The following is a 137,403-nucleotide window of genomic DNA, read 5'->3' as shown; positions in this document are numbered from 1 at the left end:
CATAAGAGAAAACATGCAAATACTGTTCTATTTATGGAGTGGCACATAAAATAAGTAAGTTTGTTCCCTTTTTGGATTAAGAGTTTGAATATAATTACTACATTCTTTTTAGTAAGAAAGGTAAAATGTTAGAATGATGTTCCTCATTTTTGTTTTATTTTACCTTTTGCTAATTGGATTCTGTATTAGAAGGGAGGCTGTGGGCAGCATACAGTCCACAGCTGTGCCAGTTAAAGCATGATCATGATCATAGTGTTGGCTGGTTTGGCTCAGACAGTAGGAAACATCTGGTAGTTTCCTGATACTTATCAAGACAGAACTGTGTTTCCTTTCAAAACAGCTTCACATGAACAATGCACTACATAACAGCAGAGGAATTTTGTAACACAAGGATAGAAAACAAGAATGCAACTACTGAACACAGAAATTAGTTTCAACAATGTCACTCAAAAAGTTAATTATACTCAAGAAATAGATTCGTATTTCTATTCTATGTCAAATATCTTTAATGAAATAATGGAGCTTTTGATTTTCTTTCCTGTAGCTAATTTCTATCTCCAATTCACGTCGAAGCATTGAAGCAAATGGCTGCTGCCCCAACCACGCCCTGCCTTCTTCCCAGGTCCACTGACCAAGATTTGCACGATTGATAGGGGCTCACACTATAGAAGGTGTTTTGCCACAATGATCCCATCTACCCTGCCACATCTGCAGACTTCTCTATGTATAGAGATACCATTAGTCTCCTCACTCCCATCCTCTCTCATTTTACCCACTTAAAAGAATACATTTTGAAAGCTTTTTGATCCAGAACAGTGTTTCTACTGAAAAAATATCAGACAACCAATCTTAGACAGTGGTGCAAACTTTGTTTATACTTTTTTTTTTTAATCCTCAACCAAGGATGTGTTTTTTATTGATTCGAGCGAGAGAGAAAGAGATAGAGATAGAGATACAGAGAGAGAGAGAAAGAGAGAGAGAGAGAGAGAGAGATAGAGATAGAGATACAGAGAGAGAGAGAAAGAGAGAGAGAGAGAAAGAGAGAGAAAGAGAGAGAGAGAGAGAGAGAGAGAGAGAGAGAGAGAGCAAGAGAGAAACATCATTATGAGAGAGAAACATCGATTGGGGATCAAACTCACAACCTTCTGGTGTACTGGACAATGCACCGCCACCTGGCAGAGGTTGTTGATATATATATATATATATATATATATATATATATATATATATATATATATATATATATTTTTTTTTTTTTTTTTTTTTTTTAAATCCTCACCCGAGGACATTTTTTTTCATTGCTTTTTATAGAGAAAGGAAGGGAGAGAGGAAGAGAGAGAGAGAAACATGGATGTGAAGGAGAAGCACTGATTGGCTGCCTCCCAGACACACCAGGATGGGGATTGTACATGCAAGGATAGGGGATCAAGCCCATGAACCAGGCATGTGCCCTGACTGGCAATCAAACTGCCACCTTTCAGTTACAGGACGACGCTCCAACCACCTGAGTCATGCCAGCACCGGCTGCTTATACTTTTTTAACGTAAATTTCAAATGTGTTTACAAGCCAGTCCCAGATGAACTTGGAAGGAAGACATGAACACTTTTGGCTTGAACACTCTGGGTTTCAAAACCCAGTTGCAAAGTCCAAATCTTTCAGTTAAGGACTCTTAAAGTAGATTGGCTTTCTCTCACATTTCTACTTTCGTATAAACCTATGATGAATATCTAAACAATGTCTTACTTCTGATTTGTATATCAGAAAATTGGACCAAATACAATAACTTACGGTTCCTGATTTAGCAAATCTGTCAACTCTTAATGCCTGGCCCAAAGTAGACATTGTTAGTCCATCACAGGGTGTCTTAGAACAGGCCTCAAAATAGCACTGTAGGTTTACTAATCAACTGGAGCTGACATGACAGACTATACCCAGGTTTAGACTTTTCTAAATATAACAGATACAGGAATCATTGGATGCAATGTAATCATTAATCACTTTTGAAAAGGAATGCTGAAAAACTATCTTTTCTGCCCCTCTTTTCTATTTCATATCTGGACATTTTAGGAGATGAGTAACTGCAGGTGATCTGATTTTTTCCCTTACATTTCTTTTCCAACAGTGCCCTAAACTTTTAGCTCATTTATTTTGAAGAGACGTCTGAGTACATTACTCCCAGATCCTCACAACTGATCTATTTGTGGCAATGGTTGGAAGGACAAGGAGTCATCCCCACCCCCTTTTTTTCCTGTAACTTATCTTTCCTCATTTCTTAAATTCCTTTAGCTTCTTCCATCTTCCAAAAATGTTCATCACTTAATAATTATTTCTTCAGCATATTACATCTTTTCTCTGAAATAGTTGCCCCTCCACACTACATAAACATGCTGTCAGGATTTTCTTAGCCCAAAATAAGCAAACAAAAAGATAAACTTTTCGCCAATTCTATTTCCTCCTTAAACTAGCATCTTATGATTTTTTTTCCTCTAACTACAACATTTCTTCAAAGACTGGGCTGTTTTCATCAATCTCTTCTTAATCCCTTACAAGGATTTAAAAACCCTCAGAATGTGCCAAATGCATTTCCCTCTCCTCTGCCTCTCAGAAGCATTCTTAACATACTTCCTTTTTTTGGCTTCTCTGGCTAAATTAAAATTAAAAATTAAGTCCTGGCCAGGTGGCTCAGTTGTTTGTGGGTTCAATCCCTGGTCAGGGTACATATGGTAGGCAACTGATTGATGTTTCTCTCTCACATCAGTGTTTCTCTCTCTCCATTCCTTCCTCTCTACAAATCAATAAATATATCATCAAGTGAGGTGTTTAAAAAATTAAATCTCTGCTTGTTCTTTTTATGATTTGCTTCCTTAACATTGTATATACCTTCTAAGGACTTGTCTTTAACTTTCTTCTTTCCTCTCTCTCTACCTTTCTTTTTAGAAAACTCAATTTTGGAAATTTCAGCTATCATCTCTTCGAGGATGACTTTTAAATTAATATGAGCTCCTAGGTTTCTTTCCTAGATGCTAGTTTTACATTTTCAAATCTCCTTCTGAATATTAAAAAGTGATTCTCTTTTTCCAACTACTTTCAACCTTCCAGAGACTTTCTAGCCTGAATTTCCACCTGCTGTATATCCTGCAAATCAAATTTAGTTTCTGTCTTTCAGTATGTTTTCAGGGCCCATTCTCTCTTCCAGTTCATATTATCATCTTGATTAAGGCCTTTATCATACCAAACAGAAAGCCTACAATAGTTATATTCCAACTTTATGTTCCAGCTTCTATAGTTTTATTTTTCTCCATACAACCATCTTGCATAAAGTCTTGAGGTTTGTCATCTTAAATCACTGCTTTGATATCACATGTCTCTTGTTGAAAACTATGATGGGATTACTATTATCAATTGGGTGGGGACTGGTTATTTTATGTGACAGCCAAATGCCTCCATGACCCAGGCTTAACCTATTTTTAAAGCTGTGCTCACGTCAAGCCAATTATTTTCTGATTCTGAAATTTGTCTTGATTATTTTTTCTTATGAATTCATGCCTTTGTTTTACCATTTTCAATATCTAGACTGGTTTCCTCTACTTCTGTACTCCACCTTGTCAAATTCTACTCAACTGTTAACACCCAAGTCAAATAACTTCAGTATTCACCTGGAGAGGGAAGTGTGACCAAGTATAGGTGAAGTGCTGATCAAGAAAGAATAAAAAGGAGGCAGCAACAGAAGTCTTAGGAGATGCATAATATTGAAGTCCAATAGAGACACACGGATGGTAACTAAAACCATGGAATTTCTTGAGGAGACACATAAAAGCAGAAGAGAGCCTAGGCCTGACCTGAAGGAAGGCCAGCAAAAGATATGCAGAACCAGTATTTTTCAAGAACAACAAGATCAAAATATCAGGATATAAATACATCTAGAGCATGACCAAAGGTGTTATTGAAGTGCTGGATAATGGAATATGAGGTCATGGCAAGTGTCCAGCCATGTTATATGAAAAATAGAGACATTTATTGAAGAAGATAGAGGATACAAGAAATATTGTACATAGGACAAGAACACCTCAGTCCCCTTCAAAGTGGCACCTGGGGACCTCACACAGTTCTTCCAATCGCTACCAGCTGCCTCATGGTATTTTCTTGAATTTAATTTATAATCTTGAAATCTCTTCCCTTTCAAAAGTGGTGTTAATTTTGGGGAAAGCCAGAAGTCGCAGCATGCCAAATCTGGGCTGTAAAGAGGCTGAGTCACCTGGCTGATTTGATGTTTCACAAAACAACTGCACAAGACGTGATGCGTAAGTGGACGTGTTGTGGTGAAGCTCCAATCACCAGTTGCCTGTAGCTGTGGCCTTCTGAATCATCCAAATAGTTTCTGCGGAGGAATGTTCAAGCTTAACACAAAATTTGATGCAGATTCATTGCTCTACTCATTCATTCATTTTGAATGCCACAGCCATACAGTCCACATGCTCACTCAGAAGCATCTACCGCCCCCACTGACTAGTACAGTAAAGTTGTCATTGTTCATACATGTGCATTCCAGTCCACTCTTCTTGGCTGCCAGATTACACTGACGGTTCTGCAAACAGTTCTCATTGTATTAACTATGGCTGGACTTTTTCTGGACAGGCCTTGTATATCCATTCTGATTAAATGAAAAGTGAAGAAAAACAAAAAGCTAGTGTATTTTTTTTAAGTGTTTGTAAATATGAAACCGAAAAGCCAGTGTTCTTGCTGCCTGTCACCTACCAGACCCAATAAGCAGAGACAGGGATTGAATCTTTACGGGCGCTTTACTCAGATGGTTGGTGATCTGAGAGGACAGCAGGCTTATACCCTAACAGACTCCCTTCAATTCCATTATAAATGGACCTTTTTATAATGAGGAGAAAAGTGTAGGTTACGAACTTGGAATTCAGGGAAAAGGCTAATCAGATAAAAGCTCCTTCATCTGTGTCCTGAGTGGTGGTCCTTGTGCCCTGGGCAGTGGTCTCTGTGTCCTAGGCATTGATCTTTGTGTCCTGGGCAGTGGTCCACTCACCCTGGAGTACAATGGCTCACATACCATCTTGATTACTTGCAGTCCTCCTGAGGCACAAAGGTAGGATTGCTTATGGTTTCCTGGAGTCAAGGTGGGTCATACCTCCAGGTCCTGAAACAATAGCTTTTTACATATAATGATTCCTAAGCTTATTAGCTGTTACCTGAAACTAAACTTTTCCAACATTTGAGTCCCCCATCAAATGGATTGCTAACTCTGGTGAGAGTCAAGAAGGGTCTCTGGTGCCTTACCTGATTACCCCAGCCAGAAATTCTCTTCATGTGGCCTCACTTCTCAGTGGTTTGAACTGCTTCTCATTCTTTTTAATATAACCCACCATATATGTCCATATTTCAATAGTGTCCTAGCCTCCTGAAATGTGTCTGTAACAGTGTGTATAGACACATGCTTAGCCTGCTTACAAGGGGTGCTCAAAAATTTTGTTGAATAAATGAATAAAGGAAGTGAGGAAGGAAAGAAGGAATAAAAGTAAGGACAATACACTTTAGTTTGGTCTTGATTCACAGGGTGTTGTCATCACACACCTTTCTATTAATGTTTCCTTTTCTTGCTAATTTAAGAGTTAGTAGAAGGTATTTTGGTCTTTTATTGATCAAAAGATAGGAACATTAGATTAAGTCACTCAAACCAGCAAAACAAATGTTTCATTTGTTCATTAAACATACATTTGTATTTCCTTATTATTCATAACATGAGGCAGAAATTGTAAAATTTTCCAGGAATTGTGATTTTTATCCAGAGGGCAAGTCTGGGAATGAGTCACTGGCTTGTTTGAATAGCAACACACCTTTATTTACAAGGACAGACCCTGTGGCTATGCCTGCAGCTGACCCTGAGTGGTAACAATGGCTGCCTTCCCAATTCCTTTATAGTTTCCTTTTTAAGGGGAAACCAATTGGATATAGCAGAATAGAACTACACTGAACATCACAGTTAAGATAATGCCTTTATGACTTTGATGCTGGTGACATGAATGCTATTCCTATTAGCCTAATAATTAGCCACCTACTAAAATATAAATATTTCCATTTTACCTTTGAATATGTAAAAAATAGAAGTAAATCTGATTTACTTCCATTGTACTTTTTATTAGAATTATATTGATATCTTTCAGTCTAGCTGTCTACCTTAAATTCATTGTTCCTTTTTCCTGTTCAAGGATATTTCAAATACTGTGACCCAAGATACAGTTTAAAAATTAAAAGTTTAAAAATTTTTTAAATAAAAAACAAGCTTCTGTAATGTTATTTTAATGACAGTACTGAATTAATATGTGATGTATTATTACTGAATTGAGTGAATTTTTCCCTTGCCTAGATAATGTCTGCCCATTAAAATAGCAGATCTATTTTACAGAACACACCAAAGTTTGCATACACAATGCCTAACAGGTTAATTGAGATAAACAATAGTTTCCCTAAAAGTATAACTTTAGTCTCCTTCTTTTTCACTGGTACTAAAACCAATTCTTCTTCATGATTGTGATCATCATCATCATCATCATGAGGTACCTCTGATCTTACCATCACCAGCAGGTGGTGTTGAGTACTTCCTTTTATAAAGGTCTCATAACAATAGTGATTAAACAGAAATCTCTCAAAAGAACAAATTCTCCCCAGTGCTGTTTTTTTCCTGTCTATTAAGTTTTGGAAATTCCTAGCTATCTAAAGAAGAGTTAGTGTGGTTGTGCTACAAGAAGAAGAAGGAAAAGATTTGGAGTCAGAGTGGTCCAGGTTCAAATCTTGGATATCTTACCTGCTTGATTCTGAGTGGACTATTTTGGCTTCTTCAATTTCAGTTTGCTCACCTGTATATTAAGGATAAGAATAGCTACCTGTTGTGGTTCATTCATTCAACATCTCTTTCTTAGATATCTACTCTAGGCTAGGTCCTGTGAGCAAGGTAAATAGTTGGTGGCTTTGTGAAACCTAAGTTTAATGAAGACATCAAGCAAGCAATTTTAATTTGAGTAGTTCTTTGTAAGAGCTGGAAGTCTGGAGCCAATCTACCTGGGTTCAAAACTTACTGTGTCACTAACTAGTCAAAGCACTTTAAATTACTTAGTCTCATGTTGATTCAGTCCCCTTATCTATAAAATGGGGATAATATTAGTATCATGTCACTGTAGTGAGGATGTGAATTATTATAGATAAAAATGGGGTTTTCTTTCTAATGAGAGAGAGCTAATGTTCAGAGAGTTTGAAATAACACATTAGGAGCAGTTCATAATTCCTAAGGCATTTTTTTTTAAGGAAGAAAATCTCTATCTTTTAGAAACCTAAAGAGAAACAGAGAAATATTTCATTTCTCTAAATGGGTTTTTAATTTTTAAGGTCTGTATTGGGAAACATTATTGGGATGCTTAGGTCCAATTGGAACCACTGAGTTATCATCTAAATGCATATGTTTTAGTGATATCTGATGCTATAATTAACTCCAAGCCTCATTCAGACAGACATTTAAGCAGGAAAAGATATACAAAGGGACCTTGATGTATAGAATAGATCAGATACAAAACCTGTAATCTATCTCAGAAACACACATAGTCACATTGTCAGAAACATATATCTTTTTGCAAAGATTTTCTGTCTATGAAAAAAAGAAAGTCATTTTTCATTCTTTGAGGAGGAAGAAAATAGTAAAAACATTTAAAAATCACTTTACTACGCAGAAATCTTTTTTTTGTACTAAAGTATTCAGAACATCATTAAATTTCAAAACCAAATATAAAGAAAGTTGCTAAAATAAAGTAGTAACCCAAGAAATAAAAGAGCATCTATTGAGCATTTAATTTTTGGCAGGATAAAAGTTAATATTGTATTATAAATTTCCACAGCATGTAGTTACTTATAGTATTCCTGACAAGACAAATAAAAAACTTGTGCAATTGTCTTGTTCTGCAAACCCTTTTGCAGTACTTACTTTGTACCAGGCACTGTTCTAAGAGCTTTATGTATGTTACACAGTTCAGTGGGAAGTTAGCTGTTGGTTGTTTGTAGATGCCTTTCAAAAATGTTAGGGTTTTCTTTTTCACTCCTATTTTCATAGTAATTCTTAACCTTAATGGGTGTTGAGTTTTGTCAAATGCTTTGTGTGCACCTATTAAATAAGTGTTATAATATTCTCTACTTTAATATCATAAATTACATAATTGAATTTCTAGTGTCAATTCAACTTGGCATTCCTGGGAAAAATCTCATTGGTCATGATGTATTTATATTTTTATACATAAGATTAAATTGCCTAATATTTTGTTAAAATTTTTAAGGTATGAGTTTACGAGAGATAGTAATTTATAGTTTTGTTTTTTTTTTTTTTCTGTACTATATTTATCTAGTTGATAGCCAGGTGATGCTGGTCTCCTGAAATGAGTTCAAAATCGTTCCATTTTCCATTATTTTCTGAAACTGCTTGTGGTGCATTGCTGTTATTTCATTCAAAAAGTTTAATAGAATTCATGAGTAGAGGTATTCATGGGCCTTGTGTTATATATATTTTTTATTGTAAGAAATTAAATTTTTGGTATAGTGTTTCTTAAGCTTTAGCATGTATTATTATCACCTGGCAGTCTTTTTAAAATTGCTGAGGCCCCTTTCAAGATTCTGTAGGTATAGCGTAAGGCCCCCAGATCTGCATTTCCATTAGGTCCCCAGAAGATGCTGCTGCTGGTGGTGGTCTGCTGAGTCTGCCAAGCAGCCTTTGAGAGCCACGGCTTGGACAGAGAGAGGACCACTGAAGTTATACTGCTGCTGCTGGTCTTCAGTAACAGTTATTTTAAAGTCCCAGTCTGATCATTTTTACATCTGTTCCATACCTGAATTTTCATCTATTGACTATTCATCCTTGATTATGTATTTTTTTTTGCTTTTTTAATATATATTATTATTTTTTATTGAATGCCAATCTTTGTGTGTAAAAAACATATAGTAGCCCCTCTTATCTTCAGGGGATATGTTCCAAGATCCCCAGTAGATGCATGAAACTGCAGATAGTACTGAATCCTATATGTGCTGTTTTTCCTATACATACATACCTATGATAAAGTTTAATTTATAAATTAGACACAGTAAGAGATTAACAAGGGTAACTAATAAAATAGAACAATTATAAGAATATACTGTGATAAAAGTTATGTGAATGTGTGTGTGTCTCTCTTTCCATCTCTCAAAATATCCTACTGAACCATATTCACCCTTTTACTTAAAGCAGTAATTTTCAATTGTTGTAATGCAAGAGTTTTTAAAACATGCAGTACCTGACTATGTATATAGTCAGAGGCACTGACCTCTTTCCCCTTAGACTGCCAAATTAAAAAAAAAAAAAAAGACAAGAGCCAACACAACAATACCATCCAGCTTAAATGAATCAAAGTTATATCTATTTTTTTTGTCAGATTAGCAACAAATATATTTTTTGGTGTGCTACAGAATTTTAGTAATTCCTTTTTGTGAGCCACGAGATGAAAAAGGTTGAAAATCGCTGACTCAAAGGAAGCACTTTACGGCTTCTCTTTGGCACGTCCAAATTGCCAGCATCACTACTCTTGCACTTTGGTGATATGATTAAGTAAAATAAGGGCTCCTTGAACACAGCATGTGACACCGAGGGGCAGTTGATGTGTTGCTGGGGGTGGAGATGGCTACTGAGTGGCTCAGGGGTAGCAGTAAATACAGCGTGGAGATGCCGGGCAAAGGGAGACTCACACCCCAGGTAGGGGGACAGGGTGGGACCACGAGAGATTTTATAACTCTACTCAGAATGGCCCAAAACTTAAAAACTTATGAATTGTTCATTTCTGGAATTTTCTATTTAATATTTTTCAACTGCTGTTGACCACGAGGAACTGAAACCATGGAAAGTGAAACCACAGATGAGGGGGACAAACTAAATTTGATGTCAGGTACGGAGTGTTGGAGAATTGTTGTCAGTTTTCTTCCATCCTCAGACACAAAAGTGCTTAACTTTCCTGCACCTCTTTGTGGGGCCCTCTCAATACTCCTGCCCCTCCCTCTTGGGTGGACCATCCCTGCCTTGAATTAGGTGCAAGCCCAAAGGGAAGGAAGTGTTTTCTTTGTTCTCCTGCTCAGTCTTGGGCAAACCCTCCTGCCTCCCCGTGGTGAGCGTGGGCCCCTTCTCTCAGCAGCCCTTCTGTGTGCTCTTCATGAGCCCTTGCATTGCCTTTGGTGGTGATTTGTGGAAAGACTAATGTGCCCAGCTTTGTTCATAGGAAGGATCTAAGGCAATATGGAGTGAATATATATACACACACACACACACATACATAGGGTTATTTTTCAGTACTTAAGATATTGCAATATTGGGAAACTACACTTATTTGACATGAAGCCCCTCCACCCCACCCAGAGGAAGAATAGGAGAAGGAAAGACTTTTCCAGTTGTGTATAGAACTGAGAAACTAAAACAGGGAGGAACTGGCTTCAGAGAACTACATAGAGCCTGACATCAGTGCTCTTCAAATGAAATAGACACAGAAGTCTTAGGAGGGAAAGGAATTGAAAATTGGATAGAGAGGGGGAAGGGCAAGATCTTCACAAGGGAGGTGTCAGTGGGGTGGGATGGGGAAAGTCGTCGTCGGCAGCCGTCTGTCTCGAGAGACGATGGTGTAGCTTCTTAAGAGTCTATCTGCACCGCCGAGAATGGCTGTGCAGTCCGACTCGGGAGTGACACGGTATCTGTCTCCTCCCGTGTTGAATCGACATCTTGCGATGACGCTGGAGTGTCCTCTCCAGTGAAGCTGAAGCTACAGAGCCTGGGCAGGGTGATATGGAGGGTCTGCTGTTGCCCATGCAGCAGACCCCCCCTCTCTTCGCAGCTGAAGGGTCCAAGGGAAAGACGGAGTCAATACAGCTTGGCTTCAGGTGCGCCGCAGGAGTTGCCGGTGTTGACTACAACGTCGAACCGCCTTAGGGACTCCGGCTCCGGATTTTCTGTCGGGGTTTACTCCCTTAGCCTTTCCCCTGAAGAGGTATGCCGCAAGGCAGCGGAGGTTTTCTGGAGTCAGAGTTTTCCTTCTCTGATGTGCCCTGACTGGAAGATCGAACCAGCGACACTTAGCTCGCAGGCCGACGCTCAATCCACTGAGCCAAACCAGCCAGGTGATGGGGAAAGTAGAATATCTTTAAAAGGCACAGGACTGTTGGACCAGGCAAAACTTTTGTTTGTTAACTTATTACGTGTGGGTCATGGCCAGGGTCTCAGACTCAAAGTAGCACTCACAGGAGAGGGCACAGGTGGTACTGTGGTTTAATCTGTTTAGGAGATTTGAACCAACAGGGGACCTCTGCCGCCCTGAAGGGCAGTGCTGCGGCAACCGTGTGTAACATGGTGTTCCTGATCAAAACTGCTTCAGCGGGTTAAAAAATGCCTCACATTTGACCCACTGAGGAGTTCACAGAAAAGTTAGCATCCATAACAAATCATATTTCACACATTCAAACAAACAAATTAAAACAAAAATTGAGGGTCCCCACATTCAAGCACACATATCCAGTATAAGGCAAAAACAAAGACTTGAATTCCCTATGAGTGGGTTAAGCCTCTTTTTCCTTCTTCTTTGTTACCAGTGCTTTTCTGCAGTCTTTAGTTATCCTGGATTTGATACTTTCACTTCATACTGTATGTTATGTTTTTGCCTTGCCTTTGCTAATTTTTCTGTTGTTTATTAGAACAGTTCCTTCTGGAAATACACCCTGGCTTGTCTGTGCTGAGGAGAAAAGGGCAGAGCAGGGCATTTATGAAGTTTCTCCTTGGAGAATGGATGGGGCAAAAAGACTACTCTTTTCTCCGGTACCCAGGGCAACTGTCTTGCAAAAGCACAGGTAAAAATGGTGGAAAAGGACAAAGTGCTATTTAAGTGTGCCAGATATTACATTTTTAGTGCAGTTGACTGTGGGTAGCTTCTGTCTAAAAGAGCATTATGGTGGTTTATACACAACACAGAGTCCCTTAAAAACAAAATAAAATTGGAACTATAGCAGAGAAAGCCCAAACACTGTGCACTTAATGTAGTTTAAGCCCTGTATGATATAGTTTTAGGCTCTCAGCAAAGGGGTATAATTTTATATTTATAATTGTGATACCTAAATATATAGTTCTCCAACAGAAAAAGAAGTTGAAAACTCTGTACTGTTTCAAGGAAGGATGCACCCCTAACAAGCCATTCTCACTCCTCAACCTTGCAGGACATTTTTAACCCTTTGTGGTTACGGACTTCAGTCCAAAACAAATTTCAGTTTTGAAAGACTGACTGTTATGTTAGCATTTATCTCGATTTTACTGATTGCTTGACACCTTATAATTTCCTTGAGACTTAAATTTTTGGTCCTTAATTTAAATGAGTTTTGCCACTGCTCTCAGCTTACTGATAAGATGATTATGTATTCTGCATCTTAGTGTGCTTTCTGGTGATAAATTATAATTATCCCCGCCAGAGCTGCTTTAGTTAAGTGCCTGGTAGCATTTTGATTATACAAGTCATTTTCCTCCCCAAGGGTTTGTAACTTTAACCTTCTAAAATGTGTTTTTGTTATTCTGTTACTAATAGAATATGCATATTGGACAAGGGCAAAACCAGATATTCCTAATACGTAGAGCTACTCCCAGTGGGTTAAACTTTTATGATGAAAGGAAGAAATTCTTCCATTCCTCATTAAAGAAACATTGGTGGATATTTAGTGGGTCATACCTGTGTTGGTTTGAAAAACATGCAAAAGAGCAGAGTTTAATTCTATGCCTGAATGTTCTTTCCCTCCTATTCGCATACAAATATATAACCAGGGACCTGCTATTGGTTGTTTTCACAATGGTTCATCAGAGTTACATAAAGGATAAGGAGAATTGGCAAGATGTGAAAAGGTGGGCTGCTCATCAGAACAATTTACTTTATGGACAGTCAGCGTGGCATGATGAGTGTAGGGCACAACTTCCGTTGAAGGCAAAATTGAGCACAGCCAATGGAGCTCAGAGGAGTAGATGGAATTCCTGGCGTGATATAAAGTAGTGGAAAATCACAGATATATGAGGTTTGTCCAGAAAGTATCCAGCCACATGCTATGAAAAATAGAGACATTTATTGAGGAAGATACAAGAAGCATTGTACCTAGGGCAATGATGCCTCAGTCCCCTTCAGAGTAGGCACCTTGGGACCTCACACAGTTCTGTCAACTGCAGCACGATATTCCTTCTGCTCCAGTAGCACAGGCCATGGAATGAATTTTGCCATGACACATTTCATGCCAAGATTCCGCATCAAGATCTCGGACACAGTAGTTTTTGGAATTCCCAGATCAGCTTCTGGTTCTTGCACTGGCAGTTGCTGAGTTTTGTTGATTGCAGCCCAAGCATGTTCAGGCATTCTGCTTGTTGTAGGTCTTCCAGAACATGGGTCCCTTTCAACAGATTCTTGATCATCTTTGAAGCATTTGTGCCACACTTGTATTTGTGCTGCACTCATTGCATCATCCCTGAAAGCCTTCTGAATCATCTGAATAGTTTCTGCGGAGGAATGTTCAAGCTTAATGCAAAATTTGATGCAGATTCATTGTCCTACTCACTCAGTCATTCTGAATGCAACAGCTACACAGTACACAGGCTCACTCAATGGCATCTACTGTCCCCACTGACTAGTACAGTGAAGTTATCATTGTTCACACATGCACATCCCAGTCCACTCTCCTTGGCTGCCAGGTTACATTGATGTCTCGCAAACCATTCTCATTATAGTAACAATGTCTGGACTTTTTCAGGACAGTCCTCATACACATGCACACACACACACACACACATACCGTATATATGTATATATATTTAGGTATTAGCACATGTATCGTCGTCGGCAGCCGTCCATCTCGAGAGACGATGGTGTAGCTTCTTAAGAGTCTATCTGCACCGCCGAGAATGGCTGTGCAGTCCGACTCGGGAGTGACATGGTATCTGTCTCCTCCCGTGTTGAATCGACATCTTGTGATGACGCTGAAGCTACAGAGCCTGGGCAGGGTGATATGGAGGGTCTGCTGTTGCCCATGCAGCAGACCCCCCCTCTCTTCGCAACTGAAGGATCCAAGGGAAAGACGGAGTCAATACAGCTTGGCTTCAGGTGCGCCGCAGGAGTTGCCGGTGTTGACTACAATGTCAAACCGCCTTAGGGACTCCGGCTCCGGATTTTCTGTCGGGGTTTACTCCCTTAGCCTTTCCCCTGAAGAGGTATGCCGCAAGGCAGCGGAGGTTTTTTGGAGTCAGAGTTTTCCTTCTCTGATGTACCCTGACTGGAAGATCGAACCAGCGACACTTAGCTCGCAGGCCGACGCTCAATCCACTGAGCTAAACCAGCCAGGGCCAGCACATGTATACAGGCACATATATGTGCTAATACCCAAATATAATAAAAATTTTCTTATCAAACCCTTATGACTTTCACCCATTTCCCTTTATTTCTGACCAACCCCACCTTCTCTGGCTGCTTTGGTATTACTGCCCTTTTATCATTTGCTTTTTTTTTTTTTTACACCTTTTATTCTCCACGCTTTTCAACTTTTCCCAATTTGCTGCCCATTAGTTCCTTTCCACCTTCCTCCAGCCAAGTAGCAAAAATAGCTCAGGACAGGCTGGGAACGGAAAACCAGACAGTTGTTATCTGTGAGCCAAGCCTGAGCTGACTGCATAGCGAAGCAGGCCTGGGAGATCTTGTGTGGCCACAGGCACTGCAAGAAGGTAGTAGCAGAAGGCAGGGGGCTGGGGCCTGTATTGTTCATTTACCAGCAAAGCTGGAATCTCAGAGTCTTCGGAGAAACTGCAATTCTATAACCCAGTCTCAGAGTGTGAGCAAAATACTGGCAGTCAGTCCCTGCTTTCTCATGCCAGTGGGAATGACTGGGATGTTATATTATTTGGGACTATTTTAATTATAAGTGAGAGAACTTGAAATAGCTTGAGCTAAAAAGAAAATCATTCAACAGAAATGGCCTAAGGATGCCAAATCAGATAAGAACAAAAACCAAGAACTGATTTGTTCTCCAGACTGTCTTTCCAATACTCCTCCCACCCCATTCTGCTGTTTTTTGTTTTATTTTTTTCCACTCCATCTTGCATGCCACTGTTCTCTGCTCCTTTTCCATCCACATAGTGCAAACTGTTCTATGGGTAACAATTCCAGCCAGAGTGTGTGTGTGTGTGTGTGTGTGTGTGTGTGTGTGTGAGAGAGAGAGAGAGAGGGGGGGGGGCGAGAGAGAGAAGAGCTAATTTTAGCACACTGGAGAAATAATCCATCCAATTGCCTTCGGTCCTGGTCATCTACAGCTAAGATATTCAGGTCTTCAATATAAACATGGCTGCTAAGTTTGCAGCTTCTAAATTAAGGAGGAAGAATGAAGAATCTGAGCCACCCAAGGACAGTTGCTTCAGAGACTGGCTCTGAATATTGTTTCATCACTGATGTTACTTCCCCCCAAAGATCTTCTAAAATAGATAATAGGAATAAATATATCTTAACATCTCATTGGTAGTTCATTATATAAAATTTATTTTAAAACAGAAATAATATATATCATAAATAAATTCAGGATTCACCCTAGAAAATGCTGTTTTTAAATATAAATAAAACTCTATATGAAAAATCACAAGTGTAGTAAGTTTAGAGAGATGCCTAATTTCATTTGTACTCTCTGAATGTAAAACAGAAGATGAAGTAGCGCCTCCAGCAGTGCTTCCCCCTCCACTTCACACAAGAACGAAAAGAAGAGCTAGTTAGGGGACAATTGTGTGTTTGAGGACAGGAGTGCAAGTTTACTCTTAATGCTATTTCTTTCCATTCCATCTGCTCTTAACTTTAAACCATGTGACTTCATTTACATTTAAAACCTATGCATGTGCAAAAGTAGAAGTAATAGTATTAGTAGCAGTAGGGACAACAAAAGAAAAGTTTTTCATGTTCCTGTGCCTCAAGATTTGGGTTTGTGTCACTGGCTGAGGATAAGAAAAATTCACTGTATTAGAAAACATAGAATATCACTTCATTTATTTATATTATCACTAAAACAACTGTTGGATCAAAGGGGGAAATACAAACTAAAATTACAGAATATCTATCACTACAGTGAAACCATTATATGTGAGAATTAGTGGGATTCTACTAAAGCATTGCTCAGAGATAAATGTATTAAATATGTATAACCATTTAAGATAAAAATAAAATGATAAATTATACGTTCCAATAAAGAAGTTGAAATGGAAACAAAATAAACAGAAATAAAGGACTAATAAAATAGAAATGGAATTGAGTTGGGGAAAAAAATCTAAAAATTTTTCTTTTTAAAATACTAATAAAAAAGATAAAGAGCTAGCTCACCTAAGCAAGAAAACAAAGTTAATGTTCAAAATAGCAAATAATCCAGGGAGAATAAACACAGAGTTGGAGGAAATACAAAGAATAATAAACAACTGCTTTTCTTAACCCTATACAAATAAATTTGAAGATGTGGATAATATCGCATTTTTCCGTTGGAAAAAGAAATCGTCGTCATTGTGAGAGCAGCACGCAGGCCACCTGCCGAAGCCAGCAAACCCGCAGTCAGACCGGGTGCCCGAATGACTTCATGGAAGAGAGTTGCTTCAACAACCCATTCCTGCCCAGGCTGTTATGGAAGGAAAAAGTACACTTTCATTGTGTGTGGTAACATAGATTTTGGTGCAGTCTATTTATTTACAGCCATTATCCTATTTTAACTGCACTTATTTTATATCACTGCCTAACAAATTACTCCAAAATGTAGTGGCTTAAGACAACAATTATCTCTCAGTTTCTGAGGATAAGGCATTCAAGAGAAGTCAGCTGGGTGGTTCTTTCTCATGGTCTGGCTTGAGGTTATAATCACAATTTTGCAGGGACTGCATCATCTGCAGCTGTGACTTCACTGATGGAACCATGTCTAAGAAGGCTCAGCTATGTGGTTATTGGCCAGCGTCTTGCTGGCTGGAAACCTCCGTTTTCACTATCTAGATCTCTCCACAGGGCTTCCCGAGTGCTTTCAGACATGGAAGCTTGCTTCTCCTCCAGTAAATGGAAAGATGGATAAATAGATAGATAGACAAACAGACAGACACGCAGACACAGCAGTGTCCTTTATAATCTAATTATGTAAATGACAACATCACTTCCTTTAAATTCTAATTGACACACAGATTATCCCTGGTACCAAGTGAAAAGGGAAGGGTTAGTTTCCTGGACTTGCAATTAATGTAGCTGGAGATAACTTAGTGTTCAGAGGGCATCACGAACAACTTAATGCTTTGCTTATTCCATTGAAAATCTTCATAATTTTATATTTAATTTATGTTTTGTAGATGAAGTCTGAAGGGACAATTTACAAGTATTTATACACACGTAAATAATATGGTTGACATTAAATAGTAAATAAAAAATTGTATGACAAGTTGAATGAGGGAGTGACCATGGAAGGAAGGGAAAAACTTCATACTTTGTACCTTTAGTGGCATTTTCTCCTGTTTTTGAGCACGCGCCACTTCATTCTCATATTGATCTGAACCCTACAAATAGCAGCCACAAAGGTGATGCAAAGGTGTGAATATCAAGAGGTGGGATTTGTTGGGGGCCATCTTGGGGGCTGGCTGTCACACTAATTGTTACAAAGGGACAACTTCTCACCAAAAAAACCCCACTATTTTTAACCTTAGAGTGAATTTATATACATACATATATGTGTGTTATATGTGTGTGTGCATTTATAAAAACTTGACTCATTGCAAAATAGTCACAATAGTATTCACTATTTTGTGAATGACTGTTCCAGAATTAAAGAACAAGCTAGGATAAATGAATGCTGAAAATAGTAGGCACTATATGTAAAATAAATAAATAAACCAAGTACAGATCTAACTTGTTTTTGTAATTACCACCTACCAGCAATTTAAGAAATGTAGTTGTTAAAATACTCCCACTAGAAAAAAATTCTTTGCTTGATCTAATTTCTAAATGGCATAAGTTACTGTTGCATTTCAATAATAGATTTTATTTCAAATTAGCATCATTTTATTACCTATCCTTTAATGAACATTGTATTTTACACAAAAGTAAAATTAAAAAATTCCCAGGTAGTCAGTCTCAGACACCCACAGACTCAGGGTCACACACCCTTTTCAATAATCTTTTTGTGATTGTTCAGAATTATTCAATTATTCAGACTTGCTTTGAGTGCTGATGGTATCCTCAGTCTCTGTGGTACTACATATTCTTGTGGTGAGAACACTTAGTAACTACCCTCTTAGCAAATTTTAAGTATATAAGACTTTATTATTAACTCTAGTTGCCATACTTTACATTAGATTTCTTGAATTTATTCATCTTGAAAAAGTAAAACTTTGCATCCTTTGAAACAAGCCTTCAATTATTCATGGAAACAATGAACTGCCAATGTGCTGGCATAGTTTTACAGAATACATCTCTAACTTGAAAGGCAGATCATTCCTAAAGTACCAGGACAGAATATTCAAACACTAAAAATATACAAATATTCCAAAACTGTGTGTACAAAAGTAGTATCTGTTCAGCAGTGGCCTTCCAAGGCGGGACAGTGGGAGCTTAATATTCATGAAGTCATTTGACATTCTTGGCAATGTACAGAAAATCATGCTCCATGCAGAATGTCTTCTGTGGGGACAAACATGAGTGGCTATGTGTCTAAAGCACGTTCAATAGATTTTTGTATGCATTGTTATTCGTATGCCCCATAATGACCCTAGGAGTTAGGCCCATTTTATAGATGAGATTGAGCCTCAGAAGGGTTAAATTACTCAGCCACCATTACATACCTAGTAAATTTCAGAATTGGAATTTGCATCCAGTTCCCTGGGAACCTAAAGTCCACACGCTTTTGCTGCACTGTACTGTCTTCATCTTGAAATTTATAATCTGTAATCAGGGAAAGAAGACTCCTGTGAGCATTTAAGTAACAAAAAAAAGCCAAAAATGATTTTGAATCAGAATAAATGGTACAGCGAGCATGCGTGTGTGCGTGAGGTGTACATGTAGTCAGAGAAAGTAAGTACAATCTAGACAAAGGTAATTGAAGAAGGAAGTTTTTGTCTCTGCTTGCATTTGGTTTAAAGGAACCACATTTTTTTCTAAACTGCCATAAAGCTGACCATCTTCTTGCTTTCTTCCCATCGATTCACCGGTGCATTCAGCAATCTGTGAAGCATGAGATAGAAACAGCTCCTTTTCTGTAAGAAGATGACTTATCTAACTGATGTGATAGCACAAGACAGAACTATTGGTTCATGTTAGGCAAAATGAAGCTGTAAAATGCTGGGCTCAGATGGCATTTGTCTTTCTGTCCCTCTGTTCTTTTTGGCTTCCTTTAGGAGCCTGGTGTGTGTGTGTGTGTGTGTGTGTGTGTGTGTGTGTGTGTGTGTGTGTGTGTGTGTGTGTGTGTTTTTTACTCTAAGTGCAATGCCCAGTGGGACAGGCCTTTCCTGATGAGAGGCAAGCCTGCCTTGCTGCCCAGGTACTTTGCCCTTGACTGGGTGACTACCTGAAAATTCAAAGAAAGAAGAATTAGAGGCACATTCTTGTTCTTGCGTCCAAGGGAACGTGTTAAACCAGCTTTAATGAAATTTAAGTAGATAGTTTGATCACTCTCTGATTTTGAGCCCATTTCTCAATTTGTTCAGAAGTCATATGGGAGAAATATGTGATTATTTGGTAACAAGGGACTCTAATAGTGAACAGCTTTAGGAAGCATCTGACTTCCCTGGAAAAAGTCCTTGGTCCCCTAAGGAATGCCCCCTCCCTTATAAATTATTGTAACTTGGTTATTTCTTTCCAGCTATTCATGTAACAAGTAAGCTCATAAATTTGTTTCTTGTACTGTTGGTGGTTATGAGGGACCAAGAAGGAGACTTAGATGTTAGCCATGTTTTCCCTGGGTGAAAAGATTCTCTTATGAGTTCCTTTTGTCTGGGAAGCAAAAAGTTTCTGAATTGTAATAATTAAGGAAGTCACCTGAAGGTATGCTAGCTTCATGTGATTATTTTTCTACTTCCTTGCATTTGTAACACTGAAATCTCATGAACCATATCATTTACTATTTTATTTTTGTAGTTATTTAATGATTTATATGTTTATTTTTTTTAAACTGCTCATCTTGAGTGTTTATAATATTGAAAATGACATTTTGTTTTATTCCTACTTGGTTTATAATTTTAAATGCCTTAGTCAATCTCACTGAGTTCAGCTATGAATTTCAACACTCAGAAAAGTCATAGTTATCCAAATATGTATTGATTTGATGAATATCTATAAGTTATAGTTTGTTTTTTTTTCTGTCTTCACAATAAGGGTATAAATTGCTAATCACTCTTAGTCAATGGATCTTTGTAAATAAAATACCTAAATTATACACAATTAGTGTTATACAGGAACATTTGCATTAAAGGGATTTTACTCTGAAATGAAATTTTGTACAATCTAACATTCACGAAGGAGATAAATAGGTGGGGTTTGCAAAGACCTTTGTTTTAGTAGTGAAAAAAAGAAATAACTAAATATCAGTGGAAAATAGGGTTTCTCCTTTGGGACATGCACTCGTGCCTGACATTCCCCAGAGCCCTCAGTAAGTGCCTCCTCTTGGTGGGGTGCAGAGGCAGTGCCTGAAACAGCTAATGAATGCATGGCCAAATTGAACCTCTTTGCTTAGCAGATTTCCCTCCATTTCCATTAGCTGTTGAGAGAAAAACACCTTTTTTGACCTTTTAAATAGCTACACTTCAAAATAACTTTAGAATTTGCATGTTTTCACAGTTTTCTGAACCCTGAGCACGTATACAAATATATAGTCATAACCCTCACCCTGTTACTTCGTTGTAAATAGCGAAAATTGCATAGTGAGTACTTTGAGGCAGGGCACACGCCTTATCCATTTGGGTATGATTGTAGTGATAATGGTGGGCAGCACATAGAAAATAGTTCAGAAATATTACCTGGATTATAAAATAAATGAATCACATAAAGAAGAAGTGAAAAGTGAATTTACAAATGCAACTGGGGATAAATGTTAAATATATAGTATCTAGCTTTTGACAGAAAGCCCTTATTAATTGGGTGTTTAAAATTCATCATTCTTGTTTTAAAAAATTCTTTTAGTGTCTCCCGCATATACTAGCTGAAAGATACAGGTAAGTGGTGAGTTTTCAAAGTGAACATAAGAAAGCTTGAAAAAGAAAGGACATAAAACAAAGGCCTTGTCTGATCCCTGCAAAGAAAAGATGTCACTATCGAAACATTTTAAATAGCTGTGAGTTACTTGTAAGCAATTAATAAGGATATTTATGTAATGTTATTGAGCAAATTACTTGGCAGAAAGAATATTGCACAATATAAAGACAACTCCCACTGTACCTAATTGATAAAGTTAATAGGTTCAAATATATATTGCATACACTGCACATAGTATTTAAACAGAAATGTCTATTGAATATACTTAGACACTCTTGTTTCCCGCACACCTTATCTGAAAGCCCAGATTTGAGTTTTAACCTTATATCCTCAGACCTGTTGAAGACAATGTGTCCCTTTACAGGGGAGAGAGATGACACATGATGATGTTCAAATCTAATAATCACAAAATTGGCATGCTGTTTCTATTGCATGAGCAAACAATAAATCAAAGTCCAGGCCATTGACACAGGAAATCTATTCCTGCTTTGAAATTTGGTCACAATTCAGGCATACAGAACTTTTTCTTTTAGAATACCAGCTAATGCTAAAATGAAAATTACATGAAAATATTCCAGTTCAGGGGGAAAAAGAATCATTATATGCTTCTGCTTATCTAAACAGCCTCACTTCCTTCTGCAGTTCCCTTGTGCATCTGTCCTTTCAGATTTCAGGGATCAGGGTAGTCAACAACCTTTCCGGAAAGTTAGAGTGATCTTCTGTCAAGGTGTTCCTAAGGTCATCCCCAAATAGTCTTTATGGTCACAGCATAATCATTAATGAAGTCCACTTGCACTCCCAAAAGTGTCTCAGTCTGGATAATAAATTATATAGTTGGCTTATTTTGGGTTAAGCCAACATATAGGAAATTTTACTAATGATATGAGCTTGTTGCTAATGAGATTTAACCAAGGAAGTTTAATAATACAGCAATTTTCCATGAAGTAAGTTGACTTTTAAAGGGGCAAAAAAAATGCTTTTTAAAATAAAATTCTTTTTTATATTTTGCAGTTCTTTTCCAGCAGCTGCAATATTTAAAGTCAAATTGGGCACCGAAGGATGGGGGGTGGGGTAGGAAGCAGTCTTGAGAAAATTCCTGTAAGAGGCTTTGTTTTTCTTAAAATCAGGCTTTATTTGAAGCACCAACCTATGGTTGTGTTCCTTCCTACCCAGAAAATGACACTCTGCATCAAGTCTTTGGCTGTGATTCTACTGTGGACATTAGTGTATCATCCTATTCATGGGTGATGGAGTGTGAAGGTTTAGCTCTAGAGTGTGAACTGCCATCCATCCAAGACCAGATTTGTTTCTCTTGTGTTAATGTCCAGGACAGTGCCAAAGTAGCCAGGCAACAAAACCAATATGCATGAAATGCTATCAGTGAAGTTGGCTTCAAGGCAAAACATGTTGAACCACATATAGCTACGATTACTTTCTCATTCAATTAACATTTATGAAAAACCTATTATGTGCCAGGCCTATCAACCCACATTTTTTATTTGCTCCTAATAAGAACCTGTGAGGTATGAGAGCCAAAGAGATTAAGTGACTTAAGTCACTTAGCTGGTAACTGACAGAAGATTGACTCAAATTCAGACTGATTGATTCAGCATGTGTGTTCTCTCTGCCCCATATCTGCTTACATCCCTAGCTCTAGTCTTTGATATCTGGCTGAGAAGAGAGTTTCCAGATGGGTAGAAAACCACTTCTTTCTAAACTAAAATAAGAGTCCCTGCATGGAGGTTAAAGTGGGCAAATAGCATCATCCTTATCTTTTTTTCTTCTCCCATCTGCTCTTAACAATTTTATGAAGGCTAGTGTACATTTCAGTGGAAGATTTTTCTTGTAGCTTCAAGATAGCCTCATTTTCTCCATTTCTTTTCCTTTTTTTTTTTTGAAGCTGTAAACTGGAGCAGTTCTTCAGTCTTTTCAACTTCAAAACTGAAAAGTTGGCTCCAAAATTAAAGAGTATCAGGAATCCAGAGAAGAGTGGGAAAATATGAGATTTTTTTGCATTGGATTTTTAAGAATCAATGAATCATTTGTTTATAGAATTATTTGAAGTATAGTTAACAGATATCAAACAAGCCCTGGGCTACTTGAAATCACAGCTGCCACAGTTGTCAAAACTTCTTCACATGTGGGATGAAAGCTTACCCATTCTTTGGACCAACAGAATTCAGGGCCCTTTAAAACCTCCACAGTCTTCCTCCTGTCCAAAAGGCTGATGTTCCAGAAATCGTCTCTCAATGATCAATGGGCTAAAGCAGACATTGGATCCTACCCACTGGTGGTCCTTGCAGTGCTGCCTGATGACTGAAGTTCAGGGTTCTGCTGCCTCTGGGGAGGTTTGGGGAGCTTCTGTTCCCTGGAGCTCTTTGACTTACAAAGAAGCCGCCATTCCTCACACTAGAACTGGCTCTGGAGAAGCAAACACTGCGTAAGGCATTTTAATGAAATATATTTTCGGGGTTGATTCCTGAAACTGACCTATGAAAGAACGTAGTGGGGGGTTGAGTAGGGGTTGGGGATGGGAATGATTTCACATGCATATAAACCATTTACATGGTAAAGAGCTGGTGACTATTGATCACAGGGGATTTAGTTGTAAGGTCACAGAAAGAGATGAAACAGATCTTCAGATTTCCCATGCACACCTCAGCACCTCGCCTACCAGGGAGTTATATCTTTTTCTAAGCAAGACTGCTCTGGGGGGTACCACAGGCTTCTCAACTCACTTTGGAGACTGGGAGTTGAGGGTGATGTGTGTTCTATATCTTGACTGTGGTGGTGGATACAAGACACTATGCATTTGTCAAAACTCATAAAACTACAGCACAAAAAATGAATTATATAGTATGTAAAATGTTTTTTCAATTCACCATGATGTGAATGAACCCCAGATGGAATAGAAACTGCAGCAAATGAACCTATTACAAATGAATAAAATAGCACTGAAGAGGTAGAAAAGGAAAAAACTAACCATTATGTTGCATGAGTGATGTAAAGCTAAAGGCAAAAAGATGTAAACACAAATAATGTTTTTAACCTAGTAAATTTGTTTCTGACATGGGTATGGCTTCATAATTCAGAAACTATTTCTGAGAACCCTGGAGTTAGACAAATAAGCACATGTATTGTAGACAATGAGAGCCAGTTTTGTCACTGTCTGTACTAGATAGAAGTAAAACATAAGGATAGGGAAAAGACTAGTGTAAGTCTTGTAGTGTTGTATTGGAATTATGGGCATCAGTATGAACTTATAGTGTATACATACACACACACATACACACAGAGACAAGCATTAGATACAGGGATAAATTTAGATCTGTATATATACATGGGTTAGTATACACACATGTATTTTCAAGCTCTGTCAATTGAGAGGGACTAGAAGTGGTGATACACCAGTAGCAATAATCATACCTACCACAGAGATCTTAGTTTCTAATACCATTATCTAATGAAAGGAACCAGGGCTTTTGCAGGGATTCAGTTGGTTGCAGGGCTGGGATCAAAAAATGTACAAGATGAGACTCTTACCCCCTGCAGTGTCACAATATAAGGTCTAAGCCAAAACAATTTACAAAAGAAGAAATAGAATTGGGTTATAACCCATAGAATAAAATAAATATCCATGAGGCCATACAGATATGAATAAATATTTGAGTAAATACATAAATGGAGGAGAAGAGACAGCTCTTCCTTAGAGAAGGATTCAAGTTAATAAATGAAGATGTAATGAGGGAAATAGAAAATCACCATGAGGCAAGATTCACCAATGGTTACTTAAATTATTGCTGAAAGTTTGAGAAGAAACACAATATTTGCTTTTGAAAGTATTGTACCTCTTCCAAAAATGTGTTTTAATTACAAAGAGGAATATAGTAACTTTACGGTGGAGAAATCTGGCAGGCACCACTTTTACAAAGTGATCAAGGTCAACATAACCCATAATATATTGACATTGTATGTCCCCTGATAAGATATACTGAAAGGGATGCATTACATCTGTAATGTTCTTAACCAAAATACAGAACCTCAATCTAATCATGAGAAAACATCGAACAAAACAAAATTAATGAACATTTGCAATACAACTGACCAGCATTCTTTAGAAGTGTCACCATCATCACCTGCCACAGGTCAGAGGAGACCATAGAGATGTGACAACTAAATGCAAAATGAGATCCTGGAGAGAATTCTGGAAGAGGAAAAGGACCTGGAGAAATTTAAATAAAGTCAGTGTTTTTAGTTAATAGTACTGTAATAGTAATGTTGATTTCTTGGTTTAGGTAAGTGTGCTATGGTTATGCAAGGTATTAATATTAAAGAAAGAGGTGTGGAAAAAGAAGATCAAAACTATGAATATTAAAATGACAAAAAAACCACAACTATCAACAACAGAATCTAAAAAAAAAAAAGAACAAAAACAAACTTAGCAGCCAACCAAAGTGGGAACAGAATCATAGGTATGGGGAGCATGTGGAGGGGTGTCAGTTGGGAGGGGGAGAAGTAGGGAAATGGTGCATGAAATAAGAAGCATAGTAGGAGGGTGCAGAATAGATGGGGAAGTTAAGAATAGAACAGGAAAGGGTGAAGCCAAAGAAATTATATGCATGACCCATGGACATGAACTAAGGAGGGTGGGATTGCTGGGGGTAGGGGTGGTGCTGGGTGGAGGGGAGCAAAGGGAGAAGAAATGAGATGAGTGTAACAGCATAATCAATAAAATATACAAAAAGAAAAAGAAAAAAAAAAGAGGTGTGGATGACATAAGGTAACCCAAGGTAACTCTTTGTGATATTTTTGCTACTTTTTTTATAAGCCTAAAATTCTTTCAAAATCAACAGTTTTTTAAACTGGAACAAAATGTACCAGATTATTAAGTGTAGATATCTTATCTTCAGAAAGTGAATATAGATGATTTTTATTTTCTCCCTCATACATTCCTGTTTTGTAAAATCTCTATAATGAACATGTGTATTTAGGAAAAGGTATGCTATTATTTTAATTTTGGGTCATGAATTTCCTTATGCATGCCTTTGATTGTGGAAATCTAACATTGGTTTTTATTTTAATAAGATAATGCAAAATTTTTATATCATGTTGGAAAGTATCTGAACACTTTAACAGCAAAGAAAATTCAGCTTTTGCTAGGAGAAATACCATCCCAGTTAATGCTGTTTTTGTATAGATACTTCAGTTACCACTGAGTCATCCTTTGTGATCTAATTACAAGCAGACTGCTACCATTTTTGAAAGCTGAAATGATCCCAGATATAATGAGCATATATGTGGAAAATGCTGCTTTCTCTTGAATAGTTGAAGAATGTCATGATACTATCTTTTAATATTATGCTCAGCCATAACACCATATATAGATTTTCAGTTTTCAAAGTAGCATGAGTCTACAAAATGTACTTGTTAAAGAAAAAAGTTACATCTTTCTTAGAAGTTTTGGAAGGCAGTGCATGACTTCACAGTGCCTGGGAGTCATTATTTTGACATGTTATTATATAACTCTGAGGCTGTGATAGATGGGACTGGAAAAAATGCCTGTTTCCTTTTAGGCTTCCGGACAAATACCAAGGAAGACATGAAATTATCAGAAACAGACTTCCACTGTTGTCATTACTTGGAACCTGAAGTATCCTCTGTGGGGAAAACAAAAACAAAAACACCTACATCTTAGTTCCTAAGTAATTTTAAAATTTTGTTTAAAGTTGAAGTAAATGTAATATTAGGAGAGTTACAGAAAAGCTGAGCAGGTAGTCAGTGGACATAATGGAAGACTTATGTGAAAGAAAACCCCAATCGTTCTTTCAGCCTTGCCCTTCCTCATCCCTTATATCCAGAACCATTTGTCACATTGCGAAGGAAGGATACATTTTTTACTTTCAAAAGAAGATCAAAGAAAATATGACAAGATTATTTGGAGAGCTTTACTAAACAGGATACATTTGAAGGGTATCTAATTATGGTAAACATACATATATAAACACATATATACATATCTAATATTCACATTAAGTGATGTAATGACAACTAAAATAATTTAAAATAAGAATGCTTTGATGTTATCAGATTTATTTATCCACTAGTCAAGCTGAATGCAGGTAGGAACTCTGAACAATCGTTTTCTGGGTAACTATAAAAGGAAAAAATAATTTTATTGCAATTTAAAAAATAGAAATTAACATTAGTGCTTTTTTAAATTGGTCTAATATTTTATCTCATCTTAATCAAGTGGCCTCATTTGATGATGGACACTTGAATACTTCAGTCTGGAATCCTGCACATCACCTCTGTCAAAGGATCAAACATGGGATGCTTACTTGTTTACGCTCACGAGGCTTTCAGGTCCGCGATGATGGCACAATTCTCTTACAATGACTCAGAATCTGCTGTAACATGTAAATTAGGATTGTACTTGGAATAGTTCTTGTCTTTAACACTGTATGTCTTCACAAGTATGAAGTTTATGGATGTGGACTCAAGAAGCTGTTAAAGGACAAAATTCAACCACGTAAATTTGAAGATTTACCTGGTTTTATTAAGTGATTCATGAACCAGGCAGCATCTCATCTAGCAAGTCAAAGGGCACACCAAAGTGTACAAAGTGGAAGATTTTTATAAGAGGGTGGGGCAAGAAAACTATTAACAAAAGAAAAGAAAGGGTTATTTTTAGGTCTGGACAATTTGGGGGGAGCAGGGAGGGAATGGCAAGGGTTTCTCATCATGCAGATCGCATCAGTGGTTTTGACCACAAAATTCCAGACTGGTTGATTAAGATTATGCTTCTGGGAGAGGTTGAAACAGCAATTAGGTCAAGTATTAGATCTAGGTTTAGCATCATGGGTGTTAGCACAAGTGATGCCATTTTGGGCCTGTGGTTTTAACAAGGCTATTGCCTGGTGCTTGACAGGAGCACTTGATCAAAATGTTACATGCAGCTTAGCAGTGGAGTTTATTTGTTTCATCATTTAAAGATGTCTATTTGGATGCTCTGTGGTACCCTGCTTTCCTCAGAGCAATTTTTCAGTAAAGTTAACAAGACACATACAATATACACCTCCCCCATCCCCCACTACCACCAGGGACAGCAAGCTGGAAACTTCTATAAGATGTTTGTTCAACTCAGCTAAGATAATTTAGCAACTTTGGCTACCCACTCTGAGATAAGACAACTGAACTTGGATATAATTTTAATATATTGTTAAAGTATTTATTGTAGTGAAGAGTTAATGTAGTACAGGTAATTACCTATTAATTAAATTGTAGAAAGGCAAATATCAGACTCATTTTTATTTGAATGCTTTAGAATTGATGATCTGTTCCAAGATCACGCATTCCTAGCTTTCTCCTTCTCTTTGAAAATGTCTCAGGCAATTAGATTCAAATGATTATATTAACACTAATAATGAATTTCTGCAAAGGCTTTCACTGGTTGTTATTTCACTCACTAGATTTTATGCTGTCGAAACTCACTGTTTGTCTGCAAAGAGGGATGGCTACGTGAGTGTGGGTAGGTGGGAGCAGGTAGGAGAGTGGCGGGGGAGGAGCTGGATGTTCTGGAGGTGGTTTTTCTTATGTGCCATCTCTTTGAGTCAGCTTCCATACCATTACTCTTGGCTACTTCCCCTGCCCAGCTGGCCTTTCCCCCATGATCTTTGCTTGGCTGGCTCATCTTCATTCTCTCAATCTCAGCTCCTCCTCAGACAGGCTATCTCTGACCATGCTTGTGTTTATCAATGGGTTTAGTTAGCGTTTCTCCCACTTGCTTTGTACTTCATTGTATCCCTAATGCCCAGTAAAGTGCATGGCATGTGGAGAGGCTAAGTGAATGTTTTATTTAATGAGTGAATGAATGATCCCCTCCATAGTCATATGAGATAGAAAAAAGTATCCCTAATTCAGAGGAAAGGAAACAGGGCCAGAGAGATGATAGGACTTGCCACACCGTTAAAATTGAAAAGGTAGAATTTAAACCTATGTGTTTCTGATTCAAAGTTTTTCCTGCCCCACCAAAGCTTCAGTTAGTTGGCTATTTAAAACCTTTGGGCAAATTACATTCTTAAAATTGTCATAATACCATTAATCTTTGTGCAAGTGATTGTTGTCATATATTAGCTTTGTATAAGCTGCACAGCTCCTGAAAAAATGTTTAAATAAGCTAACATAAAACACACACTCCACGCAGTGAAGGTACCACTTATTTGGCTTCTAACTTTCTTTTCCCTAAAAGCATTTAGTGTTTTTAGTGATAATCTTTTATTCCCATTTGCTGTTTAGACCTCTACACCTGGGATATCTCAAAGTTTCTCTAGTTACTTCCCTCAAACCATGGTGGGTTTTCAATAAAATAGAGAGAATACCAAGAGCATCCTTTTCTGTACTGACTTTGTTACTAAATTGGGTATAACTGAATTGGGAAAACTGGCATTACCTAATAAATAAACAAGTGTATTTTTGAAGGAAGTAAGCCTTCAAATCACAATGAGATTTTAAAATCTGGTTTTAAATCCTAGTTTTTATCTTACATATTGCTCATTTAGAAGTATGTTTAGTAATATAATATATTTCATGAAGCAAGCAGATATAATCAGATATAAAGTTTTATTAGCCTTCTGTCTTCTGGTAGCATTTTCACAGACATATGAATATTCATTATTCACTGAATGTATAATGAAGTAAATATTTTCCTTGCAAAGTTCAAAGGAATAACTGTTATATACATAATGTACTCATTCATGCTTGCCCACCAAATATTTCTCTTTTCTTCCAAGCTCATGAGAAGATTTCTCTTCCTGTCTTCTGCAGTTTGAGTGGCCAGTAGGAAGGCTTTGATAGTGAATATGAATGAGATGCCACAGATCACTTCTGGACACAAACAGAGTGCTGTTTGTCACTTTTGTTTTTCTTTTCCTACGGTTATTATGAAGCACTGAAATGGGACCTTCCTCATGTGAGCATTGAGGATAACACAGGACAGGGGTCACTGGCCAACCTGTAATGAGCATGTAGCAACAGCAAGAAATAGACTTTGGTGTTCTAAGCCACGAGAATTATCAGTGGTTTGTTACAGTAGCATAACCAATCTTTTCTTGCCTGATGTATACTTAGATACTTTAAAACAACAAACAAATTTGCTATTAATTGTATTTTCTTTGAGTAACATTCACATGGAAAAAGTGATTGAGAAGTAAACAGGGTTGAGGTAGAGTCTAGGTAGTGATGTGGACAAAAGCATGCCATTAAAAAGTAACCAGCCCTGGCTGGTGTGGCTCAATGGATCGAGCACTGGCCTGCGAACTAAGGTGTTGCTGGTTTGATTCCCAGTCAGGGCACATGTCTTGGTTGCAGGCCAGGTCCCCAGTTCGGGGTGCGTGAGAGGCAACCACATGTTGATGTTTCCTTCCCTCTCTTTCTTCTTCCCTTCTCTGTTCTCTAAAAATAAATAAATAAAATCTTTAAAAAACAAAAAGGTAACCAGACCTAGTTTCAACTTTGCCCCACCAACCTCTGTGTTCTTCTTAGGCAATTCAATTTATATAATGATCTCTTAGCATTATCATTTTCTAAGGAGTGGTTTTGATCACATTGCCCCTAAAAACTCTTTCATAACCATTAACTTCCTAAAAATATTATTTTACCATTTCTTGTGATAACAGAAGCAGGTAGTTGTCAACAATAATAATTTAAAATTAACTACTTTTTTTCCTATGGAATAGAAACCAATTGCAGCTTTAATTTTTCTTAATGACACAACTTTTATGCAGTTTAGAGTCTTAGACTTTAGAATTTGTAAATGTTGATATTATACTTATTAAATGTATTATTGAATGGGTTAAGAAGTGTATATCAATCTCCCCATTTGTTGATAGTTTTCAACTTCTAAGAAGCAATTTATCCAGATAATGTGTACTATTGAACTTGAAAACATTCATCTAGCCATTTAAAACATTTTAATCAAAATTATATTTTCTCTCTGGGTTCCAAATATTACTTACTTAAATTGTGATTGTAAAATAGCTACACCTACATAATATAAAATAGTCCCAAATAAGTAAATGTGGGCAGCTGCATGGATAAGAATTGTATAGGGCTTTAATACCTGCTGAATGGTAGTTAGGTTAAAGTCAAAGGAGAGAGCCCATTTATTGCCTTCAGATTGAGTACCGGAGCCAACAAACAATTCACTCTCCTTAAAAAAATAACATATTGCCTTCTTCGTTAGTACCTAGAATCACAAATTCATAAAGATGGACTGAGAATCCACTAGTAATAAAACATTTTTTCTTTAAAAAAAAAGGAGTCAAGTCATTGTTTTACCATATCCGGGCTTGTAGAAGACTATTGAGGGGTAGCACCTTCCTGATTTTTTGCCCCCTCAAAAATAAACTGTTGAACCTAATGCTTTGTGGAACAAAATAAGTCTTCTGTGACAAGCATATCATTGATCAATATGTTTACATTTGGACCTTTTGGAAAATAAACATTTATTTCATTACATCTTCCTTTCATTTAACATTGGGAATGTTTTTATTATTTTTTCATTATTAAAGTTTAAATCTCCATTGACATGAAGACGTCTCTGACTTAGTGAATGAAAGGAAATTTAAGTGCTACTGTGGGTATATATAGAATCATATTTTATGGGATAGAATATACACATTATGTGTATAATCCTTGTTTTTCTTTTTTTCTCTCCTATAGCAACCAGAAACCATTTGGAATAGCATCCAGTTTTCTTTTTTCTAGAACTATGATGATATGATAAAGCTTTTTAGATTACTGTAGCATATACAAGTTAGTCTGTTTTATGTTTATGAATAACCCAGGAGGATGTTATAACGATGAATTAACATCACTATGTTCCTAATCAGCTGCTACTTACAACTCACAGAAAAGTAACAGCAGTGTAGAGACTAAAAATATCATCAATATCATACTCCCAAGAGGTAAGTTACCTAGTTAAGAATAAAACCTGCCTTTGTAATAAGGATACATTATCTGAAAGACAAAGTATACAATCCAGCATCATCAGACTTTGAGCTGAATGTAGTCATTGCCACTGTTATGGTCTGTATTGCTATTTGCATAGGTAATAATAGCACCAAGACAAGTTAGAAATACTTCTTAACAAATTAATTCACCCCACAATTCACAGAAATTTTAATTTTTCTCCAACTTAAAGTGGCAAGTATGTAAGGTAAGACTATAAATCTATTTTGTGTGTTTTCTCTTAGGAATATGAAACTTACTTTAATATCTGAAAGAACAGTGGCTGGTCAAGATGGAGGCATAGGTAGACATGCTTTGCCTCCTCATGCAACCATAAAAAGAATTACAACCAGATATCAAAAACAAATAACACCCAGAACTGTCAGAAAATCAAGCTATATATAAGTCTGACAGCCAAGGATTTAAAGAAGCCACATTCATCCAGAGAGGTAGGAGGGGCAGAGTCACAGAGACAGGGTGGAAAGGCAGTGTGGCATGAAGAAGAGGCCACAGTGGCATCAGTGGGGGAATGGATTGTCCCACATTTACATATGGTGGTTAAAAATCAGGAGAGAGACCTTGGGAGCAAGGAATCCCAGCCGTACACAAGACTGCACATCCCAGGGGTCCAGCACTGGGAACATAAACCCCTATTACCCCTGGTTGTAAAAACCAGTGGGGGTTGAGGCAGCAGAAGAAACAGCCAGATTTTCAGGGCTTAAAGGGCCTGCACAGGCTTAGAATGTATGCAAACCACATAGCAGCAGCTGGAAGGGCACCAATTGCTTATGAGAGGTGAGTGAGGTGACTGGAAGTGGGGCAAGTGCTGAGCAGGCCTGCAGAAGCCAGGCAGTGGCATTATCTGTTCTCTGAGCCACGCTCCCCACTGAACCACAAGTCATGAAGCAGGTTGCCCCATCCTGGCAACTACTTAAGGCTCCACCCCACACAATTTACAGGTGCCTTTTCTATATCAGCCATGCTACTAAAATAGGGGTCAAAGCAGCTCTACCTAATACACAGAAACAAACACACAAAAGTCACCAAATTAAGGAGGCAAAGGAATATGGCCCAAATGAAAGAACAGAACAAAACGACAGAAAAAAAAAAAACTAAACAAAATAGAGATAGCGAACTTATAAGATGAAGAGTTCAAAACACTGGTAATCAGGATGCTGAGAGATTCATTTTGTATGGCCACAAAATAAAGGAAGAAATGAAGGATATATTAAGTGAAATAAAAATATATAGGGAACTAACAGTGAAAGGAAGGAAGAAAGGATTCAAATCAATGATTTAGAACAAAAGGAAGAAATAAACATTCACCCAGAACAGCAAGAAGAAATAAAAATTTAAAAAAAAAATTGAGGCTAGTATAAGAAACCTCTGGGACATCTCCAAACGTACCAACATCCAAATCATAGGATGCCAGAGGGAGAAGAGAAAGAACAAGAAACTGAAAACTTATTTGAAAAAACAATGAAAGAAAACTTCCATAATTTGGCAAAGGAAATAGACATACATGTCCAGGAAGCACACAGAATCCCAAAGAGTTGAACCAAAAAAGGACCACACCAAGTCACATCATAATTAAAATGCCAGATGTTAAAGGTAAAGAGAGAATCTTTAAAGCAGCAAGAGAAGAACAGAGATTTACCTACAAAGGAGTTCCCATAGGACAATCAGCTGATTTCTCAAAAGAAACTTTGCAGGCAAGAAGGGATTGGCAAAAAGTATTCAAAGTGATGAAAAGCAAGAACCTACAACTAAGATTACTCTGTCCAGCAAAACTATCATTTAGAATGGAAGGGCAGATACAGTGCTTCCCTATAGCTTTTTCCAAGGTAAAACTATAGGAGTTCATCATCACCAAGCCCTTATTTTATAAAATGTTAAAGGGACACATTTATGAAAAAGAAGATCAAAACTATGAACAGTAAAATGACAACAAATTCACAACTATCAACTAAATCTAAAAATCAAAAAAAAATAATAATAAAACTAAGCAAACTAGAACAGAAACAGAATCATAGATATGGAGATCATTTGGAATGTTAGCAGTGGGGAGGGGTGGGGGAGAAAGAGTAAAATCGTACAAGGATTAAGAAGCATAACACTGGGGAACACAATTTTCATTGAGTTAGATCTGACACTAGTTTTTGACTAACTTTTGGAACCTGAATCCAAAAATGACCCCAGTTTTTCTCTATCATGTCAACTTTTTAAGGTACAGAATACTCTCCCTTTGCCCCCCAAATTATACAAAATGTACATACAAAGGAAAATAAAGAAAAAAATTACCTGAATATACTGTTTATTTAGAGATATTTTATTGATATAAAGGCTATATATTGTTACTGTAAGTCAAATTGTGTACAAGTAGTGAAGTTCTGCTACCAAACATACATATTAAGGTATTTTATCTTTTTGAACAACGGGCTAGGAAATGCCAAAATTAGATACCTGAAACAGTCTCCTTTAGTTGGCAAAGCTTTAACAAATTGCTTCATGAGAACACCAGTTTTATGTGCAGAGGTGGGAATATAATGTTCTTTCTGCCAACAAGTCGCTCATGCAGAATGTTTGAATCACCAGGTTTGAGGTCAGATCTCGGAGGCCAATTCGACTCCACCCAATGCTTCTCACGAGCTCCGCTGTCCCACATACACAGAAAACAGGGATACTTGGTGTATCCGCGTTGCTGACCAAGAAAGAAGCAGATCATTTTAAGGTCAACACAGATAATCTAATTCTGCTTGTGATATTGCAACAGATCAATGACTCTCTTTATGTCTTCATATTCTTCATGAAAACAAACTGAATGGCCAATTGGGACTGCACCAAATAAATTGCCATTGTGGAGGAGGACACACTTCAAGCTCCGCTTTGAGCTATTGATGAACAGTCGCCATTCATTTGCATTATAGATTGGAATTCCCAATTCCTCCATTAAACCATGTATGTTATGGCAGTACACAAAGCCACTGTCACTTCGAAAGTACTGCAGAAATGCACTTTCTCTTGATCGAAAGTAGGATACCTTCGCTCCTTTTTCAAGCAAGTTTTTCTCATGCAGTCTTGACGCCAGGAGTTCTGAAGCCTTTTTGGATAGTCCCAAATCTCGTGCCAAATCATTCAACTCATGCTGATCAAATCCCTTACAAACTGAGTCATCTTCAGTTTCAAAATCTTTATCGTTGCTGTCACTTAGTTCTTCACCATACTCCTGTTTTTTGAAAGAGGGAAGTTCAATGAAAACTGGCACTGGGATTTCAGCTGAATGAGGCACTGGGCATATTGCTGATGGTAGACTAGGATACTCTATTTTACATTTATTTTTCTTGTTCTATCCTGACGTTTTCACTATACAAAAGTAACAGTCCCTTGAATGATCTCTGGGTTCTCGCCAAACCATAGGTATACCAAATGGCAGTTTATCACGTGTTCCCTTTTTCCACATCTGTAAACTCTTGACACACTGCTTGCACACCTTGTGAGGGGCCCAAGGCTTATTTTGATCACCAAGTTTTACTTTAAAATATGCAAAATAGGCTTGCCTGACAAATGCGCTGATGTTTGTCCTTTGACTGGGAATGGTGAAACTGCCACAGATATAACTAAACAAATCAGGGTTGTTTAGGCACTTACAGTGAGAAATAGCAGAGGCAGACATGATCTGAAGGAAAGGAAATAAGTACATATGTAAACAAAAAAAATAAATTCTGCTAACTCCTTGTATACAGTCAAGAACTCAGACTACACTTCGGAACACGATTCGCTCTAGAGGGCAGCACACAACCCCTCACCGCACTGTCTCATGTGTCACTGAATAGCCTAGACAAGTATGAGCCTGTGACTGGTCTCCAAGGTTGTCCCCCACCCCTCCCAACTTGAGGGAGCTTTGCTCTCAGCCAATAGGAGAGTGCTAGTGCTTCCCTCTATCCAGGCTCGATCCAGCCTAGAGTGATCGCATTAAGATAAGTTGTACAGAAAACACTTGATGTGATAAAAGAAAACGACCTGCAGTTTTGAAATCAGCATGCCCACTTAAGTCTAAAACAGCTGAAAAATCAAACTCAACAGAAATTATGTTTAAAAATGTTCCCCTGTGTGATTGGTAGGTACAAAATAGAGCGATGTTAAGAATAATATAGGAAATGGAGAAGCCAAAGAACTTATATACGTGATCCATGGGCATGAACTCAGGAGGGGGTTGCTGGGAGGAAGGGGGGTACTGGATAGAGGGGGGAAAAGGGGTAAAAATTGGGACAACTATAATAGCATAATCAATAAATACAAAAAATGATAAAAAAATAAAATTAATATTTAAACTTGTATCACAAGTGGCAAGGAAAATCAGTCAGTTTTATGTTAAGAACATGGCTCTTGCTCACTTGACTAAATGAATCTTTTTGAAGGTTGTCCACATAATCATTCTGGAAGCTGAAGGGTCCAGAACAGAAAATGGAGGTAGACAAATGCAGGCCGGCCAGAGAGTAGGAAGCACAGCCAGTAGTGTCTCATGAGTACTCTGGGCCGAATGCCATTGGCCTTGACACTCATGGACACCAAAGCTACTGTTTTATTGTCTCTTCCAGATAACTCAACACCGGGCAGTTGAGGCTGCTGACACTGATTCCACGTCTATGTTTGTTGAACAATCGATGCTGTGGTTTCTGCTGTTAATAGTTCCTCTGCTACTTTCATCTTTTGAAGTTCTGTTTGAAAGTACCCAACTGGTCAAGACTGAATTCTGAGCCAATACCCAGGCTACCAGGAGGGCAGGAAGAGAGTGTCTCTAGCCCCTTGGGATTCTGGGGTGGGAAGCAACACTTGCACAATCAGAGTATGCCCAGGATAGGCAGAGTTGCATGGTGCTAGAACATAAAAATAACCAATGCCCCCCACCCAAGCCTCGCTGTGCCACTTTTCAATGCAATGGCAAGGACATACAACCAACTGAAAGATGCTTTATAAATATTTCTATTTAAAAATATGCTTTTATTGCCTGAAAAATAGTAGAATTTTCCCTTTTGTCATGTCATAGATTAGTGAACTTCAATTTAATATCTCTTAAATATGATTGCAGAGAATCTGTAGCTAGATTTTATTTTAAAAATTTATCTTGGTAGAGTACGATGTATTTCAGAGTGATTTAAATTGCCTATTAAAGTTATATCTTCCTTTGTGTTTCAGATAACCTTTATTCATTCACTCAGTAAAAATTTATTGAGGGCCTGGACCCTGGGAATAAAACCAGGGCATATAACAAACAGCCCCAGTTCTCATGAAACTGATCATTTACTTTGCCAATAATTCAATCCAGTTTTAATCCTGTGTTCCTTTGACCTCACAACTTCAGATGTGGGAGTGAGGAACCTACCCAGCAGGGTCTTTAGCCTGTATCACAGAGATCTACAGATTGGAGAGGTTTTATTTCACAAACCATCTTTTCCCTATTTTTCTGGGTCTGGAAACCCTGAAAATAAAGCAAGAAACAGTTCAAATTGCAGGAATATGGTCAGATAAATTAGGTATTCTCTCCCTTTAAAGTGTTGCTCTTGTGTTCATCTTCCCCCTACGTTCAATTTTCTTCATACTGAAGAAATACTTTTAAGGCTTTCCCCCTCTATCTTTGATGTTTCTGCCCTTTTAATATGTCGTGCCTAACTGTGGAGCTTCTTTTCTTTTCTTTTTTTCTTTATAGCCCGGCTTGTGTCTTAGTGAAGCATATCAATTTGAAAATTCATATATTTCTTCAGTTCTGGATAATTTTTATCCATTATTTCTCCAAAACTCTCCTCACTTCTTTTTTCTCCATTTTTCCTTTAGGAAGATAAATAAATGTTGGAATTCTCATTTACTTTCTGTTTTCCACTCTCTGTCTTTCTGTGCAGCTTTCTAGATAGTTTGTTCAATCATATTCTGTCACCTAGAGAGTTCCTATTTTTTCAGTTCCTTCCTTTATACCCAGGACCTGGAGCATCTTAGAGCTGGTGGTTGTACAGTTGGCAGTGGATCACAGTGGTCCTCCTGTGAGGTAGTTATTAAAAAAATTTTTTTTCTGTTCCCCCGACATCAGTCTTCTTTCTGCTGCTATTTCCTCAGACATAAAGGTAATGGTTAGAAATTTGATAGTGAGACATGGAAGGCAGCCAGACCTAAAAGACAAATCTGTTTGACTTTTTACTTCCCCTGTGTGTACCCTCTTGACTTCACGAATCCCCAGTTATCTCTCAATTTTACCTGTGAAGATATGCAGAGCAGAACCTTGCATTTTTAAAACCATATGTTAAAATTAGATAGTGTCTCATTTCCAATTCAAAATTCTATAACTCTAGGAATAGACCAGACATTTTTAGCTCTGAAACTCCATGGTAGACATAAAGAGCTGAGTTTCTAAGTGGCTAATATTTATCACTTGCCTTTCATGAATGAGAACGGAATGTCTGTACAAAATAAAACATCTATACCTATGTTTGCATATCTATATCTGTGTGTCTTCTATTCTATATTGTCAATGGCAGCAAAGTGTGGACAACCCAAGAGTGCTAGGGTGAGTAGATGTGCCCAATTAACTACCTGCAACATAATGCCCCACCATCCGACCTGAGTAAATCCTTAATCTGTGTGTTAGAGAAAACTCCCTGGTAAATGAGAAGCCTCCACTTATATTGCTAAATGAGTTACCCATCTTGTTGAGTGAAATTCAGACTTCCTGGCCAAGGACAGCACTCAAATCTAATTACTTACAAACGAAAACCGAAACAAAATTCTTAAAAAAATAAATAAATAAATAAACCACTAGGTTTTCTGGAGTGGAATGCCCTACTTACCTAGTCAAGTTGGGTCAGAGATGCTGATAAGCCCATTGTGTTTTGAAATCTGAATGGTGAAGAGGAGCATCATTAAACAGCTTTCCCCAAATGCTTTGCACTTGTGCCTAATTAAGTGGCGTCCGTTCAATTTTAACCCATCTTATCTCAGCTTTATAAAAGGAAAAACCATAAGAAGAATTTTCAATTAGCAACAAATTTGGGGCCCTAATTAACCTAATGGTTATAGTATTGTGCCTCCAATATTCAAAGAAGCTCAGCTAGCAACTGAACTTGGTATATTATTAATCAAGTCACACATTTTCATTAAGGGCATTCTGTGGTCTCAGCACTGAGGTTTTAGCAAGAGATAATAAAAAAAGATATGTTCTCTAAGAGGAACCATTAGTTTATTCATGATTCACTTATTGGGATCTACAATTGTGCCAGTGCTTTAGGAAAAACACAGGTATTTCACGTAAGATCTCATATTGATAGATACCAAATATTTCCTTTCTGTGTTAAACAAATACATTTTATCTTTGCTAGTTAAAACTTTCTTTTCTATAAATATAATTTTTGTTCTTTTATTATTAAAAATTTATATCTAAAAATATAGGAAAACAGTATATAGGATATGTGGTCGTCAGACACACACATTTTTTGAGAATGTAAGTTTCTAAAAATTTCCTCATTGCTAAGGAAGAAATGATTTTAAAATACCAGATGGTACAGCTCCAAGAGGAATATATTTATAACAGCTCTATGTAAGTACTAGAACAAAAATTTAAGTCATGAGTAAATACTCATCGTTATATGAAAACATAACCCATTCTGAGTTAACTTGGCAGAGATTAGTACCAGTAGGAGTTGTTTAATTAAAAGTTAGTCAAATTTCCTGAAAACATACATCATTCCATTCCTAGGAACAAAAGCAAAAGTATGTATTGAATAAAGTAACACTTGCACACTCAATTAAAAAGCAAATTACTGAACATGGAATTTTTATACTGCTTGCCCTTAGAATGCCCATATCTTCCAAAAAAGATTAATTAAGATTAAAGACTGTAAAAAAATCAAGTGATTGAATTTTTGTTTCTCAGTATTTTATATATATGAATGTATATACAAATACATATGAGAACATATAAATATTCTCTATTCCTTTTCACTTTCTTAATACATATTTAATTTGTATTAAACCTTATTACATGAGAAGTTCTGGTGATTAATCCCAGGCCATATGAAGGTACAAAGATTTTAAGCAAGTATACTGAAATTATAGTAAATTAAAGTATTAAAATGTTATTGTTTTATGAAGTTTGTCATTTACATTTTGAAGAATAAACTAAAATTTGAAAAGATTGAAAAGAGAACTCTAAGCAACTACCCTGAAGGCAGTACCATTGAGTACCAGGAGCCCATTCTAAATTCTTCACAAGTAATAGCTAATTATCACAATAACCCTCTGATTGTGTATCATTGCTAACTATGTAAAAATTTTTCATTCCTCTTTTACAAATAGAATAACTAAGTTGGGGAAGTCATCAGCCCCAAATCTTAATGTGAGTAGTGGAGCCAGGATTTATGCTGAGGCAACATGATTTCATGGCTTTCAGTCTTAGCTACAATGTTAATTTGCTTTCCCAGTAAATATTAAGTCAGTTAATTTATCAGTACGGCCTGATGAAGTTATTTACTGACTAAATGAACCCAAATTATGGTGCAGGTTTTCCTCCTCTATAAGGAAGCAAATTTAGTACATATAATTTGAAATTTAAGAGCATGAAAAAATTAGGAAAACTAATTTATTTTATAGAACCAGAAACTTTCTATGGGTGCAGGTGCCAGGATTTTCTGTTCCAGAATTCAAATGATTAAAATGTTGCACATTTGTTTTAGATTTAACAACTATTCTCTGCTCAACTAGTATCCAAGAATTAATTTGCATGCTAATTTAAATTCTAGCAATAATGTGTATAATTCTCCCTTTCCTCAGACCTATGCCTGATACCTGTAGGGAATGGTGCACATAAGTTACACTTTTTATTATTTGCAAATGTGTTGGCATACTTCCAAGAACCCACTCTTGGTGAAATGTACTAGATATTCTACAATTTTGGGCATTTGAAATTTTTATCAATTTTTATGAATTGCTGAGTCTGCTTTACCAGTTAAAATATAGAACTTATAATGTCCCTACCATCCAAACATCTGTAAGTCTTGTGTTGTTTGAATAAAAATTGTAATATGAATATTCTGTTTAATTATTATACTCAACTTCCCAGATACACACAGCAATAATTTCTTTTTCTGAGTTAGCAATGAACTAGTAAAGAACTACACACAGAATTCGAACTTTTCCATATTTGATGTTTCACCAAAGTTTTATTTCTGGGACTACTTTTTCCAAAGGGTCCCAAAACAGAAGGAAGAAAAGTGATGGCAGATAGGTCCCTGATGGGGCAGGGACAGGTCCTTTCAGAAGCTGCCTATCAGGAATCTCAGGAAAGCCAGTGATGAGAGGGGGTGACACAAAATACTGGTTAGGGACCTGTTTGGGGGCAGTTGTTAAAAAGAATTCTAAAATAAGAAATATTGGATAAGCAGTGATGATAATCACATTTACAGTACCCCAAGCCCCTTTCAATCACCTCCTTGATAATATCCAACATTTAAATAGAGTTTTAATATTTTACAAAGCACTTTCATACAGTAGCCAATCCTTACTCTTGAAATCCATCTTTGTCTTGTCATCACTGATTTTCCTAGGGCTTTGATCTCATCTATTTCTTGTTGCTATCCTTTTCTCTCCCATCTTCCAGTCATTTTTCTTTGGCCTCTTGTTCTTTCTTTTCTTTTTGCAATTTTAATTATTACAATGATTTCTGACTTGTTCCTTGAGCTCTGCCTGTCACATAATTGGCACAGAGTACATAATTAAATAATCCTTGAAGAGAATCAATCTCTTGTCTGATAAAAGAAATTTCCACTTAGAGGTCACATCATCACCTCAAAGCCGAAAACAAACATATTATCCTGCTCTTAAAATAATTCCCTTTTTTGATGTATCTGTAATGATAGGGAGAACTAATATTTGAGTGACTATCATGAGTAAAGCACTTTCCAATACATTATGTATCTCTTACAACAATCCCATGAAGTAGGCGATTTAATGAAAAAACAGTGAGCAAGTGAAGGAGTGGAGATGTGAACCCAGGCCACCTAACTCCCACCCCAGGTCAGTCACGCTAAGTCACCTAACCCCTCTCCGTGCAAGTGTTTGAGCCTGTCAGGCAGAGGCCCAAATGACAGCAAATCTAGCCGGAAAACCTGGGATCTGAATTAGGGATGAGCAAAAAGTATTGCACACTCAGAAAAATCAAAGATAATAGGTTTATAACTAAAAATATTTTTAAAATGAAATCTTTTTGAAACTGTCATCATGATTTATCTCATTTGTTTGAAGTAAGTTTGGAAATAATGCAAATATGTTAACTTTTCCTGATTTTGCTGGGAATCTGAGTTTTCAGGACCATTTCTCAGGTTCTATGCAAAAATATGAGACTTGAATAAAGAAGCAACAAAGTTGACTAATTTATTTCGTTAAAAATTTATTTTTGGAGCTCATAAATGGGTAAATTCCAAAACAGTAGCAATACAGAGTATTTAAGAACATTTTAATATTTCTTTCTACTCAACATTCCACCTTTGTTTTGTTTTCTATGAACAAATATACTGGATTAAAGCAACAGTACTCTTAACCCCAAGTTCAATGCTGAATACTTTCAATTATCTATTCTGAGCACACAATAAAGCAGAGGCAATTAATTTTCTTGAACATGTTATTTCCATTCACAGCTTGGCAATTACTTTAGCTTCACATTATTCTGTCACAAATGATAACCAAATGGCCCAAGTAGGTAAAATCACAAAACTATTTTAAGCCAAGTCAATGGTATATATAAAGTTAATATAAAATAACAATTATACCAGTACACTTTTGGACCATACTAGAAATAGGCCAAAATAACAAAGCTTTAGTAAACGAGGCCCCTGGCAAAGTGGGAAAAGGAGCCACACCATCAAAAATTATTAGAACAAATTGTAGGTAAAAAGAAATCTGCTTACAATTTAGCCAAATAAAAGAGGAAAAGGGAGCGCACCATGAGTGTTGACGTCAGTTCAGGAAAATACAGTTACCGTTCCATCACAAACTCGTTCACCACCTGAAGGGCTCAGCATCAGGCTCTCCAGGCATTCGGTTACTCCCCCACTAAGTTTCTTTACATGGAAAATAAACCTACATTTCTGGTAGGAACAGAATATTATACTGCTTTTATCGGACAGCAAACAATAGAAAAACAATTGATAGGGCCGGACTGACTTTTGGCCATCTCAATACCCCTGATAATAGGGGCAAAAATGAGTCATTAACAAACAGTACTCAAAGAGCACTGCAGCATCTAATGTGATTTATAAAACTTGGTAATCTTCAATGAAAAAAGCCATAGTATTTGAAAATTAGGAATGTTTTGAGGATGATTTTTTTGTAACCAAAGCAGTACTCTAAGCCACTTAAGTTGGGACAAATTTCAAACTCACACTTACTTGGATCACCTCTGTTTAATAAACCAATAAATGACAAAAAAGACAAACAATGAGAACAGCATCATATAGCACAGCAGCTTTGTTTGGCTCCCTCTGGATAAAATCTTCAGTCTTTCCATAGTTCTACCTAGAAATCCAGTTGTAGAATCAAATTGTGAATCCTATGAAAAGAAAAACAAATGACAATGTTTAGATTCTAATATTCTACATATGCACAGTTAAGTAATTGGATATATTGTTATTAGAATACATTTTTAATGGCATTTTTAGTGTTTAATCAACTCAGGAGCCTGTTTATACTTGGATAATCAGCCTGATTACTCCATGCAAAACTGAGTAATTCTCTCAATGAATAAGAACTTCTTTCATTATCCAATAAACATTGCTTTCAGCCCTAGAGTAATTCAAAATCCCAAACTATTAAGGTCTTATTCCAACTATGTGGAATAAAAAACATTAACAATAAGGGTAAGTAGTTTGTCTACTATCATACAGATTTTTTCCCACTTTTTTGGGGGTGGTGGTGGTGATCAAACCATTTTATTGAGGGCCTTTGGGGGAAGGTCAAAGGGCTGGGAGGACCATGAGACCTGACATCTTCTGCTTGGCCAGGATCTTCCCAGCTCACAGCTGCGGGGAAAGCAGTCTTTAACCACTTTTTTGTTATGGCATGCTCCCCAAGGTCAAATGGTTATGCTTCCAGGTATAGCAATTCATCCAAAATTGAATATAGTTGTTTAGCAGTTAAATGTACCTTTACTTTTAAGATCCTTTCATTTAAATAGCTGACTTTGAAGTAGAGTCCATTAAAAGTTAAGAGAATATCATATAGATAGAAGTGGTAAAATTTAGTAAAAACTACAAATACGGATGGGGAAAACTACCACATTAAAACATAGCTGGAAAAGTCCTTATGATGGGAACTAAGAATGGATTAGAAATACTGCACTTTCATAAAACTCAATATCCTGAGTTGTACAGGCTCGGCACCACGATAAGTCTTTGCATAGCTCAGGTTCTACGGAGCTCAAGCACTTTATACACTATAGTTCTTCAGCAGGGTTATGTATCAGAATCACTTGGGATGCTTTTCTCAAAATACATATACCTACGTCCCTCCCCTTGAAGTGCTGAATCAGTAGAGAGAGAACCAGGCATGATATTTTCAGAAAGTCCCCCAAGTGATTCTAATATACAACCTTCATAGGAACATTGCTGTCAATGCCATATTCATTTTTGCATGGTACATTTTTAAGAGCATATAGAAAAATGGGAAGTCTGGAGAAGTTTGATATCCAGAGTAAAGATTAAATGATGGAAAAAGGCTTGAAGAAAAAAGGATAAATATTGCTGAGACTGTTTAGACTTAGAGATAAAAGGCTCTGGGATGTTACTATATTCAAATCCTATTGATCTGTTCAGAAGTGATCCTTAGGATATGAAGCAAAAGAAATAGGCTTATATTAAGTGCAAGGCCTTTGGCTGACTGGACATAAAGTGTTTTTTTAATTACTTGATAATCTATATCCATTCAGATTTCTAAGAACACTCAAAAGAGTCATTTGTCCTGAGCCTTCAACAGTGTTTCTAAACACAGGATTAAACCTACATCGGCTTCCACTTCTTCCTCCTACTTATTTGTGGTAGGCAACATGAAATTTGTAAAAATATGGCAACAAATTAACTTTGTAGTTATTCCAAACAAATTAAATATAAATGAATTGAAATCCAGGACTTATGATTTCTAGCTCTGTTTCAAAATAGATAAAAGTTAAAACAATCTTACTTCTGAATAACAGACTAACTTTGAGAATATCACATGAAGTTTCTTAAAGTTAAAATCCCACTTACCATTTCAGCTAATAATTTATTTTGATTTTTAACTTCATGGCCTATTTCAATGGAAAGCTATAAAGAAGAAAGGATGTACATTACTACTCATATAAAAGTATTTAAGTGTTATAAAGTATAATGCCATTTAAAATACACACATTTTCTTAAATAAAACTGTGTTCTAGAAATAGAAAATATACTCTCTTCTTCTAATACATTTTCACTGAAATTAATGAAAAATAAATTTAGAAGTTCTACTCCTTCCCATCAAGACTATTTGAATTTCATCTTAATATTCAATTCCACCTTTTAATTTTTGTACACACTTTTCTCTGATTCTCCTATCTTTCCATGCTTTTATCTTTAATTTTAAAAAACGTTTTATCTATTTATTTTTAGAGAGGGGAAAGGGGGGAGAAAGAGAGGGAAACATCAGTTGGTTTCCTAGTATGCACCCTGATGGGGAAACAAACCCACAACCCAGGCATGTGCCCAGATCAGGAATCAAACCAGCGACCTTTTGCTTTGCGGGAAGATCCCCAAACAACTGAGCCACACCATTCAGGGCCTGTTTCTTTATATTATTCATACAAGAGCATTTACCTGTATATTTCCTTCTTTATGTTTTTAAAGATGTATACAAGGACCTGTATTATCAATTCAAATTCAGATATAAGTATTTAATATTTTCCCACTAAAATGTGACATTACTTTGACGATATAACGAGATTATTTCTTTAGATTCTAAAGGTATCTTTCTTTAAAATATAACAAACTGAAATAAAAATTATAGTGTTATCCACATCCTAAAGTTATGCATAAATGAGGCTGAGCCTAAAGAAATCTGTGATGATGGCTGTTGTTCAATATCTTTCATGACCTATTAAATACCTTATATGACAAATTCATCACAGCCTTCACTTCCAAGATACTTGAATAAATACAATCACAACTACTAAAAACCTTGGCAAACCACTAAAAATATTGTTCTCAGCTTATTTTGTGTGAAAAGTGTATGGGGATATTATTGACACAAACCATACTAGAATCCTATAGATTAGAATATGAGATAAATAAAGTAATTATAAAGCTTGATTACCAGAATCACCTAACTACTTTCTACAACTGTCATTTACACCATGGAACGAAATGTCCAAGGGAAAAAAAGCTTTTTTCTAACAAGGAGCCTAAAATATCAACATCGGAGGTTTTTAAAAACATCATTCTTAAGCCCCACTAAATGTTATATTTTCTAAATTATTAACATTATACAATATTGCTTAGTTCATAGATCAACTTGTTTTGATTTAGTATGACTTTGAAAACAATACTCATTTCAGAATATAAGTCTCCAGGCTGAATACAAGTCTATTTTCTGAAACTAGTGAAATATCAATTTAAGTTTTGGCAATATGAATTCTACTTAATGCTCTGTAAGTATATGTGTTTATTGTAATGCAGAATCAATCACACACACTGTTAAAACCATTTTTTAGTCCTTTATTTAATACATTTAATTCAATACAACTGATAAAGAATTACACTGAGAGCTGTGTAGAATATAAAAATAAGTACAACAGAAAACCCTATGTGCTGGTAAATTTCTTTTACATACAAATAACTCCAATGCAGATCACTATACAAGTGCTATAGAAATGGTACAAATGGCATTATATTCGTAAGAAAAAAAAGTTATTTTTGGTGTGGTATTCAGGTAAAGCTTGAGGAGGTAAGGGCCTTTCAGATGGGCAAGACTTCAGCCAACATGTGTGTGGGGGGGTGTGGGGACACCTAAGGCAAAGGGATAGGAGGATCCAAGATATGGAAGTGGGAAAGTGACAGTGTGCACAGGACACAGAGATTCCTCTAATCTGTCTGGCAGAAAGCATATACACATTCTGAAAATGCAGGAGATGAGGTATGACACATTGTGAACAATCTTTAAAGGACCTCTTCGATCAACCCTCAGAGTGGAAACTTTCTTACATCATGGGAGAACAGTGAAGTCTTCTGAGAGTGTAGGGTGCAATTTAAAAAATACTCTTGTCCTGGCCTGGTGGCTCATTTGATCAGAGCATCATTCAGCATACCAAAAAGTTGTGGGTTTGATTCCCAGTCAGGGTACATACCTAGGTTGTGGGTTTGATCCCCAGTTGGGGCACATATGGAAGACAACTGATCCATGTTTCTCTCGCACATTGATGTTTCTATCTTTCTCTCAAATCAGTAAGTATATCCTTACGTAAGGATTAAAAATTAAAAAACTATAAAAAGATGACTATGGTGACCATATGTAGCTCAAACCAGAATATGTAAAAAATTAGGACAGATAGGTCAAGAGGCTTTCTCAATAGAAAACCAGGGGCTAGTTTGAAATAAAGAAGCAGAAATAGAAACAGGAGAAAGAAAGAAACATAAGTCTTGGTGATTGATTGTCCGAATCATGAAAAACTAAGATTTGTAGCTTAGGAGACAAGAAGAAAGGGTCAGAAGAGCTGCTTGGGAGTGGAAGATGAACGGCTCAGAGACATTCTATAGAAAATATACAGCATTTTAAATTTAACCACACACACACACACACACACACACACACACACACACACACACACACAAAACAGCTGAAGTTTATCAAAGATAAACAAATGTACCATACGTTTTGATTGACCACATTTTCAAAACTTCTACTGAAATCATGTCTAAATTTTGAGTGTATCTCACTGAACTACACTATTTGGGTAAATGAATTCCTTAGTACGATGCCAATAAAAGTATGTAGTTTATAAGTATATAACACACATGCATATAAATATGCAAATTTAAAAGTACTTAATATGTTGTATACTTACAGATTTTATAGCAGCTACTTTGTGTTTCAGACCTTCAGTGAGTTTGTCGTTTTCTTCTTCACAGGCACTATATCCACTATTAGCATAGCCATAGTTCCCATAGCCGCCAGGAGGTACACCTTCACCTGCAGGGATCGGTCACAAGTACAGTAGTAATAAAAACAAGCCACTTTTGAAACCTTCCTAGGAAAGAACCGAAAAAGACCCCTGGAGGACATTGCACACCATGTATGCCTATAATATTCACATTTCAAGTAAATATTAAAAATTAATAACCAAGTAGAACAATTCTTTCAATGCCCTCTCTTAAACAAAGACCATTCAATTCCTTCCAGTACACATTAACTGATGGCTTATTCATTGCCCACAACACACTAAACTAAGCACTGATGCACAAGGACATTCAGGACATATTTACTACTCTACAGAACTACACATTTTGAAAAAGATCTAAAATTAGTAACATTGACTCCCCACTGAAGAAGCCTGGTTATGAAGAAACAGGGAGAGGACAGTATCACAGGATGGAGCTCCTGGCAGAGGAGGGGCCCTTCGCTGGCATCTCTTTCTCTTTCATAGAAGAGAGCTGGAATAATTTTAGAAGAATATAGCTGAGAGTTGAGAGAGGGGACCATCCATTCTTCAGCAAATATTTAAGAAACCGTGTGTTAGATCCATTGTTCTTTCTAGGTGCTACTTTTTGGAGCTCACCTTCTGGGAATAGCATTGAGAATATAGAAATGCAGTCCCTGCCACTGCCTAGTACTTGACAGTCATCAGGCAATCACACAAGTGGAGTGAGCCTTGGACAATGAAAACTTAATATAAATGTGTTGGGGGAATGAGAGAGGAAAGTATAGTTTAGGGTGTTATTTAACCACATTAAAAAAAATAATCGATACCACCAATTGTCTCAGTAAAAGAAATGGCTGTCTCTGAAGGATGGAAAAAACAGTAAAGAGAATGGAGGAAACTGGGACTACACAGGTTCCTAGGGGGATAAAACAATCCTGGCTGAAGGAATACACAGAAGGGGTTGCAATCCTCTCAGGTGGGTGAAAGAGCTCATCAGCCCGAGTTAGCCCATGGGAAGAGGGATGGTTGGAATGCTCAAGAGTTGGAAGTTTACAGGGTGGGCTGCAGAGGGACAGACCCCAACAGGCCAAGACTGCTTGCCAAAAGAGTGGTTAAAGATACAGATTATGGGGTCCAGATTGGACAGGGATTGAAGTAGTTTCATTAGAGGTCTGAGAATATGGGGAAGGGGCTGATTCAGAAAGCAGAGGTGTGGTAAACTCAGGGTGGAGTGGCGGTGACGGTGAGAGATGGAAGGACAGGGAGTAGTGGTCAGCACTGGGCGGTGAAGGATGGTTGAGGTGTGAACAGAAAGCTCTCTCAGGGCAGTCAAATCTCCTTTTCTTTAAAACGCAAAAGTCCCTCTTCTGGATTCTTACAGCTCTGACTGTGCGTAACACTAATATCACACTTTGGGCTGCCCTCTAAATGTTTCACTTGTGGCTATATATCCACCACAAACGCATGCACATGTGTGAGTGTGCACACAAAACAAATACGTGTAAACGAATTAATGGATAGAATCGGAATTCACTGTTATTCTACTTTCAGTGTGCCTGCCTTTGTCAAGAATGGAATTATAACCTTCTCTGAGGGCAGACAGTGTCTTATAATTCTACGGCCCCTGTACCTAATGAGTAAATTATACGCTGCAGACACACAATCTCCACCACCACAAACAAACAAAAAAACCCACGCACAACAAAATGTTTAAAAAGTATGTTCCAGAGGAGGAAGAGTTGCATTCCCCAAGATTTCCCTCAACTGCTAACACTATCCATAAAGCTCTCCAAATGTGCTATTATAAAAGTGAGGAACTTGTGACTAAGCATGCCATTTTCCCCCAACTCAATTAAAATAATCATTTAAAAATGTGTTTTCATTCCATCAATTAATGATAATCTGTACAAACTCTACTTTAATAAGGACCAAAATCCTTAAAGAAAAATGTATGTCTTTTCTGATTCAGGTTCTGAATGGACAACATTTGCCCAATAAGTAATTACCAATTGGTTGAATTTAATCACTCGACAACTTCACCAAGAATTCATTTCTAAATTAATGGCTATTTGCTTTATTTTCTTTGTTCTGCTCTTTTGCCTACCCTAATTTTAACTTTAAAGTTCTACGTTGTTCCATTTATTAAAAGCAAAATTCTCATTTTATCACCCAGCAATCTTTCAATGCACATTTCTTCCATTAAAGAGTTTTAAACTTCCCTACACTACCACCCACCCCTAATAAAAAAAAAGGGGGACAAAATCAAATGAAATTTTAGGAGTTGCTATTCCAAACTTTACTTTTTTTTTTTTTATGTGAATCACTGCTATGAAAGTTGTAGGAAAGCTAGTGAATGTCCAAGTCATCATCCTCAGCCTTTGTCTATTTAAACAAATACTACTTCTTTTGGGTAGTTTCTACCATTAGTTGAGCCAAATCATTCAGAGATTCATGTGAAATGTGATGGCTTCTCCACAGAACAGCTATCAAATTCACTACTTAGCCTAAGTTTAAAATTCCAGGTCAGTACACATTGATACTTAAAAAAAAAAAAAAAAAAAAAAAAACAATTTAAAAAGTCCGCTTCACATCATAGCAATGTAAATGATAGCACCAGACACCTAGGTCATCACCTTTTCTCTCCACTGCAGGGGAGCTGAAAAAAAAAAGGCTCTAGCCTAGAGATTCTAATTTAATTACTCTGAGTTTGGGGTGGGGGTGGGGGGTCCAGGTAGCAATGGCTTAAAAGCTCTCCAGGTAATTCTAATGTACAATCAGGGTTGACAATCACCCCTTGTCAAGTCCTTTTCCTGCATGATACATGGCTGAACAAAATATTCAAAGGGTCCAAAGGGCTATTGATAAGAACCAAAATCCTTGGCCTGGCACTCAAATATCTCCACAACCTGGTAGTTCTGGTTCCATGGCTCCTACTTCAATCAAACTGACTTGATCACACATCATTCACAATTCTAGTCCTACAACTTTTCGGGGTGGGGGGGGCGTGGGGGATTGGGGGGAGGGGTTCATCCTTCCAGCTGGAACTTACCTCTTCCACCCTCTAGCTTCAAGTTCTAGTTCAAGTTCCTATGTCTCCACAAAGTACACAGCACTCTATCTCTGAAATCCCTAAACATTCACTGTTTGTAGAACTTATCTGACATTCGGATGTATGACTACTACCTTGTACTATAATTTATTTTTGAACACGTTCCTACTCTCCAACTAGATTGGAAGCTTTGGGGAGCACAAACAGGGCCACAAACAACTGTATACCTAGAGCTTACCCAAATACACAATAAATGTTTTTTGTTATTAGCAATGATACTAAGTTAAAACATTTAGGCATATAAAACTAAACTTGCTCAAAATTAGTTATTTTTTTCTCTACAATTTACCTGGTCAACTTTCTTACTATGACCCAAGTTGTCATAAAAACTGCATTTTTCAAAAGCTGTTTCTCACACAATTTATTAATCAATGTACAAGTCTAGAATTACTGGACACTTTTGCTAACTTTAACTATACTTGACACTTTTAAAAAGTTTTTTCTTTCTTTTTCCATTTTATCATAACAACTGAAAAAGGTAACATCTTTTTTCAAATATTTTCAACAATTTTCTCAGGTATACTGTACGCTGATTTAGCAGGGTTCTATTCTATTCTTTCTTTTCTTAAATGGTCTCTTTATTAAGAACTTCAGTGTCAGGAAATGCTGTTTTAATCGCTGTGCATTATAATAGCCCAGAAAAAGTCCTTGTGTCTAACTTCTTTCTGCTTCCTAAGCCAAAAGGTGGAGAACACATGCTAAGTCGCCAAGCATTACTACATTCTACTACCTTAACAGTGGAACAAGGCTCAGATAAGAAATGTTCTGGGTGAAACGGCCTCTGACCCCGATGTTACATATCACGGACTTTTAACAGAGTGACACGTACATTTACCTTTGTAACTCACTGTTATCAGACTATTATTAATCACTTTTATTATTATACTTCGCATTTAACACTCTTCAAATTTCGCTTCTGAAGAAACTAACATCTAGGGCTGGCAGAAAGGAGAAACTGAAGCCGGGCCTCTGGGAGTAGTAAGCAGCTTCCATAATTATGTTCCGTCAATCAACACTACACGACTTGACTGCGGAGTTGCACCTGCACATACTCCACCCCCAAGTCCTCCACTACTCTCTCTAAACCTACCACCCAAACGTGGGACTGAACCAAACTTAAGGAAACCCCTAGGATCTGGGACAAATTAAATGTTTTCACTTGTCACCGCCTCCAAGGACCCCTCCATGCATCCTGATTTCTGGCTCAGATTCCAGTGACATAAACAGGTCCGACTTCCTCCCGCGTCCCGGCACCCAGCACCCCCAGTTCCAGGGCCCCGAACTTCAAACTTCAGCCCTCTCCTTACCCAAGCCTGCACGCCTCATCCTGCCAGAAGAGGGAGGGGACAGGCGGGAGGAAGGGTACGTAGGAAGGGGCCAGGGGTTACGCTGACCACAACTTCAGGACCAGGGCCCGGCGAAACAACTTCTTCCACTAAAGCGCCACGACATCAACTGAGTCTAAACATCGCGCGGATTGATGGCGTCACCCAGGCGCTCATTAGCTCCCAGCGAGGGGGCTTGAATTGCATCCTGGGAAATGTAGTTCATTCGAGAGGCCGGGAGTAGGGCGCGGGTTTTGTGTGAACTTGGCTCTGGGTTTGCGGAAGAGGGGCGCGCTCCAGCTGTTCCAACGCTGGGCTTCGGGTGTCTGACTCAGTGTTTTCGCTGCTGGGCTCGCGTCCACCCTAGAGTTTGCTCTCCGCTTGACATATCTCAAGTTTAACCTAATAGGTCGACCCTTCCCACACTAGGAGAGGATGGTTGACTTTTATGAATTCCGCCTCTCAGTTCCTCTCACCTAACAAGTCAGTTCAGGGAAGGTCAAAGAAAACTTTATCCAAGTTTCTGATCACCCACGTAAGGAATTTGAGACCACAGGAGGAAAGGAAGAACCCTGAATCCTGCCTGGTCACTGTAAAGTTCCCGGTTACTGGATTACTTGTATTTCTAGAAAGAACCATGGTATTAATTGTTCAGAGGCCCTAAGGACCCCTAAACTCCTTTGACCTTTTTAACTTGCACAGAGGATATTGCAATACTATTTACACATGATAATGAGCCAATTTATTAAGGGTTTAAAAGCTTGTTGGGCGGGTGGGGGTAGTAGTGAAATCAAGGCTAGTCCTAGAATTTCGTTTTATTTCACAGCATTATAATGAGGAGTAATGAAATAACTTTTTTAAAAATGTGGTATACAGTAAATGCTCAAAACGCACTGGGGGTTTTTGCGGTTTTGGTGCTGCTGTATGACAATGGAATAGTCTCCATACTAGAGATTTCTGAAGATGCAGTCTCTGATCATTTCCCTCCCAGTTTCCAATATGAACATTGACTATAGCAGTGGCAGATAAATCTCTCGCCTCAGGTTGTTTTTGTAAAATACACTTGAAAGCAATTTTTAATAAAAGTTATTAACCTGGGAAATAAGCTTAATCCAATAGCATTTTGAGAGAAAAAGTCTTCATAAAAATAAACCACCCTTCTCTAAAATCAATGGAATAAAATGAAGATTGCATCAGGGACAATTATGGCAAATGAACACGGAAGGTTCAGTAAGAGAAATGAGAGCAAAGCTTCCTTTTTTCCCTTACAACCTGTGACAATCTCTTCTTTTGTAAAAAGTACACAGGTTCTATAGTCAAAACATGCCAGGAAAATCATTTAAGAAATTTTTTTCCCATGTAAATGCAACTTTTTAAAAGTTGTATTTTAAATTTACCAAAACGAATTATTTAAATTACATAGATACTCATCCTCTTTACAAACTGCTTTCTTTACATGGTAAGGAGATATGAGGATAAATACAGTTAAAAGAAAAAATAAAGTGTAGCAAGAATATAACTCAAGACAGGCAAAACTGGTTTATATTGAGCTTTTGACCTAAAAATCCAAGTACAGTAGTTGTTTATTGCTGCTGTTGCCAGTTTCAAATTAGGATGATCTCATCTATTTCTTTCTTCTGCCCGAAGACCAGATTCTCATAACTATCCCAAAGTGAAAAGCTGTAGCGCTGTGTTTCTCTGATTCTCCAGTTTGATCCCTGTGGCAGTCTCCTGGAAGAGAAAATCTGATTGGTCAAACGTAAGGTGTCTGTCCCTCATGAGTCCAATCATTTGATGCTGAGTGATAAGGATTCTAGAACTCTGGGCAGAGCACATTCTCTAAGAAGTGGTTGCAGGAGTAGGGGGAAATATTCATTTGTACATTAAAGCATGTGTATGATTTGAGAACTTGCATAAAAGTACCTGGTCTCTGTTCCGAGCCATAAACAAATTTCATGAAATCACTTAGAAATGTAAAGGCTATGGTGCTCAATCACATCACTGCAGCCTTTATCACTATCATAAACTGGCCATAAAAGTTAGGGTTTGTTGGTAAGGACAAGGATTTGTGTTTCTAACTCGGGTGAATTGGACCCCATACCTTCACTCCTCTTGGTTTCATTTCATGGAATTTTCTTAACGGAGGTTCAAAGACCATCTTCTCTTGGGACCCAATGAAAAAGATGATCTTCTTTGAAGCACACTGAGCTCTCTGACACCCCCTGTAATAGAGGATGAACCTGAAGTTGTGAGTTCCACAGACACAGTTCACATCTCTCTCATATCTCTTTAGTAGCCCATTAGTTAGTGACAGAAATTCTGAAATTAAATCAAATCTCTACATTTTAATGCAACAGAGCATTTTATTAATTTTAAATTCTTTTATAACAAGATTTTTTTGTTGTTTTTTCCCCATAGGAAGAGTACTTCTGGCATAAAAATGGAGTCATAATTTATATTCTAATTTATACTCTACAGTTTTAAAGTAAATGTCATCCTTGCTTCATTTTTATCTACTGATAAAAACTGTTTATTGCTAGATGGCAGACACTACAAATTTGATTTCTTCTTTTTCCAAAGTACTTTTCTTTCCCCTCTAAAATTCTCTAAAATAGGATCCCAAGGTCAAATAGGTAGTTTGATCAGTGACTTAGCAAGGAGTTATGTGGAGAGAAGAATTCTTACAGAAAGAATCGTAAAATTGATTTCATAGGCATAGGGGAGAGAGAATTTGCCACTGTAGCCCCAGTCCCCCAAACTTTATTCAAGTGTAAACATGGCACTTCTGTGCACTTAGCATGGATGCCTAATTCTAGGTTAGCATAAACTTTTATAGCTCAATCAGAAAGCTTTGAAAAAATGCTTTAAAATGAGAATGTGTTAAATAAATATTCATTCATGCTGATGCACTCCTCTGAAATCTAGATTTATTCCATTAAAGAATAACTTATTTTTTTCTTTTGCATACAGTTGCCATCTATTAGAGGGATGGCAGACAAATGACACCCATCACCCATGGCCATGAATATTTTTATCTAGTGTTTTACCCCTGTACTGGAGAGAACAGGAAAAGAGGAGTTATGAAGAGGATTTTCCTCCACACGAGGTGGCTGGTGTCCTCCCTTAGCCCAACCAAAGAAGTAGATTTGGTCCTCAGGTGAGACATCATACCTCACTAATATTCTACTGGGTGAGGGTTAACGTAACTGATGGAAGAAAGTACCTGACAGATTCTACTGCTAGAGAAATAATGGAGTGGTTTGTCAAGTCTATTGAAACATCTCTTTATCTAGAAGGACTTAAGACAGGGTTAGTTCAAAATTTTCTCAGTGTACTGTGTGACATAAGTTACTCACAGGCAGTCCTCAACAGACATCAACCTCTGCTAACATCTGCACTTGTCCTTTCCTCTCCATTTCAAAGTCAGCTTAGTGATTTGCTTATGCAGGTGACACTACAGTTGTAACTCAATAAATGCATATAAGAGAATTGGGACAGACAGTGAGTAGCCATGTGTCATTTATCTGCAGATACTACTGATGAACTAATCCATCATCACTACTGACGTTCTAATCCATCATTATAGTCATGATCCCTTTCTTCACTCCCAATAGGTTACTTCTACCATCATTTTGTGCATTTCTCTTTGGATATGCCACCATCATTTCAAATTCAGTAACTGTCTCTCTCAAACTGTTTGTCTTCCTGATTTTCTATCATTGTTAATTATATTATTAAGGCTCAAAACCTGTGGGTCATTTTGACTTTTTCTCATTTTGCCCATAATATCAAACCACCTGTCAATGCCCCGTTGGTGTGTTTTATTGACTTGCCCCTTTCTTTCCATTTCCAAACTACCAATATTGTTATAGTTTCAAACAGCTCAAATCTTGCTGGAGCTTCTTCAACTTCCTTGCTTTTAGGGCCCCTTCCCTCATACACTCCAGAACCCTGATCTTGTCTGATTATGATTTAATTACACTTAATGAATTCTCCATGATTTATTGGGGGAAGGGGTGAAGAGTTATGTTTTAGTTTCCCTGAACTCATTTGGATATACACCAAAGGTGTAGGCTGTGTATAACCTTCACTATTCACTTCTGAGGAACAATAGCAGACATTTAAATCTTTGCAGCATCCTAATTAGTAGTGTTTTATCATTTACATTTATACCTATACTTTAATTAGTTTTGTGTATGGTATGAGATAGTAATTGAGTTGTCTTTTTTTCTGTATGAACATTTAATTTTTCCATTATAATTTTTATTAAAAAACTGTCCCTTCCTCCTTTCCTCTAATCCCTCCTCATAAACTAAGGACCTCTATACCTGTGGCTTTTTAATAAGCTTGTTACTTATTCCATTGTTCTGTTCTTATATCTGTGCATCAGCAACACGCTATCTTAAATAGCTTTATAATAAGACTTAACATTCAGTAGAACAAGTCTGCCTCCAATGCTCTCCTTCTTCAAGAATGTCTGAACTATGCCCCCTTTGCATTTCCATATAACTTTTCAAAAACAATTTATCAAGTTTCACTTTGAAAAATGCAATTCGTATTTTGACTGGGTCTGCACTGCATTAGGAGAATAATGATATCTTTATCGCATGGAGTTTTCCAATTCTTAAACACTACAAATTCTACTAATTATGTTGAGTTTCCTCTATTTCTCACAATAATATTCTATAGTTTTCTGTGTAGAGATATTGCAAAATTTTTGCTAGCTGTATCCTTCTATATTGATATTTTGATGTTATTATAAGTGGTATCTTTCTAAAATTTTTATTTTCTATCTGTTGCTGTTACATAAAAATAAAAAGTAAATTCTTATAGATTATCCACTTTTTAAAGCAAGTTTTCTATAAAAAGTAGACAATTTTGTTTTATATATATAAAATATGTATATAAAATCCCTAGTACTCTTATTCATTTTCCTATTTTTATTTCCTTATGGTACTGCTAGGACCTCTAGGACAATGTCGAATGGCAGTGAACTTATTTCCAAATTCAAGTATAATGTTATCTTAGGTACTTTCTATAAATACTTTGTAGGATTAATGAAGTTTATATTTCAAGTTTGCCAAGAGGGTTTTAAAAAAAATCATTAACAGTTATAGGAGTTTATCATATTCTTTTTTTGAATTTAATTAGATGATCAGAACTTTTCAAAATCTCTCTTTAAAGTGGTGAATTAAATTGATTTCCAAATGTTAAATGAGGTCTGCATTCCTAGAATAAACTCAACTTGATCATGTAGCTTCAGCTTCACTGGAGAGGACACTCCAGCGTCATCGCAAGATGTCGATTCAACACGGGAGGAGACAGATACCGTGTCACTCCCGAGTCGGACTGCACAGCCATTCTTGGCGGTGCAGATAGACTCTTAAGAAGCCACACCATCGTCTCTCGAGACGGACGGCTGCCGACCGACCGATCATGATATAGTATTAGTTTTTTAATTATATTTTATTGATTATGTTACTACTGTTGTCCTGATTTTCTCCACCCAGGAGAAAATCCCTTAGCTCTCCTCCACCCAGCACCCCACACTCCCTTAGGCAATCTCCCCACACCATTGTTCATGTCCATGGGTCATGCATATAAGTTCTTTGGCTACTCCATATCCTATAATGTACTTTACATCCCTATGACTATTTTGTGACTACCTATTTGTACTTCTCAATCCCCTTGCCTCTTCTCCTATTCCTCCACACTTCTCTCCCATCTGGCAACAACCAAAATGCTCTCTGTATTCATGATTCTGCCTCTGTTCTTCTTGTTTTCTTTGTTTGTTTTTTAGAGTGAATTGTTGATAGATATGTCATTTGTCATTTTATTGTTCATAGTTTTGATCTTCTTTTCCTTAAATGAGTCTCTTTACATTTCATATAATAATGGTTTGGTGATGATGAAACTCCTTTAATTTTTTCTTGCCTGGGAAGCTCTTTATCTGCCCTTCAATTCTAAATGATATCTTTGCTGGATAGAGCAATCTTGGCTGTAAGCTCCTGCTTTTCATAACTTTGACTATTCCTTTCCAATCCCTTCTAGTCTGCAAAGTTTCTTTTAAAAAATCAGCTGACAGTCTTATGGTAACTCCCTATAGGTAACTAACTTCTTTTTTCTTGCTGCTTTTAAGATTCTATCTTTATCTTTAACCTTTGGCATTTTTATTTGATGTGTCTTGGAGTGGGCCTCTTTTTATTCATTTTGTTTGGGACTTTCTGTGCTTCCTGGAATTATATGTCTATTTCCTTCACCAAATTAGGGAAGTTTTCTTTCATTATTTTTTCAAATAGATTTCCAATTTCTTGCTCTTTCTCTTCTCCTTCTGGCACCCCTATGATGCAAGAGTTGGACCTCTTGAAGTTGTCCCATAGGCAGCTTATACTATCATTTTCTTTTAATTCTTTTTTCTTCTTGTTGTTCTGGATTGGTTGTTTTTTGTTTCCTTATGTTCCAAGTCATTGATTTGATTCTTCACTTCATCCACTCTGCTGTTGTTTCCTTATAAGTTGTTTTTTATTTCAATTAATGTATCCTTCATTTATGACTAGATCTTTTTTCTTTTTTATGCTTCTGGGGCCCTTACTAAGTTCCTTGATCATCCTTATAACCAGTGTTTTGAACTCTGCATCTGATAGTTTGCTTATCTCAATTTTGTTCAGCTCTTTTTCTTGAGTTTTGATCTGTTCTTTCATTTGAGCCATGTTTCTTTGTCTCCTCTTTTTGGAAGTCTCCCTGTGTTTGTTTCTATGTCTTAGGTAGAGCTACTTTGCTACCTTTGGTATCATGGCCTAATGTAGTAGATGTCCAGTGGCACAGCCTCCCTTATCATTCAAGCTGGGTACTCAAGGTGCACCCTTTGTGTGGGCTAAGTATACCCACCTCTTGTAGTTGAGCCTTAGTTGCTGTTGCCAGATCAATGGGAGGGATTTACCCAGGCCGATCAGCTGCAAGTGTTGGCTGTGACCACTTACCTCCAACCTCCATCCTCTGTGGAGGATCAGCTGTGCAGGGGCAGAGTGATAGTACAACGTGGTCTGTAGCTGTCCACTGGGTGCACTGGCCCTGGGGTCTCCTGGGTGATGCAGGCCAAGGTCAGATCCCCACCTGTGTTATGTCCAGGGCCACCCTGACTGAGCTATAAAGCTATTTGAGATGGTTGCTACTTGTGCTGGGCTTGGAGATTCCCAGGCAAAGCCAAGCAGTAAATCTAGGCTGGCTGCTGCTTATGCTGGGCCTGGGGCTCACTGAGGCCAGCTGTTTCTTGTTTGAAAGGATTTAGAAAGTTGTGCTGCATAAGCCAAGACCAGCAATTCATATGGAAAAGCAGCCTGGGTGGGCCCATCAGTTGGGTGAGGCAGACTCTCTGAGGATCTTCAAGGCAGGTCAAACCAGGTTGATGGAGTCTCAGATATGGCACCAGCTTGCCGACTCTGTGGTCCTGGGGGAGGAGGGCCCAGAAAAGGGACAATGGGCTCTGTTTGCCTTGATGCCAGACACCTTAGCCTCTCTAGGTATATCACTGGTGCCCTTCAAGTCCTCACTACAGTGCTGGAGCTCAGAGGGAGCAATTCTGAGCAGGGGGGGTCCATGCATGGGTTCTTTAAGAGGAATTCTTGTGACTCCAACAGTTTATTCCACTGAGTCTATCCCCCCTGGTTTTTGCAGCCAGAAGTTGTAGGCTCTTATCTTCCTGGCACTGGAACCCTGGGCTGGGGGCCTGGTGTGAGGCTGGGACTTCTCACTCCCAAGAGATCCCTCCCAAACTTTTATCCACCATACGTGGGTGTGGAACCAGCCTGTTTCACATCTGTACTCCTGTTACCAGTCTGGATGGGTGTGATTTCTTTAATTCCATAGTTGTCTGATTTCCTTCAATTTGACTTCTGAATATTCTGAGTGATCATGGTTCTATGTTTTAGTTGTAATTTTGATGTGGTTGTGTGAAGAGGTAAGCCATGTCTGCCTGTGCCACCATCTTGACCAGAAATCTTTAGTATTTTTTTGATATATGCTTACTTTGATTTAATTTTTGTTAAAGATTTATATCTCAATTCATAAGAGAAACTTGCCTATAATTTTCCTTTCTTGTAATGAATTGTTGTGTTTTAGAATCAAGGTTATGGTGGCCTAATTTCTTGTGTATTTGGAAAAACTTGATGGTTTCACTGTCGAGTTCGGATTATTTTTTATCTATTTTCTTCAAAACACTCATTATGGGTTATTAATGTAGAAGTTCAATATCTGAATTACCTGTGGCTTCATTTATATATTGTCTTCTCTTTTTTCAAGCATTGGTCCTGTTTCTTAGCATCTCTGTTAACTCTTAATTGAATTGTAGAGTATATGTAATGTCACTCCATAAAATTTGAAATGTTTTAATTGAAAAAAAGCACAAAGACTCAGAAAGAAACTTTGACCCACTCCCCTTTCCTACCTAAGAGAAACCTGCTTCAGGGAGATCTTAGGATGTTGGCCTTAGCCTAATTTGAATTAAATATAGTAAACAAGAGGGCTTCAGGCAGGTGCCTGTTAGTTAGCTAACCCTGTATCCCATTGCTTCTGAGTTGCCTAGCAAGGATTTTCCTGCCAAGTGTGTTCCACTCTTCTTCAACTACCTGCAAATCCCCTGTCCTCACTTCAGAAATCTAATACCCTATTTGCCCCATTTTGTCCTTTGTCCAAAATATCTTACATACTTGATGTTGCCTCACTGTCTTTGGAATGTTCATGGAATGATCATGTCGATGTGAATTCTCCAAGCACAAGTATTAAACGTCGATTTTCTCCTTTAAAACACACACACAAACAAATTCAGCATTTCCATCTTGGTATATAATATGTTACATTTTCTGGTTCACTTGTTGCTTTTAAAACACAAAATGGGCTCTTCTTTAAAATAAGCATGGTCCTAAAGCATCAAATATTTAGGTAAACAGACAAGTCTCACTTAAAATTAAAATGGAACACATCAGTATAAAGACCATTGAAAAGTAAAGTACCCATAAAGTTGAAATCTGTAGAGGTAAAATGAAACCATTCTGGAACTGATTCACCACAAGCTTCAAAATGCAGTGAAATTGGCAAACTATGCTTAGACTTTTAAAATCTAAATATAATAGACATCCAGAGCTTAAAAATGTATTCATTTTTCTACTTTATGATTACTCTAACAGTTCTTTTAGAAACTAATTATAAAACATTTCAAATAATGATACAAGTAATAAAAAATAGATAAAAACCACTTTCATGATATCCTTAAGGTAAAGTATAGATCTTAAGTAGTTATTTTCTCCCCACATGCCCCGTAGGATTTAATCCATTTTTATAGAACACATTTTTATGTTTATATAAATGCCCTGCTATTTTAACCTGTATTTGACATGCCTGGGTACTCTAATTTATGTGTGTATGTGGAGGGATGTGGGTAGTTTACATTTCAGACCAAGAAACTTGTTTTGATACCACTGATTTGCCTAAATTTTAAGTTGGATCCTTACTTTCTGTACACACATCACAATACACACACAATTTAATTATAGTATGCTGCACAGAAGCTAAAATATTGTACAATAGGATGGGAATCTAAAGATAGAAAGGCTGTTCTGCTCATTTTGCTATACTTTTCACTTCCAGGGTCTCCCATTATATATTTTAAAAACCCATTTTGTTCAAGAAATAAAATATATTTACTAAGATATAATTAGAAATTAATTTCCACCCCCAAAAACACCTCCTATAAGGCAAGCTTATTTCCTTCTTATTTGTTAGCAGCATAAAAAGTTTTAGCTTCTATGTTTTTTTCCCCTCTTAGGTTTTTCCTAAAAAATTTAAATGAAAGATAGTTACAGAAAATAACAAAAATATGGTTTTGAAAATTAATAATGTGAATGATTTCTACACAAGGAAATGAGCACATTTAGTGTTAATGACAGAGGGTAAACATGTAGAGCAGAGAAGTAGAATTTACTTTTGCCCCCATTTGTACAGCTGCATTAAACAGAGGAATGGGACCATATTTTCATACCGAATACCTAAATCAATTGCATGTTCTACAATTTGTTTTTAAATGACAATAATGAATTTTTCATTTGTAAAAATTTCAGTTTGTAATCAAAGCCAAGTCGAACATGAACCACCATCTATTCCAGAATTGTAGAATTTCCATGGCCACAAAAGATAAAAAGAAAAAAAGAGAAACATTTTTCTAATAGCCCACAGAGACTGCTTAAGTCATGGTAGTACAAGCAAATCATATCTTCAGAAAAAAAATGACTAATTAAAAGCAACCTACTAATCCAAAGCAGTTAGCCATCATTCAGTGTTTCAAGGATAACCAAAAGGTGAAGGCAAAAACGAGAAAATATTGACTTATTTTGGGGTTCCTGTAGCTAGATTATCACCCTAGACATAAACAGATATGGAGAGTTTTGCAGTGGAATTGCCAGATTTTCTCTTCTTCAAGAAATTAAGTTTTATTTTGATAGGCAGTGATATCCAGCTGAACTATTGTATTTTTGATCTGCCTTAAGTCCTAGAACGTAGTCCCTTCACGCTCTCATTCTTCCTGTGCTTGCACCATTTCTCCTTGGTGAGCTAAAAATCCTGTCTCCCTTATATCGTCTAATCACTGTGTTCTCTGCTTTAAAAGTTAGTCTTTTAGAAGCTGCTTTCAATATAGTTTCTCTGAGCCACTCACCACCCTTGAGCTGAGTGGGGGTCAGCAAATGCATTGAGGGCAGGTTCCATACAGAAGGTGGGCTCAATTCTCTGCAGGTCCCTTTATTCTGGAAACTTGATCCTTCAAGCCCTGGTTGTCTTGGAGACTCTCTACTCCAATTTCTGTCTCCCTGACCCAATGAGACAGAAGTTCTAGGCTACCACTTTCTGCTTAGGTTCCATGTTCCCAGGCAGTAATTAGACAATAGTTGGCAAAGAAAAAGAATGATTGATTTAACCTCATAAAATTTAAAGACCTCAGCTTGCCAAAACATCTCAAACTAGTTATATCAGAAATTGTATTTGTCTGCTAGATTTTGCTCACCCTTTCTATAGTATCCAGTTGTAGATAGAAAGTAACAGCCCAGCCAGGGCCTAACTTACCCCATCCCATTTGCCCCAAGGTGTAGCTAATGAAATAGGAGTGAAAGTAATGCATGCTAACTTCTGGCCAAGGATTATAAAAGGCAAATATGCTTCCTCCTTGCTGTCTTCCCACCTGGATGTATATGATGATAAGGCAGGAACAGATGGTGAAGTCCTAAGATCAAAGGCATCTGAGCCCCAAAACCACTTCATTAAAATGAGCCATTATAAATTTAGGGGTCTATTTTGCAATAATTTAGTCTACACTAGATAATGCACATTAAACTGAAAATATATATTGCCAAAATATAGAAATTATTATAATCTGAAACAAGATTTAAAATTCAAAAAATAAAAGAGAAATATTTCAGTAAGTATTAGGATAAAGATAATTCTTTAAAGAAGGTATTATTAAGTTAACAGTAATGTTCAAACTAATTACTCATTTCAAACACTTGATGTTGATGTCATGTATTAACAGTGGAGTCCGATATATAGTTTATGAGATTAGCAAGAAGAAACACTTTTAATTTAAGGGTCTGGGGCTGACTGATGAGACAAATGTACTATTGATGAAAATGTAAACCAATGAAATCTGTATGACAAGCATTTGGCAATATGTATCAAAATTTTAACTGATTATATATTGGTACTTTTGAGGCAGACAAAATACCCTGACCCTTTCCCAAGGCAAAAATGAATGTAAAATAGTGTAAGCACCATAATTTTCATTTTACCATTATAAAAAGTACCAAAAAAAAAAAAAATAACATCAGTGAGATTGGTCATTATATAAATTGTGCTAGTAACATAAAATTATGTTCGGAATGTATCTGGAGTATTATTACTTCTATGAAAATCTTTATTCCTGTGTAAATTATACATGAACTTATATATACATGCATTGTGTGTGCACACGTGTGTTTTTATAAAGAGACAGAAAAGAATCTGAAAAGATGTTTACCAAAACATGAACAGTGATGATGAGTTGTGATGGTATTTTTGCTTTCATATTTATACTTCTTTGAACCTACAGCAACACATCATTATCACCCAAAGCCTATAATTTACATTAAGGCTCACTCTTGGTGTTGTACATTCTATGGGTTTGGAAAAATGTATAGTGATATGTGTCTGCTACTAGAATATCATATGAATAAGTTCATCACTTTAAAAATCTTGTGGTTTTAAAAGTCAGATAATTCTTTGATTAAAGCCACGATCATCTTTTCCCGCAAAAGTTGGACATGGACCTACTTGGATAACTTTGCAGGTAATGGCAGGACTTTCAAGCTGCCTAAGCACCCCAGTTCTAGAACAGAGAATTGGATTTAGACTCAGAGTGGCAGTGCCTTCTAGGGTCTTCCCAAAGCAAAATAGAGTTCTTATTTACTTTCGATCTTTCTGAGTATCTCTCATATTTTATATACCAGAAGAAAAATAATCCTACCTTGCAGTTTCCAAGTAATGTTTGCTGATAAGATAAAGTATCTTCTAAGAATTATTATCATGTCAAATAGATAAAAACAAGTTTGCCTGAGTAAGAAAGATAACATGGAAACTTCCTTCTGCTAAACATTTGCTATCTGTTACTAACTTTCAAGCATAGTGACCACTATTCTATTGATATTTCTGGCAGAAATCTAGGAAACCAGAGTAATTGTAAGCATTCCCAGATACATGAATCATTATTACAAAGCAAAATATTCACTTTAAAACTGAGAGTTAGATATGTCTGCACATTGCTTGGGTAAAGTTTTGGGGTATATTTGCTTTAATGTGATGTTAGCATATTTCTGGTGACTTATTTTTGTTTTTGTTTATCTCCTTTGCCAACATTATAGTCTTAATTAGCTTACAAATTTGCTTTTTCTGAAGATCCTACCTCCTAACCACCATTCCCCACTTCTCTCATATTCTCCCTTACTTTCTTATTCAGGTCACATTGAAATTTGTTCACCTTTAAAAAAAATTTTTAACTTATTCTTTAATCACAGTTGACATACAATATTATATTACTTTCAGGTGGACAACATAATGATTAGAAATTAATATATTATGACTGTTCACCTTTTAAATATTATGCTTTTGTCATTTCCTGGGTCTTCACAACATATCTGTTTATGAAACCACACCTATTTCTAGAATTTCTTTCCCTAATTTTAGCTATGCTGAACATCTATCATCTATAGTAAGCAGAATGCTATTCATTAATAATGTCAGTATCTTGATCTCCAGAACCTGTGAATGGACCCACATGAAGGGATAATTAAGTTGCAGAAAGAATTACAGTTGATAACATGAAGGGATAATTAAGTTGCAGAAAGAATTACAGTTGATAATCAGCTGACCTCCATTAGCCTGGATTATCCAGGTAGGCCCAATGTAATCAGAACTGTCCTTAAAAATGAAAGAGGGAGGTGGTAGTGGAGAGTTGGCGAGAAGACAATCGGCTTTGAAGGCAGGCACAGAGAGTGCAGTGTTGGTGGCATTGATCATAGAGGAAGGGGACCACGAGCCAAGGATAAATTCAGCCTCTAGAAACCTGAAAGGGTGAAGAAACAGATTCTCTCTCAGCACAACCAGGAAAAAATAGAGCTCTGCTGATGCCTTGATTTTATCCAGTGAGAACCATGTCAGAGTTCTGTCCTACAGAACTGTTGGAAAAACATTTGTGTTGTTTAAGTCACTACATTTGTGTGATTTGTTACAGCAGCAATAGAAAACTAATACACCATCCTTCAGAGTGCAAGCTGGAAATCACTTCCTGATTTCCACAGATAGTTAGGTTCCCCACTTCAACCCTGTATTAACACAGTGCTATTTTTTTAGCACTTTAAAGCATGTAAAATGACTGCAACTAAAATTTATTGTTTTATTTTTTATGGTTTATTGTTGTTTTCCCCCGTTGATGTGTAAACTCTAGGGATATGTATGTATGTTCCTTGTCTGTCTCATACCTGTCATACAATAAGTATCAATAAATGTGTTCAGGGATTGACTCCCCCCTTCTCTTCTCCACATACATATACATCTAAAGAAAATCAGATAAATTTCTCCAGACAAAATCATAGGACAAAGTCACATTCCATTTAGTAACCCATTTAATTCATACGCTTTATTTTCCTAGGTCATTAGTTCTCAAGTGTAATCCTCTGGCTGGCAATGTACTGCATCACCTGGGTACTAGTGGATTCAGGTTGACCCCATCACTGGGTGTCCGGGTGACTCTGAGGCACACTGATGTTTGGGACTACTGGTTTAGGTCTCATTCACAGCATCTCTGACTCAGTAGGTCTGGAACGGGACCTAAGAATTTGCAATCATAACAAATCTTAATGGAGTGTGATGTTGCTGCTGCTGGAACCTCGCTTTGAGAATAACTGACCTTACCAATTAGCAGGCCAGGGAAGTTGTGTCTGCTGAAATGTGACCAGCAGAGATCTTACAGTCTTAAAGATCTTTATCACTTCCTGCTCTGTGGTCTATGAGCCACCCTTAACCAGGGGCTGTCACTGTCTTTAGAGCAAGATATTATGGCCTTTATAAAATCCAGCTTACATCTATATTATAGGGAGTGGAATTATGTTGAACAACCCAACTAATACATTTAAGATATCTACTTTTCAATTGTGCATACATAAAATTGTTCTAAAACAGCAACAGTTTTTGCAAAAATAAGTGAATGTTGACTATAAACCAGTTTGCTTTGCTCTACAACTTACTGCATAATTGTTTTCCTAAAAATCAATGTAAAATTTTCTGATGTTATTTTATTTCTGACAGAGTGACAGAAATTGCTTATAAAATATTTTAAAATGTGCTTTAACAACTAGGAAAAACAACTTACTGAACATAAATTACATTATATGCAATAATTTTGTTTAATGCAAGACTAATAATATAGAGAGTTATAGACTGTTTTGAAGCCAGCCTTCACTTGAATGTTTCTGTAACTAAGAATGACCATGGAACCTGTCTTGTGGAAGGAGGATCTTTAGGGACTGTTAGGTCACTCTCTGAAATTGATATGCCAATGCCTGTGAAACTGATGAGACAGTGCTCCAGCATCCACAGTGACGTATGGGGACCTCTCAGGCTGACTTCAGGGTGAATAGGATCCCTCTGTCCTTTATTCACCTGCCTTCTGCAGGAAACAAGTCCTTACCTTTCACAGTTGAGGGATCCAACCCTCCAAGTGTCAATGACCTGGGACAGGTTAGTATTCAATTGCTTTCCATCCTCTAATAACAGCTTTCATTTGAAAGAGGATGAGGTGAGAGCCAAAGAGAAGAGCATACTCCCAAAGGAAGCCGGAACATAAGTGGAGGGAGAATAAAAACATAACTAGGCATGAAAATGCTGGGAAACAGTAGGCCTTAGCTGACAAATTTGAGCATTTTGGCTTATAGTAAGGAAGGCAAGTTAAAATGAGGTAATTATGAACTCAAGAGAAAAATAAACATATGTCTCAAATAAACAACTTTTACAAAGTTATATTAATGTATAACATAATTTTCTATAACTGAGGTCATGATATAATTATATTGGCTAGGGAGGGAAGGGAGAGTGGTTATGTGTGATTGGATTGTATCTATCCTAACATGAAGAACACAGCATCCAAAATTAATAATTCTGAAACAGTAGTATAAACATATTATTTAGAAATATGAAAATTAATACAACACAACCAAGAGCAAACACACAGCTGAAAAGGTTCAAAGTGATTGCTCTGTACTTTGGAAATAGGGTGAGGATGGGTTAGGGTGAAGGTTCTTTCATATTAATCCTTTTTAACTGTTCATGTACTGATAAAGTGAAACAGAACACCTTAAAATAAATACTATACCTTATTTATTTGTTTAGAATATTTAAAAAGTAACTTGCAAGCAATCTTAGTTCACTTTCACTTTTAGAAAAATTTCGTCTTTATTTTAAAGACAATTAACAACAACACTTGAATCCAATATCTTTGACACTGGGTGATAAAACTCATTCTAGCTCTGCTGCCTCACAGAATTGTGTGAGCTTGGGCAGGTCATCTCACCTTATTCTCCAAACTTTAATTTCCTCTCCTGTAAGAGTTATAGTGAGGATTAGATATAATCATGCCTGGAAAACACTTGTACGTTGCCTGGCACATTGTTACTTAGCCACTCCACTCTCATCTGCCTTTCCTGAAACTTACGTCACAAAAGAAAACCCCAGCTTTCAAGTTTCATAAATATAAAAAAGCTGTTATGTGACTTTAGTATCACTAGTCCCATTTTCTTTCTTTCTTTTATATTTAGAAGATCTGTTTTATTGCAACCTCCTCCGATGCCTCCCAGCTCTATGGGTCTGTCTTCTCAGTCTTATTCGTCTCCCCTCCTGGAGACACTTTCCTAGGGTCTTAAGTTCTACAGCTTACAGCCAGATGACCACAGTCATTTCCATGGTGTTAACAGCCATACACGGACAACCCCCATGTTTGAATTTCTCACACAGACCGCTCCTCTCAACTCCAGATCTGTATATCTAACTGCCTATCTGAGACCTCCTTTGGGATAATTCAGGCAAACCTCAAACTTTATCTAAAAACCAAACTCACGATCTACTTCCCCTAAATATTCTCTTCCATTGTTTCCTACTTTTATGAACAGCACTTTCATTCATCCACTTAACACATCTGAACCTAGGAGTTCCTTAACAGCTTACACTTTGAATTACATCCTGCTCAACCCAAAATCCAGTTCATCAAATAGACTATTGATAGACTAAGTAACTCTCAAATCTGCCTCTTCTCTCTTCCTTCACTGCCACCACCAATGCTACCTAATCCACTCCACAATCATGTCACACCTATGTATACAACAACAGCATTCCAACGATCCTTCTCGTAGCCCCTCTTGCACACTATAATCGATTTTCCAGAGAGCATCCCAAATTGTTGGCCGTTTTATCAAGGTCCCTTCTCCTGGCACATCAGAAGTTTTCAATGCATATTTTGTTGAATAAATAAATACTTGTCTGGGGTCTACATAGTAGTTATGAATATCAAAATAAAATAATGTATATAAACTGTAAAGCAGGATTTATAATATTTGGTAATATTAACTTTAATGCCTTAGAAGTAAATTCTGCTGTGTTAAAAGCTCTATAACATTTTGACAGAAAACAAATTAAGCTCACATATATGGGAAAAATAGGGAGGAAAATGCGATGTTTGGATAGGATAGGGTCAATCTTTTGTAACAGTGTTTCTATGTGTATGCTTTTTTTCCTTAGGATTTTACTTTTATCCCTTTGGGTTTCTGAAGTAACTATTAATTTAAGACATTTTATGTGAACATGCCCATTAGTTTCATTTTGGAGAGGATTAGAATTCGAATGAGCATGATGAGCTGCCAAATGACCACACACAGCATTAGAAACAGTTGGAAAATACAAGGCAAGAGAAAGAGGAGCCAAACATGGTGGGGTCAGGGGCTGGGCTGGCCATGTGAGAAAAGGGCAAGAGGAATCTGAGTCTGATTGGACTGCAGGACACAAAGACCATGGTCCAGGGCAGAGTCTGGAAGCAAAGCATATGGGAACCGTGAAAGACTTATTTCTTTAAGCTCCCCAGGGAGTAGACCAGGAATACTCTACTCTCAACTTTTCAAGAAAAGCAGGATGTGGGGACTGTGTGTGGGTTTTGGAGGAAATCTGCAAACATGAGTAAAGACTGAGAACATTAAATCTGGATGGATTATTTCCACACAAATATTTTGAGGTTTACAAAATGGAAGACAAAGTCTTCTGGGGTTAACCCTCCCTGTTTTCAGAAGTAATGTCTCCTAACGTCACTTGTAGTAAATCCCTAAAGAAGCGTTCCTTCAAAATCATACTCTGGTAGATCACACGGGTTGGGAGTGGCCTGTGGTTTTGCTGAAGGACACACTGGAATGAGTGAATCACACAGCTCTGCACTGTGTATTAACAGCTGCTCAGAAAAGGCAGTTGGTCAACATGGCATCTATCTGTATACAGGGGTTGGGCTGTAATGAACATGTAGAGGGTGGCATTATCATGCCCATTTCATTAGGATCCTTTGAAAGGCATGGCTGAGAGTGTTTTGCTTAGTTATCCTGTGGATCCAGAGGATCAAAAAAAATATGTGAGTCACAGAAAAAAAATATTTGGGGGCATAAATATGACTTTTAATAATGTGTCTTTTTATATCAGTATATAACACTAACTTGGTTAGTGGGTGGACAAGCTTTGACCTCTTCAGTATGGCTACACAGGGACTGGGGTGAGAGAGAGCACAATCTGTAATGAGAGGTGGGTCCCCTCATGAGATGAAGCTCCTCATTTTCCTTTATTTTTAATTTCTAACTTAATATTTTCAGTTAAAAATTTTTTTATTGGTTATGCTATTACAGTTGTCCCAATTTTTCCCTCTTTGTCCCTCTCCACCCGGTACCCCCTTCTCTCCAGCAATTCCCCCACTTCTCCATTTTCCATACTTTTCTTAACATTCTTCTATTTTGTACCTACAAATTATGCATCTTAATTCCTGCACCTTTTCTTGCATTACCACCATCCCCCTCCCACCAGCTGATATTCCTCCATATGATCTCCATATCTACGAGTGTGGGATCACCCATTCCGCTACCACCACCGCCTCTCCATGCCACATGGTATCTCCTCACCTCTCCACTTGTCTCCAGGTCTTTACCCCTCTTATCCACCTGGATGAATATGGCTTCTTTAAATCCTTGGTTATCAGACTTCCACACAGTTCAATTTTCTGACATTTTGGGGTTTATTTGTTTTGAGACTTAGTTGTTATTCTCTCTGTGGTTATGCAAGGAGGTGAAGCATATCTGCTTATGCTTGCATCTTGACCAGAAATCTATTTTTCAGTTTTTATACAATGACAGAACAAAATATGACTTTACCCCCTCAGATTATGCAGCTATTTCTATGTCTCTTCTGGTTTGTATTTCTATTAAATATCTGACAAGTACTATCCAGCCCATTTCCCATTCACAGCATGCTGTGTTGTATGATATTATATTAGGCCATCAAGAAAGGTGCACTATAATTGAAGGCCACGCTGTGACACAGCGTACATGGGGTAGGGGGCAAGAGGCAATGACCCACCCTTGGGACCCAGATGCCTTTTGGAGCCCCTAATTTTTCCTTGATTAGCAGAAGACTATCATAACAGCTTTGCTTACTAAGCATGCAGTCTCAGCCCTCATGTTGTGTACATGTATAAAATCAGAAGCTAGCTTATTTCTCAGAGGTTGGCAGAGGTCTAAATTATAGGAGGTTTTAACAGTGCCCTGGGTTTTATTAGTCCTACTCATATTTTGCATTTTATCTTTTATTACACTTTGCAGAGGATCTGTGTTGCTCTTTTAGACCCCTGGCACGGAAGGCCTTTACTGAAAGTTCAGTTAGCATTTTGTGGTCTAGGACTGCTACTTGGCATGGAATAATCCTGTGCCATTCTTCTTCTAGTTTGAATGTAGTATCCATTTGCTTAAGGTTTTTAAACATCTGCAGTTCAGGCAGTGTGAGTTCTGGTCATACCCTTCCTACAAATACATTGACTTGTTCTCAGAAAGGTCATCTGGCTATAACATTACCACCCCACTGTTCTCCAGGATGAGTTCAACTGGAAGGTCAAGAATCCTAATTCTCTACATGGCTTTAAGTGATCCCTCCTCAAAGCTGTACACTTGGTTAATAAGGATGACCTATATATATAATAGATAATCTTCAGTATATAAGTAGAATCATCAATAGAGAGAATATTTATTTAACTAGGAACATAGTTTTCATTAGTAAAGGCTCTCTTAGTTTCAATGCAGATGAATTTAACAACAAGATGTATTAGCTCATTGAACTAGGAAGTCCAGGAATGATGCCTTCAGGTACAACTGCATCTAGAGTTTGAAATCTTTTCTTTAATGATCTCTCTTACCTTTCATGTCATTTCTGTTTAGCTCTTCTCTGCATGATGTTCTCTTTACTTTTTGTTACAGACAGTGTCCTCTGTATGGCCAGAGAAGATGGCCCCTTGCAATCACAATTTCACACAATCCTAGTTTAACTACCATAGAAGGAAAGCAGCACTCTTCCTTCCAGCTGTATATGAACCCCAGGGAAGACTCTCATTGGCCTTGCTGATTTCATGTGTTTATCTTTTATTCTACTCAGTGTGTCCAGAGAAATGGAATACCAGGATTGACTATAACTGAAGCATAACTGATATCCCTTCCAAAGCATATAAAACAGAGGAAGTATTTTTCAAGAAATCAAAAACTGAAAGAAGGAAAGTATGCTACACAATAGGAATTACAAATGTTACAGTTTGACTCATAAATTATCTCCCAGTAGAACTCCTCTTAGGCTGAAATACCAAGATAGCTGGAAAGCTCTCTGGTGATCCACATCCCATCATGTGTTGATTGGCATGATGGTTAATTTTATGTCAACCCCGACTAGGAAATGGAGTATCTAGATATTTGTTTAAACATTATTCTTGGTCTGTCTGTGAGATGTTTCTGAATGAGAATAACTTTTGAATCCCTAGAGTGAGTAAAGCAGATTGTCCTCACCAATGTGGGTGCCCTCATCCAATCTGTTGAAGGTCTGAGTAGAACAAAGACCAAAATAAACAAGAATTTGTGCTCTCTGCTTGACTGCATTTGAGCTGGGACTTCTGCCTTCAGCTTTTCTGGCTCATTGGATCTCCTGAGTCTCCAACTTGCCAACTGTGTAGATATTGGGACTTCTCAGATTCTATAATCATGTAAGCCACCTTCTTCTTCTTTCTTCTTTCTTCTCTTTCTCTTTCTCCTTCTCCTTCTTCTTCTTCTCTCTCGCTAGCTCTCATTCTCTCTCTACACACACACACACACACACACATATACACACATATATACACACATACACACACACACACACAATAGTCTGTGTTTTGCTGAGAACCCTGACTAATACAATTCATAATATTTAGGTGGCAAAGGAGAGAAGACATATATGGACTACAAAATCAGTGTTGATGTCTATGGTTTAGAGTTACTATTCTGTCACTAGGATTTTTTTTCCATCTTCAGATTTCAGAACGTACACTGTTACCTTTTGTGGGGTGACTATTAAATAAGGTCAAAATGATAAATTTTTGTTTTTAATTTATGCTTTTTAAATGCAATCTTAGATATTATCATATGCAAAATAATAAACTCTACCAAATATGATAAAATGTTGGAAAAATTTTACATCTCCTATATGATGCAGTCTGATTAAAATTCATATTGCTTTCCTAAGAACTCAAGAGAAATATAGAGAAGAAAAATTCACTACATTAATATTCCATGAATACTGGGGATAAGTAAATCTAGCAATTTTCTTGCAACTTTGTGATAGGATTAGAATAATATGTACAAAAGACAATTCTGGTTTAAACTTATATCCCATGAAAATGTGTAAGTTATAAACATGGAAAACACATTTTCCAATTTCTAAAAGATGTTTAGAAATGAATTCTAAAGGTCATCAGTGGAAAAAAGGAGGAAACTCTTACATTGTGACAAACTAGGGAATAAATGACAATTCTAAAATGTCAGTGTCACATAGCCAAAATCTCTTCCATGACTTTCATTAACATGTTCCTACCAAAAGATTCTTGGAAGCTTGAAATCTGAGAATCAGATTTGGTATCATTCCTAGAATTATCCAGGAACCTATAAAGTTGTCTAAAGTTCTTAAGCTTTTTGTTTTGTTTTTGTGTTTTCTTATTGCCTCCCTAATGAAAAAGAAAAAAAAAAAACTTTTTGTAGCTGTGATTACAAAGTGAACCATACACTAGAAACACAGGGTGTTAGATTTCCCATTCCAATTTTTAGAATATAGATAGGCAATTTAATATTTATGATTTTTAGTTCATCAGACTAAATGCTGAGTGTACATTGTGTTACAGTTCTAATGATTTATAAAATACTATGTAGAATAGTTCTAATGTTAATTTTGATCATCAATTGGAATTAAAGAGAAAAACGGGGAAACTTTTTGAGTGATTATGGAAATGGTGAATGAGTAATAAATGTCAGGTCAAGCAATTAAGCGAATCAATCTATAAATTGGGGAATTAGTTAAATAATTCAAACAGGCCTGGCTTTAATTATGTAAGTGGAATTGGGGGTTGAAATTTCTCAGATCAGAGTTGCCCGCTGATCTTTACTGCCCAAAGTTGTCCGACTGAATTAACTTCACCTTGTACTTCAAAGACCTCACAGAAGTGGGATCCTGGAGTAGCCATATTTTCATTCAGTGTTTCAGACTCCGTTATGACGGTTTTATCAGGCTTACAGGCTGACAGGAAAGGCATCTTAAAAGACACCAGACCCCTGGACTTTAAATTGACTGAATTTTATATGGGAAAAAGGGGATGAAAAAGCAAATAACAAAGGCAGGGAACATGAAAAGGAAAAGTTCCTCAGGAACTCTCTGGGAGGAAATCTCCCCCAGTCGCAGGATTCTGTGGCGGACTCAGTGAGAGTGGAATTCCACATGCTCAAGACCCACATGCATGCCCGGAAGCAGTACTGGTTGACCTTGACTCAGGTGATAGAGAACTTGAGCAAATTACATCAAATCTGTTAGAGCAGGAACTGTCCTTCTCAAACTGAACTCCATTCCTTCCTTCCCCCACCTCCTCTCACCAAATTTCATAGTATTGTTTCAAAGATTAAGTGATACCCTTGAATCAACATGGTATAATCAGCTAATTTTTTTTTTTTAGGTAATAAGAGAATCCGTTTTTTTAGTTTGTTTCTGAGCATCAATTTTATAAGAACTTTGGGAAAACAGTAAAATAAGTAAAAGGTTTTTAAATATGTGTTACATTAGTTTTTTAAGTTAAACCTAAAACTGAAAAGACAATTTCTATCTGTAGGTATGTCACTTCCAGCAAACTTCCACACCCTCTGGAGTGCACAGCAACCTGGGCCATGAGAGCTAGATCCATGGAAAAATAAAAAATACAATGGAGATAAAAAAATAACGCTGTTATGAACATTCATATCCCAGAGAAACACCGGGATAAACCTGATGGTCCCTTTATTTCTGCTTTCACAGAGGATTATATGCTTTTGTTTTCTACATCTCAAGTGGAGGGATACATTTCACTTTGAAGGAGCCACTGGAGTCTATAATTCCAATGCTCTTACTTAGGAAAAAATAAGTCCTGGTAATGCCTTATCTATCTGGTCAATTTCTGATGCTCTTGTTTGACTTCTCTCATATTTTTAGTAAGTTGGGATATACAATATTCTTTAGTAGTTTTGTTTTAAATAATTTTAGATTATAAAAGAGGCTCAAAAATAAAACAGAACAGTTTTCCGTATACTCTGCCACACAGTTTCCCCTAATGTTAACATTTTACATAATCATGGTTCATTTATCAAAATAAAGAAACTAACATTGATACAATACTATTGGTTAAACACAGACTTCATTCAGATTTTCCTAGTTATTTCACATATGACCTTTCTCTGCCCCAGGGTCCTATTGTATTAATATTTAGGAGATACAGATTTTTGCTTTTCCCTTTTTATCTTTAAATAGCACAATGAACACAACATAACTATTTGGAAAGCTTTTATCTTTCACAATTAATAAAGGTTATTAATAGCTCCATATTTTAAAAATAGCGTTAAACTCTTGCGTTAAATAGGCTAATTTTTTGCACTTTTTAATTTTTATTTTCTAATTACAATTTTATTTCAGTATTATTTTGTATTGGTTTCAGGTGTAAAGCATAGTGGTTAGACAATGGTATACTTTACAAGGTGTTCCCCTAATATTTCCAGTACTCACCTGGCACCACACATAGTTACTGCAATATTATTGACGATATTTCCTATGCTGTAATTTATATACATCCTTGTGATTTAAATAGGCTGAGTTGCTTCAAATCAATAAGAAATTTATTGTGTGAAATTTTAAAGTAAATATAACAGAAGGACAGGTTTAAAAAGTTACAACCACTTCAAAAGAGTATACAATCCCTTTTCTTCTAACAAAATCTTTTTCAGTTAGGAAATAACTTTCTGAAAGGCTAGACTTGATTTACTACAGAAAAGCCCTGAATAATTTTTGTTAGGAATTTTCCATCTCACAAATCAAAACAGCACTCTCTAATGATACAGATATATTTCGAGGTGCTTGGAGGCAAAGACCTGTTCTTACTCATTTTTGTATACTAAATAGTGCCTTAAACTTAATAAATATTTGTTGAATTAATATACATATGAAATTTCCTAGAATCTTCAGGCGAGAGTGAATTTGAAAACTTGACACTTTCAGGTTAATTAGACTCCAGAGCCCTCATCTCTGACTGCCTCTAGGATGTTTTGGTGTAGATAGTGTCAAAGAGGCAGTTAGGTAATGTGTTATAGACAGCTTCATGGAAATGTCATGAACCCTTGTAGAATACTTGCTGCTGGAAAACTTGCCAAGTTTTAAATGTCTGATTCTTTTTTCTGAGAGAATGAACAAGAACTCTTGTCTTTTCATAAATGTGCACCCAAAATAGAGACATGTATTCATAGCACAATGACAAATTCCAAATAAAGTATTGGTCACATCCTGCTTAGGCATAAACCGCTTCCTAGTAATGAAGCTATCATTCAAAAACAAATCATTTACGGCTCTAACCACTGATGAGTTCAGTGCACTAGGGCAGAAATGTGCCTAGTGATTACCCTACTGACCTCAGCGTGTCTGGTTTTGTCATCACCCCCTCTTCAGTTCTGGGATCTTGACTGATAGGCTAGTACAAACATGTTTGTATGTTCTCTTGATACTACATACATTTAGTTGTTTATGTATTTTGTATATTTTTATTAATACCTACCATATAAAGGAATTTAAGTATGAATGTCCTAACATAACTATAAGCAAAAAAACCCCACTGACTCCCCCCAAAATTAATGGCTTCCCCACTCCCCTCTCTTCAAACTTAAGGGGCTTGAAAGTTTGAATAGGTCGTTGAGGCTAATTCCAAAATTTAAATCTTATGGGCATTAGTTTCTTACAATTATATTGTATGTAGGCAGAATGTCAACTGTGTCGTAGCATGACCTGGGCGTCCTATGTCCTCTATTGCCCAAAACACTGAGAAGAGAGCCATGGGAGAGGGGCCATGAATCCATATTTGCTGCTGGAAAGTTTATGGTGTTGGCCATGACCCTGGACCTTGTCTGTGCAGGCAACCAGCCTCGTTATTTCCACCCTGTTTGTGGATGTTTCTGGGAAAGATTCTGCCCAACATTACTCAGTGAGAAATGAGTATGCTAGCTTACCCAATAATAGGATCTTAATAAGCATTATTGATTTGATTAGGTTTATGTGATAGGATTTGGAGGAGAATTAGAGGAAGTTTAGAGAAGGAGTGGGTGAACTTTTTCTGTAGAGCACTAGAGCAAATATGTTCAACTCTGCCTTTGTAGCTTCAAAGCAGACACAGACACTACGGAAACAGATGAATGTTATTGTGTGCTAATAAAGCTTTATTTATAAAAACAGGCATTTGTCCTTTGGGTCACAGTTGACCAATTTGGTTTAGAACCACAAAATGTCCTGGGTCTTTTCTAAGGCAAACCCACATTTGAAAAAAACTTAATGGATCTAGACACCTTGAAACAATGGGATTCACTTCATTCATAGATGGTCTCCTAGCATACAACTAGTATATTGAATATGAAGAGTTTATTTTGACTCATGACATAGTAACTCTTTGCCAATTATTTTAATTATAAGCAGGTCATTTATAATAATGACTACTTCAAAAAATTATTTTATTTGATTCACATAGAAACAGTGTGAAAAGTCAAACATTAATTTAGGAAGACATATTTGAGAAATGGGTTTATACCTTACCAAATCTTTGTGAATTTTGGTTAACCAAACATCCATTTCTATCTTATTTTAAACCTCTCCTATCTTAGCAAAATGCACTTCAGTTTGCCTTAGGAAGCAGAATAGAAAGAACCTGTTGCAATATTTGTTTCCTTGCATTTCATTATTTTCTTGCTTCAACATTTATTATGTACCTGTTGGGTGAGGAGGAGGAAAAGACTAAGAAGCATATGTAAATCAGCACCTTTAAGAGCAGTAATTAGAAATGGGGTGTGTGTGTGTGTGTGTGTGTGTGTGTGTGTGTGAGATTTTGTGACAAAATCTGTTTCTTCCTTTCATGTGCTGTGAAATGCTTGGGCTGGGTGAAATTGTGACTTCCTTACAAACATCTCAGTGACTTTCAGGCAGCTGCTATTAGTAGGCAATTACTTGAAGACTTCTATTAATCAATCTGGCCAGGTTGAACTTGAAGTCCCTTGCTCTTGTGCTCGTCTTATAACAGTCGGCATTTGGTATCAATTGCTGAAATGTCTTCTTTTTCTCTAGCAGCAACAGAAATTAATTTGGTCTTCTTCCTGCTGTGCTTACCCTTGTGGAACGTTATTTCTTCTTAGTTCTTGCCACATCAGTTGCTTGATGCGTAACTTGTGCTCAAAGTTTTCCTCTAGCAGGGCAGCCAACCTAATCCATGATAAAGAAACTGGCCCAGCAGGTAACCCAGTGTGTCCTAGCACAGACACTGAACTCAAGCCGGGTCTGCTGGTCCTGTGACTTCTTGGCACCAGTCTACCTGCCTAGTTTGGGATGAGACACTCAAAGGGACTCTGGTGCAAACTGTCATTTACATTAAGGGGCTGTGCATTTTGGTAGGCGGAAGAGGGGCTCTGAGATTAGACAGACCTGGATTTATGTTGTTTGAATTTTGACTCCTCCTTTTGCTTATAGGACTTCGGGCAAGTCATTGATCTCTTGGTACCTCAAGTGACTTCATCTATAAAACGGAAACTTCCATCTACCTCATAAGCGATTTGTGCATTAAGAGAATATCCACCCACATCAGCATCTCTATATCACCTAGCTTGCTGGACATATAGTAGGTTAGTAGGTACTTCATGATTTTTTACTTTGAAGGAATATCTTACCTACAGCCTCAACCCCAAATGAATGACTGTGATTTTTTGGAGGAATATCCCCTTAAAGTCCCCTGACTCATATAACCTGGGCTGAGTAAAAAGGTCTTATAGGCCCTGTCACTAACAATAACTATGCCTGTGAAAGCAAGGGTGCACATTTGGAACCACAGCTTGCTGAGGTCTGGGTGAACTTCTGAGGCTTTTGTACGATGGGCTTTGTGTGATGCTAATAAATACAAAAACATTTTCTCTATAAATATGTTCCATGTGGACCCCTGGGGCTATAATACTGGTGAGCTGTGTGTGTGTGTGTTTTAATGAAAAAATAAGATGGACTGCAAGCACCCAATTAGAGCGGCTCAGGCAGCTCACTGGAAGATTTCTGGCCTGGACACAAAGGAAGAGATTTTATGGGGCGCAAGCAAGAGAAACTCTAATGAGAAAAACACTGAACTTGAGTAAAAATTCCTAGTAGTGCGGCTCAGAGCCGTGCTGCTGGGACTAGACTCATTTTCTGACAAACTATTTTTGTCTTTCACTTGCAATGTTCTGTGAATGGATTCTGTGAAATGCAGGCATCTTAGTCCCCATGAGTGCAAAGGGTTTGACAACACAATGAGTAGCAGTGGGTGATTTCCAACCTTCACTCAGATGCTTCTTCCCATTGCAAAAGCTACCTCACAACCTAGAATGGTTCTAAGGTAGGAACCTCGCCCTTGTAGTATTGATGAAGAGGATGAGACTGGGAATGTGATGCTTTTTAGATGCTGCCCTTGCCCATGGGTTACAGCCCAGAACACCATATGTGCATCTTTTAAAATCAGTTTGTGGGTGACAGAGTTGCAGGCAGATGATGGGGCAAAACATTACAATAAACCTTCTAAGAATAATGAGCCTCCTATCTGCAGCAGCACCTTGATGTGCAGATATATTCTAAATGTTCAGATCCAGGGCTGTTCCAATTTATTGTGATTAAGACCAGAGCTGTATCTCTTTAAGGACCTATCCAGATCCAAGACCCAGCAGCAGCTTCTTAATTACATGTATCCTTGCCTTGTCTTCCTCTAATTGTGCTTCTGCTGCTGCTGTCTCCATCATTCGTATATCCTATTGTATGCATGTTTATGATATGTTTTTCTTTTGGTCTTTGTTTAAAATTGGAGAGAAAGATGCATTTGCTTACGCCTTTGAACTTGGGCCTCAAAGCAGAAGTATCTATTATATCAATTCTTCTTTTACTAGTAACCTATTCAGTACAGATATATTTGCTGTGCACTAACACCAGCCAAACCCTGTATTATGCATTAGGATGCAGTGGTGAACAAAACAGACAGACTCTTGCATCCATAGCCAAATAATCAGATGAAGAAGTAGTCATAAATTGTGACTGGCCCAAGAGATGAAAGTACAGGCTCTAAAATACCTGTAGATGGGGAGCTTATGAAAGCTGATGAGTCAGAGAAGCTCTCCCAAGGAAGAATCCTTTGTACTGAGAACTAAATGATGAATAAGTGAAAGCAAGAGGAAGATCATTCTGGGCTACAGAAGCAGTATGTGCAAAGGCCCTGAACCAAAAGGAATTTGCCTGTCAGAGGAACTAAAGTCAAAGTGTGACCAGAGGACAGCGAACTGAGGAAAAATCAGAGGTGTGGGGCACTGGCCACATCAAGTAAGACCTAAAGTAGTTGGCTTTTTTGTCTTCAAATCAATGAAATGCCGTTAAAAAGTTAATAAGAATAGAGCTATAAACACATCTGTTTTTAAAAAGACTGTACTGTGGTATATAAAATCTATTAAAGAAGGCAGTACAGTGGTCTTCCTGTCTACAAATTATTTAATATTCCTTGCTTCAGGAAATGGAGCTCAATCCTCCTTCCCTTGAGTGTGAGATGGGCTTAGTGACTCACTCCTTATGAATAGGACATGAAAAAGTGACAGTATATAACTTCTAAGGCTAAGTCAAAGAAGGTAATGTGGCCTCCACCACACTCTCATTAATCCTTTGCTCTGGAGGAAGCCAGCTGCCATGTTCTGAGGAACTAGGGCCTCAGGCAAGCAACTGGGAAGCAGCCAAATCGGAAGCAAATCCTCCAGCCCCACACAAACCTTCAGATCATTATAGCCCCTGCCCACATCCTGACAACTCAAGCCAGAAGAGGCCAGCCCAGTAGCTTCCAGGCTCCTGAATCTCAGAAACTGCATGAGATAGTATTAGCCATTTGAAGCAGCTAAAAGTTGGGATGGTTTGTTATGTAGCAGTAAATAGCTAATAGAGGTAAAAATAAATAGTAGCAGGAAGTTCCTGCACTAGTAGTCCAGACAGATGATGATAATGATGTCTTGACTTACAGTAGTTTCTTCTCAAGACCAACTTGCCTCTTCCTAAGAACACAGCATGGAGATGAGAGCATGATCCCTGGAAAGCTGTAGATGAAGCTTGAGTCTAGGCTTTGCTACTTAGAAAGGCTTTGCAAGGTCACTTTTAACTATGCCAACATTTTTTTTACTCATATGGCAGAGCTAATAATGTCACTTCCCTTTTAACTTCCTTGGAAATGATACATGTGAAGTACATGGTGGAACTTTAGAAACATAGCTGCTCAGAGTATCACCTGCCAGTTTTTGTTGTTATTTGGGTAGTAATTTTTCTCTGCCAATCTTGTTCTTTGCCACAAGACTGATCCCCATTAAACACTGCTTTGTCACTTCCCTTATCAAATTACATTCAGAGATTCTTGTTACTTTCCAAATAAACTTTTAATGCTTGGGCTCTGCCTTAAATGTTCTCTAAGTTCTAACTCAAAGGTCCATGTTGTTACCTCGGTGAACCCCTGCTCTATGCAAATTCATCATCTCTTCATTTAGTTTCTTGTCTCCTTTTTCTTTTCCTTCTCCTTCTTCTCTGCAGCTTGTGATGCTTGGTTGAGTCACTTAATTTGTTTTACCCTCACTTTTCTCCTCTGTGCATTGTGCATAGCAGTAGATACTTGCCCCTCCTTACTGTTCAGGGAAAGCATAATAAAAATTGTTGCATTATGACATCATTTGTAAACTCATTCTGCTTAGAAGAAGCCCCAACATGGATGTGACACTTCCTGCATGAGCATACATAAAATCAAGTAGCCATCAAAGGGCAGCTGTCTGAATGTTCCACTAGCCAGGAGGAGGCAGGTCAGACCTCACGTCTCAGCGGGTATTACCTCACTTTCAGGACACCAGGCTCATTAGTCTCCCAGTTTCCCAGCACAAGTTTGAGATGTGCTTAGTCACTGCTGATGCACGCTCAGTCATGTTTTATTGTCTAATTAACCTCAGGCACTCTTTTGCATTTGCAGAACAATCCTGAGTAGCCACTGTCCTACACTTAGACACAGAGAAGATTCCAACACAAGCTGGACCAATAGTGCCTCTGCTGATGGCTGCAGAGAGGACCTCAAGTCCCCAGCTGGCCTGGAACTCACTGGCTAAATGTGCCTAAGAAATGGATGTTTAATCCACAGTGAATGCATCCTAAATCTAGAATTTTAAATAGTGCATATTTATGGTAACTTCCCATCTATATAGCCTTCCCACATTGGATCAAAAGTATGTGGGCATAATTTTCCACTGCGTGTGTTCCCTACTGATAATAACAGGAGTTATTACTTCTGATAGGGTAGAAATAGTTGTCATAGGTCTAAATCATTCATTATGGGTTTCTTCCCCCTCTCCAAGCCTCCTTCAAGAAAAGAGAGAAGGTACCCAAGAGAGGTTCTTTAATTGGCCAAGGACCCAGCACAAAGTGTTTTAAACTTCTAAGTTTTTTCTTATTTGAGTTAACACCAAAACACAACCAGTTAGGCTGAAGTATGGCATCCAGATGTGATTTCAACATAGATATCAGAGGCACAAAAAGTCTTTCTTAAAGGAACTAGAAAGTAATAGATTCCTTTTCAGATCACAAGCACACAGATAACTGAGGAGAATTTAAAGTTAAAGGAATGCAGGGTGAAGCCAAAGTAGGTTTACAGTTGCGAGTATGAGAAACACAGCTTATTCTTGTATTATTTATTAGTTATTGTATCATCCTCCATATGAACAACTGTAAAACTCCTTTTGCCCCACTCTGTATATAGGAACTTGAAACACCTAAGTCCAGTCAGTATCACATGATGGAAGAGCTACCTCTTACCATATTTCTAAGTAGTGTCCTCATCTAAATACTTCAACAGAACAAGCCAGGGTCATTTGTTAAAATGATGTTTTCATTTCCTTACAAATATATTCTATCAGTGACATTTCTAAAAAGTGGTTTCTATTTTATCATATCAAAATGATTCTCTTTACTTCAGGGTGCCTAAGGTTGTTCTGAGAAGTAGGCAAGATATAGAAGAAGAGAGAAGGATTTCTCTATAATTTGCTATGGTGAAAGGAATAATTCCTCTGGTATTGGGTGCGTAGAAAAGAATATGGATTAGGCAGTGAGAATATTTTTTTTCCAGAATTTAATTCGTTGAAGGGTAGTGATCAGAAATGTTTTATGGAAGTTCTTAATTTCCAGTTGGTACACTGGACAATATTGTCCCAAAGAAATTATGATAATATATCCTAAAAGTGATTTATTAAATCTAAGTTAACTTTTGGTAAAATAAAATTGCCAAGGTCAACATTGTTTATACAGAAGAATGGACTCTAAATTTTTAAAAACTCAATTACATGGAAGCTTTTAGAAATAATGATCATCTTGGCTTATTTTGGTCTGTTGGCCTTTATTTTCTAATAAGCATTCACTGTGACAATTGAAGTCAGTTGAATGTTCTCAAATAAGATTTTAATTAAACTGAAAAATTCTCAGAAAAATCAATGAAATGCTTATAAAGTTCCCCCTGAGATTTTTCTTGGTCAAAAGTCTAGCAATAAATGGTAACAAAAATAACTCAAGTTTTTTCTTGTGTTGCTCCAAGACCATATAAACAAATTTATGCCTTCAGTTATGATGAGTAGCTGGTATTGCTCTTATTCTCCCACTTCAGATAACTACTAAACATGGAGAAAACTTATAAAAATAACTGCAGTGATAAAACTGGAGCCAAAGCAGAGCCGCAATCCTTGTGTGTGTGCTTTGAGGGAGAGAGACACACAGGTGAGTCCTATTTTTATTAACACTTTTTTCCTAAAGATACTTCCCAGCCTGTGGTACAGGAAGATGGAGCCCAAGCCATGAGTGTGATAGAAAAAGCCAAACACTTTAAAAATATGTTTTATAAAAACATATGCCCTTCAGCCCTGGCTGGTGTGGCTCAGGGGATTGAGTGCTGGCCTGTGAACTGAAAGGACACTGTTTCGATTCCCAGTCAGGGCACATGCCTGGGTTGTGGGCCAGGTCCTGAGCTGGGGACGTGCGAGGGGCAACTGATTGATGTATCTCTTGCACATTGATGTTTCTCTCCCTCTCTTTCTACCTCCCTTCCCCTCTCTCTCTCTAAAAGTAAAATAAAAAATTTTTTAATCTTAAAAATAAAACATATACCCTTCAAAAACCCATATAACTCAATAGCAAGCAAATAACAACAAAAACTCAAAACAAAAAAAAATCTAAAACAAATAAAAAAACAAAAAACAAACAAAAAAGAACTACACAGCAATCTGATTTTAAAATGTTCAGAGAATATGAGTATTTTTCCAAAGAAGACATACAGATGGTCAACAGGTTCATGAAAATGCAGTCAACATCATTGATCATCAGGGAAATAAAAAGCAAAACCACACTGAGGTATCCCCTCCCATGTGCTGGAATGGCCATCATCAAGAAGACAAGAAGTAATAAGTTGTTGGGAGGATGTGGAGAAATAAGGAAGCACTGTTGGTGGGAATGTAAATGAATGCAACCACGATGGAAGATACTTTGGAGGTTTCTCAAAAAATTGAAAATAGAACTACCATGTGACCCAGCAATTCTACTTCAGGGTATTTGTCCAAAGAAAATAACACCACTAACTCAAAGATACCTGCATCCCCATGATGACTGCAGAGAAGGGGGGGGGGGGAGCCCTTTATTTAAAAATAATATTCTACTTAGAAATCGAGACCTGACAACTCACAAGCAAAAGGAAACATTGCTTTCCTTCTTGTGGTTTAATATTTTACAAAGCATTTCATAAACTAAATCTTTTGGTATGTGGTACATACCTCTTACTGAGGTGGCATTATTTTTCCTGCTTCTTACTGGCTCAGATTTTCAGTTCCAACTTGAGACCACTTGCAGTTTGGGATAGTAAGGCTACATCAGCAGCACTGGACTCAGGCTTCACCCTTGAGTGATACCTCCCACCCCGCAATCTGCCAAGGCATTAAAACCAAGGTACACACATGGTCATCTTCCTGGGATCATCTTACCTGAAATTTTGAGGGGAAAATATTTCCTTTACCTTTAATTTCACACAGATATAATGTGGGCATGCAAAATACACCTGAACTAAAAACAAGACTTCAAGGATCCTCTTTGGTGCATTGCCCGGACATCTCCCAGACATCCGTGTTTATTCCTTGCTGCCACCAGGGAGAACACATTTGAGAATGAAGAGCTTATACTGTCATATCAGTCTGGGATTCAGTTTCACCCCAGCCTCCTACTAACAGTGTCATTTGGGGAAAGTCATCCAAACACTCAGGTATTTAGTTTACTCACATTTAAAAAGAAGACACTAATGTTTACATCATGTGGCCACAATTAAAGAAGGATGGGTAGAAAATCTTTTACATGTCTAGCTAAATGGTATCTTCTCCTCTCCACTCCTACCCCCTAAAATGATGTGAAGTCATTTAGGTATAAGTTAAAAGAAGGAAGAATAGGAGATCAGCTCTGCTACTCAGGAGTTAATTCCTTCATTCTTTCCTTCTTCATGGTGCCACCATAAAGGCTGGAAAAGAGTGTATGCCAAGAACACAGAGTTTGTTCCATATATAGCTTCTGCTTAGGGAACCAGGCTTGGAAAGAGCCTTCAAGTGCTTCAACTGGATAAGACTGAATAAAGGCAATGTTAATGGGAAGGCTATCCTGAAGTGCTAACTTAAGTAACTCTATAAGGTGTAGGGCAAGAGGGTGCATGAGGAGGGCCAGCCAGGGGCTTCCAGGAGTTCAAGTGAACTACAGGAAAGATGGTTAGAGGACTGGTAGGAGGACTGCATGAGAAGCTCTGGAAATGCACAGAGTTTGGGGTCAGGGCCTTAGTTTCTGTTCTGTTGTCTAGGGTTACCTGTATCTGAGAGTAACTGCTAGATGGGAGTGAAGTGGAACTAAATGGTGGGGACAGGAGAGCCATCTCTAACCACTAGTAATGGGCCATCTTCCACCCAGGTGGTTCATGTATCAGAGTGTTCACAAGTTGGGAGTTTGTAATGTGGGGACTATTAAGAGTAGTTTGTTCAATGACACCTCGATCTATACTATTTGTGCAAATAGGAAATGCATTTATTAATAATGATTTGCCAAATGCAAAGCAAACCAAGGACACCAAAATGAGGCAAGACCTTAAGATTACCATCTATCCATTCTTCATTCATTCAGCAGTATTTAGATGTACCAGGCACTGGAATATAAAATGAAAAGTCTAGTGCTTGCCTCTAGGAATATACATTCTACCCCTATACCTATGTATGTATCATAGTATATGTGAAACTCATAGTCAAAGTATTAATTTTTATTAATGTAAAAATATTAGATCAATCAGTTTTTAAATCTCATTTTTCAAAGGCCCAGGAACTCCTCTGACATTGTTTATTAAAAATATAAAATATATATACATATAATCTTTGACTCAATTCTAAGCCTATTAAATCAAAATTTCTGCTTCTGAGGCCCCAAAAGCTGCTTTTTAACAGACTCTCAGTGTGACCTTATGTGATTAAAAGTTGAGAGCTCTAGTCAACTCTCTTTCTTAACGTTTTCTGTTATCGTAAGATAGATGACACGAAGGACTTTAAAAGCAAAAGCAGAAGAGATCACATCTGTCATGAATTTTCCAAATGCAATCTTTGTAAGTATGTGTTGGTGCATAAACTGATTTGTTTTGACTGATTTTTATCAGTGGGGCCAAGGCACAAAACAGCTCTGTCAATCAAAAGTCATTTCCTTTTGTTTGTGTTTTAACATTCACCAGCCTGGGGCTTGTCACAGACAAAGGTTACCTGATTACACTACTGTAGGAGGCATTTGGGTGACTTCTGTAGGAGTCGCACTGGAGACATCCATCAAAGAACTTTTCAATGGGTAGGTCAGTACTTAATGAAAGTGTCACACCTTCTCTGATAAATGGTCTTCTTAAATGTTTAAGTAACAAAGATAATCACATCTCCGAGGACCAAGTGCACTTTTGTGGGGAGGTTGGGTAGGGAGGATTGGGAAGCCTTATTCCTTGGCTTTTGAAAGAAAATGAAGAGAAGCTGGAGTGTGCTGGCATTTACAATGTGGTTCCCAGAATCAGAGGTTCAAGTCCTGCACACTTACTGTGCCATCTTGGGCAACTTCACTTAGGGTAGCTAAACCATGTTTTCTCATCTGTAAAGAAGAGGAAATAATAACTAACATTCATTGAGTGTCTATTCTGTACCAGGTCTACTCCTGAGCATTTAACATATATTTCCTCATTTAATCCTAATAATAACTGTAATGGAGGTGGTAATAGTATCCCTATCTTAAGACAGTGTAACGGGAGAATAGAAAACAACTTTATAGAGTGTTTGGGAGCATTGACTATGATAACATCTGGAATGCTTATCACAGAGCCTGACACTTATAAATGCTAAATAAAGGTTACTATTACTATGAATTTATTATATTCATTTTGTTTTTCCCTTTAAGCTCCCTCCAATAGTTATTTAAAAATTCACAGCTTCTTTGGTCTGGACCCCTGGACCAGCCAGTTCATTAGGATGTATCCATTCATGGTACTCACTCTTCACACTTCAGAACAGGAGTACATTGAGCTTCTAAAGTTAGTTTCAGGAGGTAATACTCTTTATGTTCTCCAGTATGTGATTTTGCCTTATTACACTGGGTAAGACCAGAAGCACATACCACTAAGAAGAGGTCTTACCGGAAACATTGAGTCATTTTGATTACTTTCAAGACGTGCTAACTGTGAGTTGCATTCATTGCTGGCCCTCACAAGAGCAGGGCAAGAGGAAATGTGGGGTAAGGAAGAAGTTGCATCTCTGTCAGGAACTGAGAGGAGACAGCTGGAGCCAAATCCTGATCCCTTTCCCTCCACCCAAGAGTTGTGTGATCTTGAGCAAGGTCCTTTAAGTACTTAAGATAGAAGTACCTCATAAGGCTATTCTGGTAAAGTAGACAAGAAAGGCGACAGAAAGCACCTAGTATACTGTCTGCCACATAGCAGGTGCTCAATAAATAAAATTGAACTATAAAGGTTACTCCTATTATTAAGACAATCTACCAATAATGTTTTAGATATCCCAGATAGGATCAATAGTCTAATCCAATACCTGGGATGCTGGTACAGAGAAAAATTACAAAGGGACGAGCCATAGTGAGGCTGGTGTATCACTGAGTAGCACACAGAAACAACTGGTATGGGAGGCAGTAATCACTTTCTCCTGCATTCACTGAACCAGTAAATATCAAGGCTTTTGGAAATTAGAAATCAGGGGCTGTGTCTAAAGACTGTCTCTCTTCTACTTTGAAAGCTTGGGCTCACTGATGCAATACTGCTAGCTGCCTTGGTAGAGAGTGTTTTTAAGGGGACTTATCTAAAGTAAGGAATTCCTTCAGAATGGGAAGGAAGTGGAAAGTGTGGAACTTATTCTCAGCTTCCTGAGATCTCCTAGTTGACAATACTTCAGAAAGTGTGTCTGTATGGTATTCCCCAAGGGGCTATACTCTAGAATAGTGGTTCTCAACCTGTGGGTCGCGACCCCTTTGCAGGTCGAACAACCCTTTCACAGGGGTCACCTAAGACCATCGGAAAACACATATATGATTACATATTGTTTTTGAGATTAATCACTATGCTTTAATTACGTTCAATTTGTAACAATGAAAATCGTCGTCGTCGGCAGCCGTCCGTCTCGAGAGACGATGGCGTAGCTTCTTGAGAGTCTATCTGCACCGCCGAGAATGGCTGTGCAGTCCGATTCGGGAGTGACAATCCCTGCCGCACTTGGTACAGGTGAAGGCAGATGGCCGTTGTTGCTGCTGTTGACGCTGCTTCCGCCTCGATCTTTTCTGGGCCGCCTCCTCGTTGCGCGCAGCCTCCGCGCGTGACGTACCTTGCCTGACCGCGAGCCTCCAGGCTAGGCGGTCGTCTGCTTGAACTTCCCATGTGTTGAGATTGATGGAGCATTGTGTCATGTCCTTTTTGCAGATGTCTTTGAACCGCAGTTTTGGGCGCCCTGTCATCCTCTTGCCTTCTGCTAGCTCGCCGTAGAGGAGGTCTTTGGGGATACGGCCTGCATCCATTCTTTTGACATGGCCGAGCCACCTGAGGCGTCTCTCGCTAAGAACTGCATGCAAACTGCTCATATTGGCTCGCTTCAGCACCTCGGTGTTGGGGACCTTATCCTGCCAGGCGACATGCAGGACGCGTCGCAGGCACCTCATGTGGAAGCTGTTGAGTTTCCTTTCGTGCCTTGCGTAGGTGGTCCACGTCTCGCTGCCATAGAGGAGAGTGCTGAGTACGCAGGCTTGGTAGATGCGCAGTCTGGTTTTCTCAGTGAGGCTGGAATTGTTCCACGCTCGCCGGTTCAGTCTGGCCATAACTGTGGCTGCCCTGGCGATTCTCCGGTTGACCTCCAAGTCGACTGACAGAGAGCTCGAGATGGTGGACCCGAGGTAAGTGAAGTCGTTGACAACCTCCAGGGTGTATCCGTCGATGGTGATGCATGGGGGAGTCCCCGTGCCTTGAGCCATAACATTCGTCTTCGTCAGGCTGATGGCTAGTCCGAACTCCTTGCATGCGTGGGAAAGGCAAGTGACTAGCTGCTGGAGTCCCTCTTCGGAGTGTGATGTCAAAGCTGCGTCGTCGGCGAAGAGCATCTCACGGATGAGCACCTCTTTGACTTTGTTCTTGGCTCGTAGACGGGCCAGGTTGTAGAGCTTGCCATCGGATCTGGTGTGAATGAAGACACCCTCGCTGCAGTCCTTAAAGGCGTATTGGAGGAGCATGGAGAAGAAGATTCCGAACAGCGTAGGCGCGAGGACGCAGCCCTGCTTTACTCCGCTGCTGACTGGGAAGGCCTCAGAGGTTGCGCCGTTGTAGGACACCGTGCTGTGCATGTTGTCGTGAAAGGACATGACCACAGCAAGCAGATGTGGTGGACAGCCAATCTTCTGTAGCAAGCTTAAGAGTCCGCTTCGACTGACCAGATCAAACGCCTTCGTGAGGTCAATAAAGGCGAGGTAGAGTGGTTTATGCTGCTCGTGACACTTCTCCTGCAGCTGGCGTAGGGAGAAGATCATGTCCACTGTTGATCGGCCAGCTCTGAAGCCACACTGGGACTCTGGGTAGACGCGGGAAGCAAGGGTCTGCAGGCGGGCAAGAGCGACCCGGGCGAATACTTTGCCGACGACGCTGAGGAGAGAGATGCCCCGGTAGTTGTTGCAGTCGCTGCGGTCTCCTTTGTTCTTGTACATGGTGATAATGTTGGCGTCTCTCATATCCTGGGGGATGTAACCCTCCTTCCAGCAGAGACAGAGTAGATGGTGGAGCGGCTGTAGCAGGACTGGTTTCCCGCTCTTTAGGATTTCTGGAGGGATTCCGTCGCTTCCTGGTGCTTTCCCGCAAGCGAGGCGGTCGATGGCTTTGCCGAGCTCTGCCGCAGTAGGTGGGGTGTCTAGCTCCTCCATGACTGGTAGGTCTGGGATGGCGTTAAGAGCAGTGTCTGTTACGGTGTTCTTCGTTGCGTACAGCTCGAGGTAGTGCTCGGTCCACCGCCGCATTTGCTGTTCCTGGTCAGTGATGACCTCACCTGTCTTGGACTTAAGGGGGGCGATCTTGGAGGGGATTGGGCCTGTTGCCTTCTTGATACCCTCATACATTCCTCATGCGTTGCCTATATCGGCGGCTTCCTGAATGCTTCTGCACAGGTTTAGCCAATAGGTGTTGGCACAGTGGCGGGCGGTCTTCTGGACTTTGTTCCTGGCAGCCCGTAGAGCTTGAAGTGTACTGGGAGTGGGCGTGACCTTGTAAACCAGTAGGGCCTTCCTCTTAGCCTCGATCACGGGTTCCATTTCTTCCCAGTGAGCCTCGTACCAGTCAGCGTTCTTCCGCTCTTTCTTCCCGTAAGCAATAATGGCGGAGTTGTATATGGCGTCGCGGAGACGTGGCCAATTGGATTCGATAATGTCATCTGCCGCCACTCCCTCGCCAAGTGCATCTTCCATCTTGTTGATGAATTGCTGGGTCTTAACTGGGTTGCTGGCACAACTGGTGTTGATGCGTGGGCGACCCTTCATCTTGGAGTGGTGCAACCTCTTCGGCATTATGCGCACCTTGCTTACCATGAGGGCATGGTCCGTGTCGCAGTCTGCACTGTGGTAGCTGCGGGTGAGGAGGGTGCTGCCAATATCCGTTCTTCTGGTGATGACGAGGTCAAGCTGGTGCCAGTGGCGGGAGCGGGGGTGCCTCCATGACACCTGGTGGATCTCTTTGCACTTGAAGAATGTGTTTGTCACGCACAGGCCGTGGTGACACAAGAGCTCAAGCAGTCACTGACCATTCTCATTGATCTTTCCTCTCCCAAAGTTTCCAAGGCAGGTGGGCCAGGCCATGTGGTCGGCTCCTACTCTTGCGTTGAAGTCTCCAAGGAGATAGAGAGCGTTACTTCTGGGAATCTTGGATAATGCTTCGTCCAGTGCATGGTAGAACTGTTCTTTCTCTTCGGTGGTGGCGCAGAGGGTTGGGGCATACGCGCTAAGAATGCTGACTGGGCCGAAAGTTGTTGACAATCAGAGGGTAAGTAATCTCTCTGTGCCTCCTGTGGGTGGCTCTATGGAGTTAACAAGCGTGTTCTTCACAGCGAACCCAACACCGTGCTGTCTTGGTTGGTCCGGAGACTTCCCTTGCCAGTAGAAGGTGTAGTTGGTTTCTCTGATAGTTCCGTTGTCGGCCAACCGGGTCTCCTGTAGAGCCGCAATGTCGATGTTTAGTCGTGCCAGTTCCCTATCGATAACAGCGGTTTTCCTGGCACCCTTGATCCACGGAAGGTCTGCAGTAAGTCCGGGGCACATGGTCCTGATGTTCCAGCTAGCGAGGCGAAGAGCCGGAGGCTTCTTTCTTGTTGTTTGCTTGGAATTAACTGGTGCGGGTGTTTTGTGGCCCACTTTTCGAGAGGCGCCTCTCTGATCCCCACACACCCAGTGGGGCAGGCGAGCCATGGCGAGACGGTAGCTGTCCAGTGAGGTGCGATGACCTCTCCCACCGTCAGAGGAGACCCCTGGCGCTCGTTTCCTTCGCCAATCGGATGAGCTTATAACTGGTATCTGTCTCCTCCCGTGTTGAGTCGACATCTTGCGATGACGCTGGAGTGTCCTCTCAAGTGAAACTGAAGCTACAGAGCCTGGGCAGGGTGATATGGAGGGTCTGCTGTTGCCCATGCAGCAGACCCCCCCTCTCTTCGCAGCTGAAGGGTCCAAGGGAAAGACAAAGTCAATACAGCTTGGCTTCAGGTGCGCCGCAGGAGTTGCCGGTGTTGACTACAATGTCAAACCGCCTTAGGGACTCCGGCTCCGGATTTTCTGTCGGGGTTTACTCCCTTAGCCTTTCCCCTGAAGAGGTATGCCGCAAGGCAGCGGAGGTTTTTTGGAATCAGAGTTTTCCTTCTCTGATTTTAGAGATGTCCTTCCTCTTTCCTCCTTTACAGTCTTGAGGGCAGCATTTACAGGCTAAAATAGAAAACTGGCAGTGTAACCTTCTAAGCAGATACTACCAATACCCTGCTTGGGTATACTCACCCAACAATAAACGTCTCTTAAATGTCCTCCAAGTGCCATGCCTCGAATTAGTAAATGGCAGTGCAATGGCAGCCAAACATTTGGATCAGTTTCACTAAGTAAACCACCAACACAAGTAGGTTTTTAAAACAATAGAATAGTGTCTCATTTTATTAAAAATAATAACTATTTTTAAGCAACTTACCAGCAACACTGAATAAAAACCTGGCTGTGTTTCCCACTGTTTCAACTGCTCCTCAGCTGGCTTTAACACAGCAGTATCCTGACTGGTGGCCTGAGTTAAGACTTGAAGAACAACAGTGCTGGCACTATTGAGATCCATGGAAACCAATTGGCTCAGTCCGAATAGCCCGGCTCTCCAGCTTCCACTGTCCAACACGAAGTGGCGTCGGTTGGTCCCGCGCCCCACGCTTGCAAGTCCACGCGCCGCCGCCCACTGATGCCGAAAGCGGCTTCCTAACAATACATCCTCCATATCAGATATTTACATTATGATTCATAACAGTAGCAAAATTACAGTTATGAAGTAGCAACGAAAATAATTTTATGGTTGGGGGTCACCACAACATGAGGAACTGTATTAAAGGGTTGCAGCATTAAGAAGGTTGAGAACTACTGCTCTAGAACAAAAGTTTTCAGTCTTAGCTAAGGTGACAGATCCCCTGCCTACTCCCAAATAACAGAATTTCCAGACCGAAATGGGCTTCCTGGCAGGTCCTTGAATAACATTGTTTTGTTCAACATCATTTCCTTTTAACATTGATGAGATGCTGTAGTAACTCAACTCTTGTTTATAGCAATTAGTCCACCGTAAAACTAGTTTCATTATAATTGTTTCTCCTAAAGTCATAGAACCTATTAACAGATGACATTAAGTGAGAATTTACTGTATAGTGAATATCTCTTTGATAGCCAGTGTGAACTGAAAACCTAATATGACTTCTTGATACCTCTGGTCTTTGTAGGCTTGACCCTTACCCATGTTGGGACCAAAGGCCCTCATACCACAGTGGGGAGAAGAGGCCCTAAGATTGCCTTCGACTGGAATCCCTGCCAACCAGGTAAGATGTGGGATGAACAAAAGATATATAATATTCCTTACATATCCAAGTATACAGTGAGATTCATATTTGCTACATGTTAATCAGATAGTAGTAGAGATCCCTTGTTAAAATCACAGGGAGATACTGAACATAAAGTAAGGCTGCACTATTTCGGGTTTCTTCTACCTTCATGCAAAGCTCTACCAGGCCTCATCTCACACCAGGAACTTATGTGCTTCTGTCTGAAATGAGGGATGTAGAGCCCAGTTTATACCTCTATTATAGTGGTTGTTAAATTTGTTCATGTATCAGAATTACCTGGAGGGTTGTTAAAACAAGGGTTACTGGGCTTTTACTCCCAGAGTTTCTAATCCAGAAAGTCTTATGTTGCCAGAAAATTTTCATTTCTAACAAGTTCCCAGATGATGCTGATCCTGCTGATCCAGGCATTCTATTCTGAAAACCACACCAAAAGAAGACTGCCTGAGGCTGGGTGGTTTGAGCTTCCATTTAAATTAATTTTAGAAGAAACTGCTTTCTTGTATAGCATAAATTTATATTCTCCCTTTATAAAATGGTCCCCAATACCTATCTTCCATATTCTTCACTCACCACAACTGGACAAGCTGGTTTCTAGAAACTTCTATTTTCAATGCTAATTTTTCACATCAGCACTTGATAAAATTATGGCACTTTTCTTTCATTCATAATGCTTAAATCTTTTTAAATTTGTTTACGTTTTTCAAATTTTATTGCTAAAGGCAGCTCTGAGTTTGTCTTTTTAGTAGCCATCAGTATCATACATTGAACTTGAGAGTTCCAGGGTTCTGAGCAGGGTCAGAAAGCAGAGATTGGAGTTTATATACATCACACATATACACTCTTACAAAGCCATCACTTTATTCTCTTCAAATACAACCCACTCAAATCTCTTATCTGAGTTGGTTTTAGAAAGCTATTTTGTGTAACAACTCATACCCAATTTTTTTTCTTGCACCCTGTAGATTATTCTTTCATGGACTGATGAACAGAGTGCAAAATTTGTTATAGAAATTAAATTGTGTAGTGGGTGAAAACATGGGCTGTGCTGACAAATATATGCCAGTTCGAATCTCAGCTCTGCCCTTAATAAATAAGAGATGACCTCAGACAAGTCAATTTTTCCTCTTCGAGCTTCAGTTTTTTCACCAAGTAGCAGATAATGCCTTCTCTTTGGGTTGTTGCAAGGAAGGGCTGACTTAAATGATATAATAATAAGCATTCTAAATAAAAGTTATTGTTTCTTAAAGGTGATTTTTTTCTCCAAAACTTTTACCCCCTATTCAATCCTCTAATTTTATAGTTTAAAAAGAAAAAACTCTGTGAAAAATAAGAGAAAAAATTATCTGCATATACTGGATAATAGAAAAAGGTGCTATTTATCAAAGCACATGGTTTTCACTTTTATGACACAATAAGTGTGTTTGCTTAGTGTTCAGTAGTGTTTACATGAATTAACATTAGCTAAGAGAATTTACACTGTTCAAATAACTATTAGAGGGCTGGAGAGACTTTCGTCCAGCCAAGGAGGTCATGTTGGCATGCTAGATTAACATCAATATGCATGAGACCATTTGAATTATATCTTTTGCAACTGACACAAGCTATTCATGGGTTAAAAGTATTTGTAGTATAGAAATAATCCACGCAATTTTTTACCAGCTTTTCTCTTTTAAATGCAGTTTATAACATACTTATCCTCAGGCTTTACTTCCATGCCCTGTGAATCTAAATGTATCTGTTCAAATGGGGTATAGCAAACAAAAGAAAATGACCCTGGTTAACTAAGATAAGACCAGGTGTGTGTATTGGGAGGGGCAAAAGATGAATTGATTGACAGGATATGTTAGTTTACTGAGGGCTATAGCTAGTAAATATTTAATACAGTTCCAAATGTTTAAATATTTTTTCATTAATATTTTACCTAACCATGTTTCTCTCATATAATCAATTTAATATTTTAATACTTAGTGTTTTAATTGGTCTTCAATTTGGAGAGATGAAATAGGAATTTAAGCTTAATATATAAAATTGTATGTACAAGCTAAATAAAGTGAAAACTATGTAAACCCCATAGGAAATGGAAAATTATTCTAAAATGTATGCCATAAATTTTATATTAAATGAACACTGAGTCATAAATGTTTTTTTAATCTTTAATATTCAATAATTATGTCTCTCCTTAATATCCTTTGGCATTAAATTTAATTGACCTTGGTTGTGTCAATTAGAAGCACTTTTATTATTTATGGACTTTTTTATGAATTGTCTTTATCAGGTCTGTAGAGCTTCAGACTACTTGCTTATTCATCACGTTGAATAAGTCACCATTTTAACATATTGGGATTTTTAAAACAGTTTCTAATAAAATAAAACATCCACTTAAACACTATATTTTAATGTGAGGAGCAAATATTTTCTTTAAAAGATCAAGTAGTAAAATTTTAGGCTTTGTATGCTACAGACTATCTCTGTCATCACTCTTTTTTTTTAAAACAATCTTTTAAAAATGTAAAAAACTATTCTTAGCTGAAGGGCTATACAAATACAGGCTGCAAACTGCATTTGGCCATAGCCTTAGTTTGCGTATTTCTGTTATGCATTATTTTATTTTATATAACAGTATGCATAAAAGGCTATTAGATGTATTCATAATTTTAAATAATAATTTTGATGTGAACTATCATAATAACCATCATTTATTTAAAGAAGTAAAATGTTATAAATAATGCCTCACAATCACTCCACGTGCCACTTGCAGAATTGACAGCATCTTTGGACATTACCTTCACTCATTTATTTTTGTCTTTTCGGGGGAAAAATTTAGCTGAATTATTTGTAATTTAGTCAGCTTTTCAAAAAATACTTATTAAGAATATCTTACATTCCAAGCATTCTTCTAGAATCCTATGGGTCTTATATCCTAGTAATGAAGACAAATAATGCATATATAAGGGAATAGCACACATTTAATACTAGCTAAGAGTGGGAAATGATGGTGGCTTGAAAATGATATGATTAAAGTTGGGATATATATTTTTAAAATAGTGCCATGGGACTTATGGATGGATTGACTGTAAAGTGTATAAGAAAGAGAGAGATAAGGTATGACTAAAATATATACCTGAGCAACTGAGTAGATGGTAATGTTGTTTAAGATGATGAGGGAGACTTTGAGAGGGCAGATTTTATAACAAAACTCAGTAGTTATATTTGGACCACATTATGTTTCATGCTTATTTGACAACCCAATGGAAATCAAAGTACTTAGATATTGAAGTCTGGAGACATGGAGCTGGATAACCTCACCTAGGCAATGAGTAGGTAATTAACATAGGTAAAGAAGAGATGAGGATCCAGGTGCAGGTCCTGAAGTACAGAAACAACTGGAAGCTACTGGAAGAGAAGAGCCAAAGGGAGATTGGCACAGCATGCCAAGTCATGGGGGGCAAAACACTAAAAGGGCTGGGGATGATCTTGGAAACTCAGAGAAGAAAGGGAAGCATGGTCAACCAAGATAAAGAAACAGAAACAAAAATTCCGAGAGGCTGAGTAAGCTGAGCACATTGACATTGGTGATAATTCTTTATGACCGAAGTAATAACCATTGCATAAGAATGGTAAGGATAAAAGTAAAAACCTGATTGGAATGGCAGCTGAGCAGAATGGCAAATGTATTCTTCAAAAAGTTTGCAGTGAAGGGAGCAAAGAAGGTGATAGCTGAAGGACATATGCATTAAAAGGGAACTGGAGATTATTATGCTAAGTGAAATAAGCCGGCTGGTGAAAGACAAATACCGTATGATCTCACTTATAAGAGGAATCTAAGGAACAAAATTAACTAATTAGCAAATTAGAACCAGAGGCATGGAATCATGGAACAGATTGACAGCTGTAGGAGGGGAGGAGGGAGGTAGGGACTGATGGAAAGAAGGTGGAGGGACTGGTCAAAGAACATACATGAAGGACCCATGGACATTGACAATGGTGTGGAGATTGACTATGGAAATAGGGTCAGACTGGGTGGAAGGAGGCAAAGGGAAAAATATTGGGACAACTGTAATAGTATAAACAATAAAATATTTTAAAAATAAATATTTTTCCTAAAATAAACCAGTAATATTAATGAGATTATGTATAATTTAAAAACAATAATACTCCAAGAAATGTCTTCGTGATATTAACCTGACTTTGTACCACTTTACAATTTATCTAAGGCTACATAACAAAATACTCCAAAATTTACTGGTTTAAAACAAGCATTTATTATGCTCAAAGATTTTGAAGGTTGGAAATCTGGATAGAGCACAATAGGAAAGTTTTTCTGTACTCTGCAGCAGGAATTGGCTTTTTTTTTTTCTGTAAAATGTCCAGTAGCACATATTCTAGGCTTTGCAAACCCAATAGGACTACTCGGCTCTGCCATCACAGCATGGGAACAACCATAGATAATACATAAAAGAAAGAGGATGGTTTTGTTCTAATAAGACCTTACTTACAAAAACAGGCGGTGGGCTGGATTTGGCCCACAGGTCTTAGTTTGCAGACTCCTGGTCCAAAATGTCTGAGGCCTCATCTGTAAGAATGAAGACTTCAGGGGGACTTGATGACTCTGGGGGACTTTACAGCTGGTGCTGTAATGCTGCAGCACCTCAGGTGTCTCCTGTTTCAGTGTGATCATTCCACACACTCACACAAGCATGGAAACTTTAGGTCAGTTACACTTCCAATTTTTATTTATTGATTTTTAGAGAGAGCAGATGGAGAGAGAGAAAGAAGAGAGAGATTTGTTGTTCCACTTATTTATGCATTCATTGGTTGATTCTTGTATGTGCTCTAACTGGAGATTGAACCTGCAACCTTGGCATATCAGGACAATGCTCTAACGAACTGAGCTACTCTGCCAGGGCCAGGTCAGTTACACTTTTAAAATGGAGGCTCCAGCTTCAGGCTTGGAAGTGAATATCCCAGGAAAAACGGGTGGAATCATCTTGGCTTTTCTAACCTAAGCTTGAAAGTCATGCAGTGTCATGTCTGCCATGTTCTATGTAGTCACAAAGGTCCACCCAGGTTCAGGCGGAGGGAATGGAAGGAAAGTTCTCCCCTTCTTGGTAGGAGCATTAAATAATTTATAAACACGTTTAAAAGCACCATAGTTTCTATGAAATAAGCAAAAGGGCAAGAGACTTTTTCTTCCCCAGATGGAAATTTTGAAGTTTCATAATGACTCGGATGATTCTAAAATTTTGGTTGAAAAGGGAGAATGTGGTCGCACTGTCATTTTAAAATTTTCTCGGGAATTGTACTGAAGAAAAAATGGTTCCTTACATAATTCAACTCTGATGGTGCTAATTACATTCAGACTGTCTGTTTCACTGGAAAGAGGAAACACATTATTAACCTTTTTATCCTGTGAACGTGTAGATTTAAAATCACTTGATAGTTTGTGTTTTTCAGTTTGTCCACTTAACATGAAAATGGATATCTGAAGCTTAAAAATATCAGTAAGCTTATCTGGGCATCTATGGTAGACTGAATAATGGCCCCCAGGATGCCATTATTCTGGAGCCAGTGAATGATATTTTATATGGCCACAGGAACTTTGCAGGTGTGATTAAGGATCATAAAATGGAGAAGCTTCCCTGGATTATCCTGATGGGCCTTAAGCATAATCATGAGATTACTTTTAAACAAGGGAGGCAGAGGGGGATTTGAGTAGAAGAGGGAGTAGGAGGTGTGATGATGGGAGCAAGAAGCTGGAGGGATGCAAGGAAGAGGTCATAAGTCAGGACTACACGTCACTCTCAGAAGCTAGAAAAACCAAGGAAAGGGATTTTCCCCTCAGTGCTTCTGGAAGGAAACTGGCCTGTGTATGCACCTTGCTTTTAGCTTAGTGAAACTGACTTCAGACTTCTGGCCTCTGGAACTGTTAAAAGAGTAAATCTATGTTGTTTTAAGCCACCACGTTAGGGGTAATTTGTTACAGCAGCCATAGGAAACTAACTCATCCTCCTAGGGAAGTTCATGGCACATTTGGCTGGCAGTTGTCTGCATGTGACATAAGTTGTGGTGCCTTAGGATTTTTCCATGATTATCTGAGGCTTAAAATGAAACTGTAAATAGAGGACCTGCTCATAGTAGTTGCTCAACACATAAAAATTAAGTAAGATGTTAAGTAATCGATTAGGAAGGAAAGGAAAATAAAGGTATGGCAAAACCGGAAGGTGGATCTCATACAAGCCACAAGAAGGAAAAGGTGCAATAAGGCCGGGCTTGATATTAAAAAGGGCAAGGGGCTGAGAATGAAATCTCTCCAGGAGACTGAAGAATGTATTACAGGGTCTTCTGGAGGCAGGATGAAGCTGTCTTCCCCTAGCACTTGAGATGAGCCCCCATTGTGAAGTGCAAGGATAAGGTATGACATTGATTCATCTAATCCTGAGGGCCTGCCCTGTCCCAAGCATGCTACTCTTGGAGACAAATAGTGAGCAGTGGACTGTCTTTCATGTCCCCAATGTGAAGGCAGGCTTGGCCCCAACAAATATACATGGAAGGCTGAATCCTCTTGAGTATCCTCACCAATTAAATATTGTTTCAATTTCTTTTAAAATAGGAATATTTTAAATACCAAACTTCTAACTTGGATGCTTTAAAGACATTTTTACCTGCGGCTAATAAAAAGTTAAAGAGTAAAGGGGAAAACATTCAGGTTCATAATATTTAGTTACTTGACTGAATCTTGTTTGCATCACATCTACGGCAGCTCTCTCCTAGGAGCAGCAAAACAGAAGATCCAGAAGCATGGATTCTGGAATAGGAATACTTAGATTTGAATCCCAGATTTGCCATTAATTAGACTGGTGACTTTGGACAAAAATCACTTAACTTCTGTGTGCCTCAACTCCCTCACCTGCAAAGTAGAAAAAGTAAACAGAAGCTGCTTCATAGTTCTCATAAGAACTAAAAGGGTTGGAATAAACTTAACGAAAAGAGATAAATGACCTGTACTCGGAAAAACTACATATCTCTGAAGAAAGTAATTAAGGAAGATACAAATAAATGGAAGCAAATACCATGTTCATGGATGGGAAGAATCAACGTCATTAAAATGTCCATACTACCCAAAGCAATTTACAGATTCAATGCAATCCCTATTAAAATACCAGTGGCATATTTCACAGACCTAGAACAAATACTTCAAAAATTTATATGTAACCAAAAAAGAGCCCAAATAGCCACAGCAATCTTGAGACAGAAAAACAGTAGGAGGAATCACAATACCTGACATCAAACTATACTACAAAGCCACTGTAATCAAGACAGCCTGGTACTGGCATAAGAACAGACATATAGATCAATGGAACAGAATAGAGAGCCCAGAAATAAACCCAGGTCTATATGGTCAACTAATATTTGACAAAGGGGAAAGGAACATCAAATGGAGTGAAAAGAGCCTCTTCAACAAATGGTGCTGGGAGAACTGAACAGGGACGTGCAAAAAAAATGAAACTAGACCACCAACTTACACCACACACCAGAATAAACTCAAAATGGATCAAAGACTTAAGTATAAGACGTGACACCATAAAAATCCTAGAGGAAAACATAGGCAGGAAAATTTCAGATATCCCACGTAGCAATATTTTCACCGATTCATCTCCTAATGCAAGGGAAATAAAAGAAAGAATAAACAAATGGGACTACATCAAACTAAAGAGTTTCTGCTCAACAAAAGAAAACATCAGCAAGATGAAAGGGAAAACTATGATACCTCAGACAAGGGATTGATCTCTAAGATATATAAAGAACTTACACATCTCAACACCAAGAAGACAAAAAGCCCAATTAAAAAATAGGCTAAGGACCTGAACAAACACTTCTTCGAAGAGGACATACAGAAGGCCCATAGACACATGAAAAAATGCTCAATATCATTAGCCATCAGGGAGATGCAAATAAAAACCACAATGAGATACCATTTTACCCCAGTCAGAATGGCCATCATCAACAAATCAACAAGCAACAAGTGCTGGCGAGGATGTGGAGAAACGGGAACCCTACTGCACTGTTGGTGGGAATGCAGACTGGTGCAGCCACTATGGAAAACAGTATGGAATTACCTCAAAAAACTAAAAATGGAACTGCCTTTTGAACCAGTGATTCCACTGCTAGAATTATACCTGAAGAATTCTGAAACCCCAATTCAAAAGAACCTATGCACCCCTATGTTCATAGCACTGTTGACAATAACCAAGTCCTGGAAATAGCCTAGGTGCCCATCTGTAGATGAGTGGATTGAAAAACTGTGGTACATTTACACAATGGAATACTATGCAGCAGAAAGAAAGAAAGAACTCCTACCATTTGCGACAACATGGATGGAACTAGAGAGAATTATACTTAGTGAAATAAGCCAGGCAATGAAAGAAAAATACCATATGATATCACCTAATATGGGAGACTAATGAACAACACAAACAAGTGAACAAAATTGAACAAGGAGCAGAAAAGTGGTTATTGGGGAGGGGAAGAGAAGGGGTAAATAAGGCGAGGGTCTAATAAAGGAACTAGTATAAATAATCCATGGACATGGACAACGGGGTGGGGAATGACTGTGGGAGAAGGGGTGGGCTGGATGGGGGGAGAGAAATGGGGGAAAAATGGGACAACTGTAATAGAAAATCAATAAAATTAAATTTTAAAAAAGAATTAAAAGGGTTAACAATTGTAACAGTATCAGCTCACAGTAAGGGCAACATTTTTGTTGAGTAAAAGTGCTAAAAACTTACTTTAGTTACATCAGTTCCTAATAAACCACATTCGTACTCTGTAAATTGCTTAACTTTCTCAGGGGACATTTTCCTGTCTGATATTTTCCATGCCCACTTTCCAGGAGTCCCCATGACGAATTTCCACCTCCCATTCTACACATGGCAGACAGAGCTCCAGCTCTGAAAGCCGAAGTGAACCCATATGTGGCAGTGGCCACAGGAAGGATTTCACAATCTGGGAGTTAGAAGAAAGCTCATGAATGCCATTTGGAAATGAGGTACTCTTTCTGCCACTTCTTAATCACTTCAAACCCTTTCAAACTCAAGTCTGTCTGGGATGGGAATCAGAACTTCTGCTTCAGGGTGGAGAGGTGAAAGACTTCCTGGCTTTTCCAGTTGGACAGAGCTGCATTCAAATCCTGACTGATCCTTACTATCTACATAACAAGCAAGTTCATTAAACTTTTCTAAGTGAAAAGGGAAACCTTTGCCACTTATGCTGAGTCCTAAAATACACATGCAACTCAATAATTTAGCAAATCGTGTCTATACTTGTCTAAGCAGCACACATGTTGAGTGTTCAGAAGTTGGAGCATCCAGGGATCACAGACACACATTTGTACCTTTTTTCAGTGGGGAAAGGAAAGCAGTGCTACCGAGGCAGGATAGTCTGAAGCTAGGAAAATTTCTTGGTAGGTGGGATGGGGGAAACTGAGATAGACAGTTAGATAAGGTTGAGCAATTAACAGCCTGCTGATAAAATTGCAAGATCTTTTCTTCCCTAACCAAGGACACATAGGAGCAGATGGTTTACACCTCTCCTGCCCACCCAGAGAGTGAGTAGTTTAAATCACTCTAGTCTAGGAGAGAGAAGAACATGAAAGAAAAGAGACCCAGTTAGTGCCATTAGTGCCAGCCAAACCCCAGAATGAATGAATTCAGGGGAATAAAAAACAAACAAACAAAAACAATTAGAGCCAGACAAATCCAAGATATAAAAGTAAAGCAATGAAGCTGACGGTAGAATGATCCCAAATCCCCTATATTCTTATTCTGACACATCAGCATATTAAGGGACACACCTGGAAAGCTGTTACATATTCTGTTGAGACCCTCCCTTGACACCTCCTTTAACACTCCCCCCTTTATAAAATACATAAAAACATTTAAAACAAAGGATGCCAGTGCATGCTCTTCCTTGAGCATGCCTGCACCCTCTTCCTTTCCTTCCTCAGGCATGTATCTGCTTTCTTTCTCCTAAACTCTAAAGGTTCCAAGGCGACTTGCAACCAGGGGAGCAGCTGATAGCAGCAGCTTGTCCCAGCCTCACCCTCTGAACCTGCCTCGAAGGGCCCTCCTTTTGCCTCAGTAATTTCCTTCCCTGAGTCCATGCAACTCATCAAGGCTCACTTCATTTGCCTTTGTAACTTGTTTCCCGAGTCCACACAGCCTGGTGTGGCTCACCTCTGTTACTGTGACTCCCTTTCCCGAGGCTCACTCCTGTTGCTGTGATCTTGCCTCTTTTATCTTAAGCACTTCCTTTGTTTCTCTGTCCCTGGTTTTAATGAATGTACTCTCAAAACCACCTGGATTCATGTTGGGAAGTCTTTCCTATAAGGAATCAAGAACCCATACATTCCACACTCTGCTAAGGCACACCCTCCTCAGTCCCAGGCTCTTTCTGGTGACAACTACCTCAGACCTGTCTGTGAGCTTTTATTGGCCAAGCTTTCTGTCTTTACTTTTGCTTAGCTCTCTAGAAATTGAGAACATTCAGGCATTTCCTTTGGCAAATCTGGTACATATTAAGGAAAAAGGACATAAATATTTTCCAATCTGTCCAGTGAAAGATGTGTAACCCATAAAAGAATGGTGGCAAGTGGCCAAATATATAGTGATCGAAGATGATTTGACTCTGGGTGGTGGGCACACAATGCAATATACAGATCATGTATCATAGAAATCTACACTTAAAACCTAGAGGATATTATTAACCAATATCACCTCAATACATCTGAAATTAAAAAAGAATGGTGGCTAGTCAGAAAGCTCTTTCCAGATGTCAAAACAAGATTTTGTTCCCTGCTGCCCCCACCATTGACCCCAAAGTAGGAACTGATTCTGCAAACAGCTAAAATTATACATTCTTTTATTTCCTGTGTGACAGTCTCACCACCTCCGCACACCCAAATAATCTCATAGCCACATCAGTCAGTGTCAGGGTCTTGGGTTTATTTCACTCCCAAGAGAAGTGATGCCTAAGAGAAAGAGGTTTTCCTTTATCTTTGAAATTTTGGCTTTTTCCTAAATGAGACAGCTTTTAGAAAGATTTTTATAATTCTGAGGTAGTTAGCTAAACACTCTGTGACTTCACTTTGTATAATAAAGAACATGGAGAGGGCTGGATTAGGATGATTTACTATGGTGCATCTTATTTTTTATTTAATTCATATATTCAGCAATATTAGCTGTATGTAAACTAGTGGTACAAATCAGTGTAACACAAGGATTGTTATCTATATTTGACAGATAAGAAAACAAAGAGAAAAGGCACAGAGTGGTAAATGATATGCATGTGGTTACAGAGCTTGTTAGCAGACATTCCAGAATAAGAACCTAGGGCTTGTGATTATAAGTTTGGAGTTTCTTTCTTTTTCTTTCTTCCTTCCTTCCTTCCTTCCTTCCTTCCTTCCTTCCTTCCTTCCTTCCTTCCTTCCTTCCTTCCTTCCTTCCTTCCCTCCTTCCTTCTTTCTTTCTTTCTTTCTTTCTTTCTTTCTTTCTTTCTTCCTTTCTTTCTTTCTTCCTTCCTTCCTTCCTTCCTTCCTTCCTTCCTTCCTTTCTTTCTTTCTTTCTTTCTTTCTTTCTTTCTTTCTTTCTTTCTTTCTTTCTTTCTTTCTTTCTTTCTTTCTTTCTTTCTTTCTTTCTCTTTCTTCCTCTCTCTCTCTCCCTCTTTCTTTTTGGCCATGCACCCTTGGTAATCAACATAATCGAAATCTGTTTGGAAGTGGGTACAACAACAAAATAAACTGCCATTCCTTTTGTTGGGTGAATTTGATTTGACCTGGATATTAAATCTCTTTTAGTCCTATAGTTTCAGTTAGTCTATTTTGCTTTTTAAACAATGGTTTTGCTTTTTAAACTATTGTTTTGCATCGAGGGAGAGTTTTGGTAGCTACCAAAGAGGAAGTCATGTAGGTGAATGCATTTGTGACACCTGTGGAATTCAGAAGCAGGCAGGTAAAGGAAACCAAGTGTTTTTGTTTGTTTCTTTGTTTCTTTGTTTCTGGCTTTCTCTAGAGGAAGAGGGATCTCTCTTATTTTGGACCCAATTTGGATCCTTTCTGTCCAGGTCAGTGTTCCATCCTGCCTGCCTCTCCCAGTCTCATTCTTTTCAACAGCATTCTCTCTACCATAATTCACTTTCTTCTTTGTTCTATTTTTGTCTTATTATATTGGGTAAGTGGCACTTCCTTTAGTCTTGTTCTAATATCCTGGGAGCAACTCACAGTTATATAAACTAATGAGTGGCCCTGTGCTCAGAAGTCTGGTGGCTCATTTCTTAACACTAAAGTCAAGGGATCACATTGATGCAGCCATTAATCTTTCATCTTCTCTACTCTCCAGGTAAGGCTAATGACACCTCAGGATAGTAGGCAAGTGGGAAAGCAAATGAGGAATCTTGGGGAATTTCGAATTCCCAAAGCCACGCCACTGTATTTTTCCATATCTAGTTTCCTCAAGTCTGCTCCAGGAAAACTGTGTCCTTGTCAGCATTACAACACTTTCCCTCCCCTGAACTAAGACCTGGGCTACAGAACATTGCGACACTATTTGAGGAGACGTTGCCTGGTAGTTGGTGATTATTTGTTTGTTTTGAAGTCTAGGATGTGTGATAAGGGGGTGAAGAATGAATGATAATGTCATAAATTATCTTTTGATTGTAACTGATTACAGTAAACATTCTCAGGGAGTCTGGATCCCCCATGGATCTTTGTCCAAGATTTCTCACCTATTTTGAGATATTATCCAAAAAATGGTGATTGAGAACAGTAAGAGAACCCAAGAGCTGCTAGCAACACTGCATGTTCTTCTGGAGGCAGCTCTATTCATATTTTGCTAAAGCTGTTTGATGTTCAAAAAATTCCTGGCCCCATTATAAGAGTTTTGGATTTTTTTTTCACTATTCATATCTCATGGTATAGAAACTGGGGAATAATCATTTAAAATGAGCCAGAGCCTGACAAACAGAAACACATTCTAGAGTGTGATTGGTGGAGCCAGAGAGAGATATCATTTCATAAGAAGCATACAGTGAGAGTGAAGAGCAAAGAAGTGATGAAGATGATTAAGAAAGAGAGGGTCACTGGGACAAGAGCCATAGAGAAAGATGTGGACTGTGACTAAAGAAGTCTAATAACCAAGAAAGGGGCTCCACTGGCTGAGGAAGAAGGCATAATTTAGACTTGATCTGATTGTCCTTAAAGACCAACTTTCCCCAGGACTAACTTTAACTGAGACATAAAGTTAGTTTGGAAGGAAAGAAACCTGACCTCTTAGTTAAAGTATGCCCAGCTAAATTATGTTAAAGATCGTCCCAAAAAACAATCTTAAATCTTAGGTCACAATAATGGAAGGGATTGAAAGTAAACACAGGGTCTCCTATCTGAGTGCAGTATCATTAGTTAATTTAGTATCAGTGCCTTCTGCTTAAGATGTTATAAATTGAGGACCCCATAATGGATTTTTTAAAAACCCATGAGGGAAAAGTAACCTGTTATAAATCAGTCTCAATCCTACACTTGATAACATTGTGCTGATAGATGAATTTTTGCCTGTAAAGTGGAGTATAACTCACCATATATTCTTCCTCAGAAGTTGAATTAATTCTTTAAAATGATAGCAAGAAAAAAAAAAAGGGCATGAAAAGTAACCCAACTTTTTTATTTACTTAACGCCTCATTGCTTTGCAATTTTCTCCCCTGTCATTTTTCAGTGGAAAAATACCAGAAATGTATCAATGTCTACTGAATTTCAACTGAACAAAGTAAGTTAAAAAGAATCAATAGGCATTCCAATAATAAGGAAAAACATTCAAAGGCAATATAGTATTTGTTTTCAATTACCATTTCATCAAGTCCGAGTTACAAATTAAGCCTTTTACATATTTCAATTAACAATTTAATGGTGTTTCAGAGAGATAAAAAGTATTTTTTTAAAAAACCAAACCTCTGATAAAGCACATCCAGTTTTCTTCCAAAAGAAAATGCAATAAAGGCCTCAAGCTATGAGAAAAACCCTGGGATAGATGATAAGTGGATTGCACTGTCCCCCACAGTCATGTGATGCAGCTGTCATTTTCGTTGGTTTAGTTTTTGTTTTGTTTTGTATTTAATGCTCCCTTTTCTAGACCTTCTCCTATAGCACATGTCTCTTCCAATATCTTACCATAGGGAAAAGCCAGCTAGCTAACCATTCATCTATCCAACAAATATTTGTTGAGCACCTGCTTTGTGCCAGATGCTTAAATGCTAGAGCATGGGGATTCACCGATCAGCAGCATTCAGTCCCTTCTCTAAGGAATATTTTTGTTTACTGGTAGAAACAGATCCATAAACTAATAGTTATGAGTGTAATGTGTCTAAGAAAATAACCAAATGGGAAGAGCTATAATGAAGACTAATACATTAATTTACTCTAATGTGTAAATTTTCATTTCATTTCATTTCATCCCAAAGTTCTTAAGTGAACAGAAGAATATCACACACACACTCACACACAGATTCCTATGGGTGAAATTCTAGGAATATGCAATGAGCATTATGCAATGTCTAATATGTATATAGGTGAGCTTGTTACAAATTTTAATTCCAACTCTGGATTGGATAAAGCCAAAGAATGTTACAGCTTCAAGGAATTCCTGAGTATACCTAATTGACTCTCTTATTTTATAAATGAGGAAACTGAGACCTAGAGAAACTAAGTAATTTTATCAAGAAGACATAGACAACCACTGGAAATCAACAGTAGAGTTCAGCTCTCCTAATCCTTAGTACAACATGTTGGAAAAGATTATTTTGTGTTTATTCACAACACATGCATTTGCCTGGCCTTGTTTAACTTGTCCTATACTTGGGACCTATAACTCTCATTCTCCCTCTTCTGTGCTGCTGACAAACCCTTCCATGTTAGCAGCCACATCTGCTAAAAAAATAATAATCTGCTTTTTTTCTTAAATTAGGGAATTAGGTAAACAGAGAGAGCCAAGACAGAAAGACATTCTGAAAAAATTTTAGTAGTATCTTGCAGCTTTTTTGAGTGGTGTTATCAACTTGAAATAAATGTCTATTGGGCATGTATTAATACATATTTTATCTGATTCAATGACAGAGTATTAGTTTCTTATGGTTCATATAACAAATAATCACAAGCTTGGTGGTTTCAAACAAGAGGAATTTATTCTCTTATAATTTTGAAGGCTCGAAATTTGAAATCAATATTGCTGGGCTGAAGTCAAGATGTTGGCAATACCAACCCAAGGCTTTAAGGGAGAATCTTATACTTTCAGCTTTTTTTTTTTAATGTGTTGGCATTTTTTTAAACAATTTTATTTATTTATTTATTTATTTATTTTTAGAGAGATGGGAAAGGAGAAAGAGAGGGAGAGAAACATCACTATGTGGTTGCCTCTCATGCGCCCCCAACTGGCGACCTGACGTGCAACCTAGTCACGTGCCCTGACTGGGAATCGCACCAGCGATACTTGGTTCGCCGGCTGACACTCAATTCACTGAGCCACGGCAGCCAAGGCCTCTTTCAGCTTTTGATGACTGCTGGTATTCCCTGGCTTGTGGCCACATCCCTCCAATCTCTAGTATTGCCTTCTCCTCTTCTCTGGTGTCTGTGTCCCTCTTAAAGGACATCTATGATTGTACTTAGGGCCCACCCAGATAAAGCAGGATAATCTCCCCATTCCAAGATTCTTAATCATATCTTCAAAGTCCTTTTTTTTTTTTTTTGTCAGTCACATAACATTCACAGTTTCCAGATATTAGGGTGTGGATACTTTTGGAGGGCCATTTTTCAGCTCACTGCAGGTGGCTAACAGACACCAAGACACAGAGTTCCCTTTTGCTCTTTTCCCATTCATTTTGCACATAGATCCTGTGCATGGGTCATTCAGGGACTTTTACTAGTTGTTTTTGTTGTTGTTGTTTTTGTTTTGCTTACATCTCTCAAAAAATGTCTTTTTTTCATAATCTGTCATTTATAATATATTTCTAAGTGTTTGGCTATCCATCTAGATCAGTGTTCTGAGGTCATCAAAACCACTTCGGAACTGAATGAAATATCAAAAGGAAGACTCAACAGATTTGTGTTTTACATGTTAGGAGAACTTTGTTCTTTATGCCTATTTCAGCATTGGAGTTAGTCTTCTGATAATGACTGTTGTGGTCAAGGAATCAAGTGTTCCTAATCTCAAACATATAGTCAGATAAGATGTCTGGGTGCTTTAATAATCACCATTGACTCACTGTCAGAGAGATCTGTGCTCTGTGGCAACTTTTCAATATTATAGACTTTACTAAGTAAAAAGCTATCTTTTCAAACTGTGTACTGAAAAAAAAAATGGTGAATGGGAATGACACCCAGAAACCCTGTCACATGAAAATAAATGTAAATGTGTCCTTTCATGCCTTCTGAGAACTCCTGTGCTAGAGATGGACTCTCCAGTGAGTTTGGTTTTCTGATTCCAGTTGATATCTAGGCTTACAAGGCAGCTTGGTAGCGGGGCCAGAGGGCACCACAGGTGATTGTTGTGTGTGAAGTACAGACTTCATCAAACAGGAATAAGACCTGGTATTGGTCAAGGCTGTTGGACAGAGAACCACTGGGAGACAAGAGATGCAACCACTTCTGAGACTGGTTTCCTAAACACAGTGTTTTTGTTCCACTTTCACAAGTGACCTGTGGCCTAGTTCAGAACAGAGCTAGATGCCAGTGGCAATGGGAGAGAAGAGTTAGTGGGCTATTTTTCATTCAAGAATAAATATTGGTCAAGAGCTCACCATGTCCTAGGCATTCTCCCAAGTACTATCTAGTGGTTTTTGACTGCATTAATCCCTACAGCTGTGTTCTCCAATTCCCTACTGACTTTTTTCTGTATAACAAGCAAGTTCCACCCCTCCCTCAGAGAGAGCCCATGGTAAATTCATTTTCATTCATGGAAACTCAGCTCATGCTGTAAGTGTAAGAGAGTGGACAGAAGCCTTGGAATTTGGGGGATGGCACTCAGTGGGACACAGTCATTTTCCTAAAAGATGGGAGGGGCTTTGACCACAGAATGGTGACAAGAAAGCTTGTGGGGCCCGTGCAAGATTCTGCAAGTGGCCAGGACCCATCACCACACCAACTGTCACAGGCTGCGGACAGGGTTTTAAAAGTAAGGCAGCAGTCTTTTGGGGAATGGAGCCATGCAGTTTGAAAGGATGTAGAGGGACCCCACCAGCTGGCCAGGAAGCCTGGAGTGTAAGAAGGCACTGTGTAGTTCTGAATTAAGAGCTGGAGAACACCATCACACAGTGGAACCCCCCAACCAAGCATGGATGAATGGGAGCTGCCAGAAATGCTGAACTGTGTCTGGGAAAAATGGAGCCACGGACTTCTATTTTCCTAGTGGGAGATGATACCTCTGACTTTTCTGTTCTGAAACGGGCCTGACTTGGCAAGAGAGGAGGCAGGACTGTGTGCTTGTGGTGTTTTAAAGGGAGCGGGACTTAATGGCAGGATTTGGCCATTACTCTAAATCTGTATAACCTTTAAATAAACAATTTCTTTTCTTTTCGTCAAGCTCTGACATTAGGAGTTGTGCTTTTTGGTGGCCCTTCATGATTGAATAGCCCAGGGGTTCTGTTTCATAAACACTTAGGTAGTGGTGTTTGAGCTTCTTAATTCCTTGTCAAATGTAGCTGCAAGTTCACTGAGTATAGGCAAAGAATAGCTGAGGACTTTAGCTAACATTTCTTCAGATGAAGAAGAACAAACAATTTATATCTGAGGTATCTACTGTGCCATTCAAATGTGACTGTAAATATCTTTCATCTATAAATTTATTTTCTGTATAAATGGCACTTAATCTTTTCTTAAAAGGTAAAAATATAATAATATTCTCTTTTCTCCAGCCCAAAGATAACCACATTTCCCCCAGATTATAATTAATTTAGATGTTATATTCTTCCAAGCAAATGTCAAAAATTACAAGTGGTTAGAAACTGCTATTTTTATTTTGGAACATAACAAGTCATCAAACCAAGGAAGAAGAAAGATTAAATGTGTGTGGGGTAGCAAAAAGCATTTTAGAATGACTAAAAACCTTAACTCCTTGACCACAAAGCTTATCTGAGCATCCATGTCTTCATGAATTAAATGTAAAATAACATCAAACTCGCTGTTGTAAGGATAACATGTTTGTGAACTGTAATGTCCATGTTACATGTTGTTAGTCACATGGTTTAGTAATGTCGAAACCTTCTTCAGCTGCATGATGATCCTCTTACAAATGAGTAGACTGATCAACATTACATTGAGGCTCTAGCTTGCCCATATTTTTCTTGGTTCCTTTTCTAAAACCAATGTGGCAGCAGTTGTGAAGGGATTGATCGGTCTAACTGTGCAGACACCTATACTTCTGTGTGGTCACCCTGGTCTCTTTTCCAAGGCCAAGGGCTGTGATGATTTATTTCCATTAGCATTGGCTCTTGGTAGGGAGCATTCACAGGCAGAACATCAGTACGTCCCTTGGAGATCAGCTCCAAGGTCAGCGCCATTTTTTAAGCCTACCAAGCCAGGGGCACCTTCCAGGCCCTCTTCTTTCAGGGGCTGGAAGACGAAAACAGGCTACTGAGGACTGGGAATGAGGGGGGCTTCAGCCCTTCATGTTCACTATCCTTTGCTTTATCCCCCAAATGGATGAAGAATGTGTCACTGCTGCAATGACCACTCCTCTCTTACACTGACCCCAGGGCGGATTGGACACAGTATGTCTGACCTTGCCAGTTGTTGAAACACTGACATTCTTCTATAGTGGTTTAGAAATAACTGCTGCCCAGAGCTCTAAGTAACACACACTGCCCATGTGTCAGCCCCAGTCTTCCCAAGTGTCTGCTTCCTTTCCAGCAATGGGAAGGTCAACCTGGCACAGCAGGAGGCCTCTAGACCTCACAGGTACCCTTTTAATTGTCAACAGTGATTTGAATACCTGTCCTAGCTGTGTCCCCCTTGGCTTTCAGAATAATGTAGAAAATTTCAGGATAATGTAGGGCAAAATATGGCTTTTCTTTTGAAATGTTTACTTTCTATTCAAGAATAAATATTGGTCTAGACCTTACCATGTCTTAGGCATTATTCCAGGTACTAGTAATTTTTTGGATGTGTATCTTATGGCTCAGTCTACCTTGAAATGAGGAAAAACAATTCACAGGTATTTATAGGTCTGGAACTTTCTACTGATTATAATAACCTCTTGTCACCAGGAAAATCACATTCATTAACATGTGAGGCCAGAGGGCAGTTTCTCTGAGAAATTTGGTTCTATTATCCATCAAATCATACCTAATGTAAATTTATTTTTTGAAATGTCCAGGTAGTTTAAAATTTACATATTATATAGGATAGAAGGAGCTGGAACTTAAAAACCAACTTTCCTGGAAAAGTGTAGAATATAACAGATATTCCTAAGCAATTTGGGGAGGAAAATAGCCATTATGCATCTACTAGTTGCTTCCTTCAGGAAATAAGTCAGATTCCTGTTCAAACTCAGAAAGCTAGAAATGTGGTGATAAACAGACTTAATAGCCTTCCTGCCTATCCTCATATTTCCCTCTAATTTTCTAATAGTATTAGATTTCTGCAAAAATAATTCTCCTTAACTCTCTGTCACACATGAGAAGACATTTCTTGAATTCTCAGAAGTCACATAAATTCCAGTCATTTTCTGAGATCTCTGAGTGACTTGCTAAGATTTGTATACAGTTCACACTTAATTAATATATGATTAAATGAATATCCAGTAAGATAAAAATTAAATTGGCTTTCTATCCACAAACCACAGGGTTGCAACTATGACTTAGTAAAATCTGCACACAGGGGGAAAAGAGCTTTGTCACAACAAGTGTGTTTGTTGGCTTCCCAATGAGTCACAGACTTCCTTTTTCTTGGAAGATTTGGAAACCCCAGTAAAAGAAACAGTTTGGAAAGCATGTGAAACAACTATACTCTGTCTCAAGTCCTCAGAGATAACAAATCTGTAGGTTCTTATAAGTGGTGTGTGTGTGTGTGTGTGTGTGTGTGTGTGTGTGTGAGAGAGAGAGAGAGAGAGAGAGAGAATGGAGAGAAACAGCAACAGAAAGAGAGAGCGCATGCTCACCACTCACCGCTCACCCAGTCGCCTCCAGCTGAGTCTCACTTCTTGAGTGTCTGTGGCAGCTCTAATCGTGGATGACAAATACTGTGTGATGGCCATTGTACTAGAACCAAGAAATTTCAAAAGAGTTCTGAATACTCTCATTTCTTTCTATTTGACTACTCAGGACATGTCTTCATGACACAAGCAATTTTCGGTCATGTTTATACAATGTTTATTTTTTTCCACAGAAAATGCCATTCTTTGGCTCACCAATTTACACAGTGCTCTCATGTCCCCTAGTGCATGCAATCCTCAGCTTATAGTTACTCGTAAGTCTGTTTGGGCTGGTGATAAAACCACCAGTTGGCACAGATGCCACATGTTCCTGACAGATGAGCACCCTATTTTCTTTTTTTTAATATTCTATTTACTATTATTTTTAGTTATCTTTAAATCACAATTTACATTCAATACTATTCTATAACTAGTTTCAGATGTAGTCAGAGAGCACCCAATTTTCTTATAGTCATTATCAGTTGTGTTTAAACTATAGATGATGGTCATAAGAATTTGTTTTATAAGATTTTTTAAATTTATTTATCTGTTTTTAGAGAGAGGAGAAAGGAGAAAGAGAGGGAGAGAAACATCAATGTGTGGTTGCCTCTCACACGCCCCCAACTGGGGACCTGGCGTGCAACCTAGTCATGTGCCCTGACTGGGAATCGAACCAGCGACACTTGGTTCACAGGCTGATGCTCAATCCACTGTTTTATAAGATTTTAATGAGAAGGGACTGCAAAGATTAAGTGTGGTCTTACAAATGATGATAAAATATTGTCAAGTCAATAAGTGCCTCCTATCTGCCTTTGCCTGTACTGGGAACGAGGAGGGCTAGAGAGAGCAGAAAGATTAACCCTGGTTTTCTAGTAGCCTATACTATAAGAAGGGGAAATCATTCAGCCATCCTAATGGTATCATGGTAACTTTATAGGAACACGGAGCTTAACATTTTCAAAGTGCTTTCCATGATTTTTCCTATTACAAACACAGGATGAAGGAATATGTGATCACGTGCTAAATTTTGTGGCACTTACTTGTAAACGTTTTAGAGAAAGAAAAAAGAAAAAACATCTGAAGGACAGAGAGGGAAGAGGAGAAATTTGTTTAGTGAAAAAACTCTCTAAAAATAAAGGCAAATATAGTACTCAAATAATCTGTAATAAATATTTCATTCAGATATTCAAATGGGATTTCCTTTATAAATAAAAAGTGATAAATGGAACTGATAAATTTATTGTTCACATTTTATTTGTCAAAAAATTGCTTTGAAATTCTCTTCCTATTACAAAGTTAGTTGCTTGGCAGTCCCAGCTATGGAGTGGCACAATGACTTAAGAGTTCTTAGCATGCCTAAATGAGAAGCCAGAGTTCAAATCAAGCCATTCAGACATTTGAATCATTCCAAATGTCCTCAAGCAATTCTCTGTGCTTCTTCTGTCTTTGTTCAGTGAACAGAGAAAAAGAAAACTCAATCAGATCTACATTTTATTTATTTTCAGTTGAATGAGAAAATCTCCTACTGCCTGAAAAGCGTCCAAATACTACAATACACCACAGAATGTATTTCACCAGAAGTTATTAACACTGTGATCTTTTCAATGGCCAAAAGGCCACAAAATTGGATGAAAGACAGTCTGAAGAATAAGCCTATAGACAGACATATAGGCTTGGGTACAAAGTGTTAATATTTTTGTATTGCATGATAATGTCTACTAGATTGCTTTCCACATGAAAGCAACACTAAAAAAGAAAGTAGAGGGACACAGGTGTCATAAGAAGCCTAGGTGACATAGCCAGCCTCTGCCATGGTCCACCTTAGTTCTGAAACAATAAGCACATGAATGGAGTAGTCATGTTGGTAGAGATGAAAGAATGTGTCCTCCAGAGATGCTGAAAGATTCCTGTTATCTTTAAATCATGGCTCCTTCTCATCCCACACTCTTTGTACCAAAAGGTTAGAAAGCTAAGAAAGGAGTTAGTACCAAAAGACCAGGAAGCTAAGTTACTTGGAAGAAGTAATTGACCCTGGTAATCAGGTGTAGGTAGGTCTCCTGCTGGGACAAGAAGCCCTACATGGAGGCAAGAAAGAATGTACTGACAACTTGGTAATATGCTAGAGCATCTCTTTGTACTACCCTGTCATTTTTATGAATATCCATTTAGATGGATAAGTGCAAAATCACAATCTGAAAAGGCACAGAGATTAGGGGCTCAGACCCTTCATGGATGAGTGTCTGGATTGCTTCAATAATTAAGCCACCTAGACCAGCTAAGGTGGAGTTGGTGGAGGTGGAGAGTGATGATTATCAGTTGAGTTCCCTAGGCTAACTGCATACGCAAGGGCTACATTTATCCCAGTATTCACCTTCTTTCAAATTTCTCCAGGAAAGGAGACTAACCAGAATCCTGGAGGAGCTGCTTCCTAATAGGATGGACTTTTCGATGAGTGCATGAATCTGAGCAGCACAATGGATGGACTGTAGAAGTACTGTTGTAGATTCTGTGGTTTAAATGCAGTATTATGCTCCTTTCAAGACTGGAATGTTTACTTCCCCCTATGTCAGGACTATTGCCTACCACCATCTCATAGCTGAGTCAATTAACAGAAATTCCCTTGGCCAAGAGTTCTTTACCCTGTCTACTCAAGAGCAGTCCTCGTCAAATGACTTGTCAATTTTGGGGGAAGGTGCTACAAAGGTTTGGCTCTCTTCCATCAATTCAGGACAAATATGTAAGGCCATCACCATCCCAGCTCCATAGCTGAGGACTTTATTATGACTATATCACAGTTCCACTTCTCTCTCTGCTTAATCTTGCTTTTTTTCAACTGTCAAAGATATTGTTCCTGAAAGTATCTCCCTGCCAGTAAATTTCCTGCATGCAAATATCTGTCCCAGAATCTGTTTCCCAAGAATTTGACCTAAGACGATAAGACAATATAAATTACCCTACAAAGTGGCCTTAAATTACTTTTGCAAAAAGTTATTTTTAAAAAATAGATCTACTTACATTGTGGTACAACTTACTGAGGTAAGTCTACCTCAAATATATGTTGAGGTGCCACTGGACACATAAGCTGATATAATAAATAAAAGAAACTCTTTCTATACCTGTAATCCCCAGAGTTGTTGCAGCATATTAAGCAAAAATATAAAAATAACCCTCCTCTACATAGATGCCACGTGATTCATATAGTACTCAGGGTTCTTCTCCAGACCATTGTGAACTAAGAATTCTCTTAAGTTTGTCCAAAAGATGGATTTTGGAGCTGATGCTGGGTTCAATATATGTGTCCAGAATGGAGCAAGCTCCCTTGACAGCAGCATTTAGAAATCTGAATATAGTTTGCCTCTTCCTAGAGGTCAATTTATTGGCTCTATATCAAAGTATACAGGATTTTATTGTAGTCTCAAAAGGGGAGGTGGGTATATCTGACTGTGTTCAAAGTTAAAGAGCTATCTCAATCTATTTTTCAAATTGACAGCAAATGTAAGCTGAATCTTGTTCACTCTTTTAAAAATACAATACATCCCAATACTGCTATTTTTTAAAATGTCTGGGACAGCTGGTAATATTTCAAGAGGAAACCTGGAAATATATATTTTTGTACCTTTAGGCAAGAGGGAATTATTTCAAACACCAAGTGTTTCAAAAGCGCGTTGAGTCAGGAGGCTGGGTTTCGTGAGATTTCTAGTGGGCACTGTATTTGGCATAATAAACTTCCTCTCCTGCTGCATTTCCTCTACCTCAAATAGCCACATGCCCTCTAACCAGCCGTTGAGATAAGCCTCAGCATCAAATGGTAAATAATCCTCATTTTCCCCAATTCACTTTTAAGAACTATATCTACTTTCCAAATATTAAAGCAAATGTAAGATGGCTCCCTTAGGAAAACAGTAAAAATACAATCAAAAGAGTTTAAATTTCAAAGGTCAAATTCATAACACTACACTGCAGTCTAGTTTTCTCCCCGTAGGCGATGCAGTATTACATACACCATGGAGCACCGCATTCGCACGTAAGGATTAGTCATAGGCTGTCAGAGCTGGAGAGGACCTTGGAGATTAGCCATTTCTATGCCTTTCTTTTACAGATGAGACAAAAGGCCTTAGGAAAGTGATAGCAGAATGAAGAGGAAAAGAGACCCAAGGTTAGATACATAAAGTTCTTGAGTTTGTTGGTAGACAATTTCTGACCAGCTTACTTATTGAGAGCTTTCCTATATGCAGTGATTTCTCCCATTCTCTTGACTTCGGCTCCACCTCTCAGACATCATTTCCACCCCAGCCTGCCTGCTTTTAACTTTGTGGCCTCTCTCAGCAAGCCTACATCTCGGTGAAGACCTCTCGGGGTAGCTACCATGTTTACCATGGTCTTTTGCAACAACTTCTTTTACATAATATAGAGGAAAGAAAGGCCCTATGGTTGTTGGCTGGGCCCAGAATACAGCCGGAGAATGTTGATTGTGTCTCTGCTTTGTCAATCACCTGCCTAGAGATCCCAACAATCAATGCCCTCCTTCTCTTATGCAGGAATGAAAAGGCCTCCTCTTTGTTTTCTTATCTTAATCCATGCAGGGTGATGCCATGGTTTGCTTATTCTAACCTGTACTGTTAACAGTCTATCTTTTTTAAGGCTTCCTAAGTTTTCAACCACTACCCAACTCCCCATCACCTCTGTTTCTCCACCTTTTCAACTATACTCTTTCTCAGTGACAAAAGTCATATTTCTTAGTTCAGGGAAGTTTTTGACAAAAGTTCTTGTAATGTTGGACAAAGATGTGGGGTCTGAGGGAGAGAGACTGGGACCTGCGTAGACTGAGACTTGAAAACTGAGATTTCTGTGAAGAAGATCAATTCATAAAGTGTCTTTCATGCAGGTCTTTCCGAAGCTGCAAATATGAAATGCTTTAAAGTTGTGATTTTAACACACATAAAAAAAGTTTCTATCAGGCATTTTGTATAGGGCAAATAGCGAGATGTAGTGAATACCAAATAAATACATTGCAAATGTATTCTTTTTGTAATGTAGACTTTGTCACATGCAAAACAGACTATTTGACATTGATATTTGCTTAATAAAGGAGGTGCTGACAGTGTTCAGTGCCATGGCAGATCCATGGATGAAAAACTTGTGCTCCAAAGGCACCCCTAATGGGACAGAATTACATAGATGAGAAGCGAAGGCTTTGGAGACAAAAAGTCCCAGGTATCAAAACTAATTCATCTACGTCTTGTATAAACTTACACAAATTCAATAAGATGATTATTGACACAAACACATATACCCATATGTGTATGATGTCTGACCTATAATAAACAGTCAATAAATGGTAACGATTATTTTTAGTAATCCAAAAATATTTTTAGAGATTCAAGTTAGTATACACAATGGCAATACTTTGACAATCTAAAACCTATACTACAACATAAAATTTTATGACATACAGTATTCCCTCACTTACTGCAGGTATTACGTTCCAGACCACCCCCACCCCGTGAAGTAGAAACCTTACATTTATTCTACACTCTTAAACCTATGTAACTTTAACAACGTATGTATACAGTACCGCAAAATCCCGCGATTTAGCAAAAAATCTGTGATAAATAATTAAATATAATCTTTTTTTTAAATCCCATGATACAGTGAGGCTGTGATAAGTGAACCGCGATATAGCAAGGGACTGCTGTATTCCATTCCTATTTTCTATCACTACCAGTGCCTAGTTAAAAGAAAAACAACTGGGAGTGAGGGGAGGATAAAGAAGGATAGGGGGGTCAAATACAAAGGACTCACAAAAATAAAATTTATTTATAAAAAAGTGTGTATGTATTCTTAAGTGTTTAAACTTCAGTCATCTTCAAAGCACTCTCCACTTGATGCAATATACCTATCAAGATTTTTTTTCCATTTCCTAAAATAGTTTTTGAACTCATCAGTTTTTATGTCTTTTAGTCCTTCTGCCATTCTTTGTTTCACCTCTTCCACGTTGGCAAAACATTTCCCTTTGAGGACTCTTTTAACCTGAGGAAACAAAAATAAAGTTGCTCAGGATGAGATAAAATGAATATGGAGGGTGGGGCATGGGAGTCATGCCTTTTTGGTCAAAGACTGCTGAACACTCAGCATGGTGTGGGCAGGTGTGCTGTAAATTACCCATCATGAAATGGGCAAATGCATTGAAGGAGTCTTGAAAAAAAAAATTCACTGAAGCCAAATGCAGCCTCTCACAAAAACACCAGCTGGTACACTGACACAGAAGGGCTTCTAGAACACTCAGCTAGCAGGGGAACCTGTATTACAAAGGGCTTACCCTCCAGAAGATAATTTCAGGTTTTTTTTGGTCCCCCTCATATATGGTGATAGAAGGACCCTTAGGTTTTAGGTGGTGAGCAAACAATGCAATATACTGATGATACATTATAGAATTGTACACTTGAAATTTATATGATATTAACAAATATCATCCCAATAAATTTAATTTTAAAAAACCACACTCACTTTCAAAATATCCTGGAAAAACACAATTAGTTGTTTTTTCTTTTATTTTCTTATTATTTGCTATGAGTGAACAGGGAGCTGAAGTCCAAGAAACTCACAGACTAAAAAAGTAGTCGGTGAATAATTAAGAGTCAACTGAAAGGAGTATGAATTTTTTTAAGTTCATCACAGGTTGAGATCACATCTACCAATCAAGTCATAATATTATTTATTAAGGCATTTGATTTCTATTAAAATTTGAGAAAAAAACCAGGCAGATGTTCTCATTTTATAGATAGGAAATTTGAGGCTCAATGAGACTGATTTTTCCAAAATGAAAGGACTTGTTAATAACAAGACAAGGTAATTATAGGATAAGAACTCAAAAGTTTTTGGTAAACCTTTTTTGAGCTAAAAGTTACCTATATAGAAGCTTACAAATGTAAGTGTACCATGTAATAGACTTTCATAAATTAAACAAATTAATGTACCCACTACCCAGATCAAGAAGTAGATCTACTAGCACCCAACAGATATCTCATGCTATTCCAAGTCACTGCACCTCAAGGTAACCAATATCCTTACTTGTATCACATTTGGTTAGTTTTACATGTTATAAAACTTTACATAAATTGGTATAAATATTCTGTTTTATGTTTGGATATTTTTGCTCATTATTGTTTTTGAAATTCACCCATCTTGCTGCATGTACCAATGGTTTCTTCAAATTCACTGCTATATAATATTTTATATATAAATATACTGTAACTTATATATGATTCTTTTATAGGAAACATTTGTGTTTACTGTTTTTGGCTGCTATGAACATCATTGTACTTCTACTTTGGTATACATACATGTATACCATTTCTGTTGAGTATATAGCAGAAGTATGTAGAAGGTGGGGCAAAAGTAGGCTTACAGTTGTTTGTATGGAAAATAATATAGCAATTAATAAATAATAATACAAGAATAAACTCTGTGTTTATTCACAACTGTAACCTACTTTTCCCCCACCCTGTATAAAAGAAGTCAAATCTTTTGACTCTGAGATCCTCCGTATAACTGGACTTTCTTCTGATATAACAGCAAAAGAATTGCAAGATCTGCGAGTGAGCAGGCACTGATGAACCGAAAGCCTTTTGGATGCTATTGGTATTGAGCATTATTGCATTAAAAGTGTCAGAGAAAGAACATCTAACAGAGAGACTGAAAACCAGTTTCAAACACTGGCCTCTTGCTGTCTTCAGTGAGTCTCAGAGCCTTTGCAATTGCTGTTCCCTCTGCCCAAATTGCACACCCCTTCCTTTTGTCTTGGGTTACTCCCACCCATCCTTCAGGACTTGGCTAATTTTCACTTCCTCATAGTAGAAAAAGTATCCCTAATCCACATTCAAATCACAGTTACTTGTCTCACAGAAATATGCACTTTTCCTTTAAAAAGTTTATAAGTGATTACTTCTTTAAGTATTGATTTATCATCTGTATCACCAGATGGTAAGTTCTGTGAGAGCAGAGACATGCCTTTCTGGCTTGCCACAGGTGTTTGGGGTCTCCAAGTCCACACACAGCTTCAGCAATTTGCTAGGAGGACTCAGGACTCAGCAGATATATGTGCTCACAATTATTATAATTTTTAGAGTGAAATGTTATCAAGCACAATCAGCAAGGAAAAACTCGGCACAAGCATCCTTGCCCAGTGAATCACATCTATGTACCTGATTTCTCCAGCAATGCATGGTCACAATACATGTGGAATGTCACCAAACAGAGAAACTCATTAGACAGATACTCAGTGTCCAAAGTTTTTATTGCGGCTGGTAACATAGGCTCCCTCTGCCTAGCACATACTTAGCTCCCAGACTCCTCAAAGGAAATCAGGTGTTCAGCATAAACCACACTGTTTGTATAAATAGTTCAGGCACAATGAACAACTCCTAGCAGTTCTGGGAATGGAGGGAACCTTCCCAAAATTTATGTCCCCAGGTGCCAGGACACCACTTCCATGAATGGTTTTCAAAATAAGGGTTAAGTTCAAAAATGTATCAGGAGGTATTGGTTAACAAATTTTAATAGTGTTTTGTTTTGTTTTTAATTACAGGCATTTCATTGTTGTATAAATCTCCATGGTGGTGTGGGGAGACTGAGCATATAATGTTTTCCAAATTTTTTTACCATGGAATGCTTTTTTCCTCTTATTTTTTAAGGGATTAGTGTTCTGTGAAGAGCACACTGGCAGATGTTCTAATTCCAGCCCCTTCTCCCAGGCCAGTCACCCTCCCACCTCTGCCTCCTGCTGACAAGACTCAGGGAACAGCAGTTCAAAGCACACCTTTCAGGAGTCACAGAACACAGAACATTACGGTTACATTTGTTTAGCCTATTAATTCTCTTACTTTCTTCCCAACCACTGTAAGCATGACCTTAACCCTGTGATACACAGCAGTGATTCTGAATCACAGATAATGGAAAATTATAGGGGTGAAGCATAGATATTCAATGATAACAGCACAATATTTATTCAACATCCCACCTTACCTGACCCAGTTTCTGTTTCTTGGCAGGTTTTTGCAAAAGTAACTTAGTTTTCCAAAGGTAACAATTGGTACTCATTACCATGTTACTGACCATACAGCACAAATAATGTAAAACAGAAGTAATTAATCATCGTGCCAATTGAAAACATATATTCAGGTCCTACTGAGGTGAAGGCTGTGTCAAAAAGGTCATACATAAAGCCCCTGCTTTGGATTATTAATATATAGTGTTATGATTTTTTCAGGCTGAGACTATTAGTTTTTGATAAAGTGCTATGTACAATATGTTTATATAGGAACTCATTTAGAAAAATTGCTTTCATGTAATAAACACTAGAGGAACACCTAATTTTTCTTCCCAGGTTTAACTGAACTATTTTCATACAAGGCAAATTAAGTAAAATTGGGCCCAGGCTTCTCTGTAAAGCAACAATTCACTAAGTTTATTCGGTATGCTTAATTTTAAAAAAGCATAATGTTTTTCATAGGTGGAAGAGCTGAGATAATGGTGGATTGTCAAACACTTCAGACAGTATATGTAGACCCTACAGCCACTTTTGGAGGAACTGGTACATTAGCTGGCATCAAGTCTGAACCATGCATGAGCCATGAATACAGATAATTAAGGCTCCAAAGACTGACAATTTTTTCCAGTTCCAAAGACAGGTACCAAGGCTTTATACGTTTATAATGAGAATAAAGAAGAGCTGTTTTAAAGATAATAAGGTTGGGCTGGAGTCTCTTCTCTGAGGTCGCTAATCCCATTCATGAGGACTTCACTCTGGTGACTTAATCATCCCTCAAAGGCCTCTCCTCCTAATATCATCACCCTGGAGGTTAGGTTTTAACATATGAATCATGGAGAGACACAAACATGCAGTCTGTAGCAGGAATGGTCCACAAACGCGGTGCATCAGGAAGAACTAGTGGTATTTTTTAAGTGAAGACTGTGGTACCCCGTCCCAGATCTGCATACTCACAATCACTGGGAATGAGGGCTGGGAATCTACATTTTCATATGACTTGTGTATAATTCTTATACACACACACACACACACACAAAATGAAAATAGTGAAAATAGATGACTACAGAGGACAAGATCATACCTTAGGTGATTTTTAGCTGGGCTTTAAAGGATGAGTCGGCCTTGAGAGTTAAAACTGAAACAAAAGGGCATTCTAGTTGGAAACAGTGGCGTGGGTGGACATGCAGAGGCAGAAAGCAAATTATATGTATCAATTGGTGAGAAGACTGGTTTTATGGGACCACGTCTAATGGAGGGGAGTAGGAAGAGGAAAATGAGAAAGCGCTTTCTGGAGAGCATCCCTTCTCATAACCAAGAAGATACAGAAGACCCCCTATGTATAAACAGAGCAAACTTCACAGGATCAAACATGGAGAAGATTCTAAATGGGGGTCGGGGGGTGGGGTTGCGGAGGGAGGTGGAGAGAGGAAAGAACATTTTCTGTAGAGCAGGCCCTGCTTCGTTTTAGATGGTCTATTTACTTATTAATACTCAGCTTTGATCCAAAAATTTAGGAACAAACTCTGGTGATCTACTTTTGTTCGCAGAACGAATAAATGAGCTTTGCTGATGTGTCTGCACTCCACACCCTCCGATAAAGCAGCGCTAACAGGCTGCTGTGCAGGATGAAGATAAGCACACAAAGACTGTGATGTCGTTACCTTCCCTTTTTATAATTAACTTTTGAATCTGTCATGCCTTTTAGGGTCTAAAATAAAGTGGTAGGCAGTAAGAGTTCGATCTTCAAGCTCATTTAATAGCACTGATGGATAGTAGATCTTGCTATTTAATTTTTTTTTAATTTAAATTTCCAATTCTATCAGACTCTAAATTTTCGTGTTTTTTTTTTTAAACTTTTAAACTGCTTTAGATCTTGACTGATGAACGTGTGCAGATTACTAATGTCGTGTGCACAGGTTAAACTTTCAATCAACATCCTGGGTAGGAGACTTGAGCACTTTGAGAACAATCTAGTGCTGGGCCCATGCCCCTTGCAGATGCCACTGGAAGGACATTGTAGCCACGCTCTAATGGGTTTTCCTTCTCAGACACTTCTTGTCTCAAACTGTGTCCTACAGTTGCAGTGCCTCCAACTGCCACCAGTATTCATAGTACAACCCTAAACTGATCTGAGATTAATTGTTTTCATTCAAATGCTCACAAGAGCACAGGTCCTGGGCTGAGTGTGGAAGAATAGTCCAGGGTCATGGGAACAGAACACAGCTACCTATATAAGCAATCACCTGTTAGCTCCTCTCAACCTCCTTGGAAGGCAATTGTGGTCATGAAATGTTGCCCTACTGGCCTTTGCACCCTAGGACAGTGGTTCTCAACCTGTGGGTCACAACCCCTTTGGGGGTCGAACGACCCTTTCACAGGGGTCGCCTAAGACCATCGGAAAACACATATGTAATTACATATTGTTTTTGTGATTAATCACTATGCTTTAATTATGTTCAATTTGTAACAATGAAAATACATCCTGCATATCAGATATTTACATTACAATTCATAACAGTAGCAAAATTACAGTTATGAAGTAGCAACAAAAATAATTTTATGGTTGGGGGTCACCACAACATGAGGAACTGTATTAAAGGGTCGCAGCATTAGGAAGGTTGAGAACTACTGCCCTAGGATGTTAGATACTCAGCACAGAAATCTTTAGATGCAGGCAACCCAGTGTATAAAAATGGCATGCAACCTGCTTAAAAAGTAGCCACACATCCATCCTCAAATGCTGAGGGCTGGATTTTGGAAGCTTGATCACGAGTGACTGAACTCCAATTCATTGCAGAGAAGTGGCATCTATCTGATTTGAACCATAAACAGTGGTATAGGAAATGATTTCGGGTTCAAATTTTGCAGTATCCAATTCAAATTTATCAACAAAATATACAAACCCTCCAGGATGAGAAATCTGTGTGAAGCTCAACCAGTAGAGCATGGAAAGCACAAATTGAATATCCAAGCCTGAATGCAAAAGTGACTCCACAGCGTCAGCACTTTATCCCTTAAATTAAAAAGTGGGATTAAGCAAGTCACCATGTCTCTGGAGTGACCAGGTCCTTTCTGTCACTTGCAGGAATTTTTTAGCCACTCTGATTGCATTGCTGGGTTCTTGGGCCCCATGGCTGCCATGAATGGAAGTGGAGGCACAAGCAGAGGGTAGAACACCGTCTCCAGCCCTCTCACACCTGGGCACGGGGCCTCCATGGTGTCTGCACACAACCCAGTAACCATACGGCCCAGGGCCCAGGCCAGAGTCCACGTGGCCAAGGGCTTTCCCGCTTTCTTTGCACAGCCTCACTTCGTATTTCAGAGCCTTGGCTGGTGCTGACGGTGTTGTGAATGAGACAGCTGATGAATGATTTGAAACTATTTTCAGAAAGGGATGAAAAATAGCTTGTCATTTTGGTTTAACACCCAAGCTGTTACTTATAAAAACGACTTTACTCTCCTAATTCTCTCCATATTTTCTCTGCCCAGAGCTGACGATCAATCTCATACTCTCTCCTTGTCTCCCAGCGTATTGAGGTAACCCCTCCCCACCAGGTGTGGAACAACTTTGTTTACACCCTCTTGTCCGACAGAAGTGCAAATTTTAAACAGAGCAGGCAGAGGCTCTCCCCCAGAAGTGGCCTCTTCCTTGGTTCTGGTATGCTTTGTGTTCAGCAACGTACCTGCCAACCAGTCATTTGCGCCCTTCTCTCCCTGCCCTGGGGGAAGCCGGAAGCAGCCTGAAGGAAACTCATGTTATATAAAGTCTGGTAGATGGGCATCGGTTGTGTGACTCTGTGTACGTTATTCCACTTGGTTGTATTTCAGCTTTTTGCTCTGTAAGACTAGCACAGGTATGAGAATTATCTAATGCAGTGTGTGGCATGGAGCGGGTATTCCAGTGACTATTTAGGGCAGCTGGACAGCACCTGGAAGTGACCGAAGCCCCATATCCTGCATCCAGGGATCTATAAAATGATCCCTCCTGGGTCAGAGGTGAGGTAGAGAGAGTTGCTGAATTTGTTTTGGCCCCTGCAGCTACCCCAGGATCAGGGTTGGGCTGGAAGAAATACTGGACAGTTAGCAAACATTCTTCCTGTCTTGAAATTTAAATGACTGAGGTCTTCTTGCAGACTATAACGCAGATGGAAACTGAAATATGTACCTCCTAGCATGTAAAGGGTATATTCTGCTTCTCCCTCTAATGACATCAGTAACAGGTGATATCACACACACACACACACACACACACACACATTTAGTGGTACTAATATTTTGAGTTTTTATCATTCCTCTGCCAAATATCTCCTTTAAAGTACCTTAGAGGCTGAAAAATTTCTGACGTGTCGGGTTGGATATCTGTACACCTGGGTTTTAACAGTGATATGCTGGTAAACCTGCTCTCCTGGGAGGAAATCACTTGTAGTGTTTGCCAGTTTTCGCGGTGGAAATAGTTACATTGTAGTTGATTTCAAGCTTTCAGCCAGATACATCCCTAAACACAGGATTGGAAAGAGATGAGCGCAGCTGGTTCTTGTGAACTCGCACAAACAGCTCTAACACAGCAGTGGTTCTAGACCAGTTCTGTCACTTCCAAGACATGTGATTTGTGAACCAAAACTTACTTTCTGTTTTCTCATCTGTACAACAAAGAAATTAAACCAGGCTAAAGTTTCCCAATGTGGATGATAATAAACAAAAAATATGTTCTTGGCTCAAAGGAACTTGAGAAATGTTGGATTCAGCAAAATCAATGAATTACATGTTTTCTTATAACAGAATTACTTTTAGAAACTTTAATATGACTTTAATATTGTGACTCTGTCAGAGGAAGCTATTGTATTTTGCTTTTCCAAATACTTTTTAACGGCACAGCTATTAACAATAACCAGAACTCTATACTAGATAATTTTGCAGCTCTAAAATTTTTAAAAAGGAAGGGGAGGAAGGAAGAGAGAGAGGAGGGGAAAAAAAGGGGGGAAGGGAGGAAAGAAAGAAAGAAACTCCAAAAATTACTACCTTCTCTCTCTCCTACTCTCAGCTTCCTTTTAAATTGAGCGCACTAACCTTTGTTGAGTGCTTACTCAATGCTGCCCGTGGAATTCAGCAATTCCATGCTTTTCTAACTTAAGACTCACAATTATCCTGAACACCAGAAGTTGTTTTTTACTACCCAATCTCTAGGTTAGAAATCTGAGCCTCACTCAAGGCCACAGTTTGGAGTGAGGGAATCAACTAATACTCCAATGAAAAAGTATCTTTCCCAAAGACCCTCCTTAGAAACAAAATGAGAGTGACGCAACAAATGTATAACCACTGTTGACCCAGTAGGTGGAGATCTATTTTAGCAATAGTGACACCTTGTGGCTATATGTGCCTCAGTTTAGGAGCCAAAGAGACTAAAAGGGATCCTTGCCTAGGCAAGTCACCCCCTCACCTGCCCCTGCCGAGAGAGCAGTGGAATAGTAGTGATGTGAAGAGAACTCTGAGAATTTTGTGGGATCATCATTTTGTCATTTCAGAAATAACCTGGGATGAAAAGAGTCAGATCTGTATTTTCGCTTCTTCCCTCTTCTCTCCAGTTCTTTTCTTTGATTCCTACAACAAAATAAGACGCAAATAAGTTTGCTTTTACATCCTATCCCACACATATCCAAAACAAAATAGTACCTTTTTTCAAATGCATGGGCGACTCTTTGATGTTATTAAAAACACCAAGGGGTCTTTCTTTCATGGGTCTTTCAGATTCTGGGAGGCTGTCTGCATATCCCTTTCAAGTGTTTTTGGAGAGATTTCAGATGCTTCTTAATGAGATGAAACAAGCAAACAAACACATTTTTCTAAAACAGCCAAAGTGATAGTAGGTTCTTAGAAGATAATAGGGCTGTTGTCAAGTCATTTGATGAAATTTCTGGAAGGAAACCTTCTAAAAGTATGAGGGGGTGATAGAAAAGCCGAACTGGACAATACAGTGGAGGAAGTGGAAGCAAAACAAAAAAGACTTTTTCTTAACCATGCGCTGGGTCCTCAGACCTCACAGGGAGCCAACATATTGTGAAAAGATCCATTTGGGGAGTTGAAGAGGGAAGAGTTGAAGATGCATGTGAACTTGTTGCAGTTTTTTAATGATAAGGGGAGGGGCAGTTTAACTCCTGCAAAGGCACAGTGACCCAGGAGGCAAAATAAGGAAGTGGAAAATGAACACTTGGGACTCCCATTTATGTCACAACTGCAGTCATATCAACTCTCAGAACTCCCGTGGTGGCAGTCACACTAAAGAGGTGATGGCTAGAGGGAGTCGGGAGAGCACGCAACAGACCAAGTCTAAAGCACTTTGTTATGTGGGAGAGCTAAGGTGAGCTTGACGACCTGGTAACGCACCTGTGCCTTCTCTCTGTAGTCTGCAGGGAGAAGGATGGTAATGCGGAGCTCAGGGCAAGGGAAAAGGGGAACAGAACACGATGAAGTAGAAAGTTTAGCAGTGAAAGAATGGGAGCATAGGAAGAAAGCCAGCTGACAAGGGTTCATGAGTGAATATCAGAGTTAGGAGGTCAATTAAGGTATTTTCACCAGGTAAGTCTTTTCAACCACCTGCACGGGAATCCCTCCTCCACATTCCTGGATGAATCGATGAGCACTGAAAGTGGGGCAGAAATGATGTCTGAATTGTTGCACATACTCTCGTTTCCTACTAGAATGTTCTTCCAACCCTCATCTCTGTCTCTCTAGCAGCATTTCACGTGACTGGTGAGCCCTCTCTGATTCACAACGAATTCATATTCCTTCCCCTAAATAATGGCTTAGCAAGCACTGGGTGCCAGACCTGCATGAGGCACTGGGAAGAAGAGAGCACAAAATCACAACTCAACTCATTAGGAGCTTCACTGGGTGGTGGTGCTGTGTGTGGGGAAGGGCAGTGGGGGAAATTCTCTAAATATCCCTCTCTCATTACACATTGCTGCATCTTACTGTTGCTCTTAGAGACAGTTGCTTTGTTCCCAAGATAGGTCCCAAAGTACCCAAGGCAGAGATTAGGTTTTAATCTTTATGTTTTAACCTCTCTGTACTATCCCAGGACCATTGAAAACAGTAGATGCCTATTAAACGGTAATCTGAGTTGAATATCTGACAGACTGAGGTAGCTATTGCTTCCATTCCTAAAGCACCACAGTCCAGCCTGTTGAGATAGAGGTAATACTTTTCTGGCTGGTTCCAAACTGGGGAAGGCTAATGTTCAGCCAGCAAAGAGATTTCTTAGGAGGGCCAGCTGGGAGAGTGTTGTGCAGAAACAGAGGTCAGTGGGTAAGTAATATCAAGTTGGATTAAAAAGCAAAACAGAAAGAGAAGTGGACCCAGCCAAGGGCCATGCAGGGATCCTGCATGCCTCTGAGCTTGATTAAATCATTCCTTTACTCTTCCTCTTGCTAACCCCCCACCCCCCATACCCAACCCTCTGGATGGCTTTCTTGGTAAAGTCACACCAGCTGCTATTCCAAGTATGGGAAGCTGTCTTCTCAGGAGCAACTTTCCCATATCAAAGGTGTAGGACTGAAAACAAGGCAATACATGATAACTTAATCAACACATTTCAGATAAGACAGCCCTATTTTAAAAGAACAAAAAGAGGGGGAGGGAGCTTCCATAATTCATCCTTGGAAAACAAAGCTCCTTAGAACAACAACAACAACAACAAAAAACTTATCTGCCTGAAGCTGCGGCACTCCTTCTTCCACAGGAACCCGGGGAAGTGCCCTGCGGGGGTGGAGAGGGGAGGTGCGCAGCCACAGCAGCTGGTCAGCAGGTCTTGGAGGGCAAGGCTTGCCACCCACCGATGCTCCTCTGACCCCGCCCCCAAATCTGGTCTCCAAGATTCTCTTTTCTCTAGTAGGAAAAAACACAAATTTATTTTTTTTAATTTTATTATTTTTTAAAAAGAATTTCTGGGATTGGGAGGGGTCATTAGCCCTCTCTGGTTCTGATGTCAGCTGGGGCATCTCTTTGTCTGGTTTTGCTGCTTTTCTGGGCCTGTAGCTGAAATATGACTGAGGCTTTGATGTTATCTTTCGTTTGACTGGAACTCCCTCTCTGTGGTCAACAGACCTGACGCTTTGTTGCTAAGGTTATTTGATGTGGGTTAGAACCTCACTGTTCTGAGGGCTTAATGCTCAACAGAGTGGTTGGGCAAGGGCTTGTAGGGGAGTCCTGAGGCTATTCTCCAGTCCCACTGTTCCTCCTCTCCACCACATGACTAATGACCTGCTAGGGGAAGAAAGGTCTCCCTGGGGGGAAGGTCCTGGCCTATCATACTTGTTTTTCCAGTTTTGCCCATTACTAGGCACTGGAGACTTTCTGCCCTGGTGACATTTCATTCCTGCCAATTGTTCCTGTCTGCTCACATCTGTCGAACTGCCTATTCTATCAATACTACTGAATAAGTTGTCGGGAAACAAAACTACAATGACTGAACAAAATGACAGGTGCATAAAGTACCAGAATATCTCAAAGTTGATCAAAAATACTGCCTCATATACAGAAAGTACACTCCATTTCCCTTCACAATGAGTATGTGGTGGAAGAATTTTCTTCTCAAATCATTTTAGATAAGGACTAGTGAGGCAGAGATACATAAGTGTTTGATTTTGGATGATTTCTTTGAAGCTTACTTTGGTGGAATTGCCCACTTCATAGCTATGACAGCCCTTTATCAGAGTACAATGAATGCAAATGACAAGTAGTCAGTGGCAGAGAAAAATTTAAAGTAATAGGAAAAAGAAAAGTGTGCAGAGATTCACTAGAAGAGCTGGCTGGGTAATAGTAGAAATTCTTCTCATCCTATTAACTCTAAGACTGATTGTGGTGTAATTGGTACCTGAATTTGTTCAGGCATTTTTATCAGAGTTTTTCATATTGTCAAGGAAGGAAAGTAATAGAGTAAGTCCTCCGCTGACAGCATTCCTATCCTTTGCTTTATTAGCATATATGTTTTTACTAACAGCAGCATGGGATAAAGGTTCTAGGGAGGGGATATAGGAATAAGTTAAGGAAATAGACTTATGTGATGTCAGTGTAAGGTTGAACCAGGTTCTCCTTATCCTTGTTGAATGACCTTATCAAGTTGACAGGTCTGATTTCATCTGTATAATGGAGATAAAACTAGTTCTTATTTTATAGGATTGCTATGAAGAGAAAATGAGATGCTGTGAGTGAAGCCCTTACACTTAATTAGCGTGCAATAAATGTTAATTCTATTCTAGAAGCTTCTCCAAGAACTAATGGCAGAAACCTAGCTGATGCAAACTCTCCCCTATCCTCTTCAGCCCAAGGTATTCACCATTGCTTTTTAGGCCAAGACTCTGCATGTATGCACCATGTACAAATTTTGGTCACAACCTTGAATGCACCGGAACTATTTTTCTTATATTGTCCTACAGGGCAGTAGGGAATCTTATCCCAGATAGTACAGCCTCTCCTCCTTCTCCCTCCCTTGGTCGTACCAGACTCTCAAAGGTTTATGTGGTGGTTGAAAATGAGCATTGACTGCTTATGTCCAGGATATGCTGGTTGCTACTGAATTCTGACGAATTTTCCTTCTGTAGCCTCTTGATGTTCTTTGACTTAACTTTATCCCTACTCTTGTAGGTAACAGAGTCTCAGCTAATGCTGGAAACCCTGTGCCAAAGTCCTTCCTCAGATGCCCACTGACTTAAAGTAACTAACAGCGGTCACATAGCTTTTTGCCCTGTGTAAAGCTTCCTCCCTTCTCACCATCTAGTGCTCTAGCAAAATATCAATTGATTAAGGTTTTTCAAACACAGACCACGTGAGCTTCCTCTACCTTTTATCTTACTCAAATTCCAACTGTAAGGACTCCAAGGAAGCACAACTTGCTACAAAACAGGGAGACAGGAAAAGCTTAGGGAGAGAAGGACAAAGTAATATTTCAATTAATTATCTTGACACATACACAGGATACCATCTGTTTTTTTTTTTTTTTTTTTTTTGTTTTTTTTTTTAGCCCTTCCTTCCTTAGATAAACCTTTCCACTTCTTTTTTTTTTTTTTTTTTTCAGATTTAATGTGTTTTATTGATTAAAATATTACATTTGTGCCAATTTCCCTTCCCTCTGCTCCCCTCCACCCGGTGGCCCCCCTCCCTCCAGTTGTCCCCCCCTTTTAGATTATGTCCATTAGTTGTGCATACAGTTCCTCCCAACCTCTCTCCGTCTATTCCATTCCCTCCTACCATGATCCCCAATTCCTATATCATCTCCCTCCCTCTCCCCACTCCCCCTCCCTGTTGACCTCCCCCCAATATGCTTCCCGTACCCACAGTTCCTTTTCCACTCTCGTTGCCTGTTTAGTTTGCCTTTGTTTCATCTCCCTAGCTTCTGTTTTTTAAACCAGTCCCTTTAACATCTCATATAACAGTGGTTTGGATCTAATGAACTCTTTCAGTTTTATTTTGTCCTGGAAACACTTTCTCTGTCCTTCTATTCTGAATGACAATTTCGCTGGATAGAGTATTCGTGGTTGTAGGTTTTGGATTTTCATTACTTTGAATATTTCTTGCCAGTCCCTTCTTGCCTGTAGGGTTTCCCTTGAGAAGTCAGCTGATAGTCTAATTGGGACCCCTTTGTACATAATTCTTTTCTTCTCTCTTGCTGCTTTTAAGATTCTCTCTTTATCTTTAATTTTTGATATTTTGATTATAATGTGTCTTGGAGTGGTTCTCCCTGGGTCCAGTCTCTTGGGAACTCTCCTTGCTTCCTGGACCTGCAAGTCTATTCCCTTCCCCAAGTCTGGGAAGTTCTCCTTTATTATATTTTCACTCAATTTTTCAAGTTCTAGTTCACCTTCCTCATTCTCTGGCAAACCAATGATTCTTATGTTGGGCCTTTTATAGCTGTCCCAGAGGTTTCTGATCCTCTCATTGTTGCTTCCCATTTCCTCTCGCTGCATTGGTTGACTGCTTGTTCCTTCTCCATATTCCAGTTTGTTGAAATGAACTCTGGATTTTATTTCCTTTCCTTCTGTCTCGTATGCGGTTTTGTTCCTTTCGTTATGAAAGTTTTTCGCTTCTTTCATATCTTTTTCCTGCTCTTTTGTGAATTCTGTAAGCCACCTGATAACAATGGCCCAGAACTGAGCCTCTGACAGGTTTCTTATCTGTTCATCTGTCAGGTTCTCTATCTGCTGTCTGGTGAGCTGTGCCACCGGTATTTCTATAGTTGTCTGCCTCATTTTGACAGATGCGTTTTGTTTTCTTGGGCCGGCTGTCGGGGGCAGTGCCTGTGTACTCGTAATGACCCAGCGACCGGCGGGCGCCGTTTGGCGTCACAAATCAGCGACCGGCGCCTGCCTGTCCGCGACCTATTTCGCAGCCCTGTGGTGCTTTCTTTGGGGGCGGGGGTCCAAGATGGATTCACACAGTTATTCAGCTAGGAGACCGGGATCCGTCCTCCCGCCCCCCTGGGCCTCACTGTTCAAGGCGATGCGGCGGCCGCTCTCCCCAGCGCTGGGGTCGCGCACCGCCAGGGGCTTGCGCAGCCGGGATTCCTCGCCGCCCCGCCGCTCCGGGTGCGACCGCAAACAGCACTGCCCTCTTTAACTCTTACCTGCCCAAGTGGCACCGCTGGTTTATAACTTCATATGTTGGACTTCCGTGTAGTTTTATTTTCTGGAATTTCTAGTTATCCTTTGTTTTGAAGTAGTTGTATTCCTCTCTAGTTGTAGAGGGAGACCTAGCGTGTCCGTCTAAGCCTCCATCTTGGCCGGAAGTCCCATCTGTTTTCTTTAACTCCAGGGTAGTCGAATGGGAAATTTCTTCCTGCTATATCCAACCTTGAAAAAAATGTCTTTTATAAATGTAGCCTGAATATGTAATGATTTAGCCACTTCCTATCCTTATGCCTTTTGGGTCCACTCTCTTATCCATGAACTCCCAGCACACAAGATTTGTCCTCTGCTTCCGCTCACTCTTCCCTCAACAGCAAGTTCACTTGCCTTCATCTTCTCCCTAACAGCTGTTGCTTAGTTCTTAAGCACTGGAACAGATGCCACCTCCTTCATGAAGTCCTTTGTGATCTTCACACCCTCCTCTTCAGGTATAAACAATCACTTCTCCTTTCTCCCACAGCACTATGTTTAGACCACTTTTAAGAATTTATTCCTTTTGCATCTTGTATTACTTAATTTTTAATATTTGCTTCCACAAGATCATAAGTACCTTGAAAACAAAGTCTTAAAAATAAATATTGTATTGTTTATGCTATTACGTTGTCTTAATTTCCCTCCTTGGCCAAAGTCTTAATAAACAAATTTTTCTGGAAAAGAATTTGAATCAATTTCAATTAAACAAAGTAATGTTGTAAGAGATAGAATGGGTTGCTGTGAAAATCTGGTTAACTTACTTTTTATTTAAAAGGAGAGAACACAGGGCAGTGGATATTTGTTTGTTTGGTTTGGGTTTTGTTTTAGTGGTATAGGGCAATTATTCTTAATCCTGGCTGCATGTTAGAATAACCTATGTAATTCTATTAAAGTAGGATTGGGCAGGCCCCACCTCAAAATTCTGATATAACTCATTTAGGGGGGTAGGTACAGACATTGCTCATTTTTAAAAGCTTTCAGACAGGTTGAGAAGCACTGGTGTGAGAGAGGAAAGAGCTAATGATGGAACCTCTGAATCCCATTTTCTTGTAATGTATTTAGGTTTCTTTATTAATGTTTTTTGTCTTTCTATCTCAATTTCCCATTTTACCATTCTTTTGGGAATAAACAAAGTTTAAATAATCAAATTACTAGAAGATGAACCAACAATCACCAACCCAGGATCCCAAAATACTATGATGTTTTCATGGAATCTTAAGGAAAAGAGTATAAAATTCTCAAAATAAATTTATTGCTCTATAAAATTTATTTTTAAAAATATTTATCCCTCCCACTCATATCTCAAATGCTTTTTCTAAGCAAAAGAAAATAATAAAAGAGATAAAGAAATAATAAGCATATATTAAAACTACAAAAAGTTTGGATATT

General features: G+C 38.5%; 1 protein-coding gene across 1 annotated transcript; it reads right to left on the bottom strand.

Moving 5' to 3' along the window:
• Positions 1-42,731: 42,731 nt before the first annotated feature.
• On the bottom strand, positions 42,732-115,380 carry BET1 (Bet1 golgi vesicular membrane trafficking protein). Its single transcript, XM_090286879.1, has 5 exons — positions 115,292-115,380; positions 66,379-66,572; positions 48,428-48,552; positions 45,600-45,656; positions 42,732-43,909 (listed from the first exon to the last, which is right to left on the bottom strand). Exons 1-5 carry the CDS (start codon positions 115,378-115,380, stop codon positions 43,754-43,756), a joined length of 621 nt encoding a protein of 206 aa, XP_090143005.1. The 3' UTR covers positions 42,732-43,753.
• Between the last annotated feature and the right edge of the window lie 22,023 nt (positions 115,381-137,403).

Source organism: Furipterus horrens, unplaced genomic scaffold, assembly GCF_987537825.1.
Source record: "Furipterus horrens unplaced genomic scaffold, mFurHor1.1.pri manual_scaffold_9, whole genome shotgun sequence".
Taxonomy (NCBI): domain Eukaryota; kingdom Metazoa; phylum Chordata; class Mammalia; order Chiroptera; family Furipteridae; genus Furipterus; species Furipterus horrens.
The sequence above is the reverse complement of the archived record's forward strand: the minus strand, read 5'-3'. Positions and strand labels throughout refer to the sequence as shown.

What these genes read in the sequence shown, in the direction of transcription:
- BET1 (XM_090286879.1), bottom strand. Translation starts at nt 115,380, where the DNA reads ATGGCCATCACACAGTATTTGTCATCCACGATTAGAGCTGCCACAGAC. An exon ending in AAGTAGCTGCTATAAAATCT is followed by an intron (nt 45,657 to 48,427) that starts GTAAGTATACAA and finishes TCTTCTTTATAG; the next exon opens with CTTTCCATTGAAATAGGCCA. An exon ending in ATAAATTATTAGCTGAAATG is followed by an intron (nt 43,910 to 45,599) that starts GTAAGTGGGATT and finishes TTCTTTTCATAG; the next exon opens with GATTCACAATTTGATTCTAC.